Source organism: Synchiropus splendidus, chromosome 5 (genome assembly GCF_027744825.2).
Source record: "Synchiropus splendidus isolate RoL2022-P1 chromosome 5, RoL_Sspl_1.0, whole genome shotgun sequence".
Lineage (NCBI taxonomy): Eukaryota > Metazoa > Chordata > Actinopteri > Syngnathiformes > Callionymidae > Synchiropus > Synchiropus splendidus.
Genome location: NC_071338.1, coordinates 18,735,517 through 18,879,695, shown reverse-complemented (window position 1 = coordinate 18,879,695; position 144,179 = coordinate 18,735,517). Strand labels below are relative to the sequence as shown.

Sequence of the window (144,179 nt, the reverse complement as noted above, 5' to 3'; positions counted from 1 at the left end):
GCTGCAGGCGAGTGCTTTCCAGCGTGATGAAAATTAATATAAACCCTGTAATTGCGAGCTTTATTTAAGGCTATTTAGACTTTTTATTAGGTGCATGTTTTTTAATGTGAGTTTGATTCCAGCGTTTGATTTGTTTTTCCGGGCGATAAAAACATCATGAGTGTTACACAGAAATGAGAAATGAATTTACGCCCCATTGTGAAAACAGCCGAAAGGTCGAAGGTTCTGTGGCGACCTGGTGTCTTGGGAAGGATGCCGAGGGAGAGACAGAAAAGAAGGGAGGATGTCCCAAAGGGCCACTGACAACAGAATTTGTTGATGGAACCGAGCCATGGACGGAACACTTTGAGGCAGAGCACGAAGATGGCGCACCGTCAACTCAGTTATCACTCTGCGTGAGTGTCAGTGAAGCAGCTTGAAAATAATGGCGGGGTCTTGGAAGAAGAGGACTTGAGGGTTTGTGCAAACCGAGGAAGCCTCTCATTTCTCAACCAAAATATAATCAAATCAGTGTCATCCGAACAGTTGCAGAAAGCGTGGGAGTTTTGGAAGTGTTGATTCTGAGGTCATGATTTTCTGCAGGGAATAAATCGAAAACACTCAACCCAGAGCGTATCTAAAAATGGTTATTTCCCTTGTTCATTGTTAAATTTCTATAAATAAGCATGTGCCAGTTGAACAGAGAGTTGAAAAAGACCACCCTAAATCACTTCTCTTTGTATTTTTAATGGAACTTGCTTCAGTACTGGTGATTTTGTAGACAGATTGCCTTTTGCTCGAACACAGTCTCTCCCCTGCGTCGAATAGACATATGACCTTTGATTTATTCTTGTCGCTTAAATTCCACCGCTCTTGACAATTACGGAGCGTTTCTTTGTGTTTCTGTGAGTAACATTGAGTCAAGGAATCTAAAGCAGGCCACACACACATTACAATGTAATGTGTCCAGATTTTTATTATTTTTATTAAGATTATTTCATAAGTGAATATGTTGGTCTGAGGTGGATAAAGGGTGATTTGGTGTGAGGGCTCAGTGGAGGGTGGAGACCTAGGAGCATATTTGGGCTTTTGCTGGTGGCAGAGCGCGAGCAAAAGTCCAAATATGCACAATTTAATCCAACAAGGCAAAGCCAACACAGATGGGACACAGCCCAATGCGCAAAAAAACAAGAACCAAGGAGGTCCCCAACTGAGAACAATGTGATGATACATGTCCAAGAGAAATTCACTCCACAGGTCAGGCACGACGAACAGGAACTGAGAACAAAAATTATAAAATGAACCGCCCGAAATACTGGCAGGCAGGGCAAAAACCAGAAAAAAGGCACAAAGAAATTAATATTAACACAAGTAGTGAGGGAAGCAACAGAATACACTTGGGAGCTTGGAACACCCTCCAGCCACTCCTTAAGTTTGTGGAGGTCTAGGGTCAAGGGACAAAGGTGCAGCTGCCAATCGCACCTGGCACTGTTGAGAGAGAGAGAGAGAAACAAACAGGAAACTGTAAAAGACTAAACAAAATAAAAGACTGGTGGAGTGGTTCCTCACAGTTGGTGATAGATCGGAGCCAGATAATCGGCTCTGAAAACGGTCAGGGTTGACAAGTCTATATGTTAAACATGGCCAACATTTACAACCAAAACTCTTCACGTGAGAGGGGAGAGCCAGTTGCTCCCGATTTGAACTGTGATGTGGAACGAAAAACAGTCAGTCCAAAGAGGAACTAAAGGGGGTTTTGACATTTACTTAGTTGACAGCAATAAAGGGTCGGTTCCTTCGTAAGTCCGAGGAGGCACGAACATCTGAAAACCACCAACACCCGATGGAATTTCATGTTCACGCTTGTACTTTCCACTTGTGGTGACTGTTTTCGCTGTTTTATCGCCTCTAAATCAGTGGTGATGCAGACTCAACGATCAAGAGCAGACATTTTGAACTTATGTGGGGTCACTGACTGAAAAAAAAAAAAACAAAAAAACAATCACTTACTTTTTGAAACTCCAAATGCATGTGGCACTAGTGCTGTATTCAAGACCACACCAACCGAGACCAAGGCATTATCGAGGCAGGAGAGTGTCGCGGCCAAGACAAGACCAAGATATTTGGAGGTCAAGACTGAGACACAACCAATAGACAGTATATATCTTTATATTCTTTGATACGTCTCAAACTGATCCACAACTAAGCCGTAGTGGGTTCTGGCACACATTGGTTAGCAGCACCAGTCTGACAGTTAACAGTCCTCGGACTTATTGGTGTTTGGGTAGCTTCCCGATCACGTTTCCAATGTGGCAGGTTTGGGGATCGGTTTGAGACCCCTGGTAAATTTCAAAGAAAAACAAAATTTAACAAAAAGCCAGAATGCTTAACAATCGTTCAGTTGTCTCTCTCACTCTAGATCAGTCCTGAATAGAAGACTCTAGACCAAGACCATTTTCGAGTGCTACAACACTAAGTGGTCCCCTTTGGGCATATGGCACTTACACAGTATCTCAAATATCTCAAGAAGTTCCAAGGAACAGGGTTATGTTTTGGTGGTGAAGAAGAAGAAAACCTGTCAAAGGTGAACTTTTAATGTCCCTCAACTTTGGGTAAAACCCAGAGCAGCTGATACGAATATTCCACAGAGCACTCAGTATACTGGAAATTAATCTCACACGAATCAGTCCTCCAACAAAATGAATAATAAAACAGAAAAAAAAAAAACAGCAATTGTGTTCTACATGGTACAGTAGATGTCGATTTAAGCCTCGGATGCATAAATGACATATTTACTATTCAGGCACTGTCATAGCGTCCATTATGTGATTATGCAATTGATTATGTTTGACCTTTTGTTGTCGTTCAGAAAGTGCTCTGCATTCCAAACTCTGCAGTGCCTTGATTATGGCGTTGGAGAGCTGAGCATAATTGCTGTGCTTATTCACATCCTTATGAAAAGAAAGACTGCCTGGGAAAAACAGGCATTTGTTGGTTTAAGATGGTAAATATTGTGTGTGTTCAATGGGGCTACGCTCACACTGAGGCAGTCCAGTCTTTATGGTGTCGGTGTGTCGGGCAGCTTTGATACAAGTGTGTTTTTCTGTGCGGGGCACAGGGTTAATACAGGAACAAAGAGCAGGAAACACATAAAAATAAAATCACAGGACCACTGCAGAATTAATGGGACATCTGGTCCAGACATCTGGAGCCAGAGGACTTTTAGGAGCGTCCCAGCATCCTCTCACCTTGTGGGTAAATTAGCAAAGTGAGAAAATATGGTGGGGATAAACGACGCTGACAATCAAACAGAGGGAGGACAGTGGAGACACGACGCCAGGGAATTCACCACACAGAGGTCCTTCCTCGCTGCGTATGGTAAAGAATTCCAAGAGTAGGTTTAATAATGCTGCCGTCTTGATGAGAATACGTGTACCCCACAAACGTTCAGCTGAGGAGGAATCATTTTTGCCATACATGTAGCATTAATCACAAGAGAAAAATAGTTTTCCTGTTTACTCTCTGCATCTCCACCAAACCGGATGAAAGAGATGAGATCGATTATTCATATGTTAGTGGCTGAATGCTTATTTGGCTGTCTGGTTGCTGAGCATTGCATATGCTTCCCGGTATAACAATAATAATAATATACGTACTAAATATGTGTAAAATTATCTTCACATGTTTAAACATATTTGAGACATCATTTAAAAGGTGTGGTAGCTCTACCGGTCTATGTTGAACACAATTGGTGTCAGGGACTGCGTGTGCACAGAACCCAAGTGCAAGTGGTGACCAGCAGCACAGCGACTCGACCACGAGAATAAGAGTCACTGATTTATTAATCCACGCAATAGCACAAACTAACAGGCGGAAGGAAGAACCAAGGGTGTCATCGAACCGGGAGCAAACACAAATTTCATTTTCTGTTACAGTGTTTTCTTTGTTTCTATAATGTTGGCTATGCTGTTCCTTTGTCTATGTCTTTAATGTTCATTGTTTGTTATGCTGCTGCTGTAAGAACCCAAATGTCCCCATTGTGGGAAGAGTAAAGGCAGTATAATCTAATCTAATCTGGCAAACAGCATTGGGGCAGCACAGTCTTAAAGCAGGATTACATTCAGTTCCAGGTGTGCGCCATTAGCAGATCAAGATCAGGTGGACATGGAGGGGAGAACACAGGAAATGAACAGACAAAATAAAAGTGGATCATGACAAATGGTCTAGAAATAAATGAATAAAGTCTCCTGAAGTCAGTTTCAGAAAAGAGATTAAAGGATGGAGGGCAAAGGCATATTGAATGGAAGAAATATGGTAATAATAGTATATGGTAAATAATGGTAAATAACTTTTGTCTGGGCCAGATGAGGCATGGAAGTCATACACATGGCAAAAATTGATTTTTAAAAAATCAAATGGAAACTGGTAAATGGACAACAATGTAAAATTAAGATTAATAATCTGATTTAAATTAATGAATGTCATTTGAAAATACTAGAAAAAATGTATTCCTTCTGTGTGGGATTTGTATACGGTCTTCCATGCTTGTTTGAGTTTCCTCCAGGCACTCCAGTTTCCTCCCACGATCTAGAAGTGTACAGATTTCATCATAATGGTTTGCTCACGGTTTGTTTGTTTCAGGGGGAAAAAAACAACTCAGTATCCAGTTGCTTCTCTGTAAAATCCACACTCACAGAGAGAGACAGCTTCTGGGGCAGCATTCTCATCTTGAACCCTTCAGTGTTTATGTATGGAATGCTTAGTTCTTAATTAGAAACAGTTCACAAATGTGACCTCTGACACATGCCACAATGTCATGCCGATGCCAATGTCACGCCTGCACTTGTGTTTTGTTCCATGATCCATACATGTTTTTAGCACCACGTTGTAACGCTGAGTGTGATTCTTTTAAGTCAGGTTTATCAGATTCAAATCTACATTTAACAGTGCACTTCTTCAAAAAACTTGTTTCTCGTATACTATGTCCTGTTTGTCGAACGCATGTCAGTCAAAATAGTTTCATATTTTAGAGTTGAAAGAAAGCTTTATTTATTTTCAATGCATGACAGTAGAGATATTGTTGGAAACTTGGCCTTCAATATTCCCTTTGTCGAATTGGCAGGTGTCCACATGATGGAAGGGACAGATTAAGACAGAGAAAGACAGAGAGGGGGCTGGTGGAAAGGAAGGACAGAGGGAAGGTGTCAGATGTTATATTGACGACAAGCCGCTCGTCGCTTTCCCCTTGCCTTGAGTCTAAGGTCACGGTGGAACGGGGGGGAGGGAGACAACAAATGCCTCTCTTACAGCCGGAGAAAATAAATACCGCTTGGATTAGAAGTGGCTGAATGCCCTGTTTATTGTTTTAGCTTGTCATTACTTAACCTTGAATTTCCTCACTCTAATCTCACATGAATGAAGTTCTCAGGAAGACTCTATACAGTGTGCACTCGCAGGGACAGAGCCATATGGCTTTTCTGTCCTCTGTGGTTTCCTGTTGCACTCAGTCGAATGTCACGATGAGTAATAAAGATGCCATCAAAGGGACTCTAGAGTATCCACCATCTAACTTTGTTCCTTCCAGCTTGTAACTCTGGAGGGGGCAGAGAGATATGTCACCTTGCGGTTTTGTTGGCAAAAAATAGCTGGCTGTTTTTTCTAATGAAGGACAAAAATAGAAGAGGACAGGGCGACTCAAAAATGTGTTGCGACTGGTTTTCTGTATTTTAAGAAAGACATGCCATTGATGAGTGGACAACAAGTTTGCTTTCAATGACAGAGAAGAGAACAACTTATATGCACATTATATTGTTTGCCTCCTGAGACCAACACGGTCAAATAGTCAAGATGAATGTGACACATTGAGAGGTCAAGATGCAATTGAAAATTAAAGATATAAATAAATCCAAAATGAAAGAAAAACTGGAGAGCAATATTTAGTCAGGACTCCAGAGTTTAAAGAAGTGATATAAAAGTGAGCGATGATGTTGAAGTCCAAATTTCCGGTGAGAGTTAGTTCCAGAATCAGGGGTCACAGCGGTTAAAAGACTTAAGTCCCCTGTTGGACAGAAGGGCTGGAGGACAGAACGGAGGGAAAGCAGAGGGACTGGAGGGAGTCAGTGTTTCAACAGGTTCAGGTAGTTTTGAACAGACAAGGTTATGAAGGCCTTTGACGGTGAAGAGGATGAATTTTAAAGACCAGAGCCGGTGAAGCTGTTCGAGGACAGGGCTGATGTAAATGGACTGACATGAGCAGCTGAGTGAAACGAATCATATATCGGTTTATGGGGTTGAAACAGGGAAATAAAAAACGTGCTTCCTTTTTCTCTTTAAAAGAGAGACCATGTGCTGCTGGTGGTGATGGGCTGATGACGCTTCATGAAACAGTATCCTGAATTTCAGAGCCCACCAGATGGCACTCTCTGCTTTAAAATCTTTGGAAAAACTACTTCAATGATACCTGACCTGTTCTTAAACATAGAGCGCCCTCCTCTGAGCTCTAAAAATGTGGACACTGTTTCATGAAGCCTCACAGGCCCATCACTAACCAGTGGATTTTAAAGCTACATTAGAATAAATTTTAAATATTCATGCGAATTAACGAAAGGGAAAGCTGAACAATGGTCACAGAATGTTCTTTATAATCTGTCCCTTCGACCGACTGTTCATATGTTCACCTGCCTGTCTGTCTGCTCTTCCTTTTGTCTTCTCCATTTATTCGATTGTTCATCCATCCATCCATCCATCTGTCTGTCCCTGTGTCCAAATGTCCGTCTGCCTGTCCATTCCATCAGTCATCTGCATATCCATCCATTCTTTCTTTTGCCCAACCATCTTTTCATCTGTCTGTCCATCCATAGATCCATCCGTCTTTCTATCTGTCTGTAAATCCATACTCCTGTCTGTCTATCCATTTTTTTTCATCTGTTTTTCGGTCCCTCTCTTTCTCTCTATCCATCATTCAGTCACTCAAGTGTTTGTCGGTCCTTACACAGCACATCCACATTTCATAAAATTTGATGTTTCTTGTGATTTAAAGAAGATTTTTAGAGCCGCTGAGTTGAAGACACACTGGATTGAAAGTCTGTCTTAATGTGATCAGGGAGTATAATATCTGCCATTTGAGTGTGAGGTTGCTCAGGTGAAGGACTGGGCAATGGTGCTGTAGGAATAATATTCACAATACTATTCATTTATGTGACACATAAACGATACACCTGACTGCGTATTCAAGCTCATGCCTCTGAGTGACTGACATTTTGGACTTTTGTCCTACAATTCTCACATCTTCACACGAGGATAAAAGCGATAGAAACACGGCAGTGTGCATTTTGCATTTCTTCATGTTGCGTCGCCAACAGCCATAAATTACCATCGACACAACCAGTAGATGGCACTAAGAGAGCAAGGACAGTCGTGGCATGACATGGCAGATTTAGGTTTATACCACTTTCACAGCCAGAAAAGTAATTCAATCTCAACTGAGTGGTATACACGGGTTGCTGTGGCTGTTTTCCCCTGAAAAGTTATAAGTAATAAAAATCCACTCAGCCCTGACCCTGGTTTCTGATTGCCACCTATAGTTTTGGGAATAATGTTCGTGGTCCTCTTGAGACTGGAGAATGAAGCTGCACAGAGGATATTAGATGCTGAGTGCAACACAGCGAAAAGAAGCCCGTCGAATAGGAGGGATATATATATATATATATATATATATATATATATATATATATATATATATATATATATATATATATATATATATATATATATATGTTACCTCTTCTTATTTTACTTTCTAATGTACTCATTTTTAATTATGTCCATCCTCTTCATTCCCACTGAGAACTCGAGAATCTTCTTCATCTTCTTCGACCACTTCTGAGTAGAAGTATATCTGAGAAAGGATATATATATATATATATATATTGTGGTCGAAGAAGAAGAAGAAGATTCTCAAGTTGTCAGTGGGAATAAAGAGGATGGACACAATTGAAAATGAGTACATTAGAAGGTAAAATAAGAAGAGGAAAACATCCAATGAGGTTCATTGAGGACATGAAGAGGGTCGGTAGGGTCAATTGGTGAGGGGCAGTGCGCAAGGCTTGCGGTGGAACCTCTGATGGGAAATTCTATAACATATAATATGGACAAAAATGTGTTCATAGGTACTGCGTTTCTATTTTTGTCATGTTCATATGTTCTTCATCTGTTTTTCTCACATACTTCCCTTTTCTTAAGAACATGACAGTCGATTTTCAGACTCAGTAAACTGTAAATATGTATAGGGTTTAAAAAGAGGAGGCCTGAGTCTGTGTGGGCAGTTTACTCTTCATAATAACTCAGCGGGAAAAAATGTTCTATGATCAGAAAGTTCTGGTGCTTAAAATCTCGACTAACTCTCTGCTTGCTTTTTTTGGATAAAGAAGCTGTCCACATCCAACTCCTTAATGCATTCTGCCTTATCCCTGACTAATGTGTTGATGTGTCTTATTTTTCACTAAAAGAACTGCTGCTAATTTTGAGTGTGAATGCCGCACAGATGCGACACCGTGGCCTCTCGTGATTCCTGGCGTGATCATTCGCTCTGCTCATGTTGCACTCACTCGACGCCCGTGAGGCTGTCTTTTGCTATCAAGATAGCTTAGCAACACTTTGATTAAAAGAAAAAGCCGACGGTGAACTTACATCTGTTAGGAAATCTGACTGCAGATTACCCAGACTCATCTCACACAGACTGAGGACGGACCGTGACGTGATTAAGACCCTCATGGAACATCCTCGTCCTGGTGCAAACTTTGTGGCAGATTTTCATGTTTGCTTTTAACGTAGTGAACCTCAAATTGATGCAAACATAATATATAGTAATAATTCATTGATACTGAGATCGACGAACCAGTGTCTGACTCAATGCAAGTCAAAATGACCATTTGCTATTATATAATCTGGAAGATTCTTTAGCAGAAAAAAAACAAGTAAACAAACATGGCCCTCCAATCATCCCATACCTTATAACGTCTTAGTGAATATGCTGCTCCATACAATATTATGTATATTGCTTTGCAGAATGTACAGAGGCTTTAACTGGCACTTTTTGTTTGGTGGATCTGATGAATTTCATCGGCTCAAGCATAACTGAACAAGGCTAGATGTAACTTTGACATTTATCTATCTCTAACATATTTATTATTTGCCTCCTTTCCTCTGTGCTAAATTATAAATCTTGGCCATATTAACAGTTTATTCATTTATTGAATAATGAAAACAGCGACTCATATTAAATGCAGGAGCAGCTGAATTACAGTGTATGGCCTGGTTGTTCAAAGAAGCAAAAGAGTTATTTCTATAGAAATGAGTGTGTCAGACACATGACAATCTGCTGTTTTCCAATAAACTTCAAACGCTCAGTTTCTGTGAGCAGTATGCTTCCAATCCCGGCAAACAGCTGGCCGGGCATTTAGAACACATGCGGATTAGAGGATTGATTTAGTTAAAGGCTCAATCCAGAATCAGACCATCGCACCACTCATGATGCCAAGATCAACCCTCGCTTGGTTCAGCTTCCGTCCAGTTTCCATATTTCTTCATGACTTTCATTTATCACCAGCGTACACACTTCCTACTCTCATTTGATTGCCACTAAACACTGTCATGCGCAAGTGTCACGCATTTGCGCCTCTGGATTCTGCAATATTTTTAATCTGTAATTATTTTGAACTAAAACTGGATTACGGTAATCTGCTATCTGTGGATAGTTTACACTTTCCTCAGCCTCACTTGTCATTAAAAGCCCTGCAGGGATTTATATGCGTGACCACATGGATTTCAGTTTTCCGCATCCCACGCGTGGAGAGAAAGTGCAGGTAGATGAAGGCGGACTTAAGAACGTGTCTTGTGCAAAAGGTGGAGTTCACGTTTCCCTCAGGCCATTTTTCCTCATTGGTTAGCTGAAAAGAGTGATTTAAATATGGGGGGAGTGTCCAGAGGGAGGCTGGAATGAATGAGTTTTTCAAGTCAGACAGCCATGAGACATTACACTCAGCAGAGGTCTGCACTGCCCAAAATGCTTGACTCAACTATACAACTTGTTCCACTTTAAGAGAGAAACAAGACCTGGAATATTGGACACAAACATGCCTGGGAAACTCCTTAACAAAAGAGGAGGATTATGGGTAAGTTTAATTTGGATTTTATATTTTTATGTATAAATATCATCCATTTTAAAATATGAACTTCCTATTTCTTAAATGTGTTTCTTCTTGCAATGCAGGGATTATTCTTCCTCCTGCTTTACAACAGCCCACTGCCTTGCCAGGCAAATTTCAGCCAAGCTAAAGAGGTTGTCTACAGAATAAAGGAAGGATTACCAAGGGAGACTTTCATAGGGGCCATTGGAGTGGACTTAAAATTGGATTTAACTGTTGACCCACCTTATTTATTCAGCCTGCCACAAAAGACGTCAAGTGAAGAGTATGTGACCCTCAACAGTTCCACTGGAGAGTTCTTCACATCACCAAAAGAGATTGACAGGGAGACACTGTGTCCCCATTACTTGGTAGGACAGCCATGTGTCCTGTCTTTGGACGTCTTTGTGTTGCCTCAGCAGTACTTTCAGCTTGTGAAAGTCAAGATCATCATCGAGGATGTGAACGATAACAGACCAAAGTTCCCTGTGGACGAGATATTTATATCTGTACCTGAAAACACACAGATCAACACTCGATTTGCAGTGGAGCAGTCGGCAGTTGACCCCGACCTTGGTTTGTTTGGCGTGCAGACCTACTGGTTGGTAAATGACTTTGGTGTTTTCACACTGGACGTGGAAGAGAACGATGGAGGAGAATTAACGCCTTTCCTCATTGTGACTGAGGCACTGGACAGAGAGACACAGGCTGAGTACGTCACTGACATTATAGCGGAAGATGGTGGGACTCCTCCTTTACTTGGTGCTGCAACTTTAAAAATCCTCATCATGGATGTGAACGACAACTGTCCCAAATTCAGAGAGACCCACGTCAACGTCACTCTGCACGGGAACACCACCAAAGGGGTGCTTTTGGCACGACTTCATGCTTCTGACCCTGACCTCGGAGATAATGCGCAGATCAGCTATGCTTACAGTGACCGTGTGCCAAGAGACACGAGGAGCTTGTTCCATTTGGACAAAATCACGGGTGCAATCCAGCTAGCAAGGAACATTGACACAAGCACCGCCTTGTTCTACAAACTCACAGTGCTGGCCAACGGACCAGGTTGTATTCCGGCTGTTGCCACTGTAACTGTACGTGTCATTAAAATTGCAACTGGGCCGCCCGCTTTAATACCCCGTTACATTGCTCCAGAAAAAGATGGTGTCCTGACCATTAAGGAGTCGGAGCCAGCATTCTCTCCAATTGCTTTTTTCACTGTCAAAAACATTGATACTAACCAGAAGGTGGAGTGCTACCTGGAAGGCAAGGGTCCTTTCAAGCTTGGCCCATACCAGCTTTTCAAACATGAATTTCTTTTGGAAACCTCAGAACCACTGGACTATGAGAAGGAACAAAACTATGATCTCATTGTGGTTGCAAAGAATACCCAAGGGGTTGTTATCAAGACCTTCCTTAAGGTGGAGGTATTGGATGAAAATGACAATGCTCCAGTTTTCCGGCAGTCTCTAGTGGAGGTATCCATTGAGGAGAACAATCCACCGAATGTCTACCTGGCTCAGCTACAGGCAACGGATCAGGACAGCGGAAACCGAGGGGAAGTGATGTATCTTCTTGGAGGAGATGCCCCGGGAGTGTTTGCTGTGGATCATGTTTCAGGCGTCCTCACCGTGACGACATCACTGGACCGTGAGGACAAAGAAACGTACCGCTTCATAGTGCGCGCAGTCGACAAGGGGACACCCAGGATGGAGTCAATTGCAACAGTGGTGGTGACTGTCCAGGACCGCAATGACAACAGTCCACGCTTCATCAATAAAGACTTCACTTTCTTTGTGCCAGAGAATTTCCCTGGCTACGGCGAGATCGGGGTTCTGTCGGTGATGGACCCTGATGCCGGAGAGAATGGCTGGGTTGCGCTCTCGATTCTTAACGGCAGCGATGTCTTTATGATCGACACTGGCCGAGGCACATTGAGAGCAAAGACCACACTGGACAGGGAGCAGCAGGGAACCTACCAGCTGTGGGTGGAGGCTGTTGATGGTGGGGATCCTGTGCAATCCTGTGTGGCGATGGTAACCGTACTGCTGCTGGACGTGAATGACAATCCTCCTATTGTTCTCTTTCCCCAATCCAATCAGTCATACATGCTTGTGTTACCCAATACCCTGCCAGGGACATCAATCACAGAGGTGTACGCTGTGGATAAAGACACAGGCATGAACGCTGTTATCGCGTATAGCATAATTAAAAGAAAAGGCGGAGAGTCCGGATCATTTGCCATTGACCCGGAAACAGGTAACATTACATTGAAGCGGGAGCTCAGTGGCCGCGGCCTTTATAGCCTCCTGGTAAAGGTTAGCGACCACGGTCAACCAGAGCCCCTTTACTCCACTGTCATGGTTAACTTCTTCGTCAATGAAACGGTGAGCAATGAAAGCTACATCCTGAGCTTGCTGACCAGAGAGGCCGACATTGAGATAGAGGAGAGGCCCTGGTACATAGGTCAGGTCAGAGAGGGGCCTGAGAGGCACGGACTGTTCCCTTGTAAATCTGCCCTTATCGCACTCTCGGTCACATGTCTGAGCCTCTTCATCACAGTCGCCGCACTGACTTCATACATATGCTGCCAGCGGCGTAAGAAGCATAAGAAAAGATCAGAGTTGGAAATACCTTTAAAGATGAAAAATGAATCAATGCAGGCCATGAACAGGAAGCTCAGACAGATCTCAAACATTTGACAATCACCCATTTATAAACTGTCACCTCTGTTTACATGAATGTTTACAAAACTCAAGTGTATTTTTTTTTGTGGGAGGCTTTCTTATTCAACAAGAATTCTCCAACAAGACTAAAAAAACGTTTAACCCCATTCATATTTCAATATTGACAGGCATGATTTTCTTCAAGCCAAAGCCAGAAGGAATAGCTAACACTGGTGACGTTAACTGAAGAAAAGGTAAGCTGAAAAGGAAATGTCAACACAAGACGTGTCTCTATATATATGGTAACTTCCAGGATGAATTGAAATTAAAAACAACATTCTCGTACTTCTGTTAAAATGGAATTAAACTTGTGAACTGTGAATCTTTGACAAACAAAATTAGATGTGATTTGAAAATCTGTGTAAACAGATACATTGTACAAACATAACATTCTGCAAAATTTTAAAAAAGACACTGAGCCTGTTTGACTTTCTAACAGGACAAGTGTCGTTTAAATATTTCAATAATGCAAATTACTAGTACCTAAGTAATGTTAGGCCAATTACAAAGGTGGTTGTGCAATGTAAATGAATACTACATGTTTAAAGGTCACACTCAACTCTTTTTTTTTCTCGTATGTCACCAAACTGCTCACATCACTGATCTTTTTTTTTTTTTTTTTTACGGATATAATGTGATTGCAACACATGCTGGAGTTTGTGAAAGAAGTGTGAACATATTAAAGTATCTATATTTTTATAATCTCATGTTTCTTTCTGTCTTTTTGGAAGTACGAGTGTATTATTGCTCTTTTGTACTATGAGTGACGCAGCTCATGTTATGAAACGTGACTCATAATTTCTGGTTTCATTCATAGTTATAGTCAGAGTTGCAGGTTGAAAGGCTTCACTGTTCTGGTACATTTAAATTCATCATGACTGGCATGGGTAGTTCTTATAGATGCCAGAGGACGTGAAAAGGAAAATCACTCTTTTTCTTTTCTTTTCAAACCATTCTTGGTCGAAAACATTCTATATCTTGTTCGTCCACTGACTCAGGCTTTGGGATGTCAGTATTTGTGAAGTATGTACCCTCCCATACAAGGAAGTCGCTGCTATTATACGTCCTCTTAAGCCTGTTCGGGTTTGGCTCCTTTAAGACTGGAAACATGCAAACAAACCAGTGCCGGTAATTTATGAAGGCTCACAGCCTCTCAAGTTATGCACAGCATTTCAGCACCAACACATGTAGTCACGGAGCCCATCAGGAGCAGCTCTGTGTAATCCGCCGGTAATCACGGCTGGCTCAACAGTGCGTTACACAAATAGGTTGAGGTGATATTTAATATGGACACGGGAGAGACCTTCACGAGAGGTGGCGGTCAATGAGCTGCAACATTGTCAAAAATAATTCAGAAATGCATCCAGGAGGAGATGTTTATCTGCCACGTGAGATGAGAGAATTGGATCATTGTTCTGGCTGGTGTTGAGTTGAGCTGAGCTCACCAAGCGTTTAATGGGCTCAAGCATTGATAGAAGTCTGTCCTGATCCCTCTCCGTATAATAATAATATTAATCACAATAAAAATAATAATGTTCCACGTCTCCCCTTTCTATCCACATCAATCACAAACATGTTTGAGAACTGACATGAAAAGACAGAGGTGTTTGCTGACTAATCGTAGCAGAGCTGTGTGCGTTCCTCTATCGCTGCAGGAGGTTTTTCCTGAACTGCATGCCCCATATGAAATGAAATTCTGGGGCTTTTCAGTTTATATAAGAGCAGAGTAGACGACTAAAATACATTTATTTCAATAAAATAATCCATATGCGTAGATTTTTATTGATTCTTCACTAAAAAAATTAATATGATTTTATTAAATTGCGTAAGAAGGAAGTGGCCACTAACAGAAGTTTATTCAGTAGACACCTATGGAATTAATTTCAATGTAGAAGTACGCCGACGTATTAGACCGCCTATTAAACCTATTGAATTTGAATAGCATTGTTCAGATCATAACTATATGTATGCTGTAACAGAAGTTTGGGACAGGCAATTTAACAAAAAAAAAAAAATTCTGATAGGCTGTTTTCGTAAATCTGCGACCCAAAACTCGCAGAAGAATTACAGACACTAAGGCAGCACTTACCCCGACAGTGTCGATGAACTAAACGTGTCATTGAGCGATTGAATCCCCGAGTGAATCCCCTGTTGGTATGTGAATGTATTTACTTTAATAAATACTGAGTATTTATGTCGGAGCAGGGTGAAAACACTTCAATAAAACATTTACATCAACACTTTGAATGGAAAACACATTAAATCCATCCATAGTTGAGTGTGAAGGACACAATGTTCATGTTGAATGGGTCCTTGCTCTAAAATATTCCTTTGAATTACACTCATTGCATTCTCTTCGATCTCTCCGATGTCAAGGTCCGCTCTCAGCCAAGTACCAATTGGAACAGCAGCTGCATATTTCGTATTGGTTTATACTTATTTCTGACTTTCCAAAAAATAGACGTTCATTGTCAAAACAGGAGAAATATACCCTGTGGTTGCCTTTTCGGTGACATAAAGAATGATTAGTTAAAAACAATGGAGCTTAATTCATACAAGGGTTCTACGAATTACGTTGTTTGAGCAAAAAAAAAAAGTTTGTTATTTTCTGCCAGACTTTTCTTAATTACACGAGTGGAATGGCGTGGTTACAAATTACAAAATCATTTTTTGCACAGAGTCAACATCTGCGGCGTGTGATTCATGGCCATGGCAACATTAAACAGTACGTTCTCTTGAATCAAATTTCCTTCTCACGAGAAAAGCCAGTCTTCCTCGACTTGTTGGGACGGAAAGCATGCCAGTCGTTTAAGCCCTGGAGGCTGAAACTCAGATTTGCTGTTGGCACACAAGACAAAACACTGGTTTTGGTTAACATATGACGTGCTCTGCTAATAACGTCCTGTGCTGAGAGTTGTTTCGCGCACAGTTCCCTCGGGTAGCGCTGGCGAGTTTGTCGTCTGAAGCGTTCCGCTGAAGATGGGTCCTGAAAAGTGGTGACGAGGAAGAGCTTCCATAGATTTTGAGCAGTCAAACACATCTCATCCTCTTTAGTGGCGCCAGTAAAGAGGATGAGAGCGAGATGAAGGCGATCATGGGTGTTTTTCTCTAGTGGCTGTGTAATGAGCTGGTTCAGTCACAGACTCATCCGGTCGAGCGTCACCACACTTTTTCGGCTTCCTTCAGCTGTCACTCCCAACAACACCTGCATAGGCAGGACAAAATATATACATTTTCTTCAGTGTGATTTTCTAAATTCAAAATTTTATTGTACTTCCCCAATTGACGTATTATTTTCTAGGTATATATTATGACTATGTGTCAAAAATCAATGCCTGAAGGCCAAATCTAGTCTGTGGTTTGTGCAAACTACAATGGTCAGAATGAAACTGGATTGTAACTGAAATGTCACCCGTTAAATCACAGTGTGCAAGGCTTGCTACTCAGCAGGTTGTTTTGTGGCAAGCAGAGATTATCCAGTATGTGGAAAAATATGCATTCATTTTAATGTCACCGTTTGATGCCAGTGTGTACACCACACAGTTATTTTATTTTGTAGTTTTGTATGTGTTACACTGCATCATTTGGAGTGCTCACATCAGATAATGCAAAGGCTGTTCCTGTTTGGGAAGCAAGATATCTAAGATTCTCAGTGGTGTAAAATACAGTTGATGGCATGTTCTGTCGGAGATGTCAGAGGAGTGTTTGAAGTGACAAGTTGATTAACCTGTGGTGTTTGGAGATGTTGTTGGAAGTATGCATGCGTATAAGATTTGGAATGTTTTAATTTAACAGAGTGACCTCTGAGACATGCAGGTAACTTAGATTCACCAGTTGTAAAAGTAAGTACTCGGTTTGTATGTTCATTTGATTTAAGTGAATGGTTTTTTTTTGTTTTTTTTAATATTAAAAGTGAATGCATGTTTCAAGAGTTGGTGGTGATGTTTTCTGAATCAGCCACAGACAGAGATTGTTCTCTTTTTAGACTCTCTTTTTAAGTGAATCGGCTGTTGAGTTCCATAGAATTCTGTTCATCCCGAGAGATGCCCCTGGTTTAGGAATGTTTTCAAAGGCAACTTTCCTGCTGTTGGTACATCTGGGGAAAAGACGAACAGGTTGTTTTCTGTGTCTTTACCTTCATGTCACAACATCCTACGAAGAGAAACCTGTAAATTTAGCTAGTAGTAAAACAGTATATTTGTCTTTCAAGTAGTATGGAAGAAGTCACGTAACATGTAAAGTGATCAAAAAGCAACATTTGCTGACATTGATGTTTAAAAAAGTCCTTGCTGATCCTTGAAGTTATTGAGGAATGTCTAATATTGCGAGTCTTGCCACATGATAATTACAGCTAGAAACAGCTGTCCAGAAGGGCACCCTGTCCACGACACGACAGAGATTTTCCGCATGAGCGCTCACCTCCTGGAACAGTAATCCTTCCGACAATCAAGGCATTTTTGAGGCCAGGGCAGAGGAGACAGTGCAGGCGTGACTCAGTTTTATCTCTGGCTCTTGAACTGCCGGTGACCCTGTGGACGACTAGCACTAGACTCGCCAGGATGTTCATAAGTATTGAGGCTTCTGTATGACTGTCATGCAGCCGTGCCTCTTATCAACCAATCTGTCTTTGTCTCCCCGCACCCCCTCTCCCTCTCTCCAGGAAGGACCATCTGAAATTACATTAAATTCTTAATGGTGTAGACAGCAAGTAATTACCAACGGTCTCTGCCTGATCCCATTTCAGCAGTGGCTTTATTGTTTGGTTCAGCTCCCTGAAATCAAACAAATAAAGAAACAATGGCAGGAACAGATTGGGTTACGCTGCCTACTCTTCAATAACTGCTGAATGGCCACATGTATCAAGTTATGATGACATCAAATATATATTATAATATATATATATGGGACGAATGAGTTAAGTAGAAGTAATTACAACATTATTACGATTAAAAAAATACAACAAAAACAATTGTATATATATATATATATATATATATATATATATATATATATATATATGTTTGAGAATGTTTTCTTCCACCGAACAACCTCGCAACACTTGTGAGTGCATGCATGTGTGTTGCTTATGTCACATGAACTCACGGGGTGTGTTTTTAAACACCTGCGTGACTTTGAATAAAAATAGACACACCTCCCCTCACTAAAAACAATCGCGCCCGGGAAAACAAAATGACGAAACTGAGCGCGGAATGTGACCACAAAGAATCTTAGAAAAACATTTGTGTAATCTGCAGTGTTACCGCATGCATTCAGTGTCATGCAAAGGCAGGATGCAAGACGCGTGACTCGACATACAACAACACACAGATTCAAGTGACTCCTATTTATGTTTCTCAACTAATGTTGCTGACTGATTGTAACTGTGCACTTCAGGAGATGCGTGTTTGTGTCATGGGAGTGGCTGCATGTACGTGGCAACAACCCAACTGAAAACAATTGAATGTCAGAAAATTGACACCCAACGAAACTGCACCAGTACAAATTAATGATCATCACCACCCATTATTTTGAATTGTGTCTTCCTGTAGTCTCTCAAGATTTTCGTGTGACGTGGTGAATGAGAGGATTCGCGCTTATACCCTCTTTTAAATAATTTGCTTCGCAGTTCTGACTCAGAATTTGAGCATCTGCAGTGATGAATTGGTGGCCGTGCATGTGTCAGATGGGTGGAGAATAAGTCTTCCAGAGGTACTGAAGCGCAGTGTATCTCTTGATGTGTTAGATGGATGGGTTGTGGCTGAGACTCCAGCAAGGTATGGTGTGGATTTTTATCATTCGAGACAAGTAAGTTGGGCCTTTTTAGGTTGGAGTCTTAAGTGGAGCCCATCATCAAACAGTGGAACCTAGAAGAGCGTGCATCTTTGATAAAGACATGCATTTTATAGGGGACAGTGCTCAGTTGCATGCGTCAAAGTCCTCCAGTGCATGGCTTACAAAATGGCATGGCCTCCTTGTTGGCCTGACTTTACACTATAGCTTTAACGTTGAGCGAAACACTACACCTTTGCTGAACAGCCTCTGGAAGGTGAAGCAAACAGACAGGCATCAGCAGAAAGGTGGGAGGAGTCATTGAAAAAAGCAGGGCTACTGAGGGCACAGATTTCTTGGGTGAAAAGGTACATACATTTGTGAATTGTCAGTAATTCAAGCTTTACTTTCAGGTTTAACTGGTGCAAATGAACAAGTGAGATTTTGTGGCCAAATTATTTTGTTCACCACCGGGAGAGATAAAACCTGACATTTACTTTCTTAAATATTCAGGTTTGTGCTTTATTAACATTTTGAATTACAGTATGAGTGAGCACTTTAGCTGCTAAAAAAATGACTATTTGTGAAATTTGTCAAATTGCGCACACAGTGTATCTCAACATTTCAAGTTTAGAAAAGCAACTAAATACTTTCAGCTTAAAGTTATGCCTCTAAATAAATGAAATATCAAGTGAACAACAACTTTTGTTATTCTTAAGTCGCGCTTAATATACTTCAACAACACCAGCGGGACTTGGAGAACTCCTGGTAAATGTCACAGGCTTGTAAATGTCATCCGTAATTGCCGCATAATGTTTTTTATACATTGAGATGCTCCCCTTGTGTATATATTATTAAGACTTCGACAGGCCATCGGCCCAATTAAATAAAGATGAGCATAATATTTTGTTGACCTAAGCGCAGAGTTGAGCATCGAGCAGCTTATTCCTGACAAACCTGTTAGGCAGAATGCTGCAAGCGTTGATAATTAAGGGCCTTGTTTTTCCAGAATACCAGTTCAGCCTTCAAACACAGCTCCGAAATTAACAACCGCAGATCTTTTATTGTTGTTGGTAATGTCTACTAGCATCAATAAAAATCATTATCCCGTCACGGTTTTAGCACTACCTTTCATTCAGGTGTGTGTTATAGGGCTCAACTGACATGCCCCTTCATCTCTTTGGAACCTTTTTCGCTTCACGTTGAGAAATGAATATGCTGTTTAGGAAGCGGAAAAACATTCTCTGGAATAGTCAAATGAATCTGGCCACTATTTTCACGTGTCTGCTTCATAGTTTAGACAGTGTTTTTCAACCATTGTGGAAATGATCAAATTTCACTTTATTTGTACAGAGATATAGGTTGGTGATATGATGACATTAAATCACATACAATATGAATGTGTTGATGAGCTACCAACATGAGGAGATCTCATGGTTTCAGTCACGTTCCTTCTGCACACTATAGATCTATGCTGATGTTCTTCTTCCCACATCCACACAGCGAAAAAGCATCAAACGCGCAACTTTGAGTTGTTTTTAAACGTGATGCACCTTCACGACGGAATGATGGAGTGTTTCTTGTCGGAACTGCGACGTCAACGCACCGCGGAGCTAACCAAGCTAACGGCTAACATGACATCTCACTTCAAAATTGTATTGAGAGAGCGTCGTTGTTGTTATGAAGCCGGTGAAAATAATGTTAAAGAGAATGTTAAAAGGTTTGTCTGTAAATTCCCCCATATTGAAATCATGCAAAAGAAGGTAAATTAGGAACGGTACCGTATGCCAACCATAACACAGTAGAAGCAAGATGACCATATTGTTTTCTAATAATCTGTCAGAGAAATCCGATTCCCGAACAGCAGTTGTTCCACTGAAAGAAATAACACAAGTGAAGTTTGAATCATCTCTTCTTTGACCAAAATTGTCAGATTTTCTTTATCTTTATGACGAACACTGACCAGAAACTTGCAAGCTAAGTCTCAAAAAAATACATGTGAGATTTTGATAAAATCAGAACAGTCCATTGCAAGGCACATACGGCATTCACATCGGGGCATTCAACCAAGGGGAAACTTTAGAGTGTCCACTTGACCCGGTGAGCATGTCTTTGGGAGGAAACCGGAGTACCCGGAGCTGGATTTGAACCATGAACCTTCTTGCGGAGAGGCAGCAGTGATGACCATTGCCCCACTCTACAGCCCTGAAGTGACAATGTGTTGCATGTATCAATCAATCAATCTGGTCTTCTTTTGGCTTCAGGGCTTCTGCAGGACTCCATTGTGGACTGTGTACATTCAATGTGAGGACAGGAAAGGAAATTGATCCACCAGAAACGATGACATTTTCACCTCGCCAAGCAGACACACAAGTCGGGTTTGGCACCCAGAGACAGATCACTCAAGCACATCTGGTCTGAGCGTCAGCAGGAGCTGTCAGTCTGCGCTGAGCTTTTGAAGACAGCAGGATGAACAGATGATCTTCAGCTGCAATGATTGTGAGCAGGAGAGTGAGTGAGGCACTGCAGCTCAATGCAAAGGCCTGAAAATGAGATGACTTTTGAGGCTCGCATGCCAGGACGTCACTGACAAACTGAGCATTGTGAGACCATTGCCCCAGCAAAGGGTTACCCTCTCCTTGTGAATTTTAAGTTGGCAATATTAATATTCACCATTAGATTATGGGCATTTTATTGAAATCAAACGCATCGCTTTCACCCACCTGTACTCCCACTTTCCACCCGCTTGTGGTGCCTCGAGTATGGAAGCACGGGGCAGGAAGACTGGCAAGGTTTTTTTTTGTCATTAATCGTGCTTCAACAAATGCTCTTTATTTTTATGAACTTAATTCCTGCATGAACAATCTCCTTTCCACCTGCTTGACCCGCAGTGCAGCTCAAAAAATAGAGCTCAATCCTATTTCAGTCTGGCAGTGCGGACCCAGAAAACATACCACACAACATGGTGTGACTGCTCTCTTGAGTTTTTTTTTTTTTTTTTGAGGTACAGTAAAAATAACGGATCAGATTTGATATAGTAAGAGGTAAGGAAGCGAAGCAATATTCAAATCATTATTTCTCTTTTTTGTCAACGCAATGTCCATTATTACTTCATACGGTGACATCATGACTGGTTATTGTCATTTAAACTGCTTATTCGATACTTTTTGTCCGATCTAAAAGGTGCACAAACACAAAGTGAAGTAGTTGCAGACAACTTGTGAACTTATCTGAACTGCTGGGTTTGGATTCAGCTTGGAATTAATGATCTACAGAAGCTGCACAAAGCAGCTGTGTAGCAAATACTGTATCGCGGCATTAGCACTGCAGATCATCCGCCGGGAGATTACCAATGTCTGCTACTGCATGGCTGAATGAGAGACATTAAAGTAAGTGGTGTGTGTCGTTCCTGTCTATGTATCTGTTGGGTTTTCAAATAGTGACGCGGAGTTGCGTAAAACCTTAAAATAAATGACAAAATTCTGATCACAAAGGATTGAAGAATTAATGTAGAGTCAGACTGAGAGCACACTGTTCATGGACGTGGTGTTAAAAGAGAACGCTGTATATGGTCAGACTTCATGCATGAGATATTGGAGGGCCTTGTTAAGGCAAGCCGTTCATGTGTGGAGGGACTTGGCCGGGAAGAGCAACTCTACTGACCATGTTTTGTTTTTTTTTTCGTCTTTCACAACCCATGCCAAATTCTGCCGCTACACCACAACATTAGGTATAAAAGCCTCAGTAGCAAGAACCACCACTGCCTACTGCTGTAAATACACACCAGCAATGAACATATGACGTGGAAAACTGCGAGATAGTAGATGTCAAATTTTAAATTTCACCAGTGATAACATCTAAGAAAAAGTGTTTTTAAAAAATTATAAAAAAGACAAGTTTTTATTCAAGGAACATTGGCGGTGCTTCAAGGATGCCCTTAAAAAACCTGAAAATAAAATCAACCAACCCTTGAAATACCCCACAGTTCTCCAAGGTTTCACTCACAGTCACATAGAGCCAGTTCAAAAGCCCAGCATAATCACCTACGGTCTGGAATTGAGTATAGTGCATGTACAAAGTGCCTTTGTTCATCATCTCTTGTGCTCGATTCTACTGATCATTTACCATTTTGTAGGACGACAAAGTTCCAGTATTATAAGCCATTTGTCATTCTAGTGAATGAATGTTTCCTGTCATATCTACACGACATCATTCTTCATATCCCATCCTTTCTTTGCAGTTTCAGGACCGCCTTAAACCACCAGAGAGCTGGCGTTGCAACAATAGTTTAAAAATAAAGGGAAGAAATGAAAAAGTAAGCACGTAACACCACGATGTGTTGGCAGCGCCACAAAAGTTTTGCTATTGTTAGAGCTTTTAAATTAGACCCAAGATGAATCAATACTTGTGGGACTGTGTTCTGCAGCGTCCCCTCTTATAAAGGCACAGCTCCAAGACACTGGACTGTTGACATGCAGTCCTCTAGTGGGAACAAGACAAAAAACAAAGCAAAAAAAAAAAAAAAAAAGAACCGTCCCAGAACTCGACTCTGGACAAGAAGTAACAGAGGGAGAGCTCATGACAAATCTGGACTGATCAATATGAAAAGTGATGCATGACCATTAAGAACAAATGGCAAAACAACAAGATCCCCCACTGGATGTTGAAATAGATAAATTGTGTGAGGACGTTCGGTGACCAGAGCTACAATGGTTACTGACAACATGGCAAAAATTTAAGATAACAACATACTTTAAACAATATGGATTAGCAAAAACACACACCAAAAAAGTCAATACAGCAGTTTCAGAGCATGGGCTGTGCTCATTTGGCCTGTATTTTCAGTGAGTGAACAAACTTTTATTCTCCAAACTGTCTGTTAAATCCATATATCCTCACACTGGGATAAATTATTAACCTTCAATGATATAAGCCTCTTACTGACTAAGAAGCTCGATGGTGCTCATCATCTCTGTTTATCATGTGTTTGCGACTGCAATGAAAATCTCTTTTGTCAAAAGGTTAATCCAGAGATTTAATGGGGGATTTCTGATACTTTTAGGTCCAACAAATAGAACTATGACCGAGGAGTGATGACACATTGGCCCTGATAAGATAATTGGTCTGCGCCGTTCCAGTGTCATTTTTAAACGTGCCATTTTCAGCATTATTAAGATAACATTATTAAGATAACAATTACTCCACATGTCAATACCCCTGCTATTTTACCTGTACAAGAGTGTTCTTATCAGGTCACTAAACTGACTCCTCACGCAGCAAAAATGTAAAAAATAAGAACCAAAAACCAGAATGTGGATTCCTTTCCAAAAGCTTTGTTGGGTCCAAAAGTTGGTTCAATGATCCTGAAAGACAGCTATAATGTGGAAGCAGGAAATTCCTCTCATCTGACCGACTAGACAGATTATCTCTTTTTCCCCTTGAGCAGAAGTACAGGATTTACCTCATTTATGCATTACCATCCACCTTGTGAAGGGCAAGTGCGTAGCACTATGACAGTTTCAACCCTGACAGGAAGCACTATGAGGAATAATCCCCTTGTTTCAAAAATACTCCAGCGGTTTTTCTAATTATATCCTCGTGGCGTGAAGTCAAAATGATCATGTAGGATATTCCAGCGTTGAGCCAAGACAGGAAAACTGGCCCAGATCTCAAATATATTTCATATCTATTTTAGAAGTGGAGAGTGGAGACATGCTAGACCTGCATTCATATGTATATCCTTTGAAGCCTGTCTTCTTTTTTAATGAAAATCTTTACTTTGAGGGTGAGATCTTCTCAGCCATCATAACAAAACCTCTCTCTCTGTTTGATATTACAGAGGTTAATTGGACCCTTCGCTGTCCATGGGAAAGGGTGAGTGGTTATCAGTTTATCTGCTGATAACTAACCTTCCCGGGTCTGTCTCGCAATGTCTCTGCGATAGCTTCATGCCCCCAGGATTAGGGATTATAAGCATAAATAAATGAACAGACGGGTGATTGAAAACGTTTCTAAAGAACAGCAAATAATCAAATAGCTCTAGAATTTATTTAAATGACATGTGTCAAACTGGAGACCAGGCCTGCCAAGTATATTTATGTGGCCCCAAACAGCCTTCATTTCACAAGTGTTTTTGACAGTCATGAAATAGTTGCGGGGTCTCGACATTTTTGGCAAATGGCACTCTCTTTGGCATTGAACTAGTCGTTCAATGCCAAAGAGAGTGCCATCTAGTGGCGTCTAAAAGTGAGGGTACTGTTTCACGAAGCCTCACCACTCATCACTACAGTACAGCAAGGCCAGTTGAGGTTGCCTCTGACAATAAGTCATTCTTGGTCCATCTAGCTCCGATGTATTTATCACATTCTTCACACAAATATATGAATATTTCACTCACTTTGGTGGTGGCTCGGGAGAACCTGCATCTTGCAACCATCCTGCTGGGTTTCTTAATTCATGAATAAATGAATTAATGAAGACATCTCACAATAATGAATCAATTTTGTGAATGACATTCTGGGGTCAGATACCGAGACGGTAATGAAACTTTGTTCATCCTGGTTTGGACCAAGAAGGGAAATGTTTTTTTGCTGCCAATTTCTAAATTCAAGCGCAGCATTGTAAGGCTTGAAAAAACCTTCAGCAAACCTTAGGTGAACCCATGAAGTGACTCCTCTTTACCTTTCCTGTCATCTATGTCAGGAATGTTGTTTTTGATTTTTTGAGTCTCAGGGGGTGACCCCACCTCTTTGAACTTTGGTATCCCTGTTTTAAGGCAGAACCAACAGAATTATATGCGGCAAACAGACCCCAGATGTGCACCCAAAACAGAAATCCCATGGAGATCAGCATGTGTGCGTGCAGCACCAGTTTGTTATCAGCAAGAACACAGCCCCATCGCCATCCTTGACAAATTAGGCAATGTCTACACAATCGAAGCGACTGTAGCTGCACCGGATCAGCGCCATTGTTCTTCTAGAGACGCTCAAATAAAAACACGACATTTCACATCTTGTTTGAAAGTAGCAATTGAAGCAAGGAAAAAAAAAACACTCAACTCGGACCTAGTAGTTCTTCATCACGTGGCATGTTGCCATTAACTGGACAGGACCTATAAAAGTGACGGAGAGGTGCTTTACTCCATGTTTGCTTTGCTGCGTAGACCCATATCTGGTAATGGCAGAGATCAATACCTGGCCGCTGACTCATCATTCAACCCTCCAAGCTCATGTTGTCTCTGAAACTAACTGGCCCCATTTGACCATTACATTGTCATGTGTTATGAGTATCGCAAGAAGCGCTTGGCAACAAATGTTGGCAGGATGTTTGAAGAATGACCCACGAAGGTCTCGGTCTGCTGCACAATGGAAACCCCCATTATGGCTGACAGGCTGCACCTATTCCACTCATTAGGCGCGAAGCCTCTCAGCCGCAGTTCAAGTAATAACACAGAACTTTAAGACGACTGCCAAACTGTTTCACTAATTGTCATGAATATTTTTGTCATAAAATTTTGCAGTTATTCAAGAGTAAGCAGCATAACCTAATCTGTTCCTCCCATTTCTTTATCTGTTTGATTTCAGGGAGCTGAACTTTTCCTGTCATCTATGTTAGTAATGTTGTTATTTATATATATATATATATATATATATATATATATATATATATATATATATATGATAGTCATACTAATACTAATAGCAAAGGTCTGCATCACTAAATTCCAAAACAGTTTACTGGTTTGAAACCAAAACTCAAAGTAAATGTTGCTTTGCATGTTTTCAGGTAAATAATCTAGTAAAACTCACATTTTTCATTGATCATGACCAACTTTTAGATAAGTTCATTGGGGCACTTAATCTAACCAAATGAAAATCAGTTCTTAAAAAAAAGGCTTAATAAGCAAATAGGCAGAGTCACATCACCAGATCAACGTAATCCAAAATGTCATTCCAAAAAAACATTTGATGGAATCTTCTGCACTGATCTTTCTTTTAATTTCAATTGCCAAATTCTGTTCAGTTACGCGCTTCCACCAAGTGCCAGGCGAAGCAGTGGTAGCAAGTTCCATCCCTGATGCCGTTGGTGTCTGCAGTGTGACATTTGAAGATGGCTTTGCAAAACAAATGACTTTTCCCAACACATACCAACAAAGCATTCACAGGCACGCACAACATATGAACTTTGCATATCTGTAATAGAGTCATGACCCCGTGGTGATTAAATGTTACATTCTTTTGACACAAATGCAAACAATAATCAAAACAGCCACACAATCAAGCACCGCTGAACATAGTATGTCATAAGACATGGTTGTGTATAGTTCAAATTTCTGTCTGCACAAACGTCCAAAAGGGTGATAAGATTGCAAGACAAACTTACAAGAAATCGCTGTTTGGCTCTCATTTTTCTCTGTACATAGGAGGAAGAGAAAGACTACGGTTGTCTGGGTGGATGAACTTATGTAAGAAAGGGCGCTCTTTGCCGGATCAGAAGGTTCAGATATCACTGCCACAAAGGTACCATGGAGGAGAGACGGAGAGTGAGGGGTCAGGTAGGCAGAAAGATAAAGGCAAGCAGCTGTAAATGGAGATATGAGGAGGGAAGGGCAGGTGGGAAAGGTAGGGGTACAGCAAAGAGGATTTTGAGGTGAGAAAGGAGCCTTGTCTCCTGTTGCTGAGGGCGACGGACGTACAATTGCTTACTTATCGCCGCAACAATAAGTTTGTGATGAGGAGATGCTGCTTGATTTCCTGCTATAACAACATCTGAGCAGGAGGACACAACTGAAGTCAAAAGGAAAAAAGAAAAAGAAAGAAAAAATAAAACAGATACAGATTCCACATACATTTCTGGAACATCTGTAGTGATGTGTACTTTGCACTGCATCAGAGATGACAAGGTGATGAGTAGAAAACTAGTAACTTCCAGTGGAGTAGAGGCCCTTCAGACCCATTACTGATCTACACTGTCTACAAGAAGCCCCAGTGTAGAAGCCTGAACACCGCAGAGAGCAACTGCCTGAATAAACTGGAGAAGAACGCTGGTTCCATCATGTCAATTCATCTCAGAGAATATAGAGCTTTTGCAACTAACCTTTTATGAACATGATGTTCAACTATCTTGAATCACTTCTACTTTCCTTTAGGTGCTGCACTATTCAAGTGTTATTTTTAGGGATGGGATTCGATTTAAAAAAAAATCTAATAAATAATAATTAATTAATAAATCGCAGTTTAATGGTGTAAGACTAGCTGCCACAAGAAGCCACATTTTTCAATTTGAATGGATTTGGTATATGACTGAACCAAATGATGGACCCATGCATACATTTAAACTACAAAATATTGTTTATTTTGCATCAGTTTGACCATAGCACAATAAATCAGGATGGTGGCTATATTCAAGTTTTTATATCACCTTATTTAAACTAAAGCGCTTTTAATGTCTTGAAAATATTTGTATAAGAATTTCAATTTTATAAGAATTTCATGTACATTCAGAGTAGTGGAAACCCTAGCCATTGTGTAGTGAAAAAAACGTGTGTAGTGCTTTTGTTCACTTTTGTGAACAAAAGCAAACAAAAGCATCTGTTTGCTTTTGTTCAGGGATTCCTCCATGTTTGTTGTTGTTGTTATCATCCTAGCTGCGTCGTGTCTTGTGCATCAGTGGGATCAGTGGACCAGGAACTCCTGCACTTAAAAAGGTTCCACAATGTCTGGAGAGCAGTCCCACCACTGATGAATTTAGGAACTGCAACATTTCATTGTCAGAATAGATTTAGGAATGAAGGAGACGTATTGACGATGAAATAACCTTTGCATATCCTATAGCTGCATGTCGTGAGCAAATCCTGATGAGGAACTTGACTGTAGACCTCTTAAGTCCATGTGTAAAAAATCCAATCAGGACGGAAGATCACGTCATAGTGGATATGCACTTCATGAATTGAACTTTCTTGGTATTTAATCGTCCATATTGTGACATTAAACAGAGTTTTATCAGTCTTGTTTCTGTTATTCACAAGGGACATCACACTTTACATCCTTAAATCTTCTTCACATACAATTCCCCTCATTAAATTCAGAAACGAGGCCTTGTAAATATATTGAGATATTTGTCCAGCAGAAGTACCACAGGTTAATGAGATTTCTTGGCTTCAGAGGAAAGACCTTTCAAATCTCAAACAAATTCATCTTGCGGCCACATATTTGCAGGAACTGCCATTATTGAATCAAGGACCAAAGGCCCACTGAATCAAATTTGACTCTGGCTTAACATTTAACACCTCTACACACGCTAAAGAAATTGGGGCTTATGCAGAAAAAAAACCCACCCCGAGTTGAAGAAATGATTATCTGGCGCATGAGCTGTATTCCCACTGTCATCAATGCTGTTAACTGATTCACTTTCAGTTCCTCTCCAACAGATAGGTTTCCATATTAGACGGCCATTTATTATTTATCTATAGTGGCTTGGCAGCTCTTTTGGAAAATAAAGCAAATCCTCTGGACTAAAGATCTAGAATAGCCCTGCGACCTCTCCATTGAACCCTTCAGCATTGTCCATCAGTCTCCTAGAGCGTGAAATCTGAGCTCAGGTGGAGATTATTTCTCGATGTGTAAAACCCGTCTCCGCCACCGCACGGCTACATAAACAGCTTGGACAGCAGTGCATGTGTATGCAGTGCTTGAAGAAAGGTTTCTTTTGTATTGTGCAAAATGATATCTTTGCAGTGTAACCATCTCTGTTACAGGGGGAAGAGATTGTGTTTCGCTCTGGATTTGCTTCAGAGAACTAGACAAATGAGCATGGGCGGCTGGCTTCGGACTCCTGGTGCCTCAGTGGACTCACGTGGGGAAGCGAGCTGCCAGATGAAAGGACGCGGCGTATGAGTGAGAACTCAATCATGAGTAAATATGGTATGCGTTTTAGTTTGGTTATTAAACTATGATACAGATTAATACAACAAGCAAAATGGCTATATAAAATCAATGTATCAAGGATGCTGAAAAAGCCTTGAAACTCCTGCAAAAAGAGTTGTGTCTAAAAGTGTCTAAAGTGGTAGTGTCCGTCTCTGTGACAAGCAGCTTTGTCCTGCACATACCCACCGGGATTTCCTGCAGTAAGCGCAGCTTGCCAGGTAGACAATGAACAACGGATGTGGTCAGCTGGTCAGGTCAGGAATAAGACAGCATCAAGGATTAGCCGCTAAGCCTTTTATGTGCAGCGGTGAAGGGCAGTGAGCGTCTTCATGGACTGATGCTGGCAGCAGTTCTTAACATCACGATGTATGTCGGAATTGGGTTGGTACATTAATCTACAAGTATAAGCAGCCACATGGCGTCTCCCTGTGTAAACATGATCACTTTGCTATGATGAAAAATGCACAAAACAAATCCCCTCGTGGAGCTCTGTTTATGTCATTCAAAGCTCATCACAGGGCCTTCTTTGTTCGTGCGTGTTTCAAAAAGCATCGTGAAAAACAGTCTGCCTTGAGTGGAAGTACGCAGAAGAGGTTTGAGATTCAAGGTGTAACACGCCGCAGTTTCATTTTATTAAACAAAACGGTAGCAGACATGTGAAAGAGCCGTTTTATTCATCACAGAGAAAAAGTAAATTCATTGTAAGAAAATGTATTTCCACAATAAAAACATGAATCAGTTGTCAAGACCCAACAAGCGGCTGTCTAGTACAGTTTACAATGCAAAAGTAAAATTTGCATCAATGCATGTTTGTGTAGCAGCCAAATTAGTGTTTAATATTCTAATCACAGTAAAAATGTGATTCTTGAAATATTTTAGTTCCCCGTCAGGCTTGTTCAGGGCATATGTCCTATGTATATTTTTTTTTTTTCACACTGGCAGTTACCAATGAGATTTTACTTTGTAGGGAAAAACACAATAATATTACCACAGCGGTCTCAGGGAGGATGTCAATCTCGTGCCCTGGGTGGCTGGTAATACTGCTGAGTGGGTCTTGTTCGTCGTGGCTGTCCGTCTCCTCCGCGGCGGAACTCTAGCGAACTGTCATAGTACCCGTCATCTTCCTCCTGCCAGTTTACATTTGATATGGTTGTGATGTTACTGTGGGTGATCAGAAATCATTTGAGGTATTTTTGAAAAGATAATGGCGACATAAAGAAGAAGGCAGTTCTCACCATGACGCCGGCAGAAACTGGTTTGATATTATGCAACAACACTTCTTCACAGTTCCCATAGTCACTGAACACGACCACAGCTGTAGAGCCTGACGGATGCACAGCATCTATTCTGGCAGGGTAGAACTTGGCAAAAAAAAAAAAGACAGTAATGAACATCTTATTTTCCAATATATTTAACAGTAGAGCAAGCGATTTAATATAAATGTGAAAAACCAACCCCACACAATATCATTTCAGGGAATTCAGTGTCAAAACAAGACTTCAGCAAGTGGGAAGCATTTGACACCTCTTTAATATGTGTCACCCCAGGACAATTGTGTCATTTGAGAGATTACTTAAATGCATCCTATTTCATTATTTTCTTTGGAAATAACCCAAATAAATATTGTCTTTAACAATACACGGTATGACGTACCTTGCTGTCTTCCCAGTATAAAGCCAGGCACTGGTCACCAGGTTTCCAAGTCTGATCCATAACTTGACTTTTTTCTGGTCCTCTTGAACCTTGACCTTTGCCTTGTCCAGACCTTTTCTTTGGTCCTGGATTATTGGGAGTGTTCTTCCTAAACGATTGCTCTCTACTGGGTGGAGCAGATAATGCTGGCTTGATAGGTCCAGTTCTCTTTGGTTCTACATCTCCATTGAGGAAACATGGGTTACCTGTTGACAACTGAGAGCCTTGTGTTGTTTCTGAGAGATTGGAGCGGCCAAAATGTTCTCCCCGTGAGCTAAACCTGGAAGGACCACTTTCCCTTTGGCTGTCAATTTGATCAATTTGATGATTCTTTCCTCTTTTCCTGTTGGAGCTTGGATCTTCAGGTGTATTGTCAATATGTCTTGGTCCTTTACTGTCCAGGTTATTTCCAGAGCCACGGGGAGTTTTTGATGGATGACTGGGAGCATTGTCCCTCTGCCCTCTCCTATTAAACGATCCTGCAGTGGGTCCCCCACCTCGATCTTCATTCCGCGGACGCTGGTAGAAAGATCCACTGAGCTCCAACGAAGGCTCAGGTTCTTTGAAATTTCTCAAAGTGGATGGTAACGATGAGGGAAAAGTCTGCTCTTCTCGCATCTCCCTTCTTTCATTGTGCAGTCTGTCAGACGGTCCACACGACCATCTCTCTTGGCTCCTCCACTGCTGGGCTTGTGTTGAACCGTGGAAGTTAGAAGGACCCTCCTGGCCTGGCCTTGGAAAGTCAGAGTCCCTACTAAAGCGAGGTGGACGGTCATTCTTTTGCTGCCTATGATCAGGTTGGCTGGAGAATTTGGACTGAAGCGTATCTTTGGAGAAATAATTTGAGTTGAAATTGGGTTTTCTCTCATCATTTCCAGAAGGAATCTTTGGTTCTAGGGATGGAAGTAATAATTAAATAGAGAGAGAGAGAGAGAGAGAGAGAGAGATAAGTAGAACGGGGTGACAGAAGCAGCACATCAATAATAGAAAGCAGAACATAAATAAAATGCAAGAAATAGGTTATATTCTGTTTAAGAGTGAATTCACTCTAAAATCATTATTATTATTATTATTACTGTAAATAAAAAAAAAGAAAAGAAAGAAAAAATAATCAAATGACTTATTACCGTCAATAGAGAAAGAGCCCATTTTGGACTCCAGAAAATCAAATAGGGTGCTTGGTCCAGATGGCCTTCCTCCTGCTCCTCCCTCTTCCTCCTCATCATTTCGTCTGGACCTGCCCCGTCCTTTACCTCTCCCTGAGTGATCAAAAACATGTGCGCAAAATGAACAGGTGAGATATTCACAAATGAGGCTGACATCACCATATTTGCACAACTAAAATTAGGATTTAAAAATCCCTTTGTGCCGACAAAATGTTTTTGACACCACATATTTAAGAGACTCTCCTTATAGGACAAACTTCTGTGTGTGAATATGTGTGTATTTCCTGACCTCTTGGAGGTGGCCGCGTGGACTCAGCAACCGAAGGGCCAGAGTTGCCTCCGAAAGATCCCACCAGGAGGCTGTTCAACGCAGCCTCAAGGTCGTTGTTATTTGCCATCAACGCTTGACGAGCAGCCTCCTTGTTAAAGCCCATCTCCATGATGTCCCTCAGAGCTCGTTCATCCACCTGCATCATTAAACTATATGTTCAAAAAAGCATCAAGGCACCAGTGGAGGCGTTAGTGCACATATCTTTTGTAGTAGTGATGTGCTATGCATGTTTATTAGCTAAATACAAGTGTGTATGTCTTTCCTGCACTTCTCCTGCAGTGTGCATTGGAGCTGTACACACAACATTCCTTACATAAACAAATGGAAATATTATGGTCATACAACTTGACTGACTTCAAATCAAAGTTGGCTGGTTGAAATTAGGGATGGGCGATGTGGACAGAAGACATTATCACGATAAATACATTTTCATTCTATTCCATGTGTTGGACATACGACAGCCTCTCTTGAAACTGTTTTATGATAAAGATTATTAGTGCAGTTTGTCTCCAAAATCATTATTTGTTTATGCTTGGATATAATAGTTAACTAAGTGTAGAGATGAGATATTCAATGTTTCACATCTTGCGTAGAACCCACTCATGTCTGACAGACTGCTCTGCCAGCTTTATTTAGGGGTTAAATTGAGCCGTCTGTCTGCTGTATCTCATGTCTCTTAACAGTTGAAAGGACACATTTCCGAGGAATATACTGTTGAAAAAATATTAGATATAATGAGAATAAATGATCATTTAGTCATATTCTATTCTCGAAATCATTATATGAACTGTCAGTGTCTTGCCTTGCCTAGTGTGATGAAAAACCTTTTCACAATTCTTTCTCCTAAAGTGGTTGTTTCTCAATGCCTTGTTGAAGATTTCACTAATACTTTAACCGCTTTAGAATTTGTCGATGGTCCCTAACTGACGCCGGGTCGTGGAGAGCGCAGCGCGCCATCAGGGTCTCGTCATGTTCATGTATGCAAGTCCAATGCAGCGATTGAGCTGCGTGTTTATCGAATTTATCGTGAGATGCAGAATTGTCATCGTGGAGATATATCATGTACGATCGCCCAACCCTAGTAGAAACCAAGTGTCAATTGCCTCTATTTAGTGCACCATAAATTTCACCTTAATAGTCCAGCGTAAATGAGATCAATCCATTAGAATATAAAACAATTCTGTTTTGAATTGGCAAAAACAAAGCGAACCAGTTCACGGTAATTTCCATCTTGTTTTGGATCACTCCTCTCAACTCTGTCTTCTCGCCTCCTGTTGTGGTATGAGCCTCGTCCGTGAGAGGAAGAGACACCACCGGATAAATTCTTTCCTGCGTTTCCACCTCCTCCGAACGTGCGTGGCCCCTAACAAGAAGAGTTAAACAACACAAAAATCAATACGAAAGCGTGGGAAGAGAAAACAATCACGAGTGCAGCAAGACAAAACTTTTAAGTACACAGTTTTGATTGGACGAATTGTGGAAGCAAGCAAAGAACTACTTTTTGCACCGTGGGAGGAAACCAGAGTGGCCAGTGGAACCTCCCGGAATCATTTGGACTACATAGAAAGGCCATGCATACTAAGCTGGTTTTAAACCTGAGACCCTTTCACTGTGAGCAGCAGCAACCACTGTGTCACTGAGCTTCCTACTACAAAGGTAATTATTTAAATTTAAAACAATTGCAGGAAAAAAATGAGTAAGTAGCTTCCTAGCTTCAAAGTCTACCCACGCATTTTCATTGTGAGTAAAAACGTATCATTAACATCAAAAGCTCTTTCTAACAATCGCAAATTAATTCACTTAACATGGACTAAAAGTGTAATAACATAATTCAAAGAAACATTTAGTAGCTATTTCAAAATCTCAAACAGCCCACACATACTTGCACATACTGTAAATCTTAGAATAACATGTCATCTGTACAGTAATTTGTAATATTCACCCGAAAAGGAGAGAGAAAAAAAAACATTCAGAGGTTACTTACATCTTTACTCTTGGCCACCTCTGCAATAGCAGCAGTCCGTTGTTTCTCAAACTCATCGTTTTCATCCGCAGTCTTGACCACATTCACAGCTTGCAGGGTTTTTCGTTTGTCCAGTTCACAGCTATTTACTTCATTTTGCGCACACCTCTGTAAATAGGCGATAAAAGAAAGTAAACCATAACAGTTTAGTCGGCCATAAAAAAAAACAATTTAACAGTGCCGTTGAGCAAGTTAGGCCGCTGTAAAGTGTCACTTTGGTTCAATAACCTCAAAGTGGAATGGAGGACTAATAAAAAGTACAATGGCACAATTGTGAAAACACAGCAACTAGACTATTGGAGACGCAGCCGCAAAGCGACATTAACCAGAAGAATTAATCATTAAATTAACACAACATCAGCTTCACACATGTCGTAAGAAATCCAACCAGTACATCACAAAAAACTTTTTTAACTATACAATAAACCAATGACTATACCAATAAGGCGTGAGCATTGAGGCCTTCTTAAAAGAGACTGAGGTTAATATTATTGAAATATCCTCTTTATCTTGAGACGCCTTTGCACTAGTCTGCTAGCTCATACATTTTTAACATATTGAATTTCACTTGGCATCTGTTTTTCACAGTCTTCTATTTCAGAGAAGTACTGAGAGACATATGGAGTGTTATACGCTCACCTGACCGAACGGCACAAAAGGAGGAGGCCCACCTTCAGCTCCGATGTTATTTCTGTTGTGTTTGGCCAGTCTCTGCGGGATCATATTGACACTTAATGGTGATTCAGAGACAGAACCCCAACAAGGGAGAGATGAGAGACTAAGGATGGCTTTAAACTCTCATTCAAAGTTAATTTGTTTTTACACTCTCAAAGCAAAACGAGGTAGTTCTTGGCCACTCTTACCCGCTGCAGTTCCCATTTCTCCACCATGTGATCAACTTCTCCTCCAAGAACAGATATTTTTGTGTCATCCAGCAGCAAAAAACCATTTTTAACCAGGATTGTACCAAGCAGTTTTACTTTTGTCCCTGGGGGGGTATCAAGACTGAAAAGCAAGCATAAATCACAGACATTATTGGAGGATTATTTAACTCGGCTGACTGAACCAAAGACAAGGATTGAAAACATTTGAAGCTGCTACAAATTTAAAGTACCTGTACTAGGCCCCACAGCCTGCTGCCTCACCCAAATCTCTATATAAGTGATATGGAGCAGTGCCAGGGGATGCATGGGAAGACTAGGAGAGACTATTAATAATCCCAGCTGCTCACCCATCCTCCTGGTAAATTAAAAGCCCCTCTATCTCATCAGGCCTGATAAGGCCTCTGCATCATTCATTAGGAAAGCGAAGGGACTTAGAGGGATTTCCAGCTACTGATGCCGGATGCAACAATTAGGGGTTTTGTGCCAAACCTCTGGGTCCCTCATGATAGCAGCTGACATAAAAGTTCATATCATTTGAACACACAGCCAGGATGATTGGACAAGCCACATTCCCATCATCCATCTCAATCTTTTCCATGTGACACGTATCTCTCACGCATTTAAGAGGTGGCTTTAACCACCGCTGTCACTATCGTGTCCGAGTGTGTCCGTTTGCACGCGTGCATATGTGTCGCACATAAAGAGGGGATTTGTTCTTTTCATGGCCTCTCTTCCCATCAGGAAGTTAAGGCTCTCATTCTGGCCGCTCCACCTGTACAGACCGGCTGGTCACCATGGTAGCAGTCACCAAGGCCACCGTTGCTGGGCTGGAGACGTAATTAAGGCAGAGGATTGTTAGATCAGCTGCCACAACGGTGGAAACTGCAGATTAAGGTAAAATTGAGGCAGGTGGTCGGCCCAGGCTGCGGGTCGCAATTATGTTTTGGAACATACCAAACATCAAGCACAAGCAATTGCGCAGAACATTTTAAAAGCAGTTCCACACCTGATTTTTGACAGATGCCGAAACTCCAACCCAACACAGTTGACATGTCCGTCTGTCATCTGCAGACGCAGCATCCTAGGGGCAGCCTTGCATTCCTCGTTGTCTTTGGGTGCCGAGACGTTCCTCATTTTCTGCAGCTGCAGAACACATGGACCATCCACCTTGCAAGAAATAATTGACAAATGAAAAAAAATCACGACACTAAAAAGTGAAAATCAACATAAAACTTGGGCAGCTGCTGGAATATAGTAAGTTCATTTCATAAATCCATTTGATCTACAGCAAAACAGAGCTAATATGAATAAGGATAATAATTTATTAAAATAAAAACTGTTTTGAATGAAAGCTGTAAACAAAAGGGATCAATGGTTTCAGGTAAAAAGTAAACCAGGTGGCTGCAAAATGATATGTCCGCCATTAACGGTAGAATACTAAGGCCATCTAGTGGCGCTTTGCAGAATTGCATTACATGGAGAGACGAGATAACATTGACAGTAACGTATTGGACGCACCATTACTCGACGAACAACGCCCAAGTCATCATCAGATATATCCAATCCATGTAGCATGAAACAGCTGAATGAGAATCTACAGCACTTACTTTCTCAATCTTTCCACCATTGATGTCAGAGGGGAGGAACTTTCTACCGATAAGTTTCAGATCACTCTGTAAAAAACAGTTCAGAATTAATGTAACAAGTATGAAGTAGATCATTTTTTAATTATACAAGAATTATATAGATTTGACTCACATCAAGTGCAATGCGAATAATGTCATTGTGTGTAAGCTTCTCAGCAGACCCTTTTAGTTCTGTAATGCCTTCATCACTGAGGTACCTGTGGAATTGAAGGCATAAAAAAAACATGAAAGCGTTATTGCCGGCGAAGTAGTACGATCCATAAATGTATTTAGTAACATGTTTCATCTCTGATCCGTCAAACTGAAAGGTCACCACCAGCACCTTTGAGGGACGCAGTGGAATGTAGGTGTGCCTGTCAAAATATGAATCTGACTGCCCATTTTCTTGTTTATTCTATTTGCCCAGCATATCTTTAGCCCACTACTGTTGTTCAGAGAGTCTTTAATGTGCATCTCCAAGGGATGGTGTCCCCATTTCCAGAGGTCAGTAGATGACAGTTCTTTCATCTTTGGCTTTGAACAGCAGTTGAATGAAACCTCAAATAATTTTTAAACTGAGAGCGCCACCTGCTGAGCTTAGGGGATAAGGTTTCATGAAACTCTTGCTTATAACTAATGTTGCGATACGTTTAACACTGGAACTAATGTTAATGAGTTAATGCACTGACTTTAACATACCGAAAAATATTCTTTACTTATCTCAGAGATGAGGAATATTATGATGATATACAACTCAGAGGTGACATTTTGTTTGGTCAGTGCAGCTGCTTCAAGCCTTTACTTTCAGTAGCGCAGGTATAACTCTAGCATGTGACTGAGAATGAGAGCTCGGCCTTTGTTTTAATATTCCTTGTTTTAACAACCTACAGTCAAGTAGAGAGGGTCGCTGTCTATGCGCGTGGACGTATGCTTGGTGAGGTACAAAACGGATGGATCTGAATCTAAATCTCGCAGAACTATCGGGGGAGACGAAAAGCAAAACACGCACACTTGCTGCAACATGAGGTGGCAGGTGCCAAAGTTACAATAGGACGAGCAAGAACTCGCTAACGACAACGTGCATCTCCATCATCTATATCTTCAACAACGTTCAAGAACGGACATCATATTCTATCATTGACTAAATCCGTGCACATACAAATCTATGTTCATCCCATGCTTCCATAATAAAAAAAAACAAGGTTAAGTTTGCGAAGTTATTTCACGAGGCTAACCGAAGTTAGCAATAGTGCTACCTACCAGCCTTCGTTTTTCAAAGAATCACTCAAGCCAGTCATCGTTGCTCCCGGTATAGAGGTGTAAGAGATTCCACGATTATTTCTAGCAGTTGATTACTTCATTGATAATTCGGCAAGCGAACGCGATTGTTCATATTTTTGAAAACGATATTGCTGGCTATTATTAGTATTTGACGATCACAATAGTACGGCCGTAAAACTCACACTTGACGTAAAGCAAATACTCGCTCAGACAGTACGGAACGTCGCAGAGGACAAAATTCGCCTTTGCCTCTCTTTTAACTGGCCAACGTGACGACACAAACATAATTCTGCAAAAGGCAGACTTTATTCCGTATAACAATGAGCTACATCCACAATAAGTAAATTGTTATTTACAATAAACTCGCTCTCTTTCTATGAGAAAGAGACCCTTCTCCTCAAGAAAGTGTAAACCGTTTAATTATGTTAAAACATTATTAATTATAATGACTAAATCTTCAGTACAATAATCAAATCAAATCACTTAAATTGTGTTTTCTGCCATTTTTGTTAAATTGATCAAAATGTCAATTGTCATCTGTCGTCCAATTGACACTTTAAAACGAATCGTTGGGCAAACAATAATAACCAAACCATTATGTATAGATAAAGCATACAGGAAAATTGAAGGGAAATATAATAATATTGAACTAAATGCAAATAGATTAAAATGCTTTTGGAACTTGCTGTTTATATTGAGGAATAACAATAAAACCGACAACAAAAATGTCATAAGAAAATAAATTCAGTGTTTCGACCGCAGCGTGGACTCAGTGAGTCTGCGTAAATGCTGTTGAACATCTACTATGAAATATATGTCATTTTAGATTTTAACCCCAAGATGGCAGTATCTGCACACTAAAGTGAAACCTCTGTCTTCCGTTGAAATGACTTTCCATGCATAGACAAAGCATTTAGGTGTTCGACCACATCTAGCTGTTTTACTAAAACCTGAGATTAACTTTGATAAATGTCTCATCTAAGCCTTTATATCTGTAGTTTCCTTGTATTTTGAAGGAGCACAGTCAGTCACCGGTAATATAAAAATATGAAAAATATTAACTCCCTTGAGTGCAATAGTTAACATTTTAATAAGGTCAATAATAATGTCATTATTAATTAGAACATTAAAGTAACATGAGAAAACAACAACAACATGGAATTGAATTTACTAACATTTGTAGCTGGAATGTATATCTTCTGTCTTCTTGGCGCCTTGGATGTAGAAGATCCTTAACTATCAGTGCAGTTGGAATTTATGCTCCATGAAAACCTCAATCATGATTTGTGATGTTTGGTTGCTGTGACGTGCAAAAGCAATAAAACTCTATAAAACTCATGAAATGGGTCAATGCTATCCATCTCCACTCCAGATTCTTCAATATACAGTATACATCCTCATAGTAGAAATTCTCCATGCCAGATTTGGCTACTACATTAGGCCAGATCAATTGCCTCCTATGGAAGGCACAGAACTCTTTTGGGATCATTTACTCAGACTTCTCCAGTGCCTCCAGAGGTTGAGAGATTTTATTTTATTTTTTATTTTTTCCTGAGGGGATATTGAATAACACTATGTGGGCACCCAACAAGGTTCAGTACAGAGCAGCTGTAGGAAGATGTGCCACCCGTGGCCTCCAGAATGTGAGGACTCCTACAAACAATAAGTCTCAGTCCAGACTGTTCTGTTTCACAAAGTTGCTGTTCCTTAACATCAACAGCAGTCTGGGTTTGGGGCATATACCAGGAAGTGGATTAACATTGTGATGGTGATTTAATTCTTTTTTAATTCTCGCCATGAATCATGGCGACATCCAGGAGTAAAACTACACGGTACTCAATCGCTGTCGCTCACTAACGTACAACATTCTTCTTCGATGGCTCATGACTAGTCGCTGCCCATCGGTAGACACTGCGAGACCTCAAAATGAATGACGCTCGTTGACGTCATATGACGGACAGCCTTGTCGGCCAACCAAATACCGTTATGTTTGTAAACAGTACCAATACAACCAATCGTGGGTTAACCACCCCAAACAGCCGCCGCTATTGGCTAGATTAAACGCGCATTTGGAAACGTCACTGCGCGGGTATTGTCAAACGAACTTGTCAAATGTGTTCCGGTATGATATTAGCTGCAAAATATTCGTGTTTCGCTTGAAGGAGACACGTATGCTTTCCCACAGGAAGAAGGTGTCTAAAGGCAACTGGTTTCGCGGACCTATGGTAACTTACGCGTTACGTGACAATCTTATTAATTGGATTAGCTGAGTCGAAGCCTCCCGTGAACGACAGTACCAACCTTCGGTAAAGTCGTGTATTGTTACTCATATATTATCTGCGTGTGGTAGACCAGTGTTCGCGATCTGTCTATGGCGACTTTGTAAAGAACTCCCAACTCTTGTTCAGGTGTTAATGTTTCAGACAGTGTGTCAACGTCAGCACCGATCGCTTGTCACGTCTTTTCAAACAACATGGACACCTACGGCCAGCGGTTGGACTCCATGTCGAGCAAAGCTTACAAGAAGAAGGGCATTTCTTCCCACCACGGTTCGCACTATGACGATGGAATTCGCAAGCCAAAGTTTGTAAGTATGACCAGCCGAGATTCAAGTGAAGTGTGTGAGTTGGCACTCTACATTTGACTCGTTTTGTTCTGCAAAGTGAACCAAAGCTATCAGATAGAGTGTGATTTGATCTACCATCGGTCAAGAGTCAATCTCAAATATGGCAATGTTATGGATTACTGAAGTCCAGAAGTCATATAAAAGGTGGTGCACACCTAGGGTGTCTGGTTACAAACTTGCTAGGCCACATCCACTGGAGGACTGACCAATTCCCCTTCTAGTAATCCAGTGGCACACATAGGATGCACCTGACACAGCCATTATTGCTTTACTTGGATTATTCCAGGGATTGCTGACTTTGTTGCTTATGAGTGGTGCTGTTTGCTTGTTGTCCCAAAGAGAGGGCACTGCTTTTGAGAGGTCATATTTTAAACCTCTCACTCAAAACATCAATTAAGCTGTGATTAACTTGTAATAAAGACAATTATGATTCCAGTTCAATCCTAATTACTTGAAATATATCAGAGTTAACTTTTGAAGTTATTGTCTTATGATCCTGCTTTTCTGATATCAGAATTGATTCATTTGTTGTGTTGATGGCTTAAATATTTCCTTCAATTAACTGTCATAACCAGACGCCGAAACAGCAGGCAAGTCGTGGATCTTTTTTATAGGCCTGCCGAGCAATTGCAGGGCTGATCCATGCATATGTCTCAAATCTAAAGCAAGCTATAATCTAAGATTAGTTTCAATGCAAGTCACTATAATCATCTCTCCTACTGACAGAGTTGGCACAATGCTGGCTTATCTAAAATTCCTGTTATGATGCAAAGGGGGAAGACAGATGAGTCAAGTGTGACTTTTTCCATTATTGGTGATTATCATGCAAGAAAAGTCACCTTCACAGTTGTTTTTGTTTTGACTGTTGAAAATGAAAAGTTAAAATTAGCACAGGGTTTATCTTGTATCCTAATCCATGCTCTTCCGTCAACTATCCATGCCCTGATCTGTCTAGTGCCTTCACTGGTGCCTTTTCTTTTTCTTTTTTTTAAGTCAAGAGGCAGTCAGTCTCACTGCAGCTTATTAAAAAATAACTGCATGTCACAGTTCTGCATAAACAATAAGCCTTGTATCTAAAAGTAAAAAAAAAGCATAGATTGTCTTATAGTTATGTAGAAAAGACAAGTAGCTGATGAAGTTGCAGTCAAATTTAGACTGGTTTTGTCGGACTGCAGTGGTTGATCACTTGATTTTTACTGACGCAGGACGTCATCTGAACAATACACATCAAAGTGAAAAGTACCGTGACTTTATGTTATGCACTGTAGTAAAGATAAAATGCGCTGCTTGTGGAGAAATGAGAAGCAATTTGCGTTTCTTTCTTGAAAGGTCACTCCCACCGCTTCACGAATATATAAACAGATTGACGTTTTACACTTTTCTGTTAGTTGAAAATGTCAGTGTTTGTTTGGATTTTAGAAACAGCCAAGATTATATATTTTTAAGAAACAGTCAGGTCGGAAGATAGTGTCTCTAATGTTAAATCGTCAAATAGTAAGTGCCACTCAAATGAGAATTTTATTTAATACATTTTTTCTTGTTCCTTGTTATACTTCTACACTTCTCCATGATGCCTCTACCTCTAACCTTAGGTATAAAATATGCACATTAAAGAAGCTGCAGCCCTATAAACCACATGACTAGGTTTTCCTGTCCTGACTCTTTGTACGTATATCTATGCTCTCATGGGATGATTTGTGGAGATACACTAAATGTTTTTGGTCTGACATGAGTAAATGTCATTATATACTGTTGCGCACTTCATCAAAAGGAATTATTTATGATGTATGTGTCAGAATTCTCATAATAGGATGGTATTTTGACAAGCTGCTATAGTCTAGCCAATTTAATGTTTATACCTCTGGAGAGGATTGATCATCTGCACTGTGATCCACAACCTATTTTTGACAGCTGTTGGAAAGTTAAACGTTTGTTTATTGACTTCTCATTGCTTATTAGGTCTATGCTTTGACAGTTTGGCTTGGTAACACCTTGATCGCATAAAGGAAACAACAAATTAAACACGTTTTATGAAGTCCGTTTGCAGTTGTTTCCGGTTAATTGACAACAGGCCAAATACCAAATGTCTTCTGGGCTGTCATGAGTTTGTTAAACAGACAATCAACTAGAGTTTTTTTCAAGGCACCAAACAGGGCGGTGGCGGTTGATGGTTGAGGTTGAAGGTCAGCTTGCTGTAAGATTTTTAATTATATTCATTTCCCCCCCCCACGCCTGAGTGCCTTATTTTCAGTTTTTTTCTCTTTTTTTCCCGTATTTCAATTTGCAAGTAACACGATTTTTATCAGAGACTGTGAAATCAACCTTTACATAGTTCGAGCTAAAACAAGGTTCCAGCACAATAACCCTCAGAATTGTCTTGAGATTGGACCTTTAGCAACTTTTACAGAAGCAAAGTTAATAAGCTAAAAAAAAATCATCTCATTATTTTGTAACGTGCCCGTTTGCTGTGGACCCACAGGCGAGCTGCCAGCTCAATAAACAGGGATGTGTGCACCACAAAGGAGCATGCACATCATACATATGCCTGGAGAGGAAACTGGGGATCAGCAACCTCTATCTCTCAAGGCTTCAGGAGATGTTAGCTTGTGCAAACACGATTTCACTGGCAGTTTTAGATGCTTAATAGTGCAAAAATAACTGATCATTCGTAACCAGCCAACATGGCAAAAGGTAAGACAATATTTAGCAGGGTGATTGTTTCAGTTTAATCCTTTATATTGACTTTTCCACCAGCAGAATATTTCCGTATTTGCAAGGGGATTTGCTGGTTTTAATTACTTTATTATTAGATTAGTTTATAAAATGAAGGAAATGATTTGTTCTGGACAAATGTATATAGCAAGCGTTGACAAAAATACATCTGCTGAATTACCTGCTCTGACACAAGGCACTTTCTTATGGTCATAAACGACTCTTCACATTTATAGAGGGATGTATTTCTTCTCTTTTTGTCCCAATCAATTTGTAGTTTTCTCTTCTTCCTGTGTTTGATTTAAACACAGAATACTTACATTCCAAATTTGTTTGTCTTTTCAGACATCACTTAAAGGATGATTTTTTTTAAATCAAGTTACTGTATTCCACTGATCAAGTTATGTTGGAAAACTACATTTCCCACTAGTCTTTTAAATCGCTGTATGTCTCTGAAAGTTGCATTAGCCTCAAGTTAAGCACAAGCCAGAGGGATTCTCGCAGTCAAAAACACGCTGAACTCACAACATGTGGCACCATGATACAATTTGGGGATGATCACTGCACATGAAGTCTAAGATATGACTTTAATAAAATCGTGATTTCAGAACTTGTATAATACTAATCAGAGCTGTATTCCTGAAGGCATTTCACTGTCTCTAACTGATTCTCATTTCTCTTTGTTGTTCTTCTGTTTACCTGCAGCACCTTCCATTTAAAAATATAACAGATGATGTGGTAAGATTTTGGAAGCCTCATGTGATCAAGCTAAAGTTCTCTTATTTTCCTGACTGTCTTATTAGTAACAAAAACACCTAACCCTTGGTCATCCCACAACTAATATCTTTCTCATTTACACTTTTTTTCAATTTTATTAGGGTGCATTGGTGAATGCAAATACCAAATAACCAAATAACCTTAACAATATGTGATTCTATATGCTGTTAAATTGATGCACCGATGTCTCACCAGCTCGACAGGTTTGCCAGTATACGAATACCAGGCAGCAAAAAGGAGCGGACTCCTTTTCAGAATTCTGAGCACAGCGCTGCGGATTGGTCCAAGTTTTCATCATCAACCTCACAACAGGTGGAAGATCTTTCTTCAAAGATCACCTCGGAGAAGGAAATCTTGGCCTTGTTTGAGAAGATGATGGTGAGTATAATAAAACGCCGATATATGCTTGATATCAGTCCACAGTTAGTTGAAAGGAACCAGTTTTTATTTGTCACGTGACATGAACTGTTTCAATATGAAATTGGAATTGTGACAGACCCAAAACACCGGGGAAAACCCCAACGTATACACCAAGAATAGGGATTAAGCCAATTATGTATGGAAGAAATGATGGTGGATTTGCTGTTATGCTGGACTTGCTTTTGATGTTATCCAGGCGCTGCGAGCCTCTGCCATGGGTTATTACATATTAATCTCAGGAACCCTTTCGTCAGGATTGCTTTTTGCAGCTGAGAAAAGAGAAGGTTATGATGCAACATTTACATCCATGATAAAACATTAAAAAAGAATTTAAAAGAATAAATGTACATGTGCGATAAATACATTCAATGCATGTTTTCCATCATTGTGCGTTTAATAATAATTTTGGTGTTCTCGTCTCGATGTTAGTTGATCTCAGTCAACAATCTAGACAGCTGAAGGGTCAATTCTGGCTGCTCGAGAATTGGTGAACTCATATTCTGGAGCAATCATTAATGTTGCTTTGCGTGGTTTGTATGCATTGGAATTCAAAGGACTCAGAAGCGTCAATCTTATTACTTGTTTCAGACTGATAAAAATGTTCTGAGCTGAAAGTGTATCTCAAGCTCTTTCTCTCTTTCTCTTTTCTTTTGATTAGGAGGATATGAACCTGAATGAGGACAAAAAGACCCCGTTGAGAGACAAGGACCTTAACACGAAGAGAGAAATGGTTATTCAGTATATTTGTACTGCTTCTAAAGCTGTAAGTTTGAACTAGGAAGTGGTTAGTTTGAAGAGTAAGGTTTTTTCAATAAAACCTTGCCCTTCACATTTTTTTGCACCTTACACTTTTCATTTTTAAATATCAAAGTAGTTGGTTCAGCAAAGAAAAACCTCCACTAAAATGTGGAAAGTTAATTAGCAGGACAGGGTAACTTTCTTTGGTCTTTGGATAAACCTTTATTTATTTATTAATTTCATTTCAAGAATTGAGTAGTTCAATGCTAAAAGGGAATTTCTACTGCTGAAATTTGGAAATGTACTGTAACCGACCCAACCCAGACCATTTTTGGTACACAGGGTCTGCTTCTTATGCACACATGAACGTTTTTATTGTGATACAGTTACACCCTGTTGTTAGTACTGTTAGAACCTCTTTCATGAGATTTAACTGCACAGTGATCTAATGATGATGCGTTATAGCATGTTTATTGTTGATGTTACAATAAGCATATTGTAGCCATGTTTTTGTCACGGAAGTGCCCTGAAACCTCTTTAAAGTTGTGCAGTCTACCATGGTACCTTTTTTTGTGTTTCTTTTTGATTTTAGGGAAGCTTAAGAAGCAGCCACCAGATTTCTCCTCAAGAATTTCTGGCAGAGCTGAAGTCTGGGGCAATGGATGAACGTCTTGTTGCTTGTCTTGACTCCCTGCGAGTCTCTCTTACCAGCAATCCTGTCAGGTAGGTATTGTCCATGCTATTTATATTCTTGAATTTTGGATGTGTTTTTATCTGTTCTGTTAGTACTTCGTTTTTTATGCAAAAATTATAACACCAGTTTACATTAAACAGCGTGTATAGGTCTATTTAAAGAATTAAAAATGAATGGTTTGTACAAGGGCCAAACGTGAAATGCTGTGACGCTTTAATGAGCAGGGATGAAAATCTAACACCAGAGTAACTCTTTATAATAACTCGTTTTTGGGGGCTGGAGATAATAGGAGTGTTTTGAGTCCGTACTTAAGCTGCCACACGTTTTCATTTGATTTGGCTGCTTTTTAGATAGCCATTTTTCATCTAGCCAGAGGGTGAATACTGCATTTTCATAACAATTGATGGGGACCACTAAAATGATCCTGACCGTCTGACAAGTTTTGCAAACCTGTGAGGACCCCACCTCTGTTCAGAAACATTTGAAATGGCAACTAACTCAGTAAGTGGTTATGTCACAAACTGACTACACTCCTAACAAAACAAAGTTGTGCATAAACACAAATAAACTATGATTACTCAATTTTTCCCGAGAGCTAATGTCAGAGGCAATGGACATCCAGTTGGTTTTAAGTAGGTAGGTTGTAGGTACTGACCACTGCCCTACTGACAAGTGGCGAGATAGTGGTATATTATAATATAAAATGTCACTTGCTCCACCAGTCTGTGGTTGTATTATTTGACCGATTGGAGGAACATCAAAAAAGCCAAGTAACTAATGTTTGATTTGGAACTGATGCGTAAAAATGTTTGAATGTTTCTAACAATTCCTTTCTCATGGGAGCCATCGCAACAGAATTTACTTTGTCCGCCTGGCTCTGCCATTTGACCTTCCCATAAACGCACCCATATCAGCAATTTCGCTCTCCCTTTCCATTTTGAAAAAGGCCAAAACTCTCGTGCACAAAACCATAAAGGCTACAGGATGTAATTATTTTAAATGGTTGTGATGAATGGTTCTGACACACCGAGTGGAAATTGTTTTTTGATATTGTATTACTGGCCTGAATGTTTTAGGCCACTGTTTTCACTTAAGCTTGAGGACAAGGAATAGGTTTTGTACAGCACTGTTTGACAAATATTATTATTATTATCATTTTTTTACATCTGCTGTATGGTTGAGATTTTTTTTCTTAGTGGTGGTACACCTTTAAAAAAAGGAAAAAAAAACACAATTTAGGATGGGTCTCTAAAGAAAAATAAACATAATGTTGACGAAGTTTAAAACCCTGCTTTAATCTTCTGGTGAGGCACAATCCAGTGCATGCTCATCTCTTATTTAAACATTTCTTTATTCCGTTGTATGTCACACTGCATTTTTAATGATTTTTTTTTTCCAGCATTTGTACATTTGTTTTGTTGGCAGAGACTGGGGAAGGTCCTCTTGCTTTTGTGTTGTGATCGAGGAGAGTCATTTTGAAAAGACATTGGCGTCAGACTGAAATAAAAATTTCATTTGTTCACACTTTAATGTATGAACACTGCGGGAGGGAATTTCCAAAATACTTCAAGACTGTTTCAAACAAATTTATTCTGTTCAACTTAGAGCTCTTTTTTTTTTTTGGCATTTTCAAAAGGATATCAGTTCCGTGTGATGAAAATTCAATGACATGTAAAACGTGAGGGAAAAAGAAAAGTGTAGTTAAGTCATTATTTGACAACAATTAGTGTGAAATATCAGTGTTAGACCCATGTGAGCTGATTTTTATATTTTTATTAGTATTATTTTTTGTACACAATAGAAACGTTAATATTGTTTCACCCTCTCTTGTGGTGCTAAAGCAGTGATGGGTGTGTGGCTGGGCTAAGATTTATTTTTTAATATTATATTTAACCTCTGTGAATTACACTGAATTGCTGGCTGCACTTAGAATATCATGCTTATTGATTGTCCGAGGGGGTGATGCTGACCTTTACAGATTATTTTTGATGTAATGGAAGCCGTGCCGAAGTAGGAAAATGTCATTTGGCACCTGTAAAACCCAGGAGATGCTCAAGTTCACAGTGCCCTCCTCCTGACTTTCATTCCACGTTTTGTGTGAATGTTTTTCCAAATAGCTTTAGACCATGGGAGCGTGGGTCCCATAACCTTCCTTTGCAGTTGTTTTTGCCATTGATCAACTGATTATTTTCCTCTGGTATTTACCTTTCTTCATGTTGATGAAAAAGCTGACTGCCGTTGCAGCCCCGCTATGTATTTCAATGAAGTTGTTGTCAAGACCTTGGTCCTCCTCACTCTATTACGAAAATGACCAAACCATATTCTGGTGAGAAGTGGGGGCTAAATTGAATTCTTGCTCAAACATGACAGCCTCTCTTTTTAGATGCATTCACAGGCGCCTTACACATCTTTATCAACATTGTTTGTCACGTTACTCCTGCTCTAATCAATTTCTTGCTAAGGCCTGCTTTCGCCTGCATTTTTATTGGAGTTCATGCAATGGTGGGATGAAATGAGATGGAAAAGCAGTCCTTTTTGTTTTCTAATAATATTGAGTGTTGTTTTCCATAGATGGTATTGCTATAATAACAAAATCTTCATGTTTTTATTGCTCTCATGGCACTTTTAGATCAGTAATTATGATAAGATAATTTAAAAAGAGTTTGAAAATATGCTTATGATTTGTTACTTTATTTGGAAGTGAGATCATAACATTTCTCCCACTGACAGACTGATGCTACTAAGGAAAGTGGACGAGTTACGACCCATGGAGTGAAGAAAATTTAGTTGTTCTCTCCACACCTTTGAATAAATTGTTTTTATTTTGTGTGTTTTATTGTAGTATACATCCAGTGATTTAACAACACAAGGATAGTCATGTAGTGTAATGAATGATTCACTTCTCTCTTGAATTATTTTGATAATAAATCTTATTCGGTATTCAGGGGATGCTGCCAAGATCCCAAGCAAGTTGACATTGCACTGTTTCTTACAGCTGAAGGCTTCTATTTTTCGTGGATATAGTTGTTGAGTTTTGCCTTCAGTCTTATCTCTTTGAGTTATTGATTTTATGTTTGCTATTTCAGTTGGGTGCAGAGCTTTGGGCATGAGGGTCTCGGTCTGCTCCTGGACATTCTGGAGAGACTGCTGTTCAAGAGACAGTAAGCTACACTTCTGCTGTTTTTATTTTCATGTGAACGCTATAATATCACTTTAATATTGCATTCCTTATGAAATTAACACCTTTGTTTGTTCGTTCTTAAATTTTTTTTTTATCTGCAGGCAGGAAAAGATTGACAAAAGAAACCAACATAAAGTTGTCCAGTGTCTGAAGGCCTTCATGAATAACAAGGTATAAGCCTAAGAGGGACCAACGTTAACCAGTGTATAGAACATTTCACTCAACTTCCTATTTGATCCTGCAAACAGCTTCTTTTTTTTCTCAGTTTTAAAGGTTAATGGCTGCTTAGGTTTGTTCATTGCCCAGTTATGTGAAATGACACTTACTTATTACTGTACACTGTGCTTGCAAACTCATGTATTTTGCTATAAGGCATGACTGTAGATTTAGCGTGCATTGTCTTGGAAGTCAGATATTCTCAGATATTCTAGCCACTCAATGGAGGATTTCCGAATCGTAAAGTTGGATAATCCTGACCCTCCCCAAGTGCGCAATCCTAGATGGCATCCCCAACGTCAACTGGAAGAGGTTTTAAATCCATGAAATATGGCAATAGAAACAAACATGTTCAGCAATTTGTGTTTGTTCTTCATCCTGTGGGTTTTCCAGTTGCAAACAAAGTGTGTGTCAATTAAGAAGTTTCTTCAATCTGAACAAGGCTTGTGTGACAATAGCTGTCGTGGATATTTCTGTCTCCAACCTCGCTCAGTGGAACACACTGAACTTGGCTGTTACATCATTCCAAACATCAGCGATAACTAGAACTAGAACAGCATTAGTTCTAGTTCACCTTCTCTGCAACTGATGAGCTGTCATTGAGTCTTCAATTTTAATATCCAGATAAAATTTGCATTGATTATTACTATTTAAAATCGCACAGAAATGAAATGTGTTGCCAATAAACGACAGGGTTGAACATGAATTGTACCAATAAATCTAACCACATGTAATGTAGTTTAGCCAACTAAAGTCCAACTAAATTAAACTGAGCCAAACGAATTCATTATGACTCTTTTTTTTTTTTAAGTTCCACTCTGGGTTAAATGTATATTTGGGCTACCAAAAAAATCTTTTGATGTGGAACTAAAACCCAACGGGGTTCTAAGTACAGCTGCACTTTCTCGTTGTGTTATAGTGTCTCTTGTCATCCTCTGGCTGAACAGGTGGCAGATGCTAGCGTTTACCCGTCGGCCCCTCTAACGACCAAGAACTCTCCCTCGCCGGAGAGGCATCTTGGGATACGATGTACCCAAAATGCCAAGGAGACAGCTGCTTCCTGCCAGCTGTCGATACAGCTTTAACTTTTCAAACCAGCTTGATCCAAAATGCATGTTTATCACCTGTCAAGAGAGTCGAAGTACACCTTTTATATTCCTTTTCAACAACATACATTATACCTACACGTGCAACATTTTTCTGTAGGTTCAGCGTAGAGCTAAATATCCGTTATCAACGCAGTAAATGTTAAATGCATTTTCTTTCAGCTTCTTCTCTCGCATGAGAGTAAGCGGCACATATTGATGGTTGGGGACTTTTCCGTATTGCATGTTATGGCTGTAAATTGAATTTCCCCTCCCAGAGAGTCTCCTGGCTCCTGAGGTACCACATCACTAGACATTGGGGTAAGGGTTTAGACATGGGAAAAGTTCAGTTGACAACTGTCGAATTGTAACGTGTTTTTGCTCATACTTGACTCTCTTTATTTAAAAGAAAATATTTCAGCAATGACAAAATGCTAAGGTGACTCTGGTTTTGACAGTATGGCTTGGACCGAATTCTTGGGGAAGATAGAAGTCTTGGACTGCTAGCAAGAGCCATTGATCCTTCCCAGCCTGCTATGATGACTGACGTGGTGAAGCTCCTGTCTGCCATCTGCATTGTTGGCGAAGACAACATGTACGTTTGAGTCCTGTGTTCTCTTGAGATTGTTGTAAAGCTTACTTTTGTTACTTTTTAAATCAAGTTTTCTTTCAAGTTTTATCGTGTGTTTCTGCTTTGATTATGTTACAGAATGGGTTATTGTTGTTGTCAGAACTGATTGAAACCACACTACTGTATATAATAAAAATGTGTGTTCTGTTATAGTTTGGAAAAAGTCCTTGAAGCCATCACGACAGCAGGGGATTGGAGATCTGTGGAGAGGTTCAGTCCCATCGTGGAAGGACTGCAGGATCGCTCTGTTCAGTTACAGGTGAGAGCAAACTTTATTTATAGATCTTCACAGATGTGCACCATATTATTGATGTACACACAAAATGAAGGTCAGGTTTTAATAAGTGGGTATAGAAATGGAAGAAGTGCGATGACAGGACACCACACACACACAGACTGATCGTGCACCTAGTCATCAATCGGACCTAAGTTCTCAACCAGAACCCTATGTGAGCAGTCCTTAGTGAGGAGATGACAGAGAAACGATTGTTGTGTTTCAAAGGTATACAACAGCCATCAAATCAGTTCTGCTACAACTGACTTATGGGTTATAGATGGTATGATAGGTGCTCTGTGGCTCAATGAGGAGAATGACTGTAATTCTCTCTTATTATTCAAAGTTGTTTTTGAGGAATAGGGATAAAATTGTTTTTATTATATAATTATCAAATACTCTTAATACTCCGTCACATATGTCTATGTTTTAGTGGTCATGACCCAAATTACAGGGGTGAAAAACTCACAAACTGTCTGTTGCGTTTGCTTTGTTTATGAGTTTGCATCTGGTGCATTAATATTTGAGGAATCCAGGGATGGTCACTGAAGAAAACAGCCATGGATTCCTTATGGTCCTTTGGTTTCCTGGGGCATGAGCCACTTTGCCTTTCTTGGGCCTTCATTTTTTTTTATTCTGCTCTTTCACATACTTTATGCTTTATGTTTCAGGTGGCGTGCATGCAGCTCATCAATGCACTGGTGACATCCCCAGATGAGTTGGACTTTAGGCTGCACCTCAGAAATGAATTTATGCGCAGTGGTCTGAAAGACATATTGCTGGTAAGCTCACAAGCTACATCTGCACGCAGGAAAGCGTGCTGACTTCCATCACACTTTACAATTTAAATGAGATGTACACTTGCGTGAAATATTGAGGATATACTCAACATCACAAATGAGACTTCACTAGTTATGACTGTGCATGCACAGAAACTATTATGGTTTTATTGAGGGTCCTGTGATAATAAGGAGAGCTGCTTTGTAGACGATCTGTGAAACCCAATCATCAGTTAATGCATATATTCATGTTAAAAAAGTTTGTACATTTGGCAGCAAAAACTTTTCTTCTATCTTGTCTCATTATGTTTTCTTGTCCAACTTCTTCATAGAAACTGACTGTTGTCAGGAATGAAGCCCTTGACATTCAGCTGAAGGTATTTGAAGAGCACAAAGAAGAGGACATGATGGAGTTTTCTCACAGGCTGGAGGACATCAAGAATGAGCTTGAATATCCTTTTCATATTTGGTGTTATTCCTGCACTGCACTTCTTAGCCATGTTCCCTCTGATGATACTGGTCAGTTGTTTGCCAGAGGTTGCACAAAACACAAAGAATTCAAGTTCCTCTTGAAATTTTATTTGTTCTATAAATTCTTCATATTAACATAAAAAATCCTTGACTCTATGCACTGATGCGGGGGATGTGTTCAGCATTGTACTGAACGTGGTGAAGGACAGCAGTGCTGAACACCATTTCCTCTCAATACTGCAGCACCTGATGCTGATACGCAATGACTACTTGGTCAGGTATCTGTTGCATGCTGTTTTCTTTTTTTTTCTTTTTTAATTAAAATATTATGTCGTAGTAGATGTTCCATTTCACTTGAGTGCTGAATTCTGAATTGTTTTTTAGAGTGAGCTTGATATTTTTGTGTCAGATGCATTTTCAATACCCTCTCCCTTTAAAGTTTTTCTTTACAGTCTTTTCTGCCTTTTTTTTTAAATCAAGCTTGTTATGCTTGTGCATTCAGAAGGCCTCTAGTAAGGCATGACCCTTTGTGATATACTGGATATAAATGTATACTGTATTTAATAAATTCTGATATATTAGTATATTTGAAAATAAAATAAAAATATTATCTGGTTAGGTATCAATAATGTCTTCAAAATCTGCTCAAGAGATGTTACAGTATGTACATACTCTTAAAAAGGCTTTTAAAGATTGATTTTCTTACAAGAAATGCACATGGTGAAAGGGCACATGCATCATGCTCTGCATATTGTCTTGGTTTAACACAAGTCAGACCTGACAGATTGAATGAGTTCAGATCAGATTATTATTTGGATGTATAATTTCTTTATTTTAGATTCAATGGTGAAAAGTTTGGGGGGGAAAATACATCTCCAGTTATTAATTTGATTTTGCGGCTTCATGAAGCAATTTGGATGTGTATTGAAATATATCAATCGTGCTTGCTTCCAAGGGCATGTCTGTCCTGTTTCAAAAAGAGGCTGCGCCAGTCTAGTGGTGGAACTGAGTGCTCTCAATGTGGTGTGACATGCAGTCGAGATATCCATTTGTTGGAAACATTTGTTACCAGTATTCATCACAAGAACTGAAGCCTACTTGATGCACAGAGGCACCTTCTCTCATGCTCTCAGTGACTCACACTTTCCCCCCCAAATAGTAATCACAGAACATACTATAGTCAAAATCTGTCTCAAGGCAAACGGGTTGGAAGCGCTATTAGTCTTTGACGTATTGCTTTTTTTGGGGGGAAAATCTAATGGAAAGCCAGCGAGTTCACTGCATCCCAAATGTTGCTATGAATTCTCTGACTGCACATCAGAGCCTGCAGTTGCTCTTCATAAACATTTGGTCTTCCAGAACAATACATTATCAGTTTAGCAGCATTAGTCATCCAAGAATAACAGGTCAACAGTGAACAGCTTAATTATCATCGATAGTCAGTTGGTTATCGAATTGGTGACCACCCAATTGAAAGCTGAGTGGAATTGAGAATTCACCCCAATTCCTAACTAATGTATTAGAATACATAATTGAAATTCTTAAGTTAAAAACAGTTTGTCTTGGTCTTCACGACAGTAGTTGTCATATGATACATAGGTATTAGATAAACTAAATGTGCATGCTGGAACAGTCTGTTATTAGTCTACAAAAAAAAAAAAAAAAGATTGCCTAAGAGTCCTTGAAATAGTTTATAGCCCAATTCCACATATATACATAAACTTGTGTCTTACTTTTGGAATACTGTACTCAGTCAAATGAGCCTATATGTTATAACCTCAGTGTCAGTGATTCATGTGGTTGTTTATTTTACATATCACGACTAAGATCTCCATATATTTTTTTATTTGAATGTAAGGATGTGTTGTACAACAAGCAGATACTCGCTGTTGTTTAACCTGAGTTCGTGTTTTCTTGCTTGCAGACCACAGTACTTTAAAATCATTGACGAGTGTGTGTCTCAGATAGTGCTGCACCGCAGCGGCATTGACCCGGACTTTAGCTATCGTAAGCGCCTGGATGTTGATTTCAGCCACCTTATAGGTAAATCACAGGTTTTGATAAGTTATACATGTCCTCACTGGATCATTTGAGTGTTTTGGACTTAACACTTATTGTTTTGTTTTTTTTTAATAGATGTGTGTGTCGATAAAGCTCGACTAGATGAGTATGAACAAAGAGCTTCTGAGCTGGCCCTGAAGGTGAGTGAAACTACAGTGACCTGGCTTAGGACCTCTGCCTTGAGAAAATGTATAGTCGCAAAAAAACAATTGGCTTAATGGAATTATGAGGTCCCTTCACGGGTCACTTCAATACTGTGTACAAATTGACTTTTTTTTTTTTTTTATGCCAAAGGATATTCACTTTATTTAAAATTTATTGTATCTGTTCAATGTAAGCCACCTGTTCATATATAAGCAAAATCTTTGTGAACTAATGTTACTTGCCATTGCTGTTGAACGTGTTTTTGTTTTAGTTTGAGGAGGAATTCTTAAGCAAGCAGGAGGCGCAGTCTAAACTGGTGAAATCTGAAGAACGAGTAACTGAGCTTCAAGCTGAATTGCAGGCCTTCAGATCACAGGTAATCACTGTTTATTACAAACCTTGCGGTGGTACCAGAGGCGACTCATGCAGCAAGCTTTAAGATAGATGCTTGAATGGAATGTATCAGACAGAATGGACCCTTTTGTCATCTACGCACATGAACCTGTTATCTGGGCTAAAGTGTTGCTTGGGAGGTTGCAGGACTGCTGTTTTGTGTGCTCCCTAATCTAAAAGTACGCAACAGATCAATAAGCTATTGGCCATCTCGGATAACTCATAACACCATAACATTACGTTGTTTTGTTTTTCCAAAGAGAAAGTATCAGATACCTTTAAAAAAAAAGTTGTGAAATTTAGAGAGAATTACTCAAATATTTAACTATTTTACATTGTGTCTGCTCTATATTATATAAATCTTTGATGGGTTACACTAACAAACCATGTCGATATTTGGTCCCCACTTCATTTAAATCCAGGACAATTTGAACAAAAAGTCATTTCTATGTGTAACATAGTAAAACATCAGGGTCAAGGGTTTTACCAAAACTGACTACTGTTTTGCATTCTTTGTCCACACATCATTAAGCCATCATTCTGTGTGCTATCAAAGACTGTACTTTGGAATTTGGTTTTGAGCTTTCATCCGAATCACCAAAGCCAACAAGTGCTATACCATAGGATGTCAATAGAGTATTGTATCATTTGTGATTTGATCCTCTATTATCCCAGTGTGTTTCTTACACTGTATCAATAGGGTGATTTCCACCTGCAGACACAGGTTTGGAAGCTTAGACTATAATGTGTATTTTCTGTGTTGCTAATTTTGCTATTAAATTGTCAGTCTACGGCTTGGTTTCATTTTTCATTGTCGTTAAGAATTTTGTGGTTTGCAATTGGAGATTTCTCCTTTTTAATGTGAGAGAAATGAGCGATCCAAACTACCAGAGGCAAGGAGACGTTCAGGTAAACACATACGGGAGTTCAACTTCAATAGCAAGTGTAAACTCAACTTTAACATGTGTTGTTGTGTTACCCTTTAGCATTTGCTCATGTTATGCGGTCTCCACCTCTGTTCTTCGACAGTTTGGTGCAATGCCTGCTTGCCAGATTGCACCCACGTCGCCTTCCTCCGTGACCGCTACGGTGCCACCACCTCCTCCCCCACCACCACCCCCACCACTACCTGGTCTACCTGGCTGTCCAGCACCCCCTCCTGTGCCTGGAGTGCCTCCTCCATGTGGTGCACCTCCTCCTCCACCTCTTGGGTTGCTGGGATCTCCAGCTTCTCATGTGCTGCCTTATGGTCTGAAACCAAAGAAGGAATTTAAGCCTGAAAACTCCATGAAGCGTTTCAACTGGTCTAAGGTAGACAGCGCCATTTGTTTTGATTGGAAGTACTTCAGTCTACAACAGTTAAAAAAGTTTGCCATGAAAACTAAAATCAGGCCAAGTAACGTTGGCTTCTTTTGACTCATAACTTTGTTTCCTGATGTTCTTTGGCAGCTAAGTGCTGCAGATGTTTTACACCTCCTGTTTCCTTTGCTGTGGCTGTAATTGCTCGAGCAGATGATCAAATGTAATTGCCTGAACAGATTCCATGGTGGTCTACAGATGTTGACCTCTGCCAAGCCATATTAGTTCTCTCCACAAGTGATATTGACATGCTGTGTTGTTAATAATGCATAATCATCTGCACATTTGTGAACTCAACAAATTCAAGCATATGCTTTTAGGCTTGGTGCTAACTTTTACACTGGAACACAAGGGGAGCATATGGAGATGTTCCAAACTAACTCCTGAAACTAACTTTTGTCAGAGTATTTTTCAAGTGTATAGAAAAACAACTAAATTCTGAATTATTTTCAAAATTCATGCATGTTTTTGCGCAACTTAGACATTGGAGGATGCAGATGTTTGTCACTGGATGTTACTGACTTCTTATTCATAAATTATTTGGAACTGCAAGTAAGTCTTTTTTTGTGTGTGTCTGTGTGTGTTTAGATTCGTCCACAAGAAATGTCAGAGAGCTGCTTCTGGGTTCAGGCCAATGAGGACCAGTATGCCAAACCAGATTTGCTCCAGAAATTTGCCCTCACATTTGGTTCTCAAAGAGCAGGTGAGACATCTATGTATATTTACATCTGCTGTGGACTGTTATGGGGGCCCAGACAAGCTACGTTAATCCAGCAATGTCCCAGCACTCTTGTCCGGCCGACATTCTTGTGGCTCTGGAACTTAATGTAATCACACATCAGGTCAAAGGAGGGTTTCAAAAATGCAACGTAAATAACCTCAAAGCACTGTTTTGCCTTATGCACACACATATATGCAAACTAAAGCCACTGGAATAGTTCAAGCCTGTCTATTTTACACTGGTTAATTACAGACTATTATCATTTCTTACTATCAACTGGTACTATAAGTTTCTACTCGGTTGATCTTCACTTCTGGTTTGCAACAGCAAGTCAGCCTCCTCCTACGAACCACTCCTGACTGTCCTCCCTTGTCACATCTATCGTGCTCCATGATAAGGCACAAGAATCTGCTTGAATTATTTGATACAGAGCAGCAGCGATTAAGACACGGTGCCACCAGTTTTATACTCTTGTCGTTCTAATGGCCTCAATCCTTATTATTTATTCATATTTTCTGTGTATAGCATCTTGTCCTGTCACAATTTGTACTCAATTAACACAAGTTTCTATTATTCATTCAGGTGTTTTATACCTGCCACGGCTGCATATCAGCCCAGGAACAACGACTTTGTATATTTAATGTAGCTGCAGGAACTGCTGCCAGTAAACGTGCGCTTATTTTTTCCTTTTTTTTTAGTTATGCTTCATGCTCATTAACCTTTCAGGCATTAGCAAGAGAGATTTCGATGTTCAGCTTTCGAGACTCTAGTCTTTTCTTTTCTTTTATTGAAAAAAAGTATATATACCTTTACGTCTTTGAATATATATCTCGAATGATATTAATGATTAATGTTTCTCATTCATTGTCATACTGTACATATCTCCACGATCTAAATTGTTAAGTAGAAGCACATTGTTTGTCTGAAAAATGCTTGAAAAGTACATTCAGATAAATCATTTTAATGGAAATCTCGTCGCATTTCATACCCGAGATATCGGGCTCTGTGTATCCTTGTGAGGCTGAGATCAGACGGAGAGGCTCAGCTGTTGTTACATGAGGCTGCTGCTTTGTGTCAGCATTCATACCTCTTCTTATTAACACAGTCATGTAGTGCGAGGTTTCATCTCACTTAAGAGCAGCGACATCTGGATCAACATAAAACATTCATGAGGACAGGGTACGAAATGATGTTCACTCAGTTTTACTCATTAAAGATTCATTTTTCCCTGGAAATTTCCTTATTTTTTTATGTTAGTCAACCCTGTTGTTTATGACCATTGTATGTTTTTCTCCATGAGAAATGAATTCATCGTTGATTTTGAAGTTGTGTAATTTACAAATAGATGCTAATCATAAATGTATTTCTCCTTGTATCTTTTATGTATACATAATTTATATAGAGTTTTACATTACAGTATTAACATGTCACTTTCTCACTGTGACCTGAACCACACTTCAGTATTTCTGGAAATTTTCAACAGCATAAATATGTGTGAGTTTGTGTGCATCTCCATGGGAGTTAATGTAGCATTTTTAATTTATAGTATGTTGAGCAAACAGAGAGGTGGCCCTTCTCAGTTTTTATTTGATAAATAACATCCAACTAGACAGATCCTTCTGAGACAACAACATTCTTTGCCAGTACCGTTACCAGTATTGTGCTTTCATAAATAAGAAAAGGAAAAATGGCTGGAATTAATTGGTAATTACTGTAGAATTACAAGATATTCAGTGAAATCAAACACTTTTGTCGGCAATTACACAGATTCTAATTCAGTCTGTCCTCCAATAAAATACTTTTTTTCTTTGTTACTTATTTTTAATCAACTATTTCTATTTTAAATAGTGAAATTGCCTATTCTATGTGGCATTGTTTTTTGTGTTAATTTTGACTGCCTAAAAATTGTCAGCTTTTTATCTGGCTTCAACTTGGAGCTGACCATGCTCCTGGCAGGATCAACCACAGCATGGTGACTTATTTATCAAAACGTGTGCTGTCATATTTTCCCCTGACTTTTGTGTCTCCATCCAAGCATTTAAGAGCATTTTTATTCATTCATTTTTAAACACAACTCTTGTTCACTTGAGCACTTGTATGTAAACTAGAATACACTATAAAGATAGCGCAACATTTCTTATTTTGAAACTGTGTGTTTCTTACATTGCATGGGGTTGGGTTTTTGTAAGTTCACACACAGCCGGAGCAACTAGTTTGGATTGACAGGTTCACTTGATGTGTGTTCTTGGGAGTAATTTGTACTCTTAACAATTTTCCTGGGTCTGTCAAAAGCATACTCAAATTACAGAAGCCTTTGTCAATTTGAGTACTTTAACATAGCCGACGCATAATGGCTAATATGCCTCTTGAACAAAATGTGGGCGTATTTCTTTCAACAACAAATGACTTTTGTTTTGTGCTGTGCAGGAATCATTCTGGGCTTTGAAAGTCAAGCTGATAAAAAGTGTTAAGACCTGTCAGTAAATGCTTAACATCATTAAGGTATTATGCTTCAACCACAGGGAAAATGAGAGTAATGCGTAGTTGATGGACATCTGGAAAGAAGACATTGTATTTGGAGAACATGTCAACTACAGGTATTAACATATAAATTTCACTGGTTAAATATTATGCACCGATTTTAAATTTGTGGTTGAAGCCAAATACAATTTTAAATGCTTGGATGAATAGCGAGTACCAAATATCCAATGTGCATTAAATAGTTGACATTAACACATTTTCATTCATGTTTGTCAGAGAATTGTTAATATTTAGATGATTGCATATTGACTATTTTTATGTTTCAGACTTTATATAAAATCCTGCAATTGAAATTACTGACATTATATTAGTTTTTGTTCCCAAAGTTTTACAGTAGCTAAGCTTTGCACACTGGCCCTTTCAAAAAATGAGCCAACCGCTGTGCTAGTTTCCGTGTCAACTGATGAAAAATCTCGATACCTGAAGGAAAAGAGATTTAACAAACTTGTAAATTAATGACAACAAAATGTTCAGTGCTACATTTCAATTTGCATGTAAGTGTAACCATGTAACGTTTTGAGGAGTGCAGTTTGTGTGTCATATTGTTCTTTAAGTCCATAATTTTTTACGTTTGTCCTCAGTCTTGTGGAAAACATAATGTTTGTCCAGAAGGTACGTTGCAAAATCATGTATCCACTTCAGCAACACCAATGTCAGTGAAGATAGAAAATGCCCCTTAAAACTGGAAAAGCATAATACAGTCGCTTTAAGTAAAAACCTGTTCAATGATGGATTATATAGAATTAAAACATGTTTTTAGAACTTGCAACTCATGGTCTCTTCGGATAACCCCACTTATTCATTCCTCAAATGCATCTTTCTTCCGCATACTGCACCATTTAAAAGAAAGATAAATAGTGTTTGTGTGCACACACGGGTAGAAGCACACACCACTCTTTCCCTTATCATTGTTTTTGCGTCTCTTTTTCAGCCTCAGTTTCACTAGCATCAGCACCTCAATTTATTCCCAATTTACGTTTTATGTTCTCATATTGCCAAAGTAATGGGCTTGCTCATTAAAATCATATTTGCTGTCGTGTCTTTATTTCAGCTGATATTTTTCATCCAAACGTACTGTCTTGCGGTAGAGACGCACTCGGAGCTCGCAGGATGTCACACTTGTTTGAACCGCAGGATGGGGAGGAAGGATTTCACAAGATGAATGATAGTGGCTGCTATTAATCTGCTCGCTGACAAGAAATGTTCTGAAATGGAGGTTTCAAAGCTGTTGTCTCCTTGACATGCAGTGAAATTGAAAGCGTCTAATAATGCTCAACGCCAAATTTCAATGTAGTATGAGGAAGTGAGGAAGGAGCTGTAGCTTTTGAAGCAACCTTTAGAGGGCACTAATCCACAGAGAATGTTGGTCATGGTCACCAGGCCAGCTCAGTTCTGTTGGTACTACAGAGCAGCTACCATTTTACCATGCAGTTGTATGTGCGTTTTTTTTGAATAGTCATTTTGGTTTTTGTACCTCTTCAGTGTCTGACAAATCACTTGTGGTGCGCTCTGAAGTGATCCTCCTGAAAGGAGGATGTCATTGTTAGGACTGAGCAGATGAAAGCAGAGTTGGGACCCACCATCCCAGCTGATGAATTTCTGGCCATCAGAATGAAGGTCTCAGACTAATTAATGCCGGGGGTCATCGTGTGTGGATCATAACAAGTGGTGGCCCTGCATGGTTCACTTTGATTAGCTCACTCACACAAGCGCTGCTCACTTCATTACTCTGATCTCTCCACTCTGCCTCACCCGTGCTGTTTGTCTGGGCAGGGGGAGTAGTTGGCGGGTAAACAGATCATCAAAGCCATTATGTCAGCACTGCTCTGTGCCTGGATCTAGCAGAGGTGAGGGCAGGTGTGCCTGGTTCCGGTTGGTTGTGGATATTTGGGTTGTCTCTCGTGTTTTCTGTCAGGGCTCACTAGAGTTCAAGCCTTAGCGGGAGGAGAGACATATAGTGAGTCAACAGTCAAACTGAGCTGCTGGTTTGACTGTTCACATCCCCTCTGTTGACTGTAGAGTTGACAGATGTGTCGGAATGGTGGATTTGTTCACTTGCTGCAGACAGCCCTCCCCCTGTGCATCAGATGTCTCATAGTGGATTTACCTTCAGGCAATGATGTGGGTTTGTGTGTACTTTATTGGCGTGTGTGTCATGTTTCCACGTTGAAATGGTTATATCCCTGAATATTCTTCATGATGGAAACTTTTCTGAGTGCAGCATTCATAACTTTATCTGCATGGTTTCATTAATTAGACTTAGGAAATGATATTACTGGTCATGTTAGGCTTTGAAGATTTTTTTTTTGCTACACTTCATTTTGCGTTCTTTGTTGTTGTGCTGCTTTATTTTTTGCTGTGTAGAACAAGCAGAGGGACAACTCTCATCTCTGGGCAATCATGTATCATGACCCATCAGGAGCTGTGTTCAGAGATTGTTCTGCTCTGCGAAATAGTGCAAGTCACAAAACAAAATGTCAGAAAGTTCTTTATTGACGTTGTCTTTCTCTTATCGATCAAGCAAGTAACTCACATGCCTTTCACCGTGAGTTTCACCAAGACAGACTGACCACGCTGAATAGCTGAAAATGTGTTCTTCTGCCATGAGACACAAAACACGAATAGGAAAATAGCTTTGCTATACATGAGCTACACTACTTTTGAACATATTCAAATGAAATCTTCAATGAATGATATGACAATGACATTTTTGGAAATGTTAGCGGAGCTTCTTCAGATTCATCATAAATTCTCATTCATTTGTGTGGCCTCTCAACTCTGAACTTGCAGAAGAATAGCAAAATTAACCTTAGAAAAGAAACCATTTTAGTCTGTTTAGACTGTGTGTTCTGGTAGGCAATGTGCATTCCCAATCAACACTTTTGCGCCACTGTCCTACCATAAACTTTGTTTCATGCTCGCCGCTGATTTGTAGCTGAAGCCAGCCTGACAAAGCGCCACTTGTGTGCACCACTGATACGTTCAGGAACATGATTAAAAAAAACACATCACCTTTTGTACACCGCACCATCATATGTTATCGAGGTAGCAAGCCCAATTTATCGTGGTATTGATTTGAGGTCACATCGCCCAGCACTAATACCGTGCTAACCTCACTCATGACCTTGTATTACCCCTGGTGGCCTCTGTTTGATTCTCATTTACGGTGTCTCTTTTTTTCTCAATTCATTTGATCATATGCTGTGGGTTAAGTGATTTCTGGAGGTATGCACTGTCTCAGTGCTTTTAGATTTGTGGCGTCATCCTAAACAAACTCCTGATCCTGAATATTCCCTTCACGTGGGATTGAAAGTAAACGTAAAGCTGCAAACACTGCTATTTCTTGGCAACTATAGCAACAACAAGTACATTTTTAAGATTATTTGACTGACCTTTATGGAATCTCTGGATTGCCTTTCTCATATCTTGGACAGAAAATGCTTTCTACGCTGTGCCAATCAAGCACACCATCCACTTAAGTCTGTTTATGATCCTGAAAAAGGTCCAGTTCAGTTGTAGGGCTTGTTCAGAAGATTGATGAAGATGTACGGGTAGTCTTTTTTTCTGAAGAGGGACATATTTTTATTTCATAGGGAGTGTGTATCTGTATTTGTTATGCAAGCAGATTACCTTTCATGCTGATATGAAGTCGCAGCTTTTGTATCTTTACGCTTGCTGTGTGCATACTACTCACATTCTGACGTCAGTGCGAACCAACTGTATCTTTTGCAGGGACTGAGTTTCTTGTGATTCCACAGTGCTTTTACCTCTCATCTTTATTTCTGATAACCACACAAGTTACTTGTCACTCCTTCAAGTGTCCATACAGTCCCTTAACACTCCACCATTATTATTACTATTGTGATCAAATAATAAATATTGAATCGTTCAGAATTGGGTTTTTACACTTACCATTGAGATTCCTTAATATACGGCAGTTTTCATCTCCTTATTTCATTATTGCTGTATGTAATTTTATTTTTCTTTCTTTGCTACATCCTGTCTTCCTATGTTTCACTTTGTGTCTTTACCTTTTAACGCATGAGAAGACTGTGAGGAGAATATATCCACTGGGGAGTCACGTAAGTCACGGGGCGGCTGTCTCTGACGCTAAAGCAATTACACCGTGGTGTTGCATGTCAGTAGTGTTCCTATGGTCATGCTAACTGTGTGTCCAAGTCTGCAGCTTGTGTTTGTTCACGCCACCTCCCCCTGTCAGTGCCATGTGTTTGGAATCGTACACAAAACATAATGATAAAGATTGGCACCATGATTACTCCCACTTGAGTAACTGACAGAGAATACAGCATTATGTTGCATTGACTCACATGTCTGGAGTCCAATTTTGAAATAAGCATCCATTCAATTTCCATATTAGTGATGGTTTAGTTTTGCTACGCTTCGCTGCCTCCGCTGAAATTTGGATTCATTTTATGGAGAGTGTTGTCTACCAGCGGACTGGAAGTTAATGTAATGGAATCACACTTGGATATACATTCATAGAGCAGAGACACATGTACACACAGTCCATAACACATAATTCTAAGCAACATATTTTCTCTCCTGTACAGATCACCAGCCAGTCATGTGTCGACCTAATTTCCCTGTCGCCCTGCTTTTTTGCTGTGATAGTGCAGTAATGTCTCTAGCTAGACCAAACTTAAATAACTGAAATATAGGGCTTCTTTGTTTGTGCATGTGTTTCTGTGTTTTTTTAGGTAAATTGTGTGAGGTGCTTTATTTAGTTGGATATTGTTCATAGTTTTAAATAAAAGTTATTTTTGCGGGGAAATCTTGAAAATAGACATCTTGAGCTTTGTTTCCATGAAAATATTATTGTTATTACACTTAATATTGGTGGTTGCAAAGGTCTGTTTGCACGCAAGCCATTTGTTATTTTACTCCTTAACTGACTTGGACCCTAAACCCTAGACAACTCGTGGATCCGTGAGGCACATTTGCAGCAATTTATGGATGCTGTCTCTGCGTACTTCAGTGTAGAAATGGTTGGCGCACAACTTGCTGCCAGATTTTTTTTTCCCCTTTCGTGTTTAAAACTCAAAAATTGAATTGAGAAGTCAGGATATAAATTGGAAAAAAATGTAACATTTTGAATAATTTCGTTTTTCTACAGTAAAAGCCGAAGACCAAGAGATGGAGCCGAAGAGATCTGTCAAGAAGAAAATTAAAGAGCTTAAAGTGCTTGATGCTAAGATGGCACAGAATCTTTGTAAGTATTTAGATTCTTTTTTTTTCATCCTCCTTTGCAATCGTGCATGTACTAAATGTATCCCATCATGCGGTGTTAAAGAAATGATGTGACATATTTTCTTCAAAGTGATTTGTCCCTCGTTACTTCACTTAATTCCTGTTTTTCTCTCTTACTTCCCCACAGTCACACGCTTATTCAATTTTTTTTTTTTTTTTACCGTTCATATTAATGAGGATCCTGCTGATCTCCTCAGCACTCTTAGCGCTGTGACCCTTGCTCAGTGTGTTAAAAAAAAAAAGTGCGATAATCAGTTCACTAACTGTGATTAAAAATGAACCGTTGGAGGGAGACGGAAAATAAGGCGTAAAAAGTACAGGTGTTTTATTCATTTCACCATCGGTGGTAAAAGTCTAAAAGCTTTGATAGAGGTTAAGGAGGTATTTCAGTGGCTTTATTCCCACTTCTTGAATAATGAGTTGCTCTATGTTGAGTGCAAGCTCGCTGACATTATCCGGCTTCAATAATGGAACACTAATGCAGTCGGAATTTACATCCCTCATACTTACCAGTGTTTATCTGTATCATGAATTATTTAAATTACTTTGTATTGTCATCATTTCAAAACCAAGAAGCTATATATTCAGCAAGATATCAAAATAGTTACTATCAAAGAGAAAATTGCTTAAGGTTTTGAAATTCCAGTGACTTTAAAGCTTTGATTGGAATTTTTGCTTGTTCATTCGTCTTATTATTTATTCATTTTTTTTTCATTTTCTACACATCTACAATCTGGATATAGCCCAACGCCCTAATGTTTCCATCACTGCGGTTCATGTGTCGTTGTGCGTGATAAAGGGGCCCCTTCAAACCTTCTTCTGCTCAGTGGTAGCTCAATGTTTTGACCAATCCTGGCTCAAAATAAAAGAAAAAGAAAAGTTGCCAGAACCAACTCTTTGTTTGAGAGTTGTGTTGTTCAATCCCAAACCTGTTCATGAAGGCCTGTTTTGCATTGAAAGCTCTCGCCAGTTTTTCTGTGCACATGCTGTGGTGTGAAAAGGGTCCCCAATGTTTTTTCATGTCATTCACCAGCAGTGTATGAAATATTCATATCTTGGCAACAATAGTGTTTTCCCTGTACAAACCTGTGTGCCTCATTATTATTATTAAATTATACAGACCTGAATCATAAAAGTTGACTGTATTCTTTCTTGTTTCTTTTTGATGCAGCCATCTTCCTGGGTTCCTTTCGCATGCCTTATCAAGAAATCCGTCGAATGATTTTGGAAGTGGATGAAAAACAACTGACTGAGCCTATGATTCAGGTAGGTGAAAAAAGGTTTTAAAAACTCATTTAATGGACCTGTGAACAACAGACGATGATGATGAATGTAAAAAGCATATTTATATTGGCTTTCCCCGAAACTATTTTGCGTGTACACATTGAGTCACGTCGTGCTTTCGCTCCCATCACAGTTAAAAAATACCAAAGCTTTTTAGTCAATGCTTTTGTCAACCTTTTTGACTGCTGACTATGGTCTTTGGAAGGACAAAAATTCTACGTTCTATGGCCTTAAAAGAACACATTTATAGAAATAACCATTATTATCATGTTTGCAGCTGAGCTCCATGAATGTTTATTATTTGAAGTGTAAGTTTGCTTCTTCTGCTGATTATTTTTCTTCAAAGATCATAGAGAACATTTTGAGTTGCATGGTCTTTGAGCCTTGGATATCCTTCTGTATCACTGTGGGCTGTATAGTAGGTCTGTGTATTGGCAGGTATGATGTGATACATATCCCGATACGGGAGCCTTGCATTATATTGCAATACTGTAAGTTCAGCAATATATTGTAATAAGAACCATCATTCTAAGGGGAAAATCAAATAATACAGTACAATATCCAGTGTAAGAAAACAAGTTTATTGTAATGACGTCAGTGTAGTTCAGTCCATCTCAAGTAGTGAGGCCGACCCACCTGGGGGGGCACGGAGCAATGCCGGGGGGGCGCATGTGATCTTGGGGGAAACATACTTTTATGCTGTACTAAAATAAAGTGAAATTGCACATCCATGTTATGCAGTCCAATGTTATGCAGAGGTATACAATTTTATAGATAAATGATACTATTTACAGAGGCGGCAGAGAGTTGGGGGGGCGTGCAATGTTTACTTCTTCTTGGGGGGCCGCAGCATATAGTGATTGAGAAGCACTGGTCTAGTTGAAATTTCAGTTTAATGGCACTTCAACAGAGGAATGAATCGCTCCCTTAATGAGGAAAAATAACTCCAGTGTACATAAAGAAAATGCAGCAGCATATGCAAGTATCTATGAACTAAATATCTATATAGACAACTTAAAATATCTATACCAAATCAAACAATTAAGTACGTTGACATTAGAGCGTATTGATATTTTCTTACACCCCTACTGTATGCAGAATATTGTCTATAGTATTTTCGAAGGCTGTTAATGATATTGTAGTTTCACAGTATCGAGTATTAGTCCTGTCACAAAATGAAAACAAGCATGCAATGAATGAGTCCAAGCTAATGTAGGCAAACTAAGTCACCAGTCTCATCAGCAACAAAACCATGTACAAGAAACATGGAGGCAGCCTCAGGCTCAGTATAATTGGGGGCTGGGTGGGATTAGCAAGGAGATATTTCAGATTTTACTCCACTGATGCCGATCACAATACAGTGGTAGTATATGCATCAGCCATCACTTTTGTACAGTCATGCACGGGAGTATAATGATTATGTGTAGCTACAGAATAGGACTCAGTGCAACTACTACTTCCAAAGTCAGGTGAAATACCAGGATTCAAACCATTGATGAGAGAAAAGGAAAACCATACAAATATAACACTACAAGCAGTCGCCATCACAAACTTCACTGTCACAGAGAATAGGATATGATGTGCATGGTGAGTAAGTCTCCAGTAGTGAGTAAGTCTCCAGTTTCAAGTACTTATTGGTAGTCATTTATTAATAATGTAAATTTCATGGTATACAGGAATTAAATTATTTAAAATTTGATATTGGCTCCAGATGTTGGCATGGTAGACTTTTCCACAGGCTGGCTACTTGTGCGGACCACCACCTTTCTCCCAGGAAAGTGGACATAGTTTAGTAAGAGATTAATTAAATTATCTTGTGAAAAGGGGGTGACACTCCAGGGCGCCATTGTTTTCTGAACAAAAGGTTAGAAATATTGACATTTTGAGCCATATTGCCCGCCCCTTCAGTGTTCAGGTTTGATTCTCAAGCAACACACCATAAACATAGATGAGGCGCTTGCGCTGCAGCTCTTCTCTCAACTGAGTGTAAGTAAACATGCTAGTTCGGAAGACCAACAAAATGTGATCATCTGTTCCTTGAACCACTTGTTTTTGTGTGACATTGCTGACAGACAGTCTTACATGATCACAAAAAACTCCTTTGCGGTTGAGATAATAAGTCTGCCTTTTTTGCTGTCTCATTTTAATTTCTGTTTACAGTTTTTTTTCCCTATTTCCCGTACTCAATTCATAACAATCCCTCTCTTCTGTTTGTAGAACCTGGTGAAGAACCTACCAGAGCAGGAGCAGCTAAATGCGCTGACCAAGTTCAAGAGTGAATATGCAAATCTCTCAGAGCCTGAGCAGTTTGGGGTTGTGGTAAGTTTAAAAACACACCCAAATGATCTGGTTTCCATTCAAGAGATCCTTTTTTTCTAGATGTTCTGATGAAGCGAAGCAACATCTCTCAAAATAATTTATCATTAATGGTGGGAATTTAATCAAACTTTGGCCAATGTCTCGATAATCCCTAGAATATTATGATGAATTCAACTTTGTGATGCTGTCAGAGACCCATAAATCAGCCCCCTTCAGTTGCCAGCGCTGCTCTATTTTCAAAGGTGTATTAATGAAGAATAGTAAATAATGACTGTAACCTTATGTTCATCTGATGCGCCTTCTACCAAGACCTGCTACACATTAGAGCTGAAATTTTTTCCTGTTTTTCAAATTTGTGTCCTCACTTTACAACTTCTGAAGTTTAAAAATACCTTGGTACTTTTGCACCCCTGGCTCGCCTTGATTAAAGTTTCAGATCATTTGTGTAATTTGTCAGGGTTGTGTTGAAAAAAAAAAAAAAGTGAGTTAGTTAAAGTAGTTATCAAAGGTCTCTCTGACATCAGTAACAGTATTGCTATCGACTCCAGAGTCATTTACCAAAAGCTTAAAGACAAGTTTGACTGAAAACGTGACGAATAAAGTGTCTTCGTGAAGGTTAGATGGTTGGTCCATAATCAGATGGTAAAATATTTGGTGCCATATGGAGTTGTCCTTGAGCAAGACATCGCACAAGCTTAATAGCCTCTAATGAATCAACTGGCGGCACAACAAGACTGACTTCCTGTTTGGGGGCAGCAGCGGCTCATTTAATAATGAAGTTGATCATGATGCCAGCGGGTCCTTGCATAACATCGCCCAGAAATGTACTGCGAGCAGGTTCTTGTTGAGCATCTGGTCATCACGATCTTTTTTTTTTTTTTTTTTTTCTTTAAAGGCATTTAAGTTCATGAGAACATTTTACTTTAAGAGATCTGTCATCATAACTAGAGTGACATTGGTGTATTTTGGAAAGTATGTTATACGTGCAGATGAAGATTGGCGAATATCGCTGTACCAGTTGAAGGTTATTTTATTATGTACACCTGGTTGCATTTATTTACAATTAGACATTGATAAAATTTTATATACACTAGGGCTGGGCGACTATGGCAAAAATGTTTCGTATCATAATCACGATTATTCAAACGATTATTGAACGGCTGTCAAACTTTCAAACTTTATTGAACAATGACCTACAATAAAGCAATGTGTAATATTAACACTTAAATATAAGCTTCATCATGTAGGTTAAATGGTTCTCTCTAGAAACACCAGTCTGTATGGTCAGGCTTTAGAGAACAGTGGAGACAGGAGACAATATTTTGAGCAGAGCAGGTACTTGGCTGGGGCGCAAAGGTGTTTCTGTGGTTCTGATTTGTTGGCTGTGATGTCATATTCCAAGTTTTTTTTTATTCGTTTTTTCATGATAGAAGAAGTCACTCCTTTGATTATAAAACTTGCTATCATATTCAAGCGATTTTATTACCCCATCTCAGATGGCGCAAGCGATTGTTCTTATGCATTTTTCCACTGTTGCTACTCAGAACGCTGGATGAGCGTCTGCTCCTCGGAGGTTCTGAATACCATGCCGCCTTTGTAGAAACAATCGAGCTAACAGTGGCTAATATTAGCATCCCCCACTCCGTGTAAATAGAGGCTTGAGCTCTCTCGCTGAGAGGCGGCGCTTCACGCTGAGTGGCTCACTCTGTGTAGTGCGCACACTGTGCCCTCCACAGTAGTTTCCCACCGGTCAATTTTCATCAGCGTTTGGGTGCATCGCGACATAATGTGGGAAGCTGGGGAGACTGGTGTCCAGCTAAATAATTGTTCATGACAATCGTCAGGTTTTTGTAATCGTAGGAAGACATAACCATAATCTCGATCAATATTTGATCAATTGAGCAGCCATAATATACATGTTATATATTAATTTATTTAATATATTAATTTCAATTTTTTCTGCCACACAATTTATGCCCCTATATTGCATTACAATACACTGGCTAACTCCTTTTTCGAGCCACTCTGTCTGCAGGAAAAAAAAAAGATCACTAACGTCAACCCATTATTAACACCCTCCCCTCATACTCAATCACCACTGCGGCCTGTTTCTTGCCCCACAGCAATATTTTCCAATTCTCCGTAATTGTTGGAGAGTGGTAATCCAAGGTAATCCCCACCCCCTTGGTTCCCAGCCCTATGTGGACCCTGGCTCCACAGTTAAATGGTCAGACATGGTCCTAAATTAAATACACACATCTCATCCTAGAACCATATTGTCCTTCACTTACAGTATGTGTTCCATTTTTGAGTCACAGTATACAGTACATTCTGAAAAATGGCTTGGTTATTCGACATAAAACAAACGGTCAAGTCAGTCTTTTTGTGGTCCCTACTTATTTCTTTCCCTTGCTTATTCCTGTTTTCCTGCTTCCCTTCCTTATCTGCGATCATAGATGAGCAGTGTGAAGCGACTTCGCCCTCGCCTCAGCCACATCCTGTTCCGCCTGCAGTTTGAAGAGCACGTCAACAACTTGCGCCCAGACATTCTGGCGGTAAGCGCAGCTTGTGACGAGGTCAAGAATAGTCGCTTCTTTGGCCACCTGTTGGAACTGGTGCTACTGTTGGGAAACTACATGAACTCTGGTTCGCGAAATGCCCAGTCCTTCGGCTTCGATCTGAGCTCCCTCTGCAAGGTAAGTGGTTTGATTCCGCCTTTTCTGCCAACTAAATATTGCCACACATTTGTTCTGTGTGATGTTGCTATGTAACGTGAAATATTTCGGGAGATGTGCAGTGCAGTTATTGACAAAGCTCAATGGCTTTCATCTGGGGAAGCTCATGTGAGGGATTCCTAGGGATTCTTGCGGCATTATTTATAAACACGTACGTACGCACAAAAAAATTCCAACACCACACAGAGCTTATTTTTAATATTATTTAAAAAGAAAAATGAAAATCATATCAAAAATGAAATCAGAGAAAAAGTGAGATATTACGCATTAAATATCTGTTTATAAAAAAAAAAAATTAAAAAAAACATTTAATTTATATTCATGGCCCTGCACACTTGGGATGCACTGATGCAAGATGATGTATGACATCATCAAACGAGTTTAATGAATGAATATGTATTCAGCTTTTGTGCACTAGCTTCTTTACAAATAAAGAAAGGAAACAGAACATTGAACTGATTAAACTCAATGGGGCCTATGATGATCCTGGTTTCTTAAAGGATCACCTGCTGAGTTGATGTCATGCGCGCTGCTGGAGGGATATGTGCTTGGTAACATGGGATTCCACTAGTGTTGGAAAGAACACATTCTAAGAAATGGCAACATTGTTTCTTAAAAAAATGCTTGAATAAAAAGCTAAATATTTGGTCTCATCTGTTCTAAAAGCGGCAGATGTTTGTGTTTTTGTCACCATTTTTTATTTTAAAGTATTGGCAAAAAAACAAAAATCACCTTGTGTCTTCATCTTAAATACCTGCGTATTTGAGTGTCAAAACATTTGCATTTGAGACAGGGATGTTCTCAGCTGTTCAATGTGTGGATATTAGTTTTAATCTGACTCTCAAAATGTTTTTCAGATAAGCTGACATTAAACACTTTTAATAATTCCTTGTTTTTCCTGGAAGGCCCATTTATATGGTAGCGTTTGGGTCCTGCATGCAAATAAATGCTGCGTATTAAGACTGGCAATACTAATGTTGGCACTCCCAAAGTGCTATTATCAGGCTGATCAATTTTTAACCGTCCAATATTTTAACAGCTCAAAGACACCAAGTCAGCCGACCAGAAGACAACATTACTTCACTTTCTTGCACAACTCTGCGAGGAGCAATATCCAGATGTGATCAAGTTCATTGATGACCTTCACCATGTGGATCGAGCAAGTAGAGGTAATTTAGCCGAAACTTTTACTCATGCAAGTAGACACAGTGTTACAATATAATATTTTCAAGTTCCGAATCCTCAGACTCCATCTCATTCTTGATACCTTAAACTTTTGTGTCCACTCCAAGGGATTAGTGATGTCATATGACGGTTATTGCTCTTATTTTTGTTGACATCCAGTCTGATAAACAATGCTAGTGATGTTTAACAAGTGTCTGGCAAGTTTAAAGTATTTCAAGTGGACCATCAAGGAATGTAGAGTGTTCTTCTTACAGCTATGATTTACTTTGAGCCCTTTTTCTTTTCTACTTTGGTCACTCTCCAAGGATTTTTCAAAGGGTTTGATGCTTGTTTGTTCTGTAAACATGCATTATATTCTATGATGTTCGAGTGTGATCTGTGCTACACACGGCTCATCCTCTTCGCTGTTTGAAAGGAACATTAATCTTTTCCAAGAGCACATTATTTACAAGAGTTTCAAGACCTTCCTGTTGCTCTGCTAAAGGAAATACATAAGGGACCGCAATCATTATGTGGTTTGGGCACTTTATATTTTCACACAGACGCACATGTTATGTTTTTAGGATTTGTGGGGACATTTCATTGACTTTCATGCTTTCCCCAGCCTCTCACCCTAAACCTAAACATCTATAACAAAAGGCTAACCTTAGCCAGGACCTAAACCAATCTTAAATTCAATTATCATCACCCAGTTATTTTTTAAGTTTGAATCCTCAAATAGAGACTGAACCTCTTGGGGACCGGCAAAGGCTCCACACAAATAGCAAAAGATCCCCATAAGGTGTTTCTCCAAGAATTGGTCCCCACAGGGAGAGCTATACTGTACAAGTTTGCACACGCACACACAGACAAATGTTTGTATTGCAATCCTTGTGGGGGTCCGCGCATTGCCTAAATGCTTTCTCCTGCCTCTCACCCAAAACCAAACCATCCAAAACAAATGGCTAAACATAACCTGGACTTAAACTAAACCAAACTTAAACCTAATTATCATGACCTTGTTGTTTTGAAGTCTCCACCCTCAAATTGTGGCTTAACCTTGGATTCGCGAAAATGCTCCCCGCCCCAAAGACATTAGTATCCGTAATGTTTGTATTGCTATCCCTGTGGGGACATTGTGCGGTTTCTCATTGACAATGCTTCCCCCAGCCTCTCACCCTAAACCTAACCATCCAAAACACATGGCTAACCTGAACCAGACTCTGAACCAAACTTACACCCGAATTATAATGATCCAGTTATTTTGAAGTCTTCATCCTCAAATTGAGATTTGGATCTCTGGGGACCGGCAAAAGGTCCCGACGACGACATAAGGTCCCCACACACACACTGTACGATGTCGTCACTGTAGGATTGCGATTTGTGATAAATACTTAACTTGAAAGGTAATGATCAGCATATCGTGTAACAGAGGAGTCAACAACGTGACTGACAATTAACTGAAAATATATTTAGACTGTGTCTTCATTTGTTTGGCTTTTTTTTGCTTTAATATTAACCATAACAAGGTCCTTCTTACGGCTGTATTCTTTAATACTCTGGCAAATCAAATGTAGTTCATGATTTTACAACCTTATGCCCTGTAATGTAGAAAATGTTGCCTAATTTTGTGCTTTGGGTTGGATTGTTGAGAGACAGGAAGAAGTCAGCAGCATATTGCCGACTTTGGCAGCTTGTTTTTCTGCCCAGTGATCCTCTTCAACTCATTCCAAATTAATGTGGTGTTCTTTCTTTTTGTTTTTTTTTAACTTGGTGGTGTTTTCTGGCTCTCTTCAGCTCCCTCCTCATCTCGTTTTGGCACCTGCCTCTCACTCCAGCCATGAACACTACTTATTCTAGCTCTGAAGAGATTTAATGTCTGGAAGCAGTCGATCTTCCTAGTGGGCATGATGCTGGTCTCACACAGACACACACGCAGGCACACACACACACATACAAACACAGATGTACCCAGAAATGCACAGAGGGAGCCCGTTGGTGTTCTCATCCTGCCAGAACATTTCCCAGGCTGTGGTTTCGAAGGAGTTCTGCTGTGCTTTCTCAGCTTGCTCTGTCACCCCCTTTCTTGATGGCAATCTGCCTGCTGACCGCAGGCCTGAAGTGGACCATAAGCTTAACCAGGTTGTCGTCAGATTGGCCCGGTAGGGGGGTGGGGGCATTGGAACTGTATGCGCACATCATTGTGGTTGGTCCAGAGTTAGGAAATTGCTAATGATTGTGGAAAAACAGACACGTTCAAAGCCACCACTGATGATCATCATAAATTCTGTAAGTTGTGATTGACATCCCATGGCTGCTCTGCGACATCTGCTCTGCAAAACGTAAACAACTTGTGAGAGCTGCCGGGGGAGCAAATATGGCCTTACAGTAGTTTCATGGCCAACAGCTCAATTTTTGCAAACACTGACCTCGTTCCACACTGTCAGCATCCTGGTCAACACAAGCTGGGAGACCCCAACTCTGGCTGCTCCTGTCCAATAGAGAGAACAAACCTGCAGCAACAATCAACAAAAGCTGTTAACATTGGCTTTATGTACATAGATATGTCGTTTGATGCGATGCAGAGCTGAATGTGAGAAGAAGAGAGGACTGTTTTCAAGTTTATTCAGGGGGTGTCTCAATGCCGTTGTCATGCTTTGTAAATCTGCCCTTTTAACTCTCTCAGTAGGAAAACAAATGAGCTATATAATTGTGGCAAAGCGGACACATTCATCTTCTTACACTTTGGAAGGAACATTTTCTTCTGTTACTATTGTTATTGTTCCAAGTCTGATTCAGTGTTTATTGCCCCTAAACTTTAAATGAATCCAAAATCATCTCTAAAATGGTCACCCCGACTTCAAGTAGATAAACAGTTACAGCCACGATCAATCGTGACCCAAGACTGCACAAAGCTTTGTCTTAACTGGGGGCCTTTCCTTCGACTGTCTCGCAACAGAAACACACACACTTGGCCGCCGAGGAGCTCTAATCGGCTGCTGCTTGCTGAACTTTAAGTCCCTGGTATCAAAGCAGCTAGAATCACTATATTATTCATAAAACAGCTGGCTGTACTCCAGATGGATGCAGGCAATCTGCTTTAAAGAGGTCACGGCACCCCCAGACAGAGTGCCACTTAAGCTGGTAGTGCAGAGAATCATTACCTTGCTCAAGTAATGCCCCCCAGATGGATCAATGCTGCCTCGTGTTTTGGTGTAACTCCAAAGCCGTGGCTTATCTTAACTCTTTATGACTGTAGTTAAGATGCTGTTGCGATTATGCATTTGGGGAGTTAAAGGCGGACAAGTGAAGGCAATAGTGTCGTGAAAATGTGGGAGCAACTTCGCTAGATGCATGATTTTTATTCATTTATATCAGCCACAATAATAATCCTATAAACACACAAACACAATCAAGATCTCGACTGTGTGGAAAAAAATAGAAAAATAAAAGAAAATACACAATAAAAATAAAAAAAATAAAAAACAGTAAATAGCAATCATTTGTTAAAAGTCCAATATCTGTCTTGTATATGTCTTGTTGATTATTTAAAGGGGAAAAAAGCCAAAATAAATTAGGACAGCACATGAGATGGTGGTTCATGTGAAGCTATTAAAATGTTTTTGGCTCAACACTTTGCGTAATTAATTATTCAAATAGTGTAATCAATGTCTTTGGAATTTGATTTGAAGTCACTACTACAGATCAGTGGTTCTTGAATTAATTGTACTACACATCAAAGCAAAGCAATTATAAGCGACGTAATTTTATAAGATTTATTAAAGAGAAGCCTTGAATGAACCAGACAGAAAAGAATGTGTAATAATATAAAATGTAAATGTTTCTCCCAGTCTCAGCGAGGAGTGACCTTAAGACTAAGTTCAGATACTTCTTGGCAGAGTTGTTTTGACTCATCTAAATTTGGTTGCTATGTCAGATGAAGATACCCCAATCTGTGACATAAGGAATGTGATTTAGCTAGATGTGAGGTCATCGTAGCTGCAGCTCGGTGAAAGGCAGGAGGAATGCAGAGGGGTTCGCAGGCTGAATTACCATTAAGTAGTTAAGCGAACAGAGACCTTCCTTAAACTGTCACCATCATTTAATGTGGGTGTGATATATTGTACAATAAAGTCTTGAGTGGGAAATAATGGTAATTAAAGTCAAAGGTTGTCTCAACATTTCTCAAAACAATGAGACACATAATGCCAGGCCCATCATATTGATAATTTGTGTCGGACATTGCTTGTTTTATTGAACAGGCAAATACCAATTTGTAAGTCGTCCAATATAAGCTCGGGTTTGGAGCAGAGAGACCGGTGAATTGATTCTCCTTTTTTATTTTTTTATTATTTTTTTTTTTATGGCTGATGCAAGAGCTACTATGAACAACACCTGTTGTTTAAACCTTTTTTTTTTTGCAATGTGGAATCTTTTTAAATCTTTTTTTTTTTTTAAGTCCAAAGTCTTATGATCAGTTCTGAATCCACTGTATGGAAATGATTACCACAAAAAGTGTTGTTAATGTCTTACAGTTTGTTTACTCTTATGTGTTACCAAAATGACACTAAACCATGCAAGTGACTGTATAGAAGTAGATGTCGCTGTATCCTTAAGAAAGGTTCATGTCAGCTTTGTGAGAGCTTAGTTTCATTTAGCTTTTTGCTCTTTTTTCCCTTCTCATGCATCATGTATTGGGGTTCAGGAAAATGAGGAGCTACTTAGTTCTAAGCAGCTTAGGACTTTTTTGTCAAGCAATGTCTAATCAGGGTAATTTAAGCTATATATTATAGTTTGTGACTTGTTTAAAATGGCAACCATGACCGACCAGTTTAGCAGGGAACGTTTTGCACACCCACCTTCACAGTCACCTGAAGATAGATGACTGGACGGCAATGCACAAATGACAAAAGTACTTGAATTTTAAATCCTAGTTTTTTGGATTCACCAACAAGTTACAAATATTTGCATTGAGGTTTTTTGAATCTAAGAGTTGTGATCAGGTCATGAAAAAGGGAGGGTTTGGCTTATGTGACAAGAGTTAGCGACTCAAAATTTGCTTTTCTCTTCCTTCCTTCTCTTCCTTCACATCATATTTACAGTATGGAAGACTAAATTTAGAGACTGCATTGCACATGTGATGTTTGGCTTCCCTTGTATTCTTCAAGAAAGCCATAATAGAAAAAAAGGTTAAATACACAGACTTTCATGACTTGTATCTACTAAAACCTGAAAATAAAATACACACCATGTGCAACAATGGTTCGTAATAGAGCATGTGACCCAGTTTGTGCTTTTGCTCTATGCATATTCTTTTAACTTGCAGCATCGTGATCCAAACCATGAGTGTTTTTTACATGTAGAGATTTGAACAAATGTCACTGCCTCATGACGCAAAGCTTGTGTTTCATCCCAGTTTTCAAAATACTACAGCTTCTACTGCCACAGACTGTATCACCTAAAACAAGGAGTCATTTCATAGTTGGCCCACTGAACCTTGGTGGGTCAGGCCTCAATACAACATGCTAGTCCACACAGAGAGTCCAAACAGAGTTCCTGATAAATCTGCCCCTGTGGCACTTTTTACACTGCAAGAGAAATTCTGTTTATCTGATGTGCCTCGTTGCTGCCCAGATCCAAACCACAAAACATGATCCAAGGTGGGAACCTTTGCTGCTTGAACCGATGCCGGTATTGTGTAAAAGTTGATGAAAAATAAGATGTATACGCCTGTTGTATAATAAACAATAGTCAGCAACAGAATGGTCAGCATCAGAAGACTGCACGAGTGATGTGTCTGCTGCTGTGAAAGTTGCTTGTGGGTGATGTTTGAAAAAAAAAAGGATTTTGAAAACAAATTAAACTATGGGGAATAATTGCTCAAGCACTGCTGCTTTGGAGGAGACATCAAACTCTCCTCAATGACAACAATGCTCTTAACTCAAAACTACAAAAAAAAGTGCAACGTGGATTAAATTAATTTGTGATTTTGTCTCTTAAAGATCTCAGGAGAAATGAAAAATCTATATTAATCTGCTTCTGCTCTCTCCGTGTGTATGTGCTTGCCTGTGCCTTTGTGTACACACCTGGGTGAATGTTGGTGCGTGCTAGTGTCTGCAGAGAATCTGGAAAAGAGCCTCCGGCAGATGGAGAGGCAGCTGTTGCAGCTGGAGAGAGACCTTGAGACCTTTGCCTCCTCCGATGACCCCAGTGACATGTTCTCCACCAAAATGATGATATCCTTTGACCCTGCTTTATATTGCAATGTGATAAATACTCTCAGGAATATGTCCACGAAGTCATGTGCGTGTTTTATTTTAAGTTAAGTTTTATTTTCAGTGTAATAAATAGGAACATAGTTCAGGTGCTTCCAATAATTATTACAATAAAGGTATGAACCGAACTGATTTTTTTTTTTTCAGCCAGAACAATAATGTGTGCTAGTGATGGGTGCCATGCTTCTCTCTTGCCAAAGTATGGAGGCAGTAATCTTTGCCTGCTTCTCTCCGAGGGTAGCTTCAAATGGAAGGGAAGTGTTGAAGAGGCAGAATTTTATTGGGATGGTTGTGCTGAGGAAGGAGGAGGGGTTCTGTTCTCCCATTTATTCCACTGTGTCAGACATTCTGTTAGTGACAGAGGCTATGATCATTGTACTGTAGCAGAACAAGTGCAGTGTTGTCAGTTGTTTGGTTCTATTGTTAGTGAAAAAATAAGTCAATGGTGCTTCTTCACAAATGAAATGTGTGTCTTCCTTTTGTCGCATGACTGGGTTTTGACAGCTGTCCTTATCCGCGCCTCTCAAGTATTATTTATTCACTCTTCTTTGAAGCAAATAAGTCAGAAGGGATGACAGTTATGTTTCATGCCAGGTGTGTAAGATTGCTTAAAAAAGCAAAGCTGTAGTTTGCTTTCTTCATGTGGCACCGCAAGGCCTTCCCACCAAAGGATTGTTTTTTGTGGTTAATCTGTTATTTGAATAAACTTTTTTTTTCTTCATTTTTATAAGTAAAACATTAAAAATAATCAAGTCCCAACCTTTATTTTGAAACATTGATCTAGGTGTATGAAAGGGATATGACAAACGCACTAATGTTCTAGTTTTGATTCTTTATAAGCAGGTATGTGCAATATGAACAATGTTGAGAATATGTGCATCTTTAATTGTACTGCTACTAGCTCTGCATCTGTGTCAGCTACAGTCTCAGATCACCTCTTCCAGCCTGGCTGCACTTCGCTCTTCACCTGCCACTTCATTATTATTCTGCTATGTGTGAGAAAAGTTTCAATCCTTAACCCACTCCCTCACAGCTTCAGTGAAGAGGCACGAGAGCAGTATGCCAAACTGGTGATCATACACAGCAATATGGAGACACTCTATCAAAATATGCTCCAATACTTTGCTATTGACCCCAAGAAGACCTCTGTGGAGGAGATATTCACCGATCTAAGCAACTTCCGCTCCATGTTCATTGTGAGTACCGTGAATTTATTTACTTTTTCCTTTTTAATTTATTTAATTTATTTGGGCTATAGTCTTCACAGTAAATCATCAAACCATTTACCGTTGGCCACACTGTATATATTTGTCATGGTATCATTTTTTTTAAATTTATGTATCATTATTATATATAATATAATGTATAATAATCATTATTATATTATTATATGTATCGTCTCCCATGCAGGGTTCACTAATATCAGGTCAGGTATCTAAGCACCCAGAATAGTCTACACAAAATACTGTAATAATCTTCACTATTTCATATATGCTCAGGGGAGCATATACGTCACTGTTTCTTCTCCTTTTTCGTCCCAAGAATTAAGCATGCTGGTGGATTATATCACATACACTGTAAGCAAACTAATACTGCTGCTCCTGGTTGTTTTCATAATTCTTGCTCGTATTTATTAGGACAAGGGATTGGAATATGGCGTTATTTGTTGAATTTCACAAACAAGTCACCTGGATATGTCCAAGGTTAGAAAGCAAGAAAGAGCACCCTGAGGACAAGTCTGCGTCAGCATTCACATAGCTCTGCCAAGGTCTGTGAAAGTGGGTGTGTGGATCGACTGTACCTTTACCTGAAATGAACCTGAACTTCACATTGCAAGTTGCACGGAGGTTCTGGTTCATGTTTGTTTGTGTGTCATTTTGTGGCCCCACACAACTTACACACACATATGCACACACAGAATTGCTCACACACATACAGCATGCTCAGTCACCCGTAGGAAGGAGACCCAGGGCGAGGCCGCACATCTGACAGGAATCCAATTGAGCGTGTCTAATGGCAGACATCCAGGAGAGGTAAAGGCGGGGGGCAGACCAGCAGCAGTGAAGGAGAGTAGAGGGAGGACAATTTTACTTTTTCTTTTCTCTATTTTTTTGTCTTCAGATCCACATGACAATGTCAGTGATGTGTTCTATATGGATATCCTAATCTTCAAAAAGTATTGGTGGTCATTTTTCTTATTTTCTTATTTTGACCATGATGAATCTGCCATGACTAACATGAGCACTATCTGACATGGCTCCATATGAAGCAAAAAACTAACTGTTACAGCAAGCCCTGAAGGAGAACTTGAAACAACGGGAGCAAGAAGAAAAAGAGAGGAGAGCACGGGCTGCAAAGGAGAAGTCGGAGCGAGAGAAGCAAGAGAGACAGCAGCAGAAGAAGAGGCGGTTGCTCGAAGTCAATGCAGGTAATGATGATTTTGGTTGACACAACCGTCATGATTCCTCGTCTACCTGACATGGTCCTTCACCTTTTTTGTCACTAATTATTTTGGTCGCATCCTTTCATTGAATTTAACAACAACAACCCTGAAGCCCTGAAAGTCAATACACATGCCAGAGTCGTGAAAGTGTAAAGCTCACATGTATTGATTGCCAATAGATTGGTGGGGTCATTCACCTCATGACCCCTTGTTGGAGGTCGGAAGACATAGTAATCCGAGATTAGCAACCATTACTGTCAGTTTTTTTTTTTTTTTTTTTCACTTGATGTATGGTACTTGAAATGAAATGGACTGTTATGTTCATCCATTTTACTATGTAATATAAATGAAAAAACACTTTTTTTTTTTTTGCTGCGGCTATCTTCACAAATAATACATATTTTATTTTTTGTCTTGTTAAAGTATAAAAATATATATACCCAATAATTTACCATATACCTGTAGCCGACCTTAAAGACCCAAGAATGAAACTGAGACAAATGTACAAAATGTACGGACAGACGTACAAAGGTTTCGTTGAGTTATAATTGCATTTTTAATGGAAGATAATGTGTAATAAAAGAAGATACATCAGATAGGAAGGGTCTTGGTGTCTCAGTTTGGAAAACTGGCGAATGTATACGAACCTTTTCATTTGTTGCTGAGGCTTGTCCTCAAAAGAGACTTTCGGTGTCGTCAAATAATCCATTGCCTTTAAACTGATGGCTACTGTTCGACATTTTGCAGAAAACGGCAGATACAACAGACGGTTTTCTAAGGGAAATGATGGGATACAAACCTGCGTTTCATTATCTGAGTGCCTTACACAATTTCATACATTCCTTTCACATTGGTTTCTCAAAACATATTTTCCATGTACGAGTCTTTCCACACTCATGGCTTTGTACACAGTGGTTTCTAGCCCGGATTTATCTTCTCCTCTCTGCTCTGGCAGTCAGAACATCACTTTGCATCAATTTGCATATGGCCTGATATAGATTGAAATTCAGATTGAATAGGACTTTTCCTCTCCCTTTCCACTGGTTTCTGTAAATGGCAAATCTATTGCATTACCTTCCACCGTACACCAACAGCAAGTGTTTTGAAGCATCAAATTGTTCAACTGCTGGAGTTGGAGGCATAAGTCAAGAGGAAAAGCAAGAAAGGATGCATAGATGAGTGGGATGAGGGAGTGGACCACTGAAGATGCAAGGAGTAGAGCGAACCCTCAGTCATGAACATTGATGGTGGGAGGTGAAGATGGGAGAGCGGGCAGCGTGGAAAAGGCTGATAAGGGTGCTCTTTGAAACAAGAGTAGCAGCTAGAATTGCTTTGTTGTGCATTAACTGCATGTTTTGTTTGAAGGACTAAAGTAAATGAAAAACTTCTTTGGAATGTCAAAAATATTAAACATCAAAACATTTACTTTCTTTAAAACATGTTTACATGTAATTTTTTTCAGCTTCAGCCATAGTTTTTCATTTTGGTGCGGCCCTTGTATTTACTCTATAATAACACAAACCTGTTTATGTGCAATAACAAGGTGCAGTGATAGCAAGCCTGTGAGGCCTCAGCTCACATTCAGGAGAAAAAAAAGTAACTGGATCTGGATTAAATAACCAGTAACCAACTAATTTTACCATAGCACTACTCCCCAGAATGATCCTTGGTCACACTGATAGTTTTAATCCAGCATCTATAACCTCAGAGGAACGATACTGAGCAGCTCTGTCTGCAAGTAACTATTTTGCATTAGCTGTGTGGATCCAGCTTTGAGTATATTTGCCTCAAATATTAAACTTGTTTAACTGCTCTGTTGACCATGTTTTTGAACAACTAGATTCCTCCTATAGACATAATCAAGCCAGGCTGGCTATAAAGCACTTCTCGAACGCTGGTTGAGAATTACAGGAGCAAAACCAAAATAACGGCATGGCTCTACTCTTTGAGCCTTCAAATGGTAGATGATTGGACTTCTTTGTTTCAACGTCATGTGTGATTGCGTTTTTCGGTCAATATATACAGCTTGATCTCTGCTCTTTTTTGGAAAATAAACTCTGCTGCGTTCTCCCATTTATGGGTTGAATAATTTAGTTTTCCTTTATGAAACAATATGCTTTTGCCTGAACCTCTATTCTGTTAGTTTCCTTTTTTGCTCCTTATTGAAGTCCCTGTAATGCCACAAAGGATTGAATATAGAAGACAGGGCCTTGCTTCTTCTTATATAGACATCAATGGAGCCTAGACTGGTTCAGACAGCCTTGTGTTTTTGTGGTAGATAAGTCACATTACACACCTGCCATGCACATTATTATGCAAGTTTCATCCAAATGGGGAAAGAGAAGCAAATTATAGACATCAAAGAACCAATCAGGCGCATCATTGCCAAGCCAGGATGCTACTGTTCACTGTCCTCTTATTCTTATTCAGTGTTTACCTCATCCTCAGAACCTCCTTTTTACAGGCTTACTGTCAATTTATTTTACAAGTCATAGCTGGAATGAGTTCTTTGCCCACACTCATTATTATCCATGTGGCCCGCCTGCGATCTGTCTGTAACCTTTTCTGGCAAGCGGTCGTAAATATATATACGTGTCATCATTTTCTGTTTCTGACTGAACATACCTCTTGTTTTGCTTTCCTTAAAGCTGTTTCCTTCTTGGCCTGTCTGTTTGATTCGTGGATAATATTTGTCTATTTTCATTCCCGTATAGTCATATGGCAGGAGATCTGAGTGGGTTTCGCTTTTCCTTGCCTCCCAAGGCACACAATGTGTTTCATGTACTTGTGGGTTGAAGTCAAACTGAGTACTAGACATGAAGGCATATACCACAAGTTTCAGTTGATTGATCTGCTCCTTTCTTGCGCTCTGTGTAGTTCTTGTCTTTGTGTGACTCCGTCTGTGTGTGTTTGTTAAGTGCATCGCTTGCTGCCTATGATAAATTGCCAGAGTAGTGGAGATAGATTTGAGCATTGAGGAGGGTTGATTTTGCTCAGAAAGTCGTGCTGCCTCTGCGCTCAGCGTAATGATGAAGAACTAGTCTCATATCCACCCGTGGAAGAATTCAGATGTTTTGAGGATAAAACACAACTGAGGGCATGAAAAGAATAAAAGGGAGCAAGTTTAATGCAAAAGAAAGAACTCAGAAACACAATCTGTGCAGGTTTACAAACCATTTTTTGTTAAAATATCCATTATTCAAATCCATTATTATTAATATTACCACAACATCGAGAAACCCTGACCATCTGTGCTTTTTTTTTTTTTTAACTTTTTCTTTTTGCCTTGCTTGAAAATGATGAATGAATAGTTAGTTAATTCATTTTGTTTAATAGAAATGGCTATCTAACATTAATAAATGTTATTTTGATCTTTATAGAAAACGATGAAACTGGTGTGATGGATAGTTTGCTGGAAGCTCTACAATCAGGAGCTGCATTCCGAGACCGCAGAAAGAGAGCGCCAAGGCCCAAAGGTGAGCTCAGTCTTGCTTATCTATTCATATCTACTATGTCAGTGAACAGTCTGTTGACCTGTTCGATCCATTCTGTTGGATAAAAAACTGAAGGAAGGTTGTCATTCGTATGAGTGACTGCTTAATTGAGGATGTGTAGAGCAGTGCTATTCTATTACATGATGAAGAGGAGCTCAGTGTGAAAGATATAATGTAAGCACCCAAAGGACAGACAGCCGCTCACTTGACAAGCAAACACACTTTTTATTTAATCAATTTATTCATCATTTCTCAAAAATGAACTGTCTTTCAGACAAAGTTGCATACAAGTAACATCCGACTTACGACCAGGAAAAAAAATAAATAAATAAATAAGCATCTGCTGGCTGTGGTACGGGTGAACTGAAGTCAACCAGGTTGTAAGTCGGATGTTACTTGTAATATATTTGAGTTGTGCGGTACAAAATCAAAGGTTTTTGTGTGCCCACTGTGGTTGTCTGTCGTGATGCGGTTGTGGAGTCATAACAGACCTCAAATCGCTGTCCTCACTCCATTGACTTCAAAAGTCTTGGCCTTCCTTGCAGATAACCAGAACCGGATGATCAGCCCCGGTTCCTTCCGCCAGGTTCTCAGACCCATTGACCATGGTAATCCGAAATATATATCGAAACTTACACTGAAAGCATGATCATCTGCAACTATCTGCTGCCCAAGCTTTCACTGTCTCCTGAACGTTTGCCAATTTTAAAGCACACATTTTCCATTTCTGACTGTGAGCATGTGGAGCTGAATTTAACCGTTTCATCTTGTTCACTTAAAAAAAGATGTGAATGAATATATCTGGTGTGGTTGTTTCCTCACAGAAAAAGTTAATAAGCATTTGAGAGAGTGTACAGTTGCAGTTCATTGTGGTCAGTGTGACAATGTAAATGCTTTGATATTTGGAAAGGCAATCCATTTGTAGTGGACGCTCAAAGTGAATGAGCGCTGAACATCATTTATTCCACCATTAAATCCATTTTAGTTAAGCCGTTATTACATAAGTGTTCTCTTCTTTTGTTTTACCTTTTTCTACTTTATCTCCAGTAATTATGGAGCTACTTATAATTTACTGTCTAACCATATTACCTCTTATTACTTGTAATTTAATTCCCGGTGGACTGGGTACAGCACTGATGAATAAAATTATCCGCACACGGTCCACCCACGTCGTTGATGGGATGATAAAAGGCCCTGTTCTGTTGTTCTGCTTCGACTTATCTGAAATTAGATTGGAATGGGATGGAAGGGAGGGGAGAACACAAGGTGGGAGGAAAGAGACAAATAGAGGTGGCTGGAGCATCGGGAATGTTGAGAAATAGTCTGACGGAGAACACCACAGCCAGTTGTTCGGTCTGAAACGAAGATGTAATAAGCAGTGAAACAGTGTAATTATTTGTGCGATTGGGGAAGCAAGCATGAAAAGAACTCGAGGAGTTCCACTGAAGCAACAGTATGCCAGAATAAAACAGTCGCGTTGACCTCTCGTAATGGCGGTAGACTGTTCCATATTGGTGAGAAGGGCTTGAGCTTCCTCCTGTCACTGTGGGCATGGCGTTCACTGCCAGCCACCCAGAGTAAACACAGCTAATTACTTTTCGCTGCCCAACCCCAGCATCAGCTCAGTCCTCTCAGTGCCCATTCATCTTCATTTCCCCCACTCTGCCATCTGCCTTCTAAATAACACTTCTCATTTCCCTAGCATGTTATATCCCTGTTGTCTGCTTTAACACTCTCATGCCCTGACAATGGCCCTCCCCAAACATAATTGCCTGTTATTAGTATGGGCTCTCATCCCTCCTACGTGCTCCTCCTCCACAAGCAACACAAAAAAATCCAGACATGAATTTGAGCACAGCCCAAAGGACGCTCTATTTACTTTGGAGGAGATGAGGCTAGCTTGTTGCTGGCTTCTACGCCGTCGAACACTCTTGCACAGATGAATAATATAGTGAGAGGAGCTTAAAAAAATGAATAAACAAATTTAAAAAATCGATCATGTGCTGTAAATAATATCAACGAATGAAAGTTAGACTCTTCACTTGGCCCAATGCTTGTTGTATTTATAACCAGGAATGAGATTACGGAGAGCAGCAAGGGAAATCTATTAAATCAGCCAAATTAATTATGTTAGTAAGTGTGGAGCTTATGGAGTTTGTCAAAAGTAATAAGCACAAGCATGATTCTTTTGCACATAAACTTATGGAAATACCAAATTTATGTGGCAATTGTTATATTTATGTATTTATTTTTGCATACAATGTCACGGCATAATTACACGATTTTTAACAGAAATTTAAGTTACATTTTAGACTCTTTTTTGTTCAGTCCTTCCTTCTTTTGGCTTCACGCCCCCTCACTCTTGTCCCAGTGTATAATGTAGCCCCTGAAGGAATTCAGTTGCCCACTCTTGGTTTAGGTACTGACAGAAGAACGACAAGAACCACAGAGGTGTCTAAACTGAAGACGCTCAGGTTTTCATTGGCTGCGACTAGGAAGGACTAGATTAGAAATGAGTATATCAGAGAGACAGTCATGTTTTGTGAACATTTTGGCTCGGTCATGAAGAGGAGCACTTGTGAAATGGTCTCAACATTGAGTTACACTTTGTAGGCTTCTAAGTGCCAGAATCGTGGCAACACGTTATTAAAGAGTATGGACTCACAAGCTGTTTTTTTTTGTCGCTGTGTTTTTTATGTTTCATGCTTTGATGTTTGAGTTGGATCCGTCGATTTGGCGCAATACATTTCCTAAGCTGCCTCTGCCGTCTCTTATCTCCCACCTCTCCTTACCTTGGCTCAGCACACTTTAACATCTGCCTGCAGCAAAGGTTTTTTAGCGTGATCTGCAGCCTCCCTCAACTCACTCACACACACACACACACTAACACAACATAGAGACACCCCCAGACTTCAGGGGATGAACGTAAGCTGGCTTTGCGATGCCTAGCCTAGGTTAGGATAACGCTGTGGGGCTCCTAGACACTCTAAATTGGATTGTGCTGCACAGAATGATGGATCGATTGTGGTTAGCCACACAGGTGTAAGAGACTTATTGAATCTATAAAGGAGCCATACCTTTTTAACTGTGTCCTCTTGGACAAGAGAAATATTTCTTCAAGCTTACACTGGTTATTTTACTTTTTGCCAAGCCTACTCTTCAGGTCTGGTTATTACACGTATGACGTACGTTAAGACATGTAAGTTGAGAGAGCACTCAAAAAAGAAGTGGGGAAAAAGGAGGCTAGCAATGGCAGAAGAAGCATATTTAAATAAATAGTTAGATGATACAGAAAAATCACTTACACTGCTAGAACAGATACGAAATGTATCCAAATGTCTCCACCTTTAAAACACTCTTAAAAACTCTTTTTTTAGGTTTGCATTCCAGTCCTATCATTGGAACTATTTCGCTGAGACATTATCCAATCACATTCAGGTCTTAGTCTCAGTCCATGTTTATATATGTTTAAAACGTTGATAGGATTCTTTGTATGCTCTTCTGTAAATCCTAGTTTGTCTGGATAGTTGTATCATAACTATTAATAGTAGTAGTAGTAGTAGTAATGGTGAATACCATTAATGTAAATTGGAAATGAACTAGCAACAACGGCACCTGGACCACTCGGACCTCAAAGGGCGAACATGTTTTTCTTCCTACCACTCAAGTGCATAAGATAACAAAGTTTTCAGCTAAAACACACAGCATCAGACTGACAATCAACAGACTACAGTCGACCCCTGATGCGCCACCCCTGTGAGGACTGAGTTGAGTACCCCTACTGCATTTCAGGATGCGTTTTCGCTCTGTGAGTTGTTTACACAAACTTGTGTAATGTTTTGTTTACTACTTATTTTAATTGAACGCTGAAAATTCAAATACACGTCTGGCCAGACTGGTTTGCCCTTTTACTCTCCAGTTGCAGTTGTTTTTTGTTGTTGTTATCAGCAGTGGGACATGGATTCTGTTGACCCATATTTTTCCCATGTCAAACAAAATGCCCTAGATTTTCACTCGAGGTCGAGGTAGTCCAATATGATGCTTGTGCATCTTTGCTTCTGTTTCTCTTTTAGCTTACTGAATATCTGTATTATTATTATGTATAACAGAAATTAAACTGCATGTTTTAACTAGAAACTGTGCGTGTGTGTAAGCTCACTCTCATCCTTTCTTACACTGCTCTTGAGTTTTGTTCAGAATTATTTGGGCTGTTGCCCCCTTTGGTTCGTCACTGCTTTGTGTCATATATAAAACATCTTACAGCAGTATGACAAAAAGAGGATCAATAGATAATTATCTGTCACCGGTGCTAGATAAGTGAGACGATGAGCACCAAAATAGATCTGCAAAGAAAATAATGCTGTGATCTCTTATCTTGGCAGTGAGGCGGAATCAAATAACAAATGCCTGATGTTAAACTGCTGTCCTTTAATGTGCAAATGCAACTTCATACATTGACAGTTTAGACAAACTCAGCGGAAGGTTGGCTGTATTATCACTTACATTAAATGTATGCTTCTCCGTCGTTTTTTTTCCCTTATATTTCCCACCGCTTTTTGTTTGAGTCTGTTGCGAAAGAGCGTGAACAGAGTCAACGTTCACTTCATTTATTTTAAAGAATCCAGCAGAGGTAAAAGCCAATTCCTCCATGCATGTTATTTCCCTCCCAGCATTCAGTGGATGGATACCAGTGAGATCACATTAGGAGTTCATTTTCAGAAGGTTTTGTAGAAATACAAGACAAAGTGAAAGGTATGTTTGTTGAGAAGTTATTATCACAGGTTATCTCAGGGACTGCCATACAGTCAGAGGCCGCTTACATGTGGGACAGTGGTGTTACTCACAATGTTACTAACAAAATTAGCAGTAGATGGCAGTGTTTACATCACGTGGCGTTAGGTCTGTTGTTGATTGGTGACAGTGCAATGGAGACAGGTCGTGAGTTCATTGAACGCAGCAGTCTCCCTTCAATTCACATATGCGTTGTAATAGCCATAGAACGCCCAAGTTTTGCTGCAGAATTATGAGTTGTTTCTTCTATTCCCCTTCTGTCCAATGCGTCATAAAGATGTCTTTGTTTGCATTTTCGTAACATGGTTTAATATTGTCCAACCTTTCTGTCTGCATACTGCTCGGCAGATTTCAGAATAACATGACAACCTTGTTACTTTAAAAATGCTAATTCTTTAAAGGAAAGAGGAAGTTAAATGGAGACCTGAATGCTCCGAGACAAGTGTCCATTTCTCTTTTTAAACCTGACTACTCCTCCTCTCCTTTTTCTGTCTCACATTCTCGCCTGATGAAATTACTAAAGATTTATAACAAATGTCAGATGCAGCCACAGTAGACTGCAGTTTTGTCCCTGTCAGAGCCAAGTTGAGCCGGAGGTAGGCAGCTACGCCTATCAATCAATGCCTCTCTCTTCCCCTCCACTGTCGGTAAAAAGCTTAATGGATCAACAGCTCCCTAAACTCTTGGGCAGAATTATTGCTATGGAAAGTCTTGGAACTGTGAATATTGAGTGAACCCCAAAAGGTGACCATCTTGTGTTTCATATGTTGTAGCTTTTAATGTATGCTCATATGTCAGTGATGGTTTGCTGCCCAGGTGATGCTTACACCATGTGTCCTTTGACTTCCTACATACATTTCACATTCCATTTTCATTTTGGGGCGCTATGTAAAAATGAATATATGAATTTCACAAAGCAGTCTTTTTGTACTTGATGTACAGATGAGACACAATTTTCTCCAGTATATTGTTTAAGCAACAGCATGGTCCGTTTATTACCCAACAGCATCACATATACAGATAACAGTACAGTACACCTAAAAATGCAGTACACCTTTCAACGTCAAATAAGGTTAACGGAAAAATAAGTATGCACAGATGTTTGCTAAATCTGCATTAAACGCAGTCCTGCAATAATGTATGACAGGTAAATCTATTTATATCCTGCTTCCTGTCCTCCTTAAGAAGGAAATGACTCTGCAGAAAATAAATTACTATTTAGAATTTAACAGTGTCATTACTTATAATAAACTGTGCTCCATAGTTTTACTTATTTTCATTGAGGCAGGAATTCTTTTTGTTGTTGTTCCATAGCCTTTGTTCACCACGTATGTCCATAAGTAGAAGATGGATTGCCACAAATGAAAGTGACACCTAGTTCGTCCCTTTTCTTCCTTAATATGCCGCACTTGGGAACAGAAATGTTTGAAAAGTGAGGAGACTTTGAACCATTTTTAATAAATATCTAGCTGTGAAACAACAGAATAAATCATGGAAGAAATCCAGTAACCATATTGGCAAGACATATTTGCAACCTATTTCATCATTTACCTGCCTCTTCATGTAAGAGCTGCTCCACTGCACTGCATGATGTAGTTTTTTATTCAATTTGAAACCACAATGAAATCATTTCCATATCTCACTGTTAATTTTTTATTTTTTACGACCAGGAGAGCTCAGAAGTGACATCATGTTCTCCAAATTGACACCAGGAGACAGCACTGACACATGGATGAAATGCAGTGCAACACACTTTACAGGGAGAACTGACTGAAGATCTAAGCATTACACATTTCCCTATTTCGCAGTAATATTAACAGGGCAATGGCGAGCAGGTCTAATGCACTGAAATGAATTTGATTCGGTTTTGTGTCAGTTTTTTACATGATAAAAGTTTCTTCTGAATAAAACATGAGGTTTTAGTTGTGATCGGATGGATTAAAAATCCCGGGGCTTTGGAAAGTAATGGCTGTTAAAGGGATTCACTTATTGTTTCACAAATAAAGTGCTGCTTAAAATAAAAGTTTAATGTGTGGAATTCAATTTAAGGGGGAAAAAAAGTGAGACTCACATGACTTGAAGCGTACTGTGCAACTGACCATTATATGTACCTCAAGACATCCATTCTTCCTCCGAATTGAAGTGGATTGGTGTGACCGCTTTGTTGAATGGTGTTGACCATGTTTTGGAGTTTACAAAGGTGGTTGCCACGTTTCGTTGACGCATGTTACGCACATGATTGATTAGAATCTGCATGTGTTGGTTTGTGAGTTCCTGGATGAAGATGTTGACTGAGGGAGTGAATCAGGCTGCAAAAAGAGTTTTTGTTGGTGCTTTACTGATTCTTTAAACAGAACACACATCTGGAGCTTTGTGTTTTCTGCATTGGTGTGAGATTTGTTTTTGAGTTGAGAACAGCATTTCACCTTGGGTCGCAAACAGTTTTGTGTTCTGACTGAAAACCACAGGCCAATTGGTAGGGATGGGTGGTATGGGCTGAAAATTGATCACCCTAGTGCGTAGGTTTTTCTGCGCCTTAGCACCCAAACTCAAACTTCAGTTGTTTTTGGTGATTTGCAACAACACTCTCTCACCATCTATGGCGCAAAACGGTGCCTTTTAAAGCCTTCTACAACGCACTCACTCCTTGTTCCTTTTGCACCCCCAAAACCATGATGGTCTGTTTAGTCTGTGTCGGCTGCCCAACACAGCGGAGATGTAGAAGTCAGCAAGCCATCATGGTCTCATCATAGCAGTGTACGTGCGCCTTATTGGGAGATGTTGAACCATGAGGATTGTTTTCACTGGTAAATTGTCTACAAATAGATATTACACAGTCCTATACATTGGTTTTCAAAATAGATGAGTCCGTTACGACCTAATTCTCATGTCTGTTTTATTAAATCACTACAGCCCACAGATGTTACGTTTTCTCTTATTGATTCTTGATGTAATGAAACCTTTGACTTGGATATTTTGTATCTTGTGTTTTTTGTTTCTTTTCCTCTTAGATCTTAAACGCAATAGACATCAATCTTTCATTATGCTTTGGTGCTCTAAACCACATAACAAGGCATTTGAAATGACAATACACTCCACAATGGAAGTTTTCTCCCACACCGTATACAAGCCACTATTGTTGTCACCATCAACTGTTCCGATGGAAGCGTTTACTCACTGCTCCCTTTCATAGCATGTAATTTGTGCAGTTTTGCTTCTGTCAGATATCATCTATCATCATGAGCTCATAAAGAAACAGCTCTTCGATAAAACACTGTCTGACAGTCCTTATTGGATTGATTTACAATTTTTTAGAAACACCTTTCATCAGATTTGAATGAATTGAGCTGTTAGTGGAACAGCCTTCATGCAAATTGACAAACAGAGAAAAGGGAAATGCCGGAGAGTTGGATTGACAAATGTGAGATGACAGACAAGCATAAAGGAGAGGGAGAAAAATGCAACGGGGCCAATCACGCGCCAGTGAGTCCACTAATCATGCAAACAAGTTCACTGTCCAGCAAAGCCAAACTGGCAGGCTAAATGCACGCGTCCGAGGCATTCTGTGTCAGTCCCGTCTCTCTTTTTGCCCTTTGATACTCCCAATGGTTCATCCTGCTTGTAGAAACTGGTATTTAACTTCCTCATGAATTATGTATGAGGATAGTCAATGTATTTGCATAAGTGTTACACAGATGCACATAAATAAATAAATCAAGTTTCCCATTCACATTTATAACTCTGTTCCATTATGTTTTAAATTATTCTTCATCACTGTACCGCACAACTAGTGTAATGTTTATTAGTTTGCGGTGGATACATAAATCATTAGCTGCAAGTGAAGTTGCAGTGGACTGACCTTAATTCCTTTTGTTGCTCTTGCATTAGTTGTTATTCAGTTTTGGGCGTGGAGTGTGTCTCCTTAAAGCGTCACTGCTGATCTGCAGATTTCACTCGTTCATGAATAACCGTCTGGAAATTTGCATATGCATCATTAGAAGCATAACAAGCATCTATAACAAGATTACTGATGACATAAACAAGCTGCACTTTCTCTTTCGTCAGGAGAATTTATATAGCTTACGTATTACTCATTTTCTACGTGGTTCTGCCTCTACCTTCTTTCTGTCCGCTCACACACGCTTCCCTGTGACAGGAGGCTTGTGTTTGTGCAGCTCTTAATTAAATGCTTTGGGGAACAACACAGAGTTTTCCATATTTAAGTGAAGTGCTAAAGATTCCCCAGTGGCTGCAGGAGCATCTCAATCCATCTGCCCCGGTGCTTTTCCAGGTGACGTGTTTATCTTTCGTTTGTCACTTGCCACATGGACATTTCCATAAAGGTGTGTTTACATTTGTACCCGTAGATTGACTGACCTCATGAAAAGCGTCTTTATCAATGAAAACAATTTATCAAATTCACATTTTACTGAATCCATTCGTTCTTTACAATGAATTAGCTGTTTAAGTGACACAGTGTCTCCTTACAGATGACAGAATATGCTGACATTTACTCTTTTACTGCCGGCTGGATCAAATAGTGAAGCAAATTTTTGAACTCATGCGAAGGTCAGAATTTTCTCCCAAGCCAATCATGATATTATATAAATAAAATATATGAAATATGAATGTTAGATATGGTGTTAAAAATATATTTAGATATAAATATAAAAAGTCATTCAATTGCTGTAATGAAAGTTCAATCCCCATATCTTGTGAAGGGCTGTACTTAGCTTGGGACATGTTCAAAATATTTTTTAGTTATATCCGGATTTTATAGCTTTTATCATTGTAAGCCCACTGTAGTTCCAGTATTTTATATTCTACTAGGCTCTATTGTGTTTGTTGCCATGTGTTGTTTCCACTGTTTCCTACAGTCATACTGCTTCCAGACATGTGGTCCGTAGAAAATCTGGATAAAACAAAACTGAAAGTTAATTCCCTGAAAATAATCATCTGTAACCAGGTCTTTAAGACTATTGTTTTACATTTACTAATCTCCAAATGCAACAAACCCCAACAAAAGAATGAGTGTCACCCAAGTATTTGGCTATTATGTTTTATGAGTTGTTGTAATTGAACCAACTAGAAATCTGTGAAAAGTTTTGCCTGACAGGAAAGAAGCAGGAAGAAAAGGATTATGACAAGGGGCCCGTCAGGATTTGTCACTGTTCCGCTTCGAATATCCATTAGCATTTTACAGTAAGGCACTCGTGACAACACTGTGACACTTGTCTGGTATTGTCCCGGGACCTGTTCACTCATAATTCATTAGAGCAGCTATTTTAATCAAATACAATTTGATGCTGATATATCCCTTTCGCCATTAAAGTTTCATCAGTCCCTGCATGGTTTTAAAGGCATGGCATTGTATATGCACTACCCTTGGCTTGTTGAGTCCATGTATTACTTGATAAGAGTAGGAAAATCCCTATTCAGAACAAATGCAACACTCTGTAACTCCACACTCGAGTAGCTGTATGTCCATCTTAAGGTGGGGCTGGGAGGAGTATGTTCCATTATACCGCGACAAATACAGTCGCAGACTGCTCCATTATCTGAAGAAACAGTTGCGTCACTTGTCTCAATTTGCCGTTCTTGCTCAAGTTCGGTGCCAGTGTGTTTACTGATTGGCGTCTTGATAATTGTGAGTAGGATTTTGCCACGAGCGCTGCTGCTTGTTCGCTTGTATCACACTGAGCTATTGTTCTGTTCAATGGCTGATTAAAGGAAACAAACAGGGATCTCTGAGTTATTTGCACATCTGACTGTGAGGAATAATAGCGCGACTGTGCAGACGACATCTGGAGCAGGGGCTTTTTGCTTCTGCACAGATATCTGGGTTTCAAGGAAGATTCAAATTCGCTCGCCATTCATTTGCCACATTTTAATTGATTTGAGTAAGTGCCATCTTTCTGGTGTTTTTACGCGACTTAATTGCTTTTAGAACGCGTGTCCTTTGATCTTGCGTGTTGAAATTAAATTTGAATTGAAGGCTTGTTTTTATTGCACCAAGTCATAACAACGATGATTGTCAATAATTGTTTACCGCATTTTTTAAGCACGCTTGAAAGTTATTCGCATCCTTCTCCGAACGAAAGGAGGCGAATCTAATTGTGTTTTGTACTATAAAGACATGCTCCATTTTAGGCCTGTGAATAATGGAGGAATGAAGCGCACAGCATATAGAAATTTTGGGGATAAGGCCCATCACTGTGTATGGAAGTACCATGCAACCCAATAAAAGAAACACATCAACAGACATCACACATTTGGTCACTCACTCGCAGAGTTAGAGGAGAGCCAAGTGCTTTAACAGAAGCACATTTCCAATGACTTAGGCCCTGTTTGCATTTTGTAAGACTAGCCAGCTTTGCTGTTGATGTGTCATTTTTATTTTCGCCATTTGCAGAAAAAAAAGCTATTATCTTATTGTATTGATTGGAAGGAATTACTGTAGAACATGCTAGGAAGGAACATGGATCGCAACAGGCCCCCTGAGAACTCCCAACAAAAATAAGATATATGGCTCACTTAAAGTAAAGCACTGTATCCGCCACATACGTTAAGGGTTAGTACACTGCGCATCAATAAATGTGCAGATATTGTAGACATGAGCTATAAAGGCTGTGGTATTTCAGCGCTTAATGGGGAAATGAAGGAATGCACTCATTTCTCGTCTCCACACACACATTTGTTTGGCACAGCACTGCACGCTCAGAGGTCATTGGTACAATAACCAGTTTCCACTCTGCCTTGAAGTAATCCCGAGGGTGTCCCATAACAACTGGCTACAAACTATGCCACTTGAGGAGAACGCACTTACATCTGTCCATTGATTAAAATCAATATTGTCCAATCTCGTCGACGGCACTGTCCTCGGCCTTCTGAACTCAAGGACTTGTGTGTGATGAAGCACAGCTCTGTTCAGTTGGATGCAGCCCCTTCTGGGCTCCACAATGTGTGAAACTGTTTTTCCCCCCCGGAGCATTTGTGAATTGCATTGATCAGCAGTTAAACGTACCGAACACAACATGGTTTACATTACTTCAATTTCATAGTGGATGTGATGTGTTTTGAAACATTGGATCCATTTCCGCTTGTGTTTGGAGTCTAAATGTTTCACTGCATGTGTGTTATTCAGAGAGTTTTGCGGGCCATCGATGCATGTATTTTTAATTGCAGGGCCTGTGTGAGTTGGCGGAAGAAGCGGCCCAGGGAAAGACCGAACTTAACTCGGCCAAACTGCCCTGTCACTTAATTTATTTCTTTGCCGTCTGCCTCACTTGCTTTTGCACTTGCTTCTGTCATTGTGCGTGCACGCACACATGAGTGTGTGCGTATGTCACCCTGACTTTACAGACCATTACTGGGAAGTAGCCTTGGCTCTGGTGATGGAAAGAAACAAAGATCTTGGTGACACAACTTGACACCAAACACAATGCATTGTACATTTCTGTTTCTCATAATGGTGACTCTGGGGATTGGATCAGTCTGATTGCTGGATTTGAACTCCTCTTGCAAGGAAGCTTTTGATATTTAATTCTTAAATGCAGCAGAATTTAAATGAGCATTGTTGAAGTAATGTTAACCCAATATCACACCTTGCTCTTTGACTTTTATGCTCCTATGCTTCATTGACAACCTGAAATATTCTCTTTTGAGAGTGAGTTGCTTTGTGCAGGAACAATAACATGAAAATTGTTTGGCTTTTATTGATTTTTTTAATGGTAAAACCAATGCTACACGTCTTCTAAGCATTTTCATCCTTGAGGGAAATCCATCAAGATCGGCAGCACTAATCATATTTATGGTCTTGTTCTTATTCTTAATACCAAGTCATCTGTTTTTCCTGAGACTATTGTGGCATAATGTGTTGGGATGTCTTCATTTAAATTCATGGAGGTTGAAGCAGTCTTATTTTTCTCATGCCAGCTGGGTGGGCGCGAATGCTTGCGTCTTCTTCGCCTCTAGATTTTTGACATGTCTGATCATCAAAGATAATCTAAAATCAAGTGAAAGTAGGGCAGCACTGTGGCATACTTGTTAATGATGCAGGCTCGCAGTAAGGAGGACCCTTTCGGTGTAATTCCTATTCTTCTATGGTTACACTTTGCTGTCTGATTTTATTGTTTTTGTTTTGTTTTGTTTTTTTTGTATAGTCATCAATGTATGATTCAAGGCAGACACTGATTTGTATTTAAGAAAAAAAAAAGTGTCATTTTTCGGCCAATATTTGCTGTATATTGAGCCACTTCTACATCATTTTCATTGTATCACATACTTTCTAGGTTTAAGAAAACAAAAATAGTTTGTTTCTCTGACGTTATTCAAACAGTATGTTAACCTTGTCCTGAGGAACTAGAAGAACTACCAAAATTAGACTTTTATGAAGTAGACTCGAAACACACTTCACTTGTTTGCAGGATAAAACAAGGACAAACCAGTGTTGATGGAGACAGCCTGGAAACCAGATGGGTTCTGTCAGAGAGAGGAGAACAGAGATGGAAATGGTTAAGAGATGGAGGCTGATGTGGCTGTCTGTAATGCGATATGGCAGATGCAATTTTATTTTTAGGACACAAGGCCCCAGAACGATAGGTTTTATAGGGTTTTGAGTGGGTTGATCTTTTTAAATATTCAACTTCAATGAAATATGAAGCATGACTTCAGGCCGTTTGGAATTCATAAGTCTGTTTGCCAGGACTGGGCCTGCATATTGAGAACTGTCGGAGACGGTCTGAGTGTTAAATACAAATCCAGAGCTGGCAGGGGAGACAATGGAGAGAAATATAAAACACTTAAGAGGAATATGCTTGAGCAAATTCATTAAGAAACAAATAAAAAATGCTATTCTCTCTCTTGAATGGATGTGAAGAATTAGAATACCAAATGAAAAAATATTTTTTCAAAATGATCCGAGTGAGTTTTTACAGCATGTCATTTCAAGTTCGCCTGGGACTAGCTAATAGATAATATTTATATTTGAACTATGGTTTTGGCTGTAATATTTGTAACCTGACATCTAGTTTATAGCTATTATATATAGAATAAAAATTAAGCAAGCTGGTCCTATGCTACAAATAATGGATCCTTCTTTCACAATGTCTAAAATGTGAACATAATATATGTCAATTGTTTTATTATTAGAGAATGGAATTGCCAATTCGAGGTGTTAAAGGTTCAAGCTGCCAAATAAAGAAGGAAAGTAAAAAAAAAAAAATAGAATTAATTTGTGTTTGATGTGCACTGACCTAAATTTAAGCAGGTGGAGTGATGGCAGGAATAGGGACAGTTGGCAAGCTAACAAGGCAACAAAAATATATTTTTACAGCCTAAAACCTCGCTGTACTTTGCTTGTTCTACATGTCTCATAGCTGTTAACGCTTTTATTGTTGCCTGGTCATCCCTTTCTAGTAATTCCAATTATAAAATGCAATGCATTCTTCTTGATGCTACCTTACCTCGATGTTGTTATTCAAGTGTTGACCATAAAAGAATGTTAGCAAATATAGTAGCGTTGTCTCCTCTTTCATTTCAACCCATTTTCATGGAGTAATATATTGACATTGGGAAAGTGGACTTTTGCGTCCTATACTGATGACAAACGCAGCCTTCCGCGTTGCATGTTGATACATAGCAGTTACAATGGGGTAAAAAAAAAAAAAAAACGTTTTCCTTCCCACGGTGGATCATGACTGTCTTTCAATTTCTATTGACACATTTGATATGGAACGGGAAGAGCACCATCCCATGCCTTACATAACCCCAACCTCTATTTGTTTACGTGAGGATGTGCTGTCATGTCACACGGGCCTGCGATTGAACCACCAACAGTCCATTGCGAATATAGAAGTCTCCATCTGACCATTTACAATGGTGTCTTTAACGCAGACCTGTACCACTACATTAGTGCAGCTGCACATCTATCATGTAAACCTCTTAGTCAACCAGTTCATCCATCTGTGTTACTCACCGATTGTTCACTGACAGACCAACAGACAGATGAACACACTTTCCCGTCTGCAGGAGCATTTGCAAGCGTTTTAGCTCTGCGTCTCGAGGAGTATGAAGGGAAGGATCAATATTTTCCTCTCCCACTGTGACAGGTGTACACTGCTGGTACTTAGTTATTAAGAGGCAACCGTGGTGAAATACATATGCATTAGTCTGCGACTGCTGGGGATATTTGCCAGTGGTGTCCACACAAACAACAACAGGTAGCAAACAGCAAATCTGAGACATGTTTAATTCATGCCACAGGCAGCCAAGTGAACTGGATGTCCGCTGGTATCAGTGCACCAGCCAGTGTTTATTAGAAGTCCGTCTGTGTTTTTGTTTATCCTATGCACTGATGGGTGTCTCTCAGGCTATGCTACGTCCATGTGTGTGAGAGAGAAAGAGAGATGGAAACCCCAGGAAGTGAGGCTGTTTCAGGATGAGGATACATTTTCAGTCCATTACCCTGCATGTAAATATAATTAGAGGAAAGCAGGAGTAAAAGTCTGGGCTGTTAGAGCCATCTGCCAGGTGTTTTTTTTTTCCTGTTCCTTTTCTCTCCAAATCAATTTATGATTTACGGTTCCTACACAACTGTATCATCGACATCCTTTTTGTTCTTGCTTTGATATCCGGGACTTGTCTTGTCCACTGCTGTCTGTAATGTGAGTGTGGAAAATGAAGTGTTTCTTCGTTTAAAAAAAGGCATGTTTGCCATTTAAATGTGTACTTGCATTACACACAAAATGTTTTCCAAATGCTTGGAATGCATGTGGCGCATGCAGGCTTTTGCAGTGATGTTCAGAATACCTGTTAATTGAGACCCTATATTTACTGTTAGTTCTTGTTTCTGTGTACACATTATTCTGTTTTTGGATATATTGAGGTCCAGATAGCAGTGCTGTCAGGATGGCGAGGCACATTTTTTTGAGGCATTGTTAAGAGCACCAAAGCATGCTAACGCAATGTCACGCTCCGCCGCAGCGAACAGTGACAGAGTTCCCACTGAAAGGCACACAACTTGAGGGACATTTAGTTCATTCCTTTCAAATCTGCGGTGCTGCCCTGTTCGGTTTTAAGCGGCGAAAACTCCAAGGGTAGTTGCTGCATTTTCATCTTCTTGTGAATGTACTACCTCTGCTCTCCCTACCAAAGAATTTTGCATTTCTCATCAACCATCCAACTTTTTACTTTGTCATTTGGCTTCAAGACGTTGATGTCAACATGGAATCATTGGTCAATGATGCGTTTTACATACATGTAAAATATATGGACCGTGCATTTTTTGTATATGCCGCAGGTTTCAGATCACGAATTGATGCCCTATTTATTCGCCCCAAATACATGTTTGGCTCGATGTATGTTTTTGGTTTCATAATTTTGTTGCTTTTTTCTCCTCACATTATTTCATTAAATTCATCTGTATTTTGAGAACAGAATAGAATAGACCTTTCTAAATATCATTATTACTGTATTGACTGTATTGGCTTTTCAATGTCAAGATTGTTTTAGTCTTTTCCGTGGCATGTTCATCTCATAATATTTAACCGGCAAGGATTTCCAGTGCATGATGCAATGCAAAAAATAGTTTCAGTTTTTCCTCACTTCTGAATTGAATTCACCTGCCAGTCTATTACCTGCTGTAAAGGTTAATCTGAGGCTGTACAGTTCGGTGACCCACTGAGACTGTCGGTGTATGATGGACAGGTTTGTGCAGAATTCTGCATTTAATTTCATTGCTGTTTAATTCTATGAGTTTGAAAAGAGAATCCGAACCGGAAATACAATTAAAATTCAAATTGTTTGGAATACTGAATGACTGAAAAAATATTATTATTATTTATTTTACTTGTATTTGTATTCTTCATGCTGTTTACAAAGCATTTTTAGTATTGTTGTTAAACATAACAGAGCCAGATTTCTGAGATCATAAATTGTATTCTACATCCTGCAATTCCAGTTCAACATCCTTTGGTTTGGAGCCTGTTCAATTTAAATTCTAATTCTTCAAATACAAAAATTGAAATTCCAATTTCAGAATTTTTCACAAGATTGAGGGGAAGAAATAGTGCTTTCTTTCTGGGTCGTGATTCAAATAGTAACTGGAAAGAGATGTTTGATTTCTGGGCATGTTGCTCACTTCATGTTGAGAAATACACATGCTGCATTTTCATATGTTCCCGCAAGCTCGTACAGCTGCTCTCTTCTTGGAATGATCAAACCCCCCCCAAACTTCACAAAAGTAGATAGACGGGGAGTGGGGAGGGGGAGTTGGTGTGTTGATAGGAAGAGCTTATCAGCGTTACTATTTGAAGGGGTAAATGCAAATGGTTCCAAATGATCTCACATGGAACATGCAAATGAGCTCCACAGTTTATGCAAAAAGCAAATAAAAACAAATGATGGTCTCTGTTTTTCCATCGGACAGTGACATTCAATTTCTCCAAAATATGATCCTTGTATCCATTTAATAAACCAGCGGGGTCTTTTCATGAATTAGCTGATGTTCTCTCCTTGTGCCATTTGAAGTTGATTATTCTGCTCTGGTTGAAATTCATTTTGTCATTCTGTCATTTGCTCACTTCAGTGCCATCAGACATATTTTAGCATTTAGAAAATGAAGTGAAGGAGAATAAAACTAAAACCTTTTTTTTTTTTTTATGACAATCCTCGCAAAAATGAAAAGTTTGTGACCACAAAATACATGAAACGTGCGCACAAAAAGCCGATTGGAGGCAACAAAGTACTAATGCGAGTGAATGCAGTACTAATTTGTGGGCTTGTCATACTAATTCCTGGGAACGAAATACTCAACTGTGGCCAAAAAAAAAGTAAAAGTAGGTGCAAATCGAGCGCACCTTCTCGCCAGCATTTGCACATCTTCATTAAGGCAATGAATGGCCTTGTTTACTTTGATACTTTGATATTTGATTGTTTAATGCATTGATTTAAAAAATAAATGCACATATTTGTTATGTGTATATGTGCTTATGTGTTTTAACCACTGTACTACCGCAATGTCAGGTGAAAGTTCAACATTTGTCTTGTTTGTGGGTGAAAAAAATGAAGGGGCGCCACCTTCATTGAAATGTCAAAAAAAGTGACTATTACGTTAAAATTGGTTGAATGCTGTGACTTTGTCTTGTTATCTTACTGCTACACTATGATTTGATAGTCACCCTAAAGCAGCGCTACTCGACTAACCATTGTTATTTGAGTGGTACACACGTCTAAGTCTGGTCCAACTGTAGAAGCAGTCTGGCATTTGCCTTGGCCAGCCAGGTCTGCTCTGCCAACTCCCTTTGCTTTTAATGCACTTGACTGTGCACCAGACACCAAGTTTTTCTTGCGGGCATGAAGCCCTTGGGAAGCAAGAGTAACCATATTGCTCTGCCTCACGGTGCTTAGTGGTTAACCCATCCAGGCACACTCTGAAAGGCCCTCCATCCTCTCCTTGTGTCTCTTTAAATTTTTAGTGGGAAGATATCAAAAGGAGAAGAGGAAAAATAGCTTGTGTCATTATCTGTGGGAACAGTTTCTCTTTTAAAAGTAAAGTAAGTGGAAAATATGACACACATTTACTGTACATAATATAAAAGCAAGGTTTTGTTTTTACGCACCTCTCATATCAGCAGCAAATAGAAGATTTTAAGGCTTATTTCTACAATGTTTGAAGTTTTATTTCAGTTAATAGGAAGTTGAGTCGACAACCTTGCTTGCCTGCCACAGCAGTAACAAAAGGCACCTACTCAGAAGAGCTGAAAACAACAGCTCCCACATCTTGACCTGGTCACAGACAATAGCCGAAGCACTAAACTAATTTATTTTCAAGGACATGTACCAGTATATTGCTGTTAAAAGTGTTGAATGTAGATGGATGACGATGACCCTGGAATTTAGGTAAACAATATTGTGCTGCAGACGTTTCTGTGAAAATGGGTTCTTCTGGGTGTGTGCTCAGCATCTTGCCCTTTTGCCCGTTTCTTATTCCTGGTAAATTGCGAAGAAGCTGGCCGGGTTTTTGCCTGATTTGTTGCACTATTTTATTTTTTATTTTTTGTTCCTGCACACATCGCAGAGGCAGTTTAATCACCGCGACAAATCAATTATATTGTCCTGCAGTAATGATCATTAAAGTCCACTTGTAACCTGTAATAGGCATCTGAGGATTCTGGAGCAAACGCTATTCGCGGACAATATTAGCGCTTACGTACACTGAAGGTCTGTGTACTGCACGCATGAGCATTTTTTGAGGATATTTTAGATACACCACAGTCAGTAAAATTAGTTGAGGGCTGTTGCTGTTGTAATGAAACTGAAAACAAAATACCAAACTCCGATCAACACACTGTCTTGAAAAGTCAACTGCTGTGTCAATGTTTTGGTTTCTATGTGTTGCTTTTATGTAGCAGTCCAGTTATGTGTTGCTTGTATGTAGCAGATGAGCGATAGGATGGGCAGTAGGGGGCGCTGGCACACTACCTTAAGGCCCATTTATTCTCCCTTTACGTACAAAGTTGTATCCGTCTGTTTCAAACAACGTTACAGGCATCGATCACATACTTTCCTGCGTTCTTTGCATTCGTATTGTTCACTAATATATCCACCAGGGGAGGGCAGCTCAAAGTCAAAACAGACTCTTCAACAAACATGGCAACTGTGGAAAAAATATTGATAATGTCACGCAAGACAAAACAGAGGCAGCATTGCATATATCTTCATCGGAGGACGGAACATTTCCGCTATGGTTAAGTCTTCTTCGTGTATTATTAGAACTATGTTTTGCGTAGTACAGCAACACTGCGGCCACAGTTTCTGGTGGTACTGTTCCAATTGATCCGAATCCGGGAGCTTTGTGGAAACGTGCAAAAATATGGACGAAATGAACACCGTGCATGTAAAGAAGGCTCCATCCGTATCTGGATCCGTACGTAATGTTGAGCATTGGTGGGACTTAATACCTCAACTGTACCTGTATAAAGCCAGATGGTGCGTTACTTTTTAACGGAACATGTTATTCATCATTTTGCATAACTGTTCACTGTTTGAATTAGGGAAGCATTTCAGAGTGCACAGCAAAGTCAGCTGTATAATGTAAAAGTATTCTTTATTGGAGGAAACAGCTTCCTGTTCATTACACACTACTTGTGGGGCGCTAGAAAAAGTGCCCCCTCAGCACAGCAGCATTGACATGAAATGGTCACTTGACACTAGAAATTTCATCAAACCAGCACCTTGGTATCTGTTGCTTTAGGGGCACTTTCCAGCAGTGGCCAAAGTTTTGTGACAGAGTTCTCACACTGTAAATTCATTGAGAGCTTTACTTCTGCTTATGTTTATATTTGTTGATGATTTTTTACTTTTAATGCATTTTTTTCTCTTTAACAGAGCATTCCTTTTCTGTCGTTTGTGATGATATATGTGTTTAAACAGTTGAACTGGTACAGCACCCCCGGTACTCTTTTTCACCAGGTACCACTGACTTGTTTTTAGTAATGCTACTATACAGCTTGGATGACCAAATTCTTCGAAACAATTTGAAACTTGATTTTTTTTTATTTATTTATTTATTTAATACCATTGTTGTAGGACCATACTTCTTTCCAAATTTCAAAATTGTTCCTTATTCGGCTTGAGGAAAATGGCTTTTGACATGAATAAGTCTACCGTTAATCGTGTTTAGTCTTTCATTAACTGACACTTGTCTACTACCAGACACTTGTTGTGCCCTGTGCAGCCATGTGAAGAATGTGAAGACAGCAACGGAAGCATTCACCTCCACTCATACACTGTGCTGTCATCCCCATCCCCTGGTCAAAAAAAAGAAAAAAAAGGACCCTTAGTCAAAGCACATGTCAAGTATTTAAGAGCAGCACTCAGGGGAAACTCTAGGCTACTGCAAGTACTGCAATCCAGGTTGTACTTGACTTGTTCACTGGTTAAGTAGGGGTCAGCGACTGTTAAGAGATGAGCCATGTTTTACATTTCCCAGGCATGTTTTCACAGCTATGATGAAGGTTTAAATTGAGTAGCTATCTCGCCTTCAAAGGGCAGTAAGGTGCCACAACTGGCAAAAAGAAACAGAACCTGCTCTTTGATCATGTTCAACACTTGAGGCTACTGAGCTGTTCGCTAAAAAGGCATTTTGAAAGTGTCCTGAAGATTTGAGTACTCTCTTATTTACAGCTTTAGTTACAGACTGACAAACTATGCGCTGGCTTGAAGTGGCTGTGGAATATGTCCTAAATGAAAACACATTCAGCCAGTATGAGAAACCTTTTATTTGGGGATATACACTTCTTTTTCTTTGATTTTACGACTCACAGTTCTAAGTTCAACAAGCTTGTATTATATCATTATCTTTATCTAAGAATAAAACGCCTCATTTGAAAGATCTACAACAAGTTAAATCCACCAAACAGAATTTCACAAGTTGTTTAGACTTTATGTTGAATACCACCGTACAACGTTTCATGTCAATAAGTCAGTGAGAATTTTTTTTACCAGAAACCTTAAATTTCTGTTTGCAGAGCTCTGGAAGTGATGCTTATATCAAGGTTTATTTACACTCAAGCAAATTGCAGCCAGACAGATTCATAAAAAAAATCCATCATTAAGCCTACTATGTGAGCAATGTCATAGTAACACCCTCCACACCATAACTTGACCAGGTTGTGTGGTTACTAGGGATGGGCCATAACTTATCGTACATGTTATTCCGCCAAACACAGTTCTGCATCTCATGACACACGGCACACTGGCTGCATTGGAATTGCACACGTGAACATAACATAACAATTTAACAGCAGACGCCAGGGTGTGACAGTTGTTGAGAGTGTGGTGGACTTTGGTTTACGATCATAGTTTCAACTCATTTTTAATATAGGGAACCTTCATATGTGTTTATTTTATTAGATGGAGTGGTCCTCATAGGTTCTCTGATGCTATCGTCTTCCTTGGTTCACACCAACACCATTGGTGTCTCCCGCTGCACTGGTGCCTTGGCGACACACCGTGGTCAAAATAGTTGGACATTGCACAGACCTTTGCTCCAGTATTGGCGGCAGCATCCTCTTCCGTGTCCCCGATTAGGTTCAGGGTTCAGTGGACACACTCTCACAGGGAGCGCTAATGCTAGGACTCTGCATCAGTTAGGGACCATCAACAAATTTTAAAGCGGCCGAAGTATTAGCGAAATCTTCATTGAGGCAATGAAAAACAACCATTTTTGGAGAGAGAATTGTGAAGGTTTTTCATCACACAAGACAAAGGACTCACAGTTTGTATAATGATTTTGAGAGTAGAATAAATGATCATTTATTCACATGATTTCTTCAACAGCATCCAGAAAATGTGTCCAGAAGGGTCCATAGTTAAAGTCAACTGTTAAGAGACATGAGATACAGCAGACAGACGGCTCAATTTAACCCCTAAATTAAGCTGTCAGAGCAGTCTGTCAGCCACGACCAAGTTCTACCAGAGATGTGAAACATTGAATTTCTCATCTCTACACTTAGTTTAAATCATTTAAACGGTTGAACGTGAAACTGGTAGAGCACCCCCGGTACTCTTTTTCACCAGGTACCACTGACTTGTTTTTTGGTAATGCTACTATACAGCTTGGATGATTTTTTTTTTATTGTAATTTAATACCATTGTTGTAGGACCATACCTCTTTGCTAATTTCAAAATCGTTCTTTATTCAGCTTGAGGAAAATGGCTTTTGTCATGAATTTCTCATCTCTACACTTGGTTAACTGTTATATTTAAACTTAACCAAAGATTTTGGAGACAAACTCCACTAATAGGTTTCATCATAAAACAGTGTTAAGAGAAACTGTAGTGTGTCCAACACATGTAACAGAATGAAAATGTATTTATCGTGATACTTCTCGTGTCCATATTGCCCATCCCTCCTGCTTACCTTTTACTGAAGGAATCAAAACCGCCACAGAGACTGTGCATGTGACTACTACTTTGCGGCACTCTGACTAGACCCCACTAATTCACATTCTTTGAGGCCCTCTGTTTGCTTGGCGTGTGCGAGTGCGCATGTGTGCTGGATGCCCTCACATCCACATATGTAATCAAAGGCGCACCCTTCTTAATTTTACAGTTGGCTCTTTCTTGTCTGCACTCTTTCCTCTCTCTATCCTTATTTATTTGTCAGGGGTTGTGTTCAGGGACGTTCCTAGTCATTCGTCAGCGCGGCCCATAAAACATATTGTCATGACTGACTGGCGACGCTCCAAACTCATTACCGATTGGCTGACAGAGCAGCTCGCTCTGTTCTGCTCTGCTGTGCTTGACTCCTGTTTGCCAGACATTTCAGGCTCAGGAAACTTTAAATGCAGCGGAGTCGTTCCGAGCTCCATTCCTCTCAGCCTCAACGCTCAAGGTCACATGAATATGGATTTACCCTCTCCTTCCAACGTGCACATACTGACGATGGAGTCGAAGATCTACTCAGAGGGATTATAATTCAGGATGTAGGTCTGATCTGGCCCTCAATCTGTTCACACACTGCATGTGTGTGTTTTGAGTCACAAACCTGAGGGGCGGAAGAGAACCAGCCGTGTGTGGGGCTGAGGTAAAGTGTGTCAGAAAAGGGTAATTGTGATTATGGGAGCTTAGTGGGTGGGTGTCATTGCTCTGAAAACAGATTTGCATATTAAAAAAAAAGGACGGCTTGGATTATGGAGTTGCAGCCGTGTTGGCTTGATCGTGCGGGGAAACTAGCGGAGTCTAACTGGCCAGTGTGTGTGCACTCATGCTGTTAACTCTGTGATTTTAATAGATCTCTTTGCTGTATCTTCTGCGCGCTTGTATCTTTTCCGTTGCTTGATACTCATCTATTGTCATTTTCCTGTTGTCCGCCTTGCATGCGCCGATATGGCTAATGACCTCACTCGCTCTTCTGGACCGAACACTCACTGCTGTGATCCCTGTGTCTTTACCCACAGAGAGCAACAGGACGCCTTTACAGAGGTCTCGCTCTCGCGACAGAGTGAATCTGAGCTCTTTCGCGACGAGTGCTCCGGCTGCCAAGGAAGCTCGCGGTGAGGGTGAAGGGGTTCCGTCAGCAGCACCACCGGCGAGGCCTGTCACCTGCTCAGCGCCATCAGAGCCCGGGCGCAGGCACAGGAACGTCCCCGACCACGGCTGCACTCGAGAAAGAGAGATGCCAGTGCAGAGAGAGGTTTCAGGGCCAAGAGAGAAAGAGTTGAAAGTGGAGCCTGCAGCACTCCAGCTGTCCTCCACTGGTACTGCTTCCAGTAACAGTGCTAATGTTGAGTCGGATGTTGAGGCTCTACTGGCGAAGCTCAGATCTTTGTAAAAGCTGGATTTTAAGTCTTATACCATACTTACGTACGATACAGAAGAGAATGTAACAAAACAAGATAAGAACCTGCTGTCTAACCAAAGATAAGATGCAATATAAAAGTATTCCTTCACCTTTTGTACTCTGCTCTTTCACTCTCTTCATTATGTTTTTATGATTCAATGTGTGTGTGTTGACCTTCATAGAGATTTTCCTGTTCTTGTTCAGAAATATATATATACTGTTCTTTTGTACTACTCTGATGTCTGTTTGCTGTCAAAAAATATTTTATTAATCTGTGAATTTTATATCCAAATTTATAATAAAAATACTTAGCACAATATATTTGTGGTTTTCATTTTTTATTTTTTTATTTTTATCCACAGTGTTTCTCCCAACACGACACATTCTCGCTCTTAAAGCGTCAAGTTGCAGTTATTTTCAAGTGCACGTTTGCGTGCTGTGCTGAATCACGCCTCGTTGCATGTTGACGCATGGATGTTTCCATGGAATCAATTGTGTCTCCTCACACATGACGTTCCAGAAAGAGTGGTCGGTAGGCCGCTCTGATTTTGACACCATTCATTATTCAGAGCAAAAGCAGCGCCACCCCATGGCCAACCCTAACCACAGCCTCCATCTTTCCTTCACATGGAACTCTGCCTCCAGCAGGGGTCACCAACCTTGCAACAGCAAGCTACTCCAAGTCTATATGTGTTCTTCTTGTAATGTTGGTATTAATTTATCTGTATATATTATATTTTGCATGGATCTATGACATCACACGTGTATTCACGTTACTCTTTACAATGGAGTGCTTCACATGTGTATTTGGAAGAGACATTAAAGCATCCGGTAGTATACAATAAAATACAGTAAAATCTATTGAAGAGTTTATTAATAGCCATGTTGAAAAGACCCAGCTCGTGTAAAGCAAATATTCCGAGTAACTTGTTAATTCCCCAACCTGGACACTGCAACAGCAAAAGAACCGTCACCACTCAGTCAGTACCAGGACCGTGGGACTTCAAACAAAAGCTGTGAAGCGCAAAACGCTGCCAGAAATTCCAAACTGTTGGCTATTGTGATTCTAGCATCCTGCACTAGTTTAGCCTCAAACTGATGGAACTGTTGTCCCACTTCTAGATGTGGTGTTGGACTGAAAGACTCTTAATTTTTGTCTGATTCCAGGCTTGAAATGAAAAACAGAATTCATCGACTTGCTGAATCTCAAGGGTGCGTCTCATGCCATCCAAGAGATTCCAAAACCGATGTTTAAAATGGTGTGCACTTAGATGGGTGGTGGAGCCACATGTATTGGTTGTCCTCTGTAAGAATGCAAATAAAGGTTTTGCATCACATCAACCCTGCAAATTTGACCCCTGTGGCAGCAGGGAATGTGAGAAGAGTAGAGGGACAAGGCTCGAACCTTGAGGCATGTTTGCTCATCTTTTATTTTTATCATTTTGTCAACACTGAATTTTAGTGCCTACTTTCTTATGCCTGCTTTTCTTATATATTTATTTCCATATTATATATTCATGCATCTACTGCCAGTAAATGAAACTCAACACCTTTTCACATTTCATTGTGAGGAAATGTACTGATGTTTAATCCAGTGACATTTAACCCCTCAATTAATTATTGACTATTTCACTCGCAGTTCCGTTGGGGATTAATTATTTTCAAACCCCTATTAGTCTTGTTTATAATGAGTATATGGCCTTGCGCAATGGTACTCAAATAGAAATCCATCGTAAGCAATATAAAAACATTCATCCGTGTCATATATGTGGATCTTGCAGTGTGGGCAACATGTTTAGAAGCATTTCAAAGTCTCATTGTTTTAATATAATATGACGGCAGTTTTCTTTCTGCTGCATTCTGGTGCTCAAACCCTTGTGAAATCAAATCTACATTTGAGGTCCGGCACTCACTTGCTTGGATATTATTATGTAGAGGGAGCCGTCATTAATTGTAGGTCTGCAGTGGAGCCGAGAAGTTCAATCCAAGTCATAATAAAGTGGAGTAGAACTTGAAGAGATGAAGTTGAAATGAGTATTTGTATTGAAAGACGAAGAAGACTCGGAATCTACTGGAGGTTCTTTACACCCAAGAATCAATAGATCTACTATTGCAATGCATTAATAACAGCTTGTGCTCACAGTGTACGAAGATGAAACTGAGCAAAACATTGTCAGGTGTATTTGCTCTGCGTATTTCACGGGGCTCTGTGGTGTTGTGCACACTGGAAAGGAATCCATCCATCTCTGTCTCCTACAGAGTACATTGATGTGCTGCTAATTTGCCTCTCAAATGCATTTGGGAAGGTAATCTCTGCCTCTGCATGACTTATGTTCTCTGATAGCATTTTTCCTTTCCTCTCAGTGTAACATTTATACTCTCTAATAAGTCTTAAGTTGCCTGTACCAGAGACTTTTTTGGGGAAATGCCAAGAAAACCGTTCTTCACTGATGTATTTAAATATATTTTGCCTTTTTCTAGAATGAAAATGTGTTTTTGCTTGTGTCGCAAGTGGCAATTTAATTGAAGAGTCTTACTCCCATACTGCATAGCAACAATAGACTTGTGGAATATTGTGCAGAATTTGGTGCTGCATTACTGAAAACCAGTGGCGGACAGTAGAGTGAATTGATTTTAAGGCATAAAAATACAATACATGGCGGCAACCTCACTTGATCTGTACCAGTTATCAGGGAATAATCAAAGATACATTGATCTTGGGGTTGGAAAGGAGTATTTTTATTTTTTAACATTGAATAGCTTTCTATAACCTTCAGCTAGAGTTCATATTTGCCTCATCCCTTTCATTGATGTTGTTTTTTAATTACTGTACATACCAATAATAATTTCGTTCTGCAGCATCTGGACTCCCCAGGAACCTATGCCAGGATCCTGTTTGTGGACTTCAGCTCTGCTTTTAACACAATTCGTCCAGCTCTGCTTGAAGACAAGCTTCTTCAGCTCAACATGCCTGACTCCCTCTGTAGATGGATTACAGACTTCCTGACCAGCCAGAGTCAGCGTGTGCGGCTGGGGACGACTGTCTCCGACACTTGGACCCTCAACATTGGGTCTCCTCAGGGCTGTGTTCTCTCTCCATGGCTCTTCTCACTGTACACCAACTGCTCACCACCAGCCACGAGTCCGTGAAGCTGATCAAGTTTGCGGATGACACCACCATCATCGGGCTCATCTCAGATGGAGAGGAGTCGGCTTACAGGAGGGAGGTGGAGCGGCTGGTGTCCTGGTGCAGCAACAACAACCTGGAGCTCAACGCCCAGAAGACAGTGGAGATGTAGTGGAGAGTAACAGTTTCTCTGTCCCCTCTCATGTTGGCTGTTTTACCCATTCCTATTGTAGACTCCTTCTGCTTCCTAGGAACCACCTCAAATGGGAGCCAACCATCAGGTCCCTCATCAGGAAGGCCCAACAGAGAATGTTCTTCCTGAGGCAGCTACGAAAACTACGACTGCCGACGAAGTTGCTGGTGGAGTTCTATATGGCCATCATCCAGTCCATCCTCACCTCCTCTATCACCGTCTGTTACAACAGCGCCACCTCCAGGGATAAGAGCAGACTGCAGCGCATCGTACGTTCTGCTGAGAAGGTGATCGGTTGCAACCTGCCACCTCTTCAGGACCTGTATGTCTCCAGGACCCAGAGACGTGCAGGTCGGATTAGAGCCGACCCTTCTCACCCTGGACATGGACTGTTTGTTCCTCTTCGCTCTGGAAGGACGCTATGGTCGATCCAGACCAGACCAGACCTCCCGTCACAGGAACAGCTTCTTCCCCTCGGCAGTCACATTGATGAATTTGTGATCAGCCCTTGTTGTTTGTGGGTTATTTATTCTTTAGTTGTTTCTGTTTATTTTTCCTTTCGTAGTTGGTGGGATCCCCACTGACCATGGTAATCTGATTCTGATGTACGCTGCCTTTCATCTGATGTATCTGGGGTTAAGGATGAAATAACTTTATATCAAGAGAGGACGTAATGGCCAAGTGCTGCAGAAGAAAAGGGACCATATTAGGGTGAAGTCGTTCTTTTTCTTCTTTTTGTTGCCTCAGCCAAGGAGGTTATGTTTTTGATGCCATCCGTCCGTTTCTCTGTGTGCAAAATAATTTAAGAAGTTGAGGATTCATTTGGACGGAATTTCCTGGAAATATGTGAAATGGAACAAAGAACAGACGACACACTCATGTGAGTGAAATTTCTAAAGGAACATTGGGACCATTTTCAGTATTTGTACAGTGCCAGATTGGCATTTGGATCCAGGATTTTTAATTCATTTTTTTATTAGGGCTGCCAGTAGATTTAGATTTTAACTTCAGTTAAGATTATTAATGTCATGTTCACACTCTGTGCGCACATTCTGTTCATTGTTTCTTCCACATTTTCCCTGTGCTTTTATTTTGTTACTCTCCACAGTTTCCGTTTCCTGCCTTCCCGTCAGCTTAATGGCTGCGCAGCTGGAACTCATTCCATCATCAGTCCTTCCATGGATATCTTCTCCTGGGTTCCAGCCTGCAAAGGCCAGATGGTCCCCTTGTGTTACTGGTAACTCTCCCAAGACTTACATTCCTCATCGTAACTCTGAGTATTTCTAAATTCCTGTGCGCGCTTGAATTCCTCTTCAGCAGCTTCCTTAGTTTTGTTCTCTCTTCCGCGCTCCGCTTCTGTTGTCTCTCCTCCATTATCTAGTCTTCCCTCGTGTGAGCGTTTTACAGTCACACTTTTCATTTGTCGATTGTTGTAGGTTTTCCTTGTGTGACTTCCACGTAGCGATTCAGTTTATTGGACCTCGCGAGTTACATTCCGAGTGTGTTTGCGTTCTCCAGTTATTAAAGACTTGATATTAATTTGCCTCTCTTTTGTTACAGATTCTTCCCCAGTCCTTCCGTGTAGTTCCCGGTTCATGTTTTGGTTCCGGCGCCCTCAGTTTCCTGTTATTGTTCGTCTGTGTTTGTATTAATCGTCTGTATTAAATTCCTTAATTTAACCTTGTCTGCGTGCCTTCTGTAAGCCTGCACTAGCACCTGGGTCCATCCTCCGCCATGACAAGCTGAGTTAACTCGCGATTAATGGCAATTGAATCTCACGTATTGTATCTGTTCTAAATGAACCTTAAAGGCAGATGTTTTCAGCCCAAGGGTGGACATTAGTGCTTTCCTCATGCAAACATTTGTTTACTGCAACAATCCAGCAATAACCGATACAGTCAAGAATATTCTCTAGAAAAACCTGAGAGGCGCTGAATAGGTTTCACGCCACAAGCACAACATTGTGAGCATTAAGATACATAGAAATCCAAAATGTGTCATTAATTTCCCATTAATCCTGAGTGCAATTGAGATGAAACATTTTAATCTATTGTCAGCCTGAATTTTTATTTCTATTTTTTTGTTTTTTTCAAGGATACATTATCATTGGGCAATTGTGTTGGTCGTGGACTGAAGCTGCTGGGTGGGGGTTTACTCTCGCTGCGTGCTTTTCTAGTTTCACGTTTGGGCCAAAATCTAAACACATGGTTCAGTCTGTAAATTATGTCCATCAGAGAGATGACAAAAAGTGAATACTATTTATGGTGACTGACAACATTCTGACAAAAATACATATTTAAATGCTTCTTTGTTGCGGATAATGATGTGTATGTTCGATTGTTGCATTGCTTTATATGAAGCGACCAAAGAGTGGGAATAGTTTTCACTGGTGAGCCATTAATAATAACCCACGATTCACTGCTGGGGATCTTTTTATGCGGCTTTTATGTGTTCTGCCGGGGGTTTCCTCTGGGCACTCGTTTCCGCCCACAGTCCAAAAACAGACCAAGGTTATTCGAGGATTCTAAATTGTTCATTTGTGTGTGAATGTTATGTATTTTTATGTACTCTGTTGCGGACTGGCAAGCAGCAGATCTTCCCCCTGCCTTTGGCCCTGTGTTGCTGGGATCGACACCAGTCCCAGAACCAACCCAGAATGGAAAGCTAAAATAAAAGGGCAGCCATTCAAAGAGACAAGAAGTTGTTTTCATTGTCTTAGATTCATATTTGTAGTTAAACTTTGATATATGCAGACTGTTGGGAAAATGTATATTTTGTTTAACATTTTGGCCTTTTTTGACTTCCTTAAAATGATTTTGTTAAATCCATCCATAATCTCAACTACTGAGTTGGCAAAAGTGTTGTCCAAACACCTTGAGACCAGGTGAACCCCAGAGCCAAATTCGCCCGCCGGCCTTTGATATTGTGTTCCTGTACCGTCTTCAGTCAGCGTTGGTGTGTTTCATCTCTGTTTCATCCTGGTTCAACTCAAACATTTGCAAACATCCACGCCTCTCAGTTTTCTTTTTATCTTCTGCTGCTCTGTTTCCATCAAAACTCACTGATGTTTTTTGTAGTTTTGTCTGAAAGACATCTGCCATATTTTAAACACAAAAAAAACGAAAAGCTGTTATGCATTTTACGAGCCTTATAGGGCCCTTATGTTGTCGGAACTCAAACAAAACATTGTCAGTCGCGAGGCCTCTTTTGATTCCTGAAAAAAATAGCACCGTTGTGTTTTTTCCTCACGACATCTAGATCCTACTTAAATTGCAAATGTGCTTCAACACCAACTTGTTAAATATACATTTTTAGATTGTAGAGTAGAGTGTTGATTCCCTATTGCCCATAACAATGGGAGAGTGACAGTTGTCGAAAGACTCTGAGTAGTCGTGCTTTGGTGGTGGCAGCGCAAGTGAGCTCATTTCGCTTTGATCAGAGCTTTGAAGGGGCAAGCGAAACGTCAGACATGGTCTCTCTGGAGAATCATTATCCTGTTTAGAAACTCTAATGAGGGAGAAGGTGTCGCGCCTCAGCTAACTGTCGCTCTTGTTTAAAACACAGGCGCAAAACAAACGCAAAAAACGGCCTCGTTGACACGTGTCACATGTCTCTTCTGCCGTCAGTGCTGGCAGGAGTTTGAATGTAACGCTGAACCACAGGAACACATTTCACTGTTTTCTTTCAGAAGAAGTTTAGATTGATAAAAACTGAATCTCAAAATAGAAACTCACAAAAAAGTGACTTATTGACTTTAATGAAAATAAACAGTAAAATACGCCACTGTTTATTTTACTAAACATTAACATAGATGACAAGAAAAGAGTGAATAAGGGGGGTAGTTAAGTTTCACTGACAACACTCTGCTATATAATCCATGGCCTTGAACAACTATTGTCAACAACTGTGTGAAACCTCACATTATTGTAAAACCAAGAGTTCCACCTACTGAGCTCTGACAATGAGAACTCTGCTTCATGAAAGCCCATCGGTCCATCCAACCTTGGCTCCGCCCTGGACCGACCTTTGCACTACAGTCCTCTTTTTGTTTAAACTGAACAAGCACACACAGTTTTACCAATCAGGTGTGAGCTCAAACAAGACATAGCAGACTGACTTTCAAGACACCTGAGTGTTAGGTGAAAAGCTTGAGTTGGTTTTCCCAAAAGCTCTGCAGGATCAGCCATACGAACCAAGCCTGCTCACGAGGTTGAAGCGTAGATGCTACGTCTGGTGAGGATGATCATCACACGATTGGATGTTGTATCATTCTCAGAACCTGGATGTGAAGCGTACTGTAACTTAAACATTGTTTAAAATCTTCCGTCCCATACTCCTGTGTCAGTCACTGCTGGCACTGGTGGCGGAACGAAGAAGGACCGGCTTATAGGAAAAAGACTAAACAGTCAAGCTGCAATCCACTTGCTCTTTCAACGTGTGACTGGTAAGCCTTTCAAGTGAAAGTTACATATTGCAATATAGTGGAAAACAGCACCGAAACCACTACTCGCGCGTATATCGTGTTCCGCTCACATTCATCACAGCTACTTGAATAACTGCGTACAATGGCGATTAAGTGCATTCTTCTCTCTCAACAGTGTATTATGAGGACAGAATGAACAACAACAGCAACACACTTGCTTGTAATTGTATTATGCCTTAATATATTTTTTATGCTTTATTTTAGACAAGTCCATTTTGTGTCTGTTGGGGGCGCTCAGACTAAGATGAAACACTAACACTGACTCACCTCACATTCTTCAATGTGTTCACTTTCTGCATAAGCATTCAGGAACAATTCCATCTCCTCTGCGGAGAAGGAGGAGGAGCGACTGTTTAGCGTGCTGCCATGGTGAGTCATGTAATCTGCTTTCCTGAGTGCTTTTGACATCCTCATGCATGAGTTACTCGCCGATCAACTTTGACTGTAGGTGGATTAAACTAACTGTTTTCCTCACGATTTTTGGTTAACCATCCTCTTGAAACGGCGGTGTCCTTTTCATTGGTTGGAAAAAAATGTGCATTTCTCTGTCCGCCTGTTACCAAATATGAATAAATAATCAAAACGCCATGAACAGATGCTTTCGTTTTGGTGGCGCTACAGATTACCATCTGGATCCTGCGAACTGCACTGTGGTCAGACCGTTGCACAGAAGCTACATGTGTTGCTGCTCCACGATGAACATGCACTTTCAACCGCATCGTGCCTGATGTGAGTGTATTAAAAAACATTCATTCAAATAAAGGTTTTGTCGGTCCATTTCAACATTCTGATATTCTGTCTCCACCGCAATCTCAATAAAAATATCCTCCATTAACTCAGCAATTTATTTATTTATTTATTTTTGGAAGTTAACTTCATTATCTTCCTGCCACTTATGTTCAGGAAATAATCTTCAATTACATTAATATTGCTGTTTGACTTCACCTTTCTGTAACTTGTGACAGCTGTTATGCAGCCTGTCGTGAGATTAACCTAACATTAACAAACTTTTCAGTATGAAAAATAAGCAAAGTTTTTGTGAACACTTTATTTTTACGAGTCTCCACAGTATTTTTTTTATCAGTGTTTCCTTGATCCAAACATAAACTCCAAACTTGCTATCCAGCTCGTATCATCAAAGTCCTTTTTTTTTTTTTTCCTTAAATGTGTGTACATGTTAACAGCTTTTAGAACTCGCAGTTCTCCATGATCTTTCTCAACTGGACGTCAAACGCAGTGCTTTTAGATTTGTCAGCGTGTGTTCAGTGGTAGAAAGCTGGTAACTAAAACATGGTTTCTGGATGTGGCGGTTGCATTCAAAGATAAAATAACCTGAAATCAGAGTGTTTTTTTTTGCCATGGTGTGCACCGAGAGATGTCTACACTTGGCTGGAATACGTTAAGGGAAAACCAGGAGTGAGATTGTTGACACTGGGAAGCAGGTTTGTGTTATGCAAATCCCGAATGCCTTTGACTTCAGGGCGTTTTTGCACCGAAATCACCGACAGCGGACAATTATTCCGACTTGTTGCTGTGGAAATGAATGAAAAACTATTCTGTCTTTTCCAGTGCCATTAGTTTTGGTCTCCTGCAGTCCTGACTGTGTGCCAAGGCTCCTGCAGACAACAGGATGGAGTGCAGTGAAGTTTGGCTCTCTGAACTTCCCACCTGTTTGATGAGGGCGCTGCTTCGCGAGCCACAGGCTGTACAAATCATTTGGAGCACAGACATGCGGCGCGTTGGCAACTTGTGAAGTTACAAAAGCTGTCTCTCAGCCAAAGCTCCCTGCTTCATGGCTTCAAAACAACACTGTCCAATCACCAGATGTGTTGTTGGGATCACGACACTTGCAGAAAACCTGCTGAAGGAAGAGAACAAATCAAAAATATCCTCTCCCCTCTGGCCCTCGGCGTTTGCTCCCATCCAAAATTCAAAGCAGCTTTTTTGTTTGTTTGTTTGTGCTGAGCAAGAGTTTATGCTGCCTTCAGTGTAATCTGAATGATGTACACAGACCCAAGTTGAACCTTATCTCTGCTACTTTCTCTGAACGTTCTCCAATAACCGCTGGACTGGAACACACGTGTGTTTCACGACAGAGAAGCAACAAAACATCCCTTTAATGATTTTTGGGTTGAAGTCATCCGTGGCTGACATGAAACTTATTCCACGGCAGGGTCAAGATGAAGAGGCGTTCATTTCTGGACTTTGACGAAGAAAAGGGGAACATTATCCACCTACCTGTATTTGTGTGGGTTTCCTGAGGTTGTTCCAGATTCCTCCCACTATCCAAAACCATGCGGAGAATCAAGGATGGGTTTAAATTGTGCGCAGGTGAATATGCAAGAGAGAGTGAGTGGCCTCTATATATGTCCAGTGAGTCTGGGATCTATAGTCCCCCATGAAGCTGTTAATGGTATTAGCAGCAGAAAATGGATGGATAAAAATGGAAGCGATAAAATGAATCTCTGTGGTGCTTACCAATGGAAAAACTCATACTCAGACATGCTGCTCAAGTTTTCAACCCTTGTGACTGTAAAGAATGGACGTCACAGTGTAGTTTCTTCCATCGTAGGATGCAAAAAATATGTCAGTCCAGCAGCTCATGGAGCATGTTTACATGGCGGCTCTGAAAACCGAATTACTACATGAGCCTGGTTATGTTCAGACTTTTAAAATGCGTGTAAACAGCGGCTCAGTTCTCTTAGTCGGACTACCAGAACTCGATAATGTGGTCAATAGCTGGGCTAAGCTAGCATGTAGCCATGTAGCTTGAATACGACCGGAGTTGGTGATGTGCAGGTGCGCAAGCTTCAGTTACGTAGTGGAAGTAAACTCATTCACAGTTTACAACTGAGAAGTCGCGTGTGTCATCTGATGTGCCGTATGTGTGATCCTCGGTCTTTTCCGATCACTGCGGTGAACACATAAACAAACCAGTTAGCAGCGGTGTTTTGTCACTCGCAACATCACTGATCTGCAGATGTGTAGATTTGTCTTGAACATCCTTCACTCTGGTCATTTTTATCTTTTGTCCCCAGATGAGGATTAGAAGACGTGCTTTGTTGTTTTTCGGAGACGTGATCACCACCACGTTAGCATGGTTGCTAAGTTAGCCAGGGCTCATGCTGGTGATCATCTATCAACATCTATCATCTTTTACGTCCAAAGACAATATAATCTCATGAATATTTTATTTAGAAACCTATGAGTTTGGTCCAGAGATCGGCCGAAGGAAGCGTGTCGACAATGACAGCTCCATGATGGGGACGGCTGTCCACTGTCGCTCTGGCTCTCAGGTTAAACAAGCTTATCAGTGAGCATGGTCACGATGGATGGAGAACAATATAACAGTCGGAGGTGGCTCCTCACTGCCAGTCAGCTTTGCATGCCCTTCTTCTACTGAGAGCCGGGACACCACCCATCGCCACAGAGGTGTATTAGTCAGGCTCTGCATGTAACCATATTCATTGATGATACCAAAGCAAACCTTTATTCACCTGGATTTTTCACATTTTCCTCATTAGCGCTTAGGTCGCTAACGTAAGCATTAACCAGAAACCTACTCATGCTATTCCGTGGGCAACTCGAGATATAGTCCATCTTTCTCTGTATCCTTTATATATATATATATATATATATATATATATATGAATTTGGTATGTGACTGAATCAAATGATGGACCCATACATACCTTTAAAGAACAACATATTGTTTATTTTGCATCAGTTTGACAACAGCACAATAACTCACGATGGTGGCTATATTCAAGTTTTTATATCACCTTATTTAAACTAAAGCTCTTTCAATGTCTTGAAAATATTTGTATCAGAATTTCAATTTTATAAGAATTTCAAGTACATTCAGAGTAGTGGAAACCCTGGCCATTGTGTAGTGAAAAACCTCCCTGAACCAAAGCAAACAGATGCTTTTGTTTGCTTTTGTTCAGGGATTCCTCCATGTTTGTTGTTGTTGTTGTTATCATCCTAGCTGCCACGTGTCTTGTGCATCAGTGGGATCAGTGGACCAGGAACTCCTGCACTGACAAAGCTTCTGTGTTGTCTGGAGAGCAAAGTGTTTAATTAAATAGTAATAATGTTCGTATTAATTCATTATGATTAACTTGTCAAAGTACCACCATATATATATATATATATATATATATATATATATATATATATATATATATATATATATATCAACAGTGTGATTCACTGATCAGCTGTTCGACAGTGAATAAGTAATATAGTTTAGAGAAAAAGACAAACTAATGAACCAAATATCTAATAGAATAATGGTTCTATTGATAAACAATCAGCTGCGATATTCATCTCTCAAACACTTCCTTTCTACAACTAATGAGCTTCTGCCTCATTATGACAAACAATCACTGAGCGCCAAGAAGACCAGACACACTTCTCCTAAAGGAACCTCTCGTCGCATACAAATCTTCAGTTTATCCACAGCCTCTCCTCTGCCAGGCGCTGCTTCATCTCTCCCTGGGGACGACAGAAAAACCGCACAGGCAGATAACATTTTACTCAGTCCCAGCCAAGGAAAGATTCATCAGATATGGTTGCTGGGCTCGTGTATGCATTTGTGGTTTTAAAGGCATATTTATTGGCTGAAGTCACAATCACACATATGTTTTCTTTAAGCACAGACGTGTTGAATTATGCAGGAAGCCATTGTTGTGCTATTCAAATAAAAGAAAAATGATGAGAATTCATCTTTGGAGCGAAGCTCATGTGGCAATAAACACCTTGACCCATCTACACACGTGGGTCCCTTTTGACCGTTTTCAATTTCATTGATCTGGTCATCACTGCGCTGCAATTGCAATTGGGGAACTCTCAATTTTGTGCTTTTGGATCGGTGGAAATTACAGAAACTAGTATGTGCAATGGTACAAAGGCTGGTGTTCCATTAAAAAATGTTCTCACAAGATGTGAATATTTGCCAAAAAAAGGCCATTCGTTTTTGCTTAATTGTTTTGCATCCTTGAGCTCTTCAGAAAATCAAAATGTAGCGTCTGAACAAACACGAGTGTCATCAAAATAATGTGCAGTTACAGGTCACTTCTGGAGATTAACTTTAATCAAACAGAGCTTGAAATAAGAAATATCATGATCCTCTTGTGAGGTAGATGTCCAAGGCTGTAGGATGCCCCTTTTATGGAACGTCCCTGACATGTTCCACATGTTTTCATGCTTCCTATTGGCGTTGGTTCAAAGGCAGAACCTGCTTCAGTCCAGTGAAGAGATTCATTCCCCATCCACACAAAGTTGCACATTTTCTTATTCAATCTTTTTCTGGGCCGTTTTCAAAGGGACTGATTTGGAACGAAAATGATTTCAAAATTTTCATTAAAAAGGAGTTGAACAGATTGTCACTGCAAATGTACTCAGCAGGAGGAGGCGTGATTCGCCCTGCTGAAGATGCTCCTCCGAGGAGAAGAGTGCGGCTGTAGCCTGGGCGTTGCCATCACGACACAAGAACGCTCATGGGGAGGTTTCCGTAGCGCATAAATAGCTAGTCACGTGTCGTACATATTTTCTGGGAAAAACAAAGTGGTCGTTCGCAATTCAAGATTATGCCAGTTAATAGTTAAATAAACACAATTTATCCTGGTGTTTATCTTAGCTCTAAACTTAGCTCAACTTAACTTAAACTGCTTTCATGCAGTCTGAAGTTTGAAACCCTGAATGTAACGTCTGCGAAAAACCTCTGCTGTTTCTTTATATAGCTTTTTTAGCAGAATAAAATTCAGCCCTTGATTTAACTTTTGCTCTGCAACTTATTTGAGATTTAAATGCACCTGGTGGACTCTGGTTGAGGAAGAACAATGCACCAAAGTCTCACATTTTACTGGGGCTTAAATTCATTGGCATGAATATTTACTTGCTGAAGTTTGGCAGCTTGGTCTGACAATGTTCAGGTGCGCGAAACGTCTGAGTGGCAGAAAGGTCACTGTTGACAGGGAGCCAGAGATAGAGGAGCACAGTTGCAGGTTGAATACTATTCAGACAACAATCAGCGAGTACTCATGTTGTGTATCGTCATTGTGCAACGCAGCTGCCATGCATGTCCTCGGATGTGTGCTGTGCTATTTGCGATCAGGGACTGGAGTGCCCTCTTCATCCTCAGATCAGCAAGTGACTTTTGGCTTTGCTTCTTCCTGTTCAGACTTAATGTATCATGCCTCAAGTTACTTTCCTCAATGAAACGATTGATGGAGCTTGAGTGAAGAAGTTGTGTGACTCGGACACCGCGGGTGGTCTGTTGAAGACTGAACTGACCCCAACTGCCAGACTTGTATTGTACTTTTCTGTATATTATTTTATTTAAGTTTTGTATATTTTGTTTGTATACTTTTATTTTCCTCCTGTTTCATTTGAACTATTTCAATATTTCATCATTGTTACAAGTTCATTGTATCTTTTATTATTACTATTATTTTTAGTTATTTATTTCCTTACTTCTTATAAAATACTAGCTTTTTGGTTTCTTTATTTTTACCTTGCCATTTGTCTTCAAACAACAGATCCTGCTGGATTTTTGTCTTTTTCTTTTTAAGATTAACAAAGCATTTATCTTTCCATCCAAGGACTCTATTCTGACCTGGACAACAAATTGGAGTGGGGATATAGCTGGGGTTTATCTGCGGAACATACTCTAAAGTACGATGTTATCTTACACTCACTGTTGACGTAACATCACGGTGACAGGATGTGCTCAGTCTTTGGGTGGCCATGCATTGCGTCCAACTTACACTGACCACAGAGCAACATTTCTTCTGACAATAATGCAGAAAATCCATGGACCAGTCACATCCACAACAGAGTCAGTATCCTTTTTCCTAGCCTACAGTATAACCACTTCACAATATTTCCACACTGTATGATATTTCCTGAGTGCGCACCTCGACAAGGGATTTCTGCCAACGCCCCATTTCCAAATAAAACAGCCATTGATCAGTCTAATGTCGAGGGAATATTGCCGACCAGCAACTGGAAAAGAGCATGTGTCTGGGAAGGGAGGTGATAATGCTATGTTCATCTGTAAATATTTTGAAAGTTAGAGAGTATTTCAGTTGCAATGATGCTCCTCTGGGGTCCGAAATGAGCAGGACCCTTTACATTCCTCAAATGACATTAACTCTGGATGGTGTAAGCATCAAAGCAATAAAACTCCTTTGTAATCTGTCAATGCCAACGTCACGTTTAAATGTAATGTCAGGAACTGTTGATTCGGCATCTTACACGAGCGAGCGAATCTACATCAGCTCCCATTAATTCAGCTTAGCAGGATGCTGTTCAACGTCACCTGACAATTAGGATATAAAAAGCTGTCCCTCGATGCATCCAGAGGTTGTGTTTACCTGCGTGAGTAATGAAGCCTCTCCCCCGCTGCACTCGGAGCCCAGAGAAACACGTTTCCCTGGCTACTACTTTAATTAGCTTCACGGGTGTTTTCAAAACTCGACTACTTGTCAATATGCTCCTGCGAAACGCAGCCAACATTATGCCTCGACGAAACAACCCTATTTAATTACCCCAAAGGCAGGCCATCATGAAATCCATCTTTGAAACATAAAATTGATTCCCCCTCGCAGCTTTTGTCAGTTCGCTACACAACCAATAACACAGACAGTGTTGCATTTGTTCCAGTGACAGAGCCATTTCTTTCCCTGAAAGCAAGTTACGCACAGCACTTTGCGAAACAAATTTAGAAAAGAGGAAACCATTGCTGACCTGGTGGGAAGGAAAAGCTGCGTGCTTTAATTCCATTTCGGCAGCAACTTCCTTTTTATCGGTTACTGCAGTCAGTCACTGTCATAAGAACAAATGCATCCCTTTCCCTATCACGCCATCATACTCAAGTGGATTAAACAAAATGAAAATGGCAAAAGTGGGAAGTTGTTATAGGTAGGGATCACAAGACACTTTTCAGGTTTAGAGGGTAGTGCTGTCGGTTTAAGGTAGTAGTTCAAAGCCAAAGAAGTCCCTTTTTAAGCTTTCTATTTGGTTTTGAAAGGAAGGACAACTAGCCCACCAAGATGCTGAGGTTTCGTGATGCAGTGGAGGCCACTAGATGGCACTCTCATATCGCATAATGAGGACGCGTCACTAGTGGGAGGTTATAAATTGCCAAGGGGAGATATGAACCGCTGCAACGGCCACATTGGATCAAGGAACAGAGTAAAAACATTCATATATTTTCATGACCATTGTGCTCACACACAGAGAAACTATACTCACACAGGAAATGTGTTGACAGCATGGCGGTGAGAGATGGGACGGAAACATCGATATAACCATTGTAAACTCAACTAGACTAAATAGAGTGTGGTGCTGTGCGGCTGGATATTATTCATGGCTATTGATTCAGATTAGGGATTGTTGATGCTGCAGTTCCAAAAAGAAAGAGTAAACGCCGAATACAGTTACACCTCTTCGGATTACATTTGGTGTTTTGTCAAGTAGGGGAGCAATTATTCATAACCTCCACCGTTCAAGGCGCGGCAGAGGTTCATTAGTTTACACAGACGTAGATAAAAAATAGCTCTAGGGTGGTAATATTGAGTAAAAGGAATTCACTCTGCAAGAGGAAACAGGGCTTCTTGTTTTCATCTAGACAACAGCGTGTTTTTCCAACCTGTAAGGAAATATGTCTTCCTCTTCCTCCCTCAGATGAAGAGCCCATCGCCATTAACATTCAAAAATTCAACAACTACTGGCGGAGAAGGTTGCCATCAATGTCCATGGAGGGATTAGACTAGCTAACTGGAATATTAGCTAATTGACCGAGAGCTGATCCTAGCGACGACGCATCCGTCGCAGGGGACCGACGACTCTCTCACTTTCGCAACTACACGTTCGTATTCAATGGTTGACATCCCGCCTCATATTGAATATTGGATACGTGACACACCCACAGATGTCCCGAGTCTTCATAGTGTCACCAGCTGTTTCGGGGGTCAGTGTATGAACGTCCATCAAAATAATGTTAAAGATGATATTTGGCTGAAAACAGTGGTTTGTAGTTGGTGGTGTAGCCTCAAAGCAAAAAGGTCAACCGTTTGAATCCAGCTGGAGGCAACGCTGGGTTTCCAGTGAACCGCGATCCTTTTTTTGTGCAGTTTTTTTATGTTCTTTCCAGCTTGCGTGGGTTTCCTCCTGGCACCCTGATTTCCAACTGGCTATTTGGTTTCCTCCCACGGTCAAAAAAAAACAAACAAAAAAAAAAAACAGGTTAACTGATGACATTAAATAAGGTTGGTGGATGTGTGTGTTCATCACTCTAAATGGTCCGGACACGCTCTCCATCCCTTGTTGTCGGTCCCCGTGTTTTGCCATCAGCTCTGTGTTCCACGAGTCAGGTGCAGTGAATAAAGCTCATCAGCAGCTCGGCATTTAAGCCTTAGACAAACCGTTCTTTTCCAGAATGTTTACTCTGGTTTGCTTAACAGGAATTGAGGCCACTTACATCTCACGAACAGAACTTTGGTATTTGGAGCCCACATTTTGCCACATATTTTTGTCATTCATTACACACAATTGTATACACACATATACACACTACCTTCACCTTCTTCTGCCGCTTTGCATTCATATTGTATTATTCCATATCTTTAAATAATGTGGTCATGTGTCATAATGTGAAAATCTAAGAGAAAATGATCTGAATGAGGATGCTTGCCGACATTTTGTTTTTAAAAAATTTTATTCCAAAAAATGCGTTTCAAATTTTTCAAACTTAAATCTGTTGCGTTTCTCCCAAAAAATAATGTGATTAGTGAATTACCTTGAACTTAATTTGAATTAGAATGAAACAAGTCAAGTCGAAAATCTGAGACAACAAGGAGATTGAAATAAATACATTATTCTCCGATAGGAAATCAAAATGGTTCCACGTGGCAGACAACTTGCGTTTCCCTTGGAGCTGCTCCATAATCCACAAAGACATTCACAAGGAACCATGAGATTAAATTGTTTCTGCACTAGCATCCTGTGGACAGATGCGCTGCCTTCTAAACACAGTTTGGCACGTTTTTGCCGAGTCGACACAGTTCATGCATCAGTCACGTGACTGTCTTTAAGCGGTACGCGCACCGACGGGGGGATCGCTTTGTGAGCTCGGCGCCGGCACGTCGGTGTTGTAGGACCAATACACGCACACTAACAAATGTTGCCATTTTTTTACCTATTTTAAGAGCAGAAAGAAAACATTAACAGAGGCATACATCACATTCACACAAATCCAAATGTAAACCAACATACTGACAAATGCCACCTTTATTTCTGACACTTATGCCCGGATACACAGTCGGAGTCTGCTGTATTTCCAGCTGTATTTATACAATGGTGACATGTGGGAAGACTGTGGCTTAGTGCCATGCAAAGAAAATGGTTAGGTCACGATGAATCTCCGCCTCCTACCAGAGTGGAGTGTCACAAAGAGTCCAGGTCCTTGGGTGCGGAGGTTTGAAGACAATCTGCAGGGCTGTCTTCAGAATCCTGGAGATGCAAATGATCTCCAGGGATGAATGATTGCAGCCAGCCAGATTGTGTTGACGGAGCCGTGGATGGACTTAATGATGGCAGCGTAGACGATCACTGACTGTGTACTTGGAAGATTGAACCTCACATGGTGCCACTTGTCCTGGCTGGTGATGTGATGAGGCATCACAAAGCAGTAGCCTCATTTCAAAAGCTCAGATGGTTTAAAATTGATGGGACATTTCATTAAAATAGCTGTTTAGAAGCCAAATATTTTAGAGCAGAGAGTGCCATCTAGTCGGCTCTGAAAATGATCACACTGTTTCATGAAGCCTCACCAACCCATCACTGGTCCCTGGTGTTCAGCTGTAGAGCCAAGCAGGATGATGGTGCTGGGGGCGCTGTGTTCTTCGGCAAACTTCAGGAGTTTGACCGATGACAGGAGACACACTAGTTCACAAAAGCCACAAGCAGAAATAAAAAGTGTTTATTGTTTATAGCTTTTAGTTCTTCTATGTTTCCCGTCCACATTAGGGATTGCATGTTCATGTTCATGTGTGTGACTCAAATCATATGGAAATTATTTTGTTCATTGCACTTGTATGAAAATATCAGCATATTTTCTGAGTATAAATTGTTTTCTTCAAGGTTCAAAAGATTTGTATGTAAGTTGTAATGTAAGTAATGTGTCAGTAAGTAATGTAAGTTCTTTATTTAAAAATAACATACCAGTTATCGTGGTGGCTTGTTGGTTTAGAATGCATTTAGCGAAATGGAGAACTACTCCCGTACTTTTTAAAAGTGAGAGCTGCTGAAGAAAAACAGTCCGATAAATAAAAGCTGAGCGATGGCCAGATGTTATATTCCGCATAAAAGGAGCTCCAATTAATGTGGAAAGCTTTGCCTCGCTGGGGAAACCATGACAGGTTCATTTACTGTGGAAAAAAAAAAAAAAAACAGTCGTGACAGATAAGGAACATGCTATTTCTCCGAAACACGCAGCCAGTGATTGGTGTGGATGTCTGAGACTACAAAAACATACCCTGACATGGAATTGATGAATATTTTCATGGCACAAAAGCAATTTACTGAGGACCAGAATGACATAATGCTCTCTGTCTACAGAGCGTTTCACTGCTTTCTCCCTCAAGGCTCTATTGTCTAACTCATGTGGGGATTTAGATACTCTGTGCTCAAACAAAGAAGAATATGTGGGCTCAGAATATTTTTGATTTATATCTTTTAAGCCATTTTACTTGCATGTGGGCTTAAAAAAAAACCACTCGAAATGAGTGGCCTTAATTGACAGTGAGCACCATGACGTAGAGAAGTTCATAAAAAATACAATAAAATCCCATGTGGAGAAACTCAACCTATTTCAGGAATCGAGTGGCTTTTGTACAGTGGAAGACCATGCATTCTCATTAGAGTTGTGTTTGGAATGGGCGCTTGCTGTCAGCAGAGCGTAGACAAAGCAGTTGAAGTGGGTGCACCTGAATGGTCTTCCTGCTGCTGGAACACGACTTTTCTGCCATTTTCATGTGCTTATGGTGAATGTGTTACCAGTTGAATGGGTTTATATAAAAGAGCATGAGTGAAAGGTGCCAACTTTTCCCACAAAGGGAGCATGTTCCTGCTGGGGTGCCTGTTCATATATTCAAGCAATCTCCTATGTGCGCCCTACATCCACTGATTCCAGTTGACAGCACCATATGTGTCACAGCCCGCTCTGAGACCAAACTTGAACAATGGCAGGTGAGAGCCAACTGGGTCACATGTTGTCTTGAGGGCTTCGGTTCTGTGAGCCTGAGTTATTTGTACTCTGTCTGCTTGTGTTAAATATCTTGGCTTGGCTCTCAGCCATTTGGGAAATACATTCATTATTACATTAGTTGGCACCAAGTTTCAGCATGATGGACCAGTGAGGCTTCATGAAACAGTGTCCTCATTTTCACCGGCCACTAGATGGCCCTCTCCACCCTGAAAATGTTGGCTTTTCACAAGATTTTAAATGAAAGTACATACCATTTTCAAATCAAAAGTGCCACTTTCTGAGCTCTAAAAATAAAGACACAGTTTCACAAAGCCTCATCGCCCATCTCCCGTCTCTCAGGTCCTCATCTGCTTCCATCCTTTACATACCACTTGCCCGACAGGCCACCATGGGACTCTGCTTAGATGTTTTAGCTGCTTTGCCCTGACTCTGAAATACAGTCTCAGACAGACTTGTACATCAAATACCTTATTTAAAGAGGCATTACTTTTATTTTTCATTCCGTGCAAGGTAACCTTGAATCTTGAAGGCACCTATGAGTATAACTTATTATTGTGAAGAAAAAGTTTTCTTGTAAGAATATAGTTTGCTTTGCGTGGTTAAAAAAAGTGAGCCACTATGAAGCGGAGAGCGAATAAGTCAACTTGCTGTGGAGGTAACATCTGAGTTGTGTCACGCAGCTGGTCAGTAGAAAATTGCCTGAAATATAATGGAAGTTTAATTCATACAGATGAGGTGTGACGTTACAAGCTACACTTATCTGGACTTGAGTTTGGTAATTCGTTCGGTTGATTCCCACCAACGGATGTTGAGCATGCAAGAGCATGTCATGGTGTTACACCAAAACGTTTGTATCAGTCAGCAATTTGGTGATTCATTTATCAGTAAAGCAGAAACGGTAAATGTCCCGAACCACCAGAACATGACTGAAATGGGACAAATAAAATAATTTGCCATTCCTCTCAGCAACTCCACAAAGGTCTAAGAATCAAGCCACAGATGTGTCGTGAGATCACTGCATTGATATCTCGGCCGTGCGCTCAGGGTCATTGTCCTGTTGGAAGTTGAACCATGGCCCCAGTCTGAGATTAAGAGTGCTGTGGGGCAGGTTTTCATTGAGGATGCCTCTGTATATTGAAGCAGTCTGATGAAAAACATCCCCACGGCATGATGCTGTCGCCACGGCGCTTCACTGCAGAGATGGTAATGGTGTGGCGATGAGCGATGCCCGGTTCCCTCCACACATTAGGGCATTTATGTTCAATCTCTGCCTCATCACTGCATCATCTGAAAGTCTTTCTGGCGCCTTTTTGGCAAACTCCAGCTGTGCTTTTAAGAGTCGCCTCCATCTAGTATCTGATTCTAGAGTGCTGCAGAGATGGTTGTCTTCCTGACAGGTTCTGGGTTTCCTCCCAGACTGAGGCCCTTCACCTGTGATCCTTCAGTTTAGATGACCGGCCAGCTCTTCAAAGGGTCACGGTGGTTCCACGTCGTCCAACTAGGATAGAGACCACTGTGGATTCTTGGACCTTCAAGAAAATCTGCAGAAATCTGTTGCTCAAATGTGTCCCTCTACACAGGGCTGTTTTTTTAGGCGTCTTCAACTTCACACCTGGATTGTGAGTCTGCTGCTCTGTCTTTTGCATTTGCTATGAAGGACATTTAATTTTTGAAGCCCGTGATCTTACTCTTGTTTCACACTTATAAAAGTCACATCACAAGTTAGGACCAACCGAACAGGTTCCAATGAGTGATGCCATCTGTATTTGTTTCATTTTTACTATGGTTTTTCCTGCCATGCTCTTAAGGAGAAGCTGGTGGTTGACGCAGCGCCAGAGTGTGAATTTTCCCATATTTTCCTTTGACTCTTCTTCTGAACTTTTGGGATTTTTGTGCCGTCATGTTTTTTTACGTCCCGGTTTGCCCTGTTTTTGCCATAGCACAGGAGAATGTTCATCAGCGCAGTCTTATGTATGTTCTTTCCACCACATGCCAATGAACAGGGTTGTTAAAAAGAGCCCCACGCCATGAGAAAATTGCCTCTTTTTACACATGAACTCTAACGTGATCAAAACTATTAAGACAAAATGGGAAAATTGAACAGATAACAGACATCTACATGACGTTTTTTTGCCATGTTATTCACGGAAAAATCCCGAAAGAAACATCACAATGACTCAGTCAAGTCATGTATCTGGCCGGCCATAAGCAGAGACCATTTGAGGACGGCTACAGACAGGAGAGAAGTTTACCTCTCATGATAAAAAAATGTTTTTATTGTCACACTTTTGAAAATGTCAAAGCTTTCCCCTTTGCCCCAATATTTCTCTATGTGTTATTTTTCTTAAGGTTCAAAAAAATCCTGGCAGAAACCCTGCTCACGGTTCTTCGTTACTTGTGCCCGACCTGTTGTGTTCTTTACTGAACATTTTGAACTACTCTCTGGACTTTGATAACTGTCTTTGCTCCGTTGGAGGCTCGCTGGGTTGTTCATTTTGGACTTGTTCCATTTGTGTTGGCTCTACTTTTTTGTCATAATTTACTTAACTTTGGTTTAGTGTTCAGTTCATCACAACAGCGACAAACGGAATGTCACCCCTGGATAACGGAGACCTCATGAGGAAGTTCCCAATTGCTGTGTTAAAGCGTTACGGTATGAGGTCAATGTATGTGTTATTTTATGTGTTTATTTGTTCCTGGCAAATCGAGTTGCGAACCCTTTGATGAGTCAGCCGTGGAGAGTGATGCACCGTTGCCTGAAGCTCGCCCCTGGGGAATTTCCCAAGCGAGCAGTGATTTTGCGTGTTTATGACACAACTCCTTGCTTCAAAGAGAGAAACAAGTAATTTATCTGATATAAATATAATGAGTATATATCAAGTATATATATCTTGATAGCTAGCTTAACAGTTAAGCTACCTGGACCAACTGGCTGGTTGCTCTGATCTCAGCATGTACAGTAAGTACAAGCATTGAATGAAACACAAGCTAAATTATGGGAGGATTTACATGGCGTCCTGCTGGCTCTTCCTGGTAAACGTAGCTAGAGATATTGAAGGCATGAAACACTAGATAATGATAAGAATAGTGACGACAACATCCATTCCAATGCAGCCCTTATTCTATCCTTCCAGCTTTCTGAAGCCCATAATACACCTCTTATTTATGACTTTAAAGGCGTTAATTTGTTAAGAAGTAAATGCTGGTAGATATCATTTGTAAATTTTGGGGTATAAGAAAAATGTGAAGGGTGACGGTAGGAAAATTACTGTATATTACCACATACCATTACCACGGAATAAGAATATCACCATTATTGTCAAGCAAGTATAAATAAAATCTTTATTTTTATATATATAATATATATTTATATATATTAGGAAAGAAAACCTCATTTTGGACTCTTACGGCGAATCTGTTGGTGACTTTAATCCGCATCGCAAGCCTTCACCTTGAGACACACCGCTGTCTGAGGTGATACTTGCCTTGGCCATACGAGGTGAAAGCGTTTGGATTAAGGGATGTTAGAGTAAGTGCCAGCCTCAGATGCGCATGTCATGTAGGAAGGACAAGCTTGGACCTTGATAAAGACAAAGTGTTATCCCAGCGGGACTCTGAGCTCAAGCAAGATTCCCACACCTCAACACAAAGGTGAGCATTAAAAAAAAAGTTATGGCAGAGGGGAAATGGGAATGGATGGCTTTTGATCCCCCCTGTGAAGGGTGATCCAGGATATCTGCCGAGGAATTAGCTGGATCAAAAGCAGCGTCGGGTATACGACTGCTGACCACCACCGTCCACCAAGTTTTGTTTCCTCTCGATATAAATGAATAAAGACGACTAACTTCGGATCACAAATAATGCAGCACGGCCACACGTACAGACAAAGAGAATTTAGCGAGTTGTCAACCTTTTCATGTCTTTTATTTCAGTTCTTTCTGCCTGTTTCACGCTAACATGCTCATGCATAAATACACCGGCTGCCACACGCGCTCCTAAATCATGAATGACTGTAACATCTGCGTCCCTTTCCTTGTGAGCTGAACCATCCCACTGGAGGTTTCACTCTGTCTCCAAGTGCCCGGCAACCCTTCGCATGCTTCAGTCGAGAGTTTGAAGGGAGGCCGACTTTATATGTTCAAAGGGCGAAGTCACTTTGAGAAAAGTTGGTTTGCCGGCTTTATCGAGAGGATGTCACTTCCAATCAGTCACTTCAGCTCCCACGGTTTAAATGATTAGAAAATCTGGGAACATTTTCCATTTGACATTGGTTTACAGAAAGAGAGAAAAATTCAGTTCTAGAACCCTTTGGTGGAAAATATAGGTTTTCTTTGGTTTGATTGAAATTGAAGATTTGCATGTTTTAAAGCAGGATTCTATTAAAGGCTACAAAGTTACACTTCAAACACTTGAATACCAGGCAGCTGTTTAAATGGTGTTTCAGCAGTAATTTAACACAAATAACCATCAGGTTGTGGTGAATTTGTTGTGTTTGTTTCACCAATAAGAAACAGATTTAGCCGTTTTGTCTTGATGGTTTGGCTCTTTGTCCCTTTCAAAGCTCCAAACAGATGCTGAGGGCTGCGCACATTGGTTGAGGGTGACCGTTGAAATGCTTCCTGAGGCTTGTTGCCCACTGCTGTTCAACTGAGACCCAATAAATGAAAAAAAAAACAGTCCAGAATTAATGTGACTGAAGCAAGTAATGAATAAATGTGTTCAGCCTCAATATGTAATATCATTGACTGGATCAGGCAAGTGGGTCAAAACAAGGAGGCTTTCATGTTGTGCTTGCCAGTGTCACATCTTTAACTTGAAGTTTACGGTCTATTTTCCTCCTTTAGTTGGAGACTAAATTTAATATAACACATTTATAATACTCCTCCACGAACATCCTTCAAGCACAAATATGTATTCATTTCTTTTTCTGTCATCAAACCACTGCAGTTAATTGATGAAAAAAAGGCTGCGGTGGTGGAAGGATGCCATCCTCTTACGGGTCATGAAACGAAATCTAGCTTCAATTGACTGAATTTGAATTTTATTTCAAGCCAGCTAGCTCTCCTGTACCAACACATGACTAACTCCTAGGGTGACGCTGAAGTCAGGTTTCTGTGTGGAATATTGACTCATTCATTTGTCTTTGACATTCCAAATGATTATTTTATTGGTTAGGATGAAGAAGGAAGACACAACGTATGGTCCTAGAAGCGTCTGGTCATGATCTCAATATGGGTAACACATCTATTTTTCACACTGACCGATTTGAGTCCGCATCTATCGGGAGGAAGTTGATACAAAGCCCAGTAGATGAACTAAGTATTCAGAGCAAAACAGTATGTGCTGACTTCGAATCATATTTCACTTTAAAGCAGCGGTCACCAACATGGTGCCCACGGGTAGCCCACAGAGACCAAAGGAGTAGCCCACGGGCTGCTAAAACAAAAAATATAATAATAAAAAAAATAAATAATAATAATAATAGCTTTCATGTAATAACCATCTTATTACGTTTATCTTTTGTTAGGCCATTGGTCATTATTGTAAACACAATGAGACAAGTATTTGAGAGGAATATCATTTATCATCCATTAAATATCATGACTTCAGTAGTGTGTACTGAATAGTAGCCCTTCAGGCCACACAGTGCCCTTGGTGTAGCTCGCGGTTGCTCAAAGGTTGGTGACCCCTGCACTAAAGTGGGAGCCACCGATGACTCCATTCTTTACTGACAATGCCTCCAAAAGGCAGCGAGGGGCCAATGCACATGGCCATTTGAGGTGCTATATTTACCAAGTGATGCAGTTGTTGGCTAACCCCCCATGACTTTCTTTATGTGGTGTGCTGCCCTCGGTGTCTGTGTGTGCCGCCGAAAGCTAACCACGCTTGCTTTAAGTGAGCACCTATTGCATCAACATGCGAGGCCTGCGACTCTACGATGTGAACACGCCAGCACTTGCAAGTAGCTGCTATGTATCACCTAGGGAGTGACAATGTGCTGCAGCACTCATACACAAGTGGGCACACGCGGGCAAAACAGATGTAGTCTTTATATATTAAGAGTCTGACCACTGAATGCTTATCGCTGGTGTTGGGCAGGTGAGGCCTCATGAAACAGTATCCTCAGTTTCAGAGCCTACCTGTTGGCAGTCTCTGCTTTAAAGTCTTTGGTTTTGAACAACTACTTCAATGAAGCCTTGCATCATTTTTAAACAGGAGCGCCACCTTCAAAGTTCTAAAAACGAGAGCACCGTGTCATGAAGCCTCATCAGCCCATCACTACTTATCACCACGAAACAAGAGCTCCTACGTTTTTGTTAATAGGTAGTGATGGGACGATGGGGTTTCATGAAACAGTGACATCATTATCCAAGATGGCACTCTCCTGTTCTGTTGTCTTTTGAAATGAGAACATGACACCTCAACAGCCCGTCTGTATTCAATGCGAACGTTGGGGAGCAAAGGGCCATCAAGGGGTTTCTGAAAAACTGAATACTGTTTCATGAAGCTTCGTCGTCCCATCGTCTGTCACCACCAACCGCACGCTCGTCCTCGCTCTACTGCATCTTCCATATACTTAAATGGATCCAAGCTGCTTGGAGGGCAGGATGAATAGAATCCTACCCAAGTTCGCAGCACATCAGATGCCACACTAGTCAAGTTACAGTCAAAAATCGGTGTGAAACTAACAAAACATTCAAACCAAGACAAAAAGCGCTGCTCTGGTCAGCAGGATTAACGGAGGACTGAAACCAAAGTTCATAAGATACAACGTTAACAGGTCAACATCCTAAACTGTCCCAGTAGAAATCCACAGTTAGATAAATGTATCTTTGTGTCGAGAGAATGAGCATGCAATGCGATGCAGAATCCCAGAACAAAGGAGACAGACATAGTCTGATCTTCAGAGCAGCTGGTTTAATAAGAGAGTTGGGAGGCTGCAGAAATAATTGCCACGTAAAAGGCTGGACATTTTTGTTGACATGCCACAGCGTAGCATGTTCATATTTTCAGCATGTCATTGCAGTTACTCGCAAAGGTCGCTTATTTCCCTCAACCCAGGCTTAACTGAGTCAGTCGTCTTGCTTTTTAACACTAGGGTTCATTTGAAGAGAACAGACAGAGGTTATAATTTGAGAATGCACTTGTTATGTAGAAAACTTCCACAGAGTTACTGACACACACACATTTCACTGCACAAGCCACAGTATGGTGAATCTGCGGGTTGCCCTGATTAGATGTTAACACCAAAAATGAAACACCTTCTATACATGGATATTCTTCCCACAGGCACTATATGGATTTTTTTTTTTTTTTTTTAAGGCTTCCAACCGCACTAGCACATCGTCCCTTTTATCTAACCTTCCAAACAGCTTTCATCCAGACACTATCATGCGCATGCACTTACACAAAACAGCAATTCCAGCTAAACCATGGCTAAAAACCCCATGTTTCCATGTTGTGTTGGGCTGAGTGGTGGATTCCTCGGCGGTTCGTATAGTCAGCAAAGTAAAGTAAAAACATTTCTGGCAAATGACCGTTCCTCATTTAAACATATAACTCACGGGTTTATCTGTGAGTTTAATGTGACTGTAATTCACTGGTTAAAATACTAGAAAAGGTTGTTAATGTAAATTGTAGACTCAGAAGCCGGAAACCCTTACACATCTGGCTGTACCTGATGAACCGAAAGTTGCAGCAGTTCTGAACGCTAAAAGCACGACTACGATTGCCCGCCAGCCGGTGGCACATGAATACAGACACAAACCTGATGTCACGATTCATCATGGCAACACGTCAAAAAAGGTGTCGCATTAAAGAACGAATGGCGAGTCAATGCTGGAAAGACACATCCAAAGTGAGTGAGCGCCACCTACCGCTGCAAAATGGACCTGTAAGCAACTAAAGCTGACATATTATCTTGTAAAATATATATATATATTTTTCAATATATTATTAAGTTACACGCAAGATTTTAGGGGATGATGGACTTAAAAATGTTAGATGATATGTGTTGTTTAGGCATCAAGATGCCAGTCATTATAACACATATACAAGTAACATCCGACTTATGACCTGCTTGACTTACGTCCACCCGTACTTACGACCACGGCCAGCGGATGCTTTTTTTTATTCAATGTCTGGCACCGCCGCACGTAGCACCCCGGCAACGTGTACGACAATTGTGGCAGCCAGCTGGCATCGTGTTCTACAGTTACGGCAGCACTGTAGGACGCGTCAAATGGCAATTTCCAACGTACAACCGGCCGTAAGTCGGATGTTACTTGTGTAATCATTTGAATGTTTGCCAGCAGATTGGGTCGTTCAAAGAACAAGAAAATGTGAGATTAATTCGTTTTTCTGACAGCCCATACTTTTAATAGATTCATGCCGTAGTTGTCTCAGTAAAAGCATGACATGGCTTCAAAACTGAAGCAGGGTTAATGATTAATTTTATTTCAATTAGTTTACCTTGTCTTTCATATGCTGAAAGCACAAAACACATACATAGACAGACAAGCTTGTTCATCATGACAGGGTCAAACACCGGCGCCACCTTGTGATATAAATGGCGGTAACCATTTATATCACGAAGTGGCATGTTTGTTTTAACTCTGTCAACAAATATGGCTGAGTGCACGGAAGCGGAAGAAGTCGCAATATTAGCGGACATTTGAGGGACATTTGTCAACGTATTTTGAGGAAGCTGTGCGTGTTGATGTGAATAATGGACTTCATTTTTATTCAACCCACGTTGCTCTGTTAGTGATGACTCAAGCTGTGGATGGAAGGTCAGTTTGGGATCAGTTTGCTCCATAACAGTGAATGGTCATGGTCAAATAAAGATGTTTGTTTTATAGACCAGTGCGGCTTATGCATGCTAGCATTCCAAGTTTGGCAAGTTTCTTGCCAATTTAATCACCTACATTGGAACATCTCATGCTGCTTTCCTCGATCAACAATTAAGGTACGAACTGCGTGACACATACAGCAAAACATTTGGTTGGAATGTGCATCTGTGACAATTCTCGTGCAGTGGAAACACAATATATAACACTTAACACCTCGAGAAGAAGCGTGACATGTTGCTTCTCTCTCCTCTGTCTTAGTTTGGCTTCAAAGAAAAAAATACACAATGTACTGTGTATGTTTTTGCCTCGTATTTTCCATTAAAAACTGAAATGAACAAGTGGCATTCAAATATGGAGATATAAAAGCCAACCATTGTCCGATATACCTGTTGAAATTTAGAATGAAAATCATTAAATAAGCAAGGTTCAGATGTTCAGCTCAAGTCACGCATCGAACGCTTTCCTTGAGGCGCTTCTTCCCTTTTACTCAGTGTACATAAACACTGGGTTTGCAGCAAATACATCTTTTGTGGCAGGACACGATGGAGGGCAGTCGTGATACATTCAGAGCCTTGAGATTGTTTCGTGTTTGGAGCTGTGTGAAAGGAAAAGTTGGCACAGCTTCTCTCCGTTGGTGAATGAATGAACTGCTGCCACTAATATGCAAATCAAATTGCCTTTGAAATTTCAATGTGACAATATATTTCATGAATATTGTTACGTTTGATGGACTTCCTTCACTCAGGGTTTTCTTGTGCCTTGCCAGATGCTGCTCCCTCATCCATCGGGATGTTTCTAGGCCAAGTGGAATCATTCCATGCTGAGATCTCTTCATGCCAAGGTGAGATCTAAGCCCTCGATATGCTGTCAAATAAATGGATTGAAATGCTCCGCCCCTTTTTATTTTAATATAGCAATTATTCTTGCTTTGCTTTCACTCATTCCATAATTCGTTTTTTTTTAGAGATGATGTATATAGTTGTGTGGGGTTCTGGTCTTAATGGATTCAATTTCCTCATCCGTCGCAGTATGCAAAGTAGATATATTTTCACAAGGATGTAGAAAGGCAAAACCAGTTCGACACAAAATGTGATGTTTTTTTTACACCAGAAAATCATCCCACTTGTTTACATCTTCTCCTGTCATCTTCAGAGAGTTTTTCACTGCGATATGGCTCGAGAACATCTTGTGATCTCTCAGTAGGATATAACTGCAATGTCAGAGATGTTTTTGTGTGAAAAACGTCTTCCGTTCACCTAGTTTAGTTCCATTTAAAAATATCTGACATTATCCTCACTTGAATTATTTTCTTCGGACTTCCGCTTCAGCTTCTCCACAGTCGCACATTGAAAAGTCTGACAGTAAGTACTCGTCAAAGGTTCCTAAGTATACTGAATATACTGATGGTCCACCAATGGTCGGGCTCCGATACCAACATTTTTGACAGATTGGAAATTTCCGCGCCATGAAATGAGTCGCAGCTTCACATTGTCTGCTGGAACTTCTTCCCTGTCAGCTGCTGGGCTACTGTACCTTACAGGAAGCTACTGTGGAATGGATTTCCTCTACGCTGGTGTGTCTCAAAGCGACATGTCTCCGTTCAGGACATCCATTGAACAGCTTGCTTTTTTTAATTCAGTATGTTGTTGGACTTCGTCTGATCCAACTTTGTTTACACTTTCTGCACTTTTGGTTCAAATAAATGCTGTTTGGAAAAAGCTTTATGTTGAAGAGCGTGCCATACGCAAGTTGCTGATCCAATGAAGCATTATCTTCTACTGAATTTGCCGTATACATATATCTGTCTGAAAGTTCATGATACCAATTGTCAATTTGGACATTCACATTTTTCAGGATATAGTTTGTTGTCACAAAGTAGTGTGATGAATTGGTTGTTTACAGGAATGTGATGGCAATGTGATGAAGGGCGAGGGGAATAGAGAAAGGAAGATATTGATCATTGAGATGTATATTTTTGCTGTCATGTGTCAATAAAAATATTGTCAAAAAAAAAAGTTCGTAGTGTCGTATCCCAGTATTTTGAAGAGTAATTGACGCACATTTAAAATTTCCGTTCTGTGTTATCTTCAATCTCTTTTTATGGATGAAGAAATAAGGAAAAGCCAATAGTGGACACAGTTCAACCAGATTTTAGATCTCATTAAGAATCTGGCTTTCACATAAGTGCAGTTCTACACTGTTAGTGAGAACCAAGACTCTCATAACCGGTTTATTAAAACATCAGTGGGACAAATGAGGGGCCACATTATAGCAATATTTTGACGGTGAAGAACAATTTTATGAATGCACTCTTAGTTTAAAGTATGAGGAGCCATATTGGACAAAAATTGTTCTCACACTCATATATTCTACCTCTCTCTCGTATATATATGCTTGGTCTCACGCACATATATATTCACCCTCTTTCTCACATTCATTTCTCTCACAAACATATACTCACTCTAGCATACATACATATATCATCATTGCCACACAGGAAGTTCCAGGAAACCTGTGGCAAGACTTGCTTGGAGCCTTGAATGTACACGATGAAGCTTTGGAAACTCCTGTTCATATTTCTGGTGGCATTTATCATTCTGGCAGAGGATAAGCTTGACACATTTTTGTTTTTTCTGGGAGTCTCTTAGTGATATTCAAGAGGGACCTAGACAATCCTTTGTTCAGTAAAGGCTTGGTGAAGACATTCAAACTTTATGTGGATTAATATCACCCATCTTAAGACCAGTTCAAGATTCAAGAGGACGGAAAGCCATAAATCAAGTGAAGTATTTTAATACATGCCTTCAGTTTTTTTGTTGACTTATCGAAACAAACAAAGAACCAGATCAAAGATTGCCCCATGCCCACGTCGTTCTGTCACTCTGTATATAACATATATGTACAAGTAAACACATTAGTACTATGCTCCACTATGATCAGCCAGATAGCAAATCCCTCTCTGAAAAATTTGGAGCGAAACATTCATTATTACTGAGGAAGTATATTCCGACATAATTACGAGCCACTGAAACTGCTATAAAATGGAGCATTGGACATAAAATCTCTTCATACGGGGAACAGGCTTCTGATTGATCTGTCCTCCGCAATCTGCAATTAAAAGGAACTGAGCCAGAGTCAAAAAGCCACTAGACAAGGCAATTACCCTGTTACATTTCCTTGACACATTATTCTACAGCTCAACACTTTTTTAATTTAATTAATATGATCGTTATTTGACTACGATCATTACTCTACTACATAGTTTACCTTGTATATACAGTATCTAAGTGATTCTGTCTGCTTTTCGTAGTCCAGCGCTACCAGGTCTCCACGGAGAGGAGGATTGGCACTGAACCCTTGGTACTGGAACACATAACTTGGTTTCATACTGTTTGAAATATGCACCGGAGTGAAACATAAAACTTCTTCCAAAAATGACAAAGGCAAAATGACAGAAACAGAAGAGAAAGGCCAGCAGTTGCTCAGGGTATTTTGGCAGTTGCAGTTGTTTATCTGCCTTGAAAAATGTGACAATACAAGGAGTTTAGGAAACTTTGGAAGGATAAAATCTGACTCAACATTCAAAGAACTGAAAAAAAAATGAAGGTTCAAAAGTTATATTTAACTGCTTTTCTCACGGGATAAAGAGTGTCACATGCTGCCAAAATATTGAGTCGCACGAAACCGATGAAATCACAGGCGATTCATTTGCCTTAAAGCACTCAAACTGCGCAAAAGAGCCGATCTCCTGGAGGACTGGGGACGAGAAGCAGCAGCTGAGACCGGCTGTGGTGTCAGAACTTCAGACACGTGGGCGAAAACAATGCATTTTGAGGGCTTAAATGTAAATTTCCCCACGGTGGGAGTAATGAAGGCCATCAAATCTAATGTAATCTAATCTAAATAAAATATGTGAAATATGTGTTCATGATTCATGTTCAGAACATTGCAGAGTTTGTTTCATGAGTCAGTCTCAACGCTGGACCCTGTTTTCAAAACACGTTTATAGGTGATCCTCATGCAGATTTCTACAGTGCAGACAGCACCACAGCACTTACAGCTTATAGACCGGTGAAGCTTACATATGAACACAATCTATTTTCCTTAACACCCCACCCATGTTGCGCCACAATATTGTATACAAGTAACATCTGACTTAGCACGTAGCAGCCCGGCATGGCGTACGACAGTTACGGCAGCACAGTATCCCAGCATCTCACTCTCACACGGAACCGATTCCGGTTGTAAATCGGATGTTACTTGTGTTTGTAAGTATGTTGACTACATGTTTGCACAAACCATTTTCTTATTTCTGTTTTCTTAAGAGCTCCTGTAACATTAAATTTCAGATCAATAGAGTCCATATTATCTTATCTTAAGCACAATGGGTGGAGCTAATATTCCAGTCGACGCTAGTCTGGAATTTACAGTAGTAATGAATGGTGTAGAAATCCTCTAAGGGCTGCATAAATAGAGGAAAAGAGCCTCCTGTGAGATGCTCTGCACTGCCCACTGGATGCTGAGGGAAAAGTACATCATCTTGTTAGGAATGCTGTACCTATACAGACAGAAATCCCAAACTGCTTTAGATAGTGGTCATGAGTCTGCTTCCTTGAACATGTGATATCTGATAAGGAAACAGTAAATGGACAAGTTGTACACACGGATATCGAGCGATGACTCGGGTCATAAATTATACATGTGAGTAATTTAAAACCAGATGCCCCATTACTGTGCTACAAGCCATAACCGTTCCTAACAGCTCAATGATGTAAAAAAAGAGGAAAGAGTGAAAGTGGGGTGCAGTCTTTTTTTTTTTTTTTTTGCAGTGACAATATGGATCACGTCTGGGTGTCACTACAATGCCGAGACAGATGTAGCTCTCAGTGTCTGGGCATTATTGATAGTCCTGCAGCTAAGTGATTTCCTGTCTTGTACTGATAACAGGAAAGGTGCTTTATCTACTCCACGTACTGCTCATGTATAATGGCTCGGATTAATAAACCGAGGAACATCGAGCAAACTGTTCTCACACAGATTCGGAAAGCAGATCATGAAAATAAAGTTTATAGCCTCTAATTTGCATTCTGCTCCATCGTCTGATCCTTGCTGAGAGCGCGACAGAGGAGATACTTGTCCTTTGTTCTATATCATAATGGCAGGCCGGCGGACCTGCAATGACTTCCAATGGTATTATCTTGCATAAGAAGTCAATAACCATTAAAGTGAAGAGTAGATACGAAACCACACATGCTCCTGAACGTCACGGCACGTTATTGATTTATAGCCATTAGCTTTATTTCTGACATGCCACCGTGACTTATCTGATTCTGTCCAGACTGACATGTTAGCTGGCTGACTGATCCATTTTTTTAATGTCTTGCAATCCATCCGCACTACATTTATGATCCAACGGTTGATCGTGATCGACATAAAAGGCGCTCATGATGGTAGTTTACCAGTTTTTACATATTGCGACTGTTACTATATATATATATATATATATATATATATATATATATATATATATATATATATATATATATATATATATATATATATATATAGTATACTATAGTAGTAGTTGCAAGATGTAAAAACAGGAAAAGGAAAACTGCCATAATGTATATTTAATAACTCTTCCTAAACTACCATAATACATATATATATATAAAGCTGCATTCTCTGGAAACGGTGCATGGAGACAATGTTATGCGGCTG

The 144,179-nt window shown here is 40.1% G+C and overlaps 3 protein-coding genes across 7 annotated transcripts; 2 read left to right on the top strand and 1 right to left on the bottom strand.

Moving 5' to 3' along the window:
• The first annotated feature begins 9,642 nt into the window (after nucleotides 1–9,642).
• Nucleotides 9,643–13,571, top strand: LOC128759106 (protocadherin-20). The gene is made up of 2 exons (XM_053865778.1): nucleotides 9,643–10,151; nucleotides 10,250–13,571. Exons 1-2 carry the CDS (start codon nucleotides 10,113–10,115, stop codon nucleotides 12,866–12,868), a joined length of 2,658 nt encoding a protein of 885 aa, XP_053721753.1. The 5' UTR covers nucleotides 9,643–10,112; the 3' UTR covers nucleotides 12,869–13,571.
• A 16,137-nt stretch (nucleotides 13,572–29,708) lies between these two features.
• On the bottom strand, nucleotides 29,709–38,804 carry tdrd3 (tudor domain containing 3). 2 transcript variants are annotated; one of them, XM_053866713.1, is made up of 13 exons: nucleotides 38,568–38,804; nucleotides 37,441–37,525; nucleotides 37,290–37,355; nucleotides 36,689–36,849; nucleotides 35,662–35,803; nucleotides 35,438–35,509; nucleotides 34,760–34,906; nucleotides 33,986–34,138; nucleotides 32,734–32,911; nucleotides 32,406–32,537; nucleotides 31,240–32,171; nucleotides 30,822–30,947; nucleotides 29,709–30,747 (listed from the first exon to the last, which is right to left on the bottom strand). In XM_053866713.1, exons 1-13 carry the CDS (start codon nucleotides 38,603–38,605, stop codon nucleotides 30,745–30,747), a joined length of 2,235 nt encoding a protein of 744 aa, XP_053722688.1. In that variant the 5' UTR covers nucleotides 38,606–38,804; the 3' UTR covers nucleotides 29,709–30,744. The 2 variants fall into 2 exon arrangements, with proteins under 2 accessions (XP_053722688.1, XP_053722687.1); XM_053866712.1 differs by having other exon boundaries at nucleotides 29,712–30,713.
• A 1,878-nt stretch (nucleotides 38,805–40,682) lies between these two features.
• On the top strand, nucleotides 40,683–109,836 carry LOC128758503 (protein diaphanous homolog 3-like). 4 transcript variants are annotated; one of them, XM_053864492.1, is made up of 30 exons: nucleotides 40,683–40,894; nucleotides 40,997–41,175; nucleotides 44,632–44,664; nucleotides 44,899–45,081; nucleotides 45,782–45,886; nucleotides 46,454–46,584; nucleotides 49,642–49,716; nucleotides 49,838–49,907; nucleotides 51,496–51,632; nucleotides 51,822–51,927; nucleotides 52,614–52,724; nucleotides 53,054–53,172; nucleotides 53,354–53,470; nucleotides 55,117–55,235; nucleotides 55,329–55,393; nucleotides 55,669–55,773; nucleotides 56,820–57,101; nucleotides 57,738–57,852; nucleotides 64,461–64,493; nucleotides 65,546–65,641; nucleotides 66,851–66,945; nucleotides 69,181–69,282; nucleotides 71,739–71,978; nucleotides 73,057–73,186; nucleotides 79,293–79,418; nucleotides 80,489–80,652; nucleotides 81,746–81,884; nucleotides 85,280–85,375; nucleotides 85,939–86,001; nucleotides 109,147–109,836. In XM_053864492.1, exons 2-30 carry the CDS (start codon nucleotides 41,062–41,064, stop codon nucleotides 109,518–109,520), a joined length of 3,645 nt encoding a protein of 1,214 aa, XP_053720467.1. In that variant the 5' UTR covers nucleotides 40,683–40,894; nucleotides 40,997–41,061; the 3' UTR covers nucleotides 109,521–109,836. The 4 variants fall into 4 exon arrangements, with proteins under 4 accessions (XP_053720467.1, XP_053720468.1, XP_053720469.1 ...); XM_053864493.1 differs by lacking the exon at nucleotides 64,461–64,493 and having other exon boundaries at nucleotides 40,683–41,175; XM_053864494.1 differs by lacking the exon at nucleotides 85,939–86,001 and having other exon boundaries at nucleotides 40,683–41,175.
• The last annotated feature ends 34,343 nt before the right edge of the window (nucleotides 109,837–144,179 follow it).

Bases quoted from the DNA above. Each gene is read 5' to 3' on its own strand.
- tdrd3 (XM_053866712.1), bottom strand. From the start codon at position 38,605: ATGACTGGCTTGAGTGATTCTTTGAAAAACGAAGGCTG. The intron at 34,907-35,437 runs GTGAGCGTATAA...GCCTATTTACAG, and splicing joins CTTTTGTGCCGTTCGGTCAG to AGGTGTGCGCAAAATGAAGT. The intron at 34,139-34,759 runs GTAAGTAACCTC...TCTTCTTGTTAG, and splicing joins AGGTGGCCAAGAGTAAAGAT to GGGCCACGCACGTTCGGAGG.
- LOC128759106 (XM_053865778.1), top strand. From the start codon at position 10,113: ATGCCTGGGAAACTCCTTAACAAAAGAGGAGGATTATGG. The intron at 10,152-10,249 runs GTAAGTTTAATT...CTTGCAATGCAG, and splicing joins ACAAAAGAGGAGGATTATGG to GGATTATTCTTCCTCCTGCT.
- LOC128758503 (XM_053864492.1), top strand. From the start codon at position 41,062: ATGGACACCTACGGCCAGCGGTTGGACTCCATGTCGAGCAAAGCTTAC. The intron at 46,585-49,641 runs GTAGGTATTGTC...TTGCTATTTCAG, and splicing joins CTTACCAGCAATCCTGTCAG to TTGGGTGCAGAGCTTTGGGC. The intron at 51,633-51,821 runs GTACGTTTGAGT...GTTCTGTTATAG, and splicing joins ATTGTTGGCGAAGACAACAT to TTTGGAAAAAGTCCTTGAAG.